The following is a 103,987-nucleotide window of genomic DNA, read 5'->3' as shown; positions in this document are numbered from 1 at the left end:
TTTGATCTGTCAACAATGTCAGCTGGAAAAAAAATTGCACTGCTTCAGCTTTCTCCCCCCTAAACCAGGAATGACTCTTTTCCAGCACTGTGCAGGGATGGTGTTGGGGAGCTCCCTGAACTTATAAAAATGCTTTGAACTGCCTGCATCAAAAGGGCTTTGTATGGCTTGTCTCTGGGAAAATGCTACCACTGAGATTTCTGCATTAGTGTCTTTGGGTTAAAGCAATTGGGAAGTTTGCCTCTCTTCTGTGCCGTAAAGGAATTCCTGTAAAAGACCCTGGTTTGGAGCTGAAATGGCAACGTTGCTTTAGCCATGCAGGTGTTACTGAAATGGATTTCCTTGTGTTTTAGTTTTTTCTACTTTGTGGGAGGGTACTGTGAAAAACAGGCAGCAGAAGTCCTCTCTTTGTTCCAGCAATAAGTTGCATCTGGGCTGGGAGCACAAGAATGACCCTGTACTACCACTCTGGATTCCTTAAACACAATTTTAACACTATTTGCATATTTGGTTTTGCAATTTACATAACCTGTTTACACAACAGTTTGCATTACAACCCTATTTACATTACCTCTTCAGCGACTTATCAGTACCTGGTGGGCAGGGATGCCAGTGGAGCAGGGCAGGTGAAAAGCAGCATCCTCCAGTGTCCTGGGGGAATTACGTGGAGGAGGGTTGGAGGCTGGGGGAGGCTGCTGCAGGTGGCTCTTGGGGTTGCTTCTGTCCTTTAGCACTGAGCACAGCCCTGTCAGGGCTCCTCTGGGTCCTTGCAGCTCAGTTCTTGCTACTGCCCTTGCACCACTCATGCCCTGGCTCAGTCTCTCCTGTCTCTGGCCAAGAAACCCAGCTCAGCAATTTTTGGCAGGCAAAAAAGATTGGCATCAGGAAGTGTAATCATTTGGAAAATGCCATGAACCTCCTTTTCCTCCTCCTTTTCATCTTCATTTGTTTGCTCCAGATCCTCATTCTTAAAATTCTTGCTCTTAAGGAAAGAGGAACTGCTTGGGCTGTGTTCTTATGCCATACCCTGAGTGTATCATGTGTAGTGATACATTACTGATAATCCTTTCTTCTCAAAGGGTGAGACAGAAGAAGAATTTAGAAAAAAAGAAGAGAAAAAGTAATTATAAACTAAGTGTGGGGATATTTTTGTTTTGGTTGGGGATTATCTGCTTGTTTGTTTTCTGCTGTTTCAGCTTCCTTTTGTGACTCTTGTCAAGTGTCTTTCCATACTCAAAAGTATGGAAACACCTTTTTAGTTCCATGTAAAAGTGGAGAAAAATGCTGTTCTTAGTACGTAATTAGTATAGGCCAAATCATTTACACAGTGCCTGTTGATCTAAGGGATGAAAGGCAGAGCTGTGTGAGTGGTGTGGGGAGGGGAAATGGAGGAACTGGGGGAGAAGGAGAGGTTTTAGATGTCTTATGTACATTGTAACTGGAAGGCACTTAGGATGAGATATAAACCCAAAATCTGGTCATAGTTTAGAAAAGAAAGGCTAAGAGAAAATCTTTAAGGAAAAGGAAAAGTCTGAAGGGAAAGGAGAAGAGAAGGGAAAGGGAAAGGAAGAAGACAGCCAAGTTGCACCTGCACGTCCAAAGCAAAATCCATCTGCACTGGCTAAAAGGTGTGACCTTGTCTTTTTTGATGTTGCCATCAGTGCTATGATTAAGAAATTTTATAATTCCAGTCTGGAGTGTTGCTACATACAGCACTATGTGGGAAGGCAATTAGCACAGCTAGAGCAAATTAGTTCAGGATGTGCTGTTTCGACATCCCTTTGCCTTGTGGCACCCTTTGCAAAGAGGAAAGTTTGATCCTAAGATGCACTGGCTCCTGGTTTGTTTTCAAGTGTGATGCAAAACATGGACTTTAGCTTATAAATTAGATATGGTTTGAAGTCCTTGCTCCTGACAGACTGGTTTTTTTCTTTCCTGGAAGCCCTCTGGACAGGGGCGCTGCTGGCAAGGGAATTTATCTCTTGTCTCTGTCTCCCTGCTGATCCATCAGAGCCATGTCTGGACACATGCAAGGGGCCGTGTCCTCACCAAAATGCTGAGATTCTTTAACTGAACTGCAACCCCTGGGGGGATTTAAAGATGTGTGGATCTGGCTCTGAGGGACGTGGTTTAATGGTAGACTTGGCAGTGCTAAGTGTTGGACTCAATGATCTTTTCCAGCCTCAACTATTCTGGGATTCTACACTTCCTGAGAAATGATGGGCCGCTTACGTGGCTATCAGATTTTTAGAAGTCATAGAGTTCTTGAGATGAGGGCAGGCAGTCCAGACTTTTAGGGCCAACAAAACTACACAGATGTTACCTTTTAAGCCTTCAGATTGCAGAGGAGCCTCTCTAACTGTAGGAACGACCAGAATACAAGCAGAGAACTCTCAGAGACCAAGAGATTGCTCTCATCAGGGTTGTTGGTTTTATTTCAGGTTTTTATTTGTACCCAAATTGTGTCTTGAAAAATACACAAAACCTGAGACAAACATCTGGAGGGTGGGGCACAAAAAGACAGCCACAGTATGTACAATTCTTATAGTCAAATCTCTCTGTGCAGTTGGACCCCAGCTGTTCCACTGAGCTGCTCTGTACGCAGGGTAGCCAAATATCAGCTGAGCTTCACTGCAGCACCAGCACAGGCATTGTGTGTGTGGGATTTTGTTTCTCTTCCCCACCATGGGGAAAGGGCCTTTAGTTAAGAAATTCAAAGGCGATTGTCTTCTTTAAGTCCATTTTAAGCTCTGATTTATTCTGTCCCTTCATTGCAAAAACAATCTTGTCTCTCCATTGGGAAAAAAAAAAAGACGCAACTGTTCCAACTCAAAGTGACTTTGTGTGCATCCTCCTCCTCCTGAGTCATTCCCTGTGCCCGAGGGCTCAGGAGGGGTGTGTTCAATCACTGCTGATCGCCAGTTCTGTTCTCTGGATGCTTTTTGGTTGCGAAACAGGGTAGTTGCAGTTTTGGCCTGAAAAAAACTTCTGCACTTCCTTGGCATTGTTTGTGTACAGGATCCTTTTGACTCAAGTTTTGCACGGGATATCTCTGCTACCTGAACTGAACATTTCTAGAAATAAACCCATTTTACCTTGCATAAGTATCAGTTACAGTGATTCTGATGAGGTTTTAAAATTTTTTTTGCCATCCGAAGGTATGTTTTTAAAGAAGTAACATTGTCACAGTAACGATTTCTCATTGCACAGTTCCGGCTTAAGAATCCAGCTTTGCCATATTTCATGACAAAAAAAGATAATACTGAATTCAGCCTTCTGATTTTTTTTCTGCTTATTTAGCAGTGGATTTTGTAGTAGTACATCACTTCCTTCCTCTACGTGAATACTTTATGAACTTCTACCTTCTTTCTCGGTCAATTTCACCCTTCTGCTGAAGAAATACTACATGTCTTATGGAAAAAAAAGGCTTCTTACTCATAGCCCATGACACTTAGGAGTGAAAACAGAAGCTGAAGTTCCACAGAATCAAGTTTCACATGGTTTCCATCCTTACATTTCACAAAATAGGAGTGTCTTCCTACTTCCACATTTTGTCTGACACAGAGGGTAGTTAACCCCCACTCGTCCTTTCAGTTGTCTTGAAGGACAGCAGATGAGAGGCAAAAGATCTCACCGGGATCAACCATAATCTGATCCTGGAGGTTTTGTGAGCCTTTTATCCTGTCATTAAAGCAAACCCACACAACCCAAATTAAAATGTATATCCTGGCAGCACCAAAACTGGACTCCAAGAAACAAATGCAAAAGAAGACTTGCCACCTCAGAGTTTTGCTGCCCTTGGTTTTGTGGAACACCAGGATGTGGGACGTAAACAACTAATGCTTGGTCTGTCCTCACCTCTTGGTGCTTCTTTCCCCACGGGAAAGCAGGTGTCACACTGACCCCACAGACCTGTCCTGCCCAGAAAGGTCCTCTGGTGAGGAGAACATCCCAAAGACAAGGTTGGCTTCCCCTGTTACAAGTGCCAAAGCCCCAGGGGGACCAGGAGGAGGAAGGAGAGGGGAAGCAAAGGCAGACATAACACATCCATGGGGCTTCCGGAGGGAATCTGATTCTGCTCTGAAAAATTAAAAAAAAAAAAGAGAAAGTCAGGATGTAAGTGATGGCTTGACAAAAAAAGGTGTATTAGAAGTTTGCATGACACATTTTACATGAATGCATCGATGGAGGATTGTTTTTAAAACAATGGATTTGGGCTCATTTTCAAAATTCTCCTTTTGCGAGTCTGTACGGAGTCCAGACAAAACAGTCTCAAGGTAATGGGACAAATAATTTTTTCTTTTTCACAGAAAAGGTGCAGAAACTCAGCAACAATGAAAGCAACTTTTCTGGATGGCTGAGAATCCTTGTTTAAAATCCTGACAGAAAAGCACCAGCCAGCTGAATAGTGGGAGCTGTCCCTGTCCTTGGCAGGGGGGTGGGAACTGGGTGATCTTTGAGATGCCTTCCAACCCAAGCCATTCTATGATTTTAGGATGAAAATACATTTTCATTCTTCCTACTCGAGGCCCAAGGTAGATGTTTTGATTAAGAGTCCATAAATAATGGTAATAAATATTTAAAAAAATCTAGGTCACACACACTTTAGGTGTAGCAGCACTATGTGCCACTCTTGGTACAAAACCCACAACAGGTCACAGTTCACAAATTACCCTTGGCACAGGTGGTACCTTCAACCTGTGCTGGATGTAGTACACAAGTAAGATTTTTAACTTAAAAAAAACCCGGTAATTTTTCCCTGTAAGTGTTCCAAGTCCTTCTCTGTGAAGAACAGGCTATATATTGGTTTTTATAAACCTGAGAGCTATTCCTACTGCTGTGGTATCAGCTGTCACTATCTCACTGTAGTTAATTTGTCTCTATCCAGGGTTCTTCCCCCATGTTTCTGGAAGGAGTTTGTGATATTAATGTGTAGAGAGCAAGTAAACATCAGGTAGTCCTTAGTAATGCTTTGAAATAAATGTAGGGTTATAACAACAAGCCTCCTGGCCTTTTGTGTCTTCTTCCAGGCCCAGGCCCTTTCATTTTTCATTCAGAAAAAGTGTTAAACTAGTTTTCTTGACCTAGAAGGAGTCTTGCAAGACACTCAGAGCAAAAGTAAAATTTGACTCTTTAACGTTGCTGGGAAAAAAACATCCATGCAGCAAACAAACAAATACGTAGCCATAGTGAAACAGATGAAAATTGTTACTGCTTTATGTAAAAGTAGTATTTGTTGATCTGGTTGGCTGAAATGTGAGAACTGTTCCTGTATATAATGCCTTAGTTCCCAGCAGGTCGTTTTTTAATTTTCCCAAGTCCCGTCTGAAATAACAGCTAATATAAAACAGATTCCCTTTCTCTCTTTCTTAAGAAATTCCTGCAAATAAAAAAAAAAGGGGGGGAGCTGTGGGTGATTAAGTTTTCTTTAAAAGAAGTTGACAACAGGAAATATATTTTTCCTTTTTGCAAATGATTACACGTAGAAAGTTAGGCTTTTGTTCTTTCCTCATCCCCAAATCCCTCAAAGTCCTGCAGTACAAGAACCATCAGGTGTCAAAGGTGTGTGATTCAGTTTGTACTCCTATAGAAAAGTGAAACACTCCCCTTTGTCCCAATAACTTATTTATTTTTGTTCCTCAATGAAAATGTCTTTTCATTTTAAGAAATAGTTCATATTCAGGGGTAGTTGTCAGGAAGGTTGTGGCTGAGTCAAACATATATACAACTATCTCATTTTAATACAACCCACTTACATTTTGTTTTGAGAACCTTCTGCTGCTTCTGCATTAAGAAGTTTGACCCTCAATAATTTCTGAATTCTTGTGGAAGGTAACAGCTGGAGATATTCTAATTACTGTTCTATTTGCTTTTATAAAGTAATGTGAAAGCACATAATACCATCTTGAATTTAACTTCATGTTTTTTAAAGACCTTTAGGCCAGCTAGACTACCTACCTTAGGTCTAAAAATGAATATTTCCTGTACTTTTTCAAGTTGTTTTTTGCTCAGGAGGCAAAAGAACTGCTGTTTGTCTTTTTTTTTTCTTCTGTGTGATCATAAGATAAAGCACTGGAACATTTCTCTTTCTTAGTTTCTATTTGAGTTTATTGCAGCCTAATCTGTCTGTAACGTCATAGTGTTATCTTGTTGTATGTAATATAGTAATTGCTATGTAAAGGATCATATCTTCCAGCCCCATTGAGTAAAATAAAAATCGCAGCTGTTGATTTTATATGACAAAGTGTTATAGCTTTAATGCCAGTTTAAGATTTTGTAGCACTAATACGAATCATTTTGCTTGCAAGGAGGATTTTTAGGGAAGAACTTACTGACAATGGTATCTAGAAGCTGGACACTCCAGAAGTGTTTACAAATGACCTTAGTGTAGTTACTTCTCTGTAATTAATAAACCTAGATAATAGCATCTGCACCATGTTGCAATATTACCTTTGGATGAAATCTACCTTAATTTCCCAGAAGAGCTTATGTGGAGACTTTTTTTTTTTTTTAAATATTTATTAGAAAAAGACGCCCCCTCCCCACCCCCCCATCTCTTGATCTGGTGGTTTAGCTTTAGAACTACCTGAGAGGAAATTGTCGTTAGGTTGGGGTTGGTCTCTTCTGCCATATCTCAAATGAAAGGATGAGAGGAATCACTGAAAGAGTGGTTATAGGTATTGGAATAAGTTTCCCAGCCGGGTGGTGGAATCACTGTCTCTGGAGGGGCTCAGAAGGCACCTGGATGAGGCACCTGGGGACATGCTTTAGGCTTGATGATGGTGGTGCTGTGCTGATGGTGGGGCTGGACGACCTTGCAGGTGTCTCGCAGCCTGATGACCCTGTGATTTATTAATTCCAAGGAAATTTACAAAGGCCTTAACTCCTGGAATCGAGTGGCTTCTGTGTTACTTGTTTTTTAGTGACTTTTATGATGCCCACACTGGTGAGTGTCTTTATGGGCTGGAGGCTCCTGAAACTTCAGCATTCTTCTCTCTGCAGTAGGTCTGTCTCACGGGTGGAGATATTTTTCCCTCTCTGGGAGAGCTGTATTTTGCCAGGCTTAGTGAGAGAGAACAAGTACCCCAAGTTTACTGGACTTTCTCTATTCAGCACATTTTGCCAGTCTTACAAGTACAAAATAAAGCACAGGATAATCACTCAGACACTTAGCAAGTTAAGGAGTGTTGCCTTACCAGAAGGGGAAGGTGGCTCCTCAATCCTAGGTGGAACTGGGAAAAAACCCCACAATAATCAAAGTTAATTGTTTGAGCCTAGAACTTTTTCTGTTTTTCTGATAATTGATCTAAGGGTTAATGTTATTTTTTTTCTACATTTGTCAAACAAACTGAAAGTTTAAGTATGATCACAGAATTATATCAAAGACACCTTACTGTTCCCAAAATTTAGATGATGGAAACATTTCGATTCTGCATTTTTAAAATATCTTTTTTTTTCATTTTGAAAACAGCAAAACATTTCTCTTTGAAACTTTTTGAACAAACGTTATTTCACTTCACATTTTGAAAGCATTTTTCTATTGAGAACTATATGCATTAAGAGAAAGATAATAAAATGTTTATGTTATTTGCAAACAATTTTTTCTATATTAAGCAGAAGTAAATCTATGTGGTTGAGCATTATGAAAATTTCCAGCTGATTTATTCAAAAAAGACACCTTAGAAATGTATGATTTGTTTTGATGTGTATCGCTTATTTTTTTGATTTTCTTTTTCAGTTGGTCACCTGGTCAAATTCAATGCCTCATCCTTCTGGTGGCTATGCTTGTAGGTAGTTCAAACATGTTATCTCAGATATTGGGCATTATTCAAAGATGTATTTTGGTCTCACTCATTTTCCTAAGGAGGAAAAATAATAATAATTCTTGTTGCAGCTGTCTAGCCATGCCAGCAGATCCACATCTTCCAGCTGCAAGGGAAAAGGAGAGTAGCAACTGGCTGTCATTCCACTGGAAGGTCTGTGAACTGGACTTTGGATCCAATTGCCAGAGATTAAACTTCTTCACAGACCTACATACAAACATGTGAAATTAGCTCTCCAGTTCCTCTGGGGCAAAGTGGATCAAGGACAGTACAAATCCATAAAAAACCAAATGCTTCAATTTGGGGATATTATTCCTTAATGTTTCCTCAAAGAGAGAGGACAAAGAGGCAAGTGCCTTGCCTTTAGGAGTCCTGAAGTGCTGAAGCTTAACAAAGAGAATTTATCTTTTCTCTCTGACATATTCTTCCAACTAAACCAAGGAACAGAATGAAAGTGAGTGAAAAATTGCTTTAAAAATTGGAGAAATCCCTCTCAATGGCTGCCTATGGCTTATCAACAAGAAATGATGCCCTTGACTCGCTCCTCTGTAGTAAAAAAATCTTACCTGATACATTGAGTTTAATTGTAGATTTCTTTGTTTGATGGTTCTCAGTCTGTCTGTAGATGCAGGAATATTCAGCATCATCCTGTAACTGGACATTGGAGATCTTTAAGGAAAGGTTGCCATACTTCATCTGGTCTGGAAAAAGACTGGTTCTGCCGTGGAATTTTTTGTCTTGGCCCTCCAGTGAATCCTGCCCATTCTGAAAGAAGTGCACCAGCTTCTTGGTGCCAATCTGCCAGTAGAGCATTGACTTGGAAAGCTCTCCAAGGTGGGTGGTGTTGCAAGGCAAAACCACAGTTTCTCCAACAAATGCATGGCACGTGGTGCCCAGCTGACCTGGAATAAAACCCAGACAGTTCCATCAGTGTGCAGCAGAGATAGGGGCACCAGGTTTCCTGTAATTTGGCTTCACCACACCATCACTGCCACTCTCCCTCCCAAGCCCTCATGTTTCTAGCCAGGAGGGCCATGTGTGCTCAGAGCCCAGCCAGCTGTGCAGCAGGACAGATGTTGATATGTGCAAGTTGTCTCTAATTTGTAAGTGTGGGTTTTGCTTGTTTCCACGTGTCCCCTTAGCTGGTGATTTTTCTTCCAGCTTTTGGGGATCTCAGTCTTTGGAATTAGGTGTCTGATTTGACTTTAATTAATAGGTGAGTTCACAAGAGGAAAAGGGGATGCAGGGAAGTGGGGGTGGGCAGACATGGTTAAACAAGTTCTGGTTTTGTAGGAAGTCTGGCTGAAAAAAAAGGAGAAGTGTGAAAACAGTGCTAGACCAAGAGAAAAACCCTGGATGAGTTTGGTCTCCCACAACTCCCCTTATTTGGCTAGCAGATCATGATTCTCAACTTGTAAATAATGTGCTGCAGGCTCCCCTCCCCCTTCAACTCCAAAATCTTGCAGAGGGTCTGACAGAAAAGGGGGTTTTTTCTGCAGGTCTGACTTGGTGCACTCTTGCTGATCCCTGTCTGGAGGTCTCTCAGACTCTTCGGTGTTAATCTCCAGCAGCCAGAAAGAAGATTCTAAAGTGTCATTCCCACTTCAGAGAAATGGTTTCTCCAAGACCTTGGGGAGACTTGGTGGGTGTCTCTGACATTGTTCCCAATCTTCCCAACATTCCCAACCAATTGTAGCACATGCAAGAGCCAGGATGAAGGTATCCTGCAGGTGAGGAAACAGGGGCACAGGCAGGGTGGGCAGCCAGCTGCACCCCACTTACACACTCTGTTCATTTAATAACTCTGATGCCAATTATTTCTATACATCCTTCCAAGTTGTCTGGAAGCACATTAAAACGTGCAAAAATGGGTGAGTTGGTCACTATCATGTAGGACAATTCCTATCAGATTGTAGTACTACATTTTCTAGGGGAAAATTGGGTTATGGAAGAAGGTTTTTATGTATTTATAAAGCACGAACAACTAGGTATTTCCAGCACAGAATGTGGGCTTAAATTAGCACTCTGACCAAACCTGTTGCATAAAATAATATTATAAATTAAAATGCAGATTAATTCATTTGGAAGAAAAAGTTATTCCCAGCATGGAGCAGAACAAAAGCAGGGTGAGTCTATGATTGCACCAAAAAGAAAAGTTAAAATTCATTGTGAACCAACTCAATCTGCTTCCATGGTCAAAGTTCTGTGAAGCATAAGGAGCAAGTAATCAGACTCAATATTGAAAAAAATATTCTTGGTTGCAGTGGGGTCATTTCTGTGTTCCTGGCTTGCATCAGCTCTCCACATATGTCAGGCTAAAGACCAAAGAGAGTCCCAGTTTCCCCTCTAAGTCAGGGACATCAGCCATGGCTCAGCTTGTCACATGCTCAGGCCTGTTTCCATATCAATCAGCCTTCTTTGATGTCACACTGTGTTTATCCAGACGTGAAAGCAGAAGGAAATGCATGATCCAGACAGCTGAATCTCAGAGCCAAGTAAATGTCTTCGGTTGTAACTCTTACCACCACACATCTGCTTTTCTTTGGTTTTCAGCTGTAAATCCCAGTCCAATTTGCCCAGCAATGTCAACTTGTCGCTGAAAAAACCACATATCTCAAGAGTTTTTTCTGGTTAGTGGTGAAATGAGAATCCCCTTGCCGTGTGGAGACCTGAGCCATTTGGTCATTATGCTTTGGCCATGATAAAAAATTCTTCACAGGGTGATTTGACTTGGCAACAGGCTGCCCAGGGAGGTGGAATCACCACCCCTGGAGGTGTTTAAGGGAAGTCTGGATGTGGCACTCAGTGCCATGATCTGGTCGACGAGGTGGTGTTTGGTCATGGGTTGGACTTCATGACCTCAGATGTCTTTTCCAACCTAATTGATTCCGTGGTTCTGTAATTTTCAGAATGTATCAGTTGCTGACCAGTTTTTGCTTCTCAAAGGGCTCTTGAATTATAAGAGAGCTCAGCCTCCACTGTACTGTGCCCTCACTGCCCCAGCCTGTCTCACCCTGCAACCTTCAGGCGCTGCAATTAGTGACATGCCCAGGCAGGGCCATCAGCTGTCCCCAGCACACCTCAAGGGGGATGAAGGAGGATGAAGGAGGGGAGGGAGCAGCCTGAGCCCCTTCCCTGAGCTGTTTGGGCCTGGAGAAAAGCTGTGCTCAGCAGTGTCCCTGAGGCAAGGCCATGTGTGGAAGTAGATTGTGGTTCCGGCTGACCGTGGTCAGGAAACCACAGAGGGAGATGAGTGTGCCTGAGGCTGCTGCAGGGGGGGTGGAAGGCAGGGGAAGAAAGGAGCCTCCAGAAGATGAGGGAGAGAGACTTTTCTGGTGGGAAAAGCCCTGTCTGCAGGGTGCTATTAGGAGAGAGAGTGCTTGCAATGCATGGTGTTGCACTTGGATGAAGAACAGGCCATAAGCAGAACGTGTAGCTCTATTCAGAAAAATGGACAAGGATCTTCTTAATGAGCAAATGAGGGAGAAAGGGTGTGGGTCCTGTCTCCTGACTGTGCACACCTGTACATTTGATACTGGTTTTGGAAGGTGTTTGCTCTTGATTCTTTTTCTGAAGGCGGAGGACACCAGTATTTACCATATCTGAGGTGAGCCATACCCATTCCCTCTCCTCCATGAGGATGTACAAGCCTTGTAACACTTGTGAGGACTAAAAACACCCGCAAGGTTCAACCCACCCTGCCCTTTTCGCTTCCAGCTGGCAAAACCAGAGCAGGAGGAGGCAAAAAAGGAGGCACTGCTGAAGCTGGCTGGGATAAGAGCAGGCAGCTGAAATCTGCTTTAATGAGTTCTTTAATCAGCCCACAGCTGCAGGAGGGCTTTTGTAGATGGGGAGAACAGGCTTCTGGGGGTAAGTCAAGTATGTGTCCTTACAGAAGCCAGTCTTGAGAAGAAGAGTAAAGTCATGGTGAAGGTTGGTGATGCTGGTAAGCTTCTCACTGAGGCTGCTGCTGCAGGAGATGTGGAAGCAGGAAGCTCCCTGCCCAGAAGACTGAAGCAGCTTTGTGGTGGCAGCTGCTACTAAGGTATATAAATCAGGATTAATAGTGCTCATCTTACCTACCAAGTGAGCTTTGCACATGGAAGGGGCAGTTCTCCATCTTGGAGATGCCACACAGCTTTCACTTGCAGTTGTGAGGCTTGAATGGAAAGTAGGATTAGTTTATTTTGTAGATTTTTTTTTTTTAAAAAATGTGTTTTAAATATTGCTGAAATGTTTAAGCCTGTTAAGATGAAGTCGAATATGACAATTTAACCAATCTGTAAGATTCCTATGAGAAAACACTCCTGCTTCAGCAATCAGAGTGTGGTGCAGGGAAGCTCATGAAGATTGGGCTTTTTTGTTCCCCCTTGTTTTCTAGGTGAAGTGTAGCATCCTTAACCACCGGAGTGTCTGGCAAATATGATGCACTTGTGGGCAAACAGAGGAGTCCTGACCACACACAGGCCTTACTTCTGCTGAGTTTAAACATCAGTAAGGGAACTGCACCTTGTATAAAGTTCTCTCAGCAACATGTACTAGTTTGTCCTTTTTATGGGGAAGATGGTATCTAATTCATGTAATGCCATTAAGTCAACTCTGCTAGAACTAAGCAGATTAGTCGGCTGGGGGTTGTGAAGGATGAGATTCCAAGTCATCTTTAATATTATGAAAATGGTGGGGTACTTTTAAGGATGTGTCAGGACATACCTTATCGGGAAGTGTTTATGGGTCTGAAACACCTAAATTTGAAAACCACTTCCTTTGGATACAGAGGTTTATCTGAGGGTTACAACCTGTATTTGCAAACCTTGGACCGTGATGAAATATATGCAAAGCAATGCATTCATTTGTTCAGTTTTGCTCCAAGATTCTTTTTGCAGCTTGTGTGTTCGCATGTAAATGCCTCTGCAAATTCCTAGGTGTGCACTGTGGTATATTTACCTCTGGGCAGAAAGGCAAGCAGTAAGCAGGCAACCATCCCGAGAGCAGTCTCCCTAATGAGAAGGAGAGAGAGGAGAGAAAGGTCAAATGCTTTGTTAGAATGCTAGAGCAGAGATCAAAGACCTTTTCTCTGGTGTGATTTATGCCATTTCCCCCAGCTCCCTCATCTGTGAAGGTAATTTGGATATGAAGCTGGATGGGTTAGAAACCCTGGCTTGTTTTGCCATCTGGTCTTGGTTTGGGTTTTATCTCCTGCCTGTAGAACTGAGGTTTCTCAGTGTTCATGACGGGACAAGGCTTCATTTGCCAACATCAGACCTGTACTTCCCTCTTGCCTTCTCATATGGACAATGTTAATTGCATCTATGTAGTCATAGTTTGATCTTGAGATTATTTTCTGTTGGTAACTAAATGAAATTCCTTCTGCTCCCAAACTTCAGCTCCTTCACAGCCCAAGGAAAGGCATAGCTTACCATTTCATTTTTGTGCCTCCCAGGCCTTGGGAATTCTGTCCCTGTCAGGAGCTTCACTTCAGCTGCTACTTGTGTCTCTGCAAAAGAGTGAAAGGCTCTTAATTTTTGTTGTTAGACGTGTTCCTTATAAGAGAGAATAGGTTATTTACTGGTGCTTCAATTGCTGTTTTCTTTCAATTTGTGTATGTAAAACATGGTGTGTTATTATATAATTTACACTCTGTGCATGTAGATTCACTGGGTGATTGCATTCTGCATACACTCTTGCAATACAAAGAATGTATTTTTGTGTGCAGGACGGATGTGAGTCACAAGCCCTGCACTGACTAGCCTTCAGCTCTCAGTCCAGTGGAGGGATTCTTGTTCTGCAGCCAGCTGAGAGCAAAGAAACTGGAGAAACCTGATGGGTGTTGTATTTATCAGGAGGTGTAGGCACCATCCTGCAAACTGCCAAATACCACCAAAGCTGCACATGGATCAACAAAATAATAAGCCTGTAAGGAAAAAGAAAAGAGTTTCTTTGAGGAGGCTTTTAAATCAGGTACTTTCCCAGGGAAAAAAATCCAAAATGGAGCAGGAGAGGAGATGGGAACGAATGTGAAGTTTGGGCTTCCTTTTTTGATCCTCATGGGATCTCACAGATTAGGGAGTACAAATATCTGAGTGATTGTTCCTCTCTGTGTGCTCCAGAGATAATGCTGATGGTGGAAGCAGTGGTTCAGCCAAGGTTCTCTTCCCACTGAGGACGCTCTGTGGGGGAAGTTGCTGGTGCTGTTCTCCTGCCAGTTGCTCCTGGCACAGTGTGGCTTCCTGGGGTGAGCAAGACCTGCATTTCTGTGTTCTTCCCTCTCGCCTCATGGCCAAGCCCTGGTTATGAATTGTTCAGCAGCCCCTCCCTGATGCTCAGTGCAAACCATCCTTGGCTTCTTTGACATTAACAGTGTGTCCTGCCTGTCTCTGCTGGATTCCTGTGGTTACCTCCCTCCCCACTGGAGGAGGTTAATATTCCAGGCAATGGTGTATATTTAAGGAAGCTTATTCCATATTTGTTTCCTTCCTGCCTATCTGTTGTCAATGAAACTGAAGCACTGATGGTCACTCCTATCACAGAATCATTTAGGTTGGAAAATACCTCTGAGACAGTCTAAGCTTTGTCTGATCACCACTTTGTCAGCCAGACCAGAGTGCCACATCCAGTTGTTTCTTGAACACCTCAGGGGTGCTGACTCTGCCACCTCCCTGTGCAGCCCACTCTAATACTTAACAACCCTTTCTGTGAAGAAATTCTCCCAGATGTCCAGCCTGAACCTTCCCAGATGTAGTTTGAGGCTGTGTCCTCTCATTGGTGGTTGCCTGTGACAGAAGAGTTTATCTGCCCTCTCAGCCTTGTGCAGAGGTTCCAGTCCACAGAAGGCTGCAAAAATACCTGGACCAAACCTGTTCTGCTGGGCCAGAGCTCCACACCAGCCTCTCCTGTCAGGCAGCAGCAAGGTCTGTGCCCATGCTGAAGGTGTCTGGCCTGGCACCTGCTGCTCTGTTGTACTGTGGCTGTGTCCACTCTCTCTGTACATTCAGGTGGTCCTTATGATAATCTCCTTATTCAGAAACAGCTAAAGATTTTGGCTCGTGTTGCCAGCCTACAGGCCTTTCTAAAGGTGCTGTGGCAGCAGACAGAGGTGACCCACAAGTCAGAGCTCCTGAAAGTTGTATCATTCAACTGGAGGGTCAGTCATTTTCTGACAGTTTTGATTCTGGCTCCAGGAAAACATGAGGGTGGTGGTTGTTCCAGCAGAGCTGGTTTGTTTGTGTCCCTGCCTTTGGCTGGCTTGCTCCCACAGAGTCCCTGTGGAGTTTCTGGTTCTCACAAATGCCTCTTCGGGAGTTTTGGACTGGAGAGTGTTTGAGATCAGAGATGAAATACCAAACTGCGCCTGAATTGCATGAGAATGTTGAGCTCTCGCCATCCACATGCTGATGCTACTTCCCTTCGGAAGTTAAGCTTGTGCTTAAATAATAAAAAGAGAGCAATGCAGGTCTTTTTTTAAGGAAGTAGACTTGAACCACAGGAATGGTTTCAGATGGGTCTAGCAGGAGCACCTGACCCTTAATTTTGCTTAATTCAGTGCTGTTTAGTTGAAATAACATTTCTTTCTGGTTTGAGCTGACTTAAGTTGACACTCCTACTACCCTAAGGAGAGATCTCTTCCTGTCTGTTCAGTTGAGCTGCTTTAAAATATTTCATGCACCATGTGGATAAGCACTTAAAACAGTTTCTATTTGATGTTTCATTTTTCTTATTTTCCATTTCTGGATTAAATGAAGTGGAAGTCTGGAAACTAACAGCTTTTTCTTTGTCATTTTTTTTTTTCAAATTTAAAATTTGACCCATTTATTGTTCATTTAAATCAGCTGGAGGAATTATTTAGGACTTTTTTTTTTTCCCCAGAGGTTAAAATAATTAACTGAGTAAGGCTTTGCAATGAATAATCACTTCCTGAAGAATTCAAATGCTAATTAATAACTCTTTAACATGCTAACCCACCTGAAATAACTAATGCATTGGGTGCAATAAAAATATATTATTAAAATGTAAAATGTATGATTAAATAGTAAAGCATATGATTAAATTGTAAAATTGTGATCTCCTTGACAGTCTTTGTCATCCAACTTTTGCATCATATGTGTAAGACCATTTATTGAGCACGATAGCTTAGCCTGCAATAAAATTAAATTAATCAAGCAGTGAAGTGACCACATGTTCCAAGCAGAGTAGCAGGGCCTTGTGTCCCAAAGCAAATGGATTCCAATCGTCCCTTTCCAATGCAGGAGGGTTGGGATAAGAAAGGGTCTAAATGCTGCTGTCCAAGGCTTAATGCTCTTAAAATTCTCTCTGTGTGGTGACCATGGAATGTGACACTGATATCAAAGTTGCTGTGAACCAAGCAGGCAAGACAGACTGAGGGAATTGATTTGTTTCTTCAGCTCTTCCACTTCTTCTGGCATCATCCAGCACAGGGCACTGAATGAATGGTCATACAAGGTGGAGCAGGCACCAGCTGGAGAAGGCAGTAGTAATTGTGAAGGGATTAGCCAAAATCACCTAGCAGATGAATGAAGGCTGCTGCCAAGGTGGAAACTTCTCATTGTGCACCTGGCAAAGCTTGGTAGCTTAGTCATTGGTAATATTTTCAAGTACGTATTTTATTCCCGTCCCTACCTTGCATGCCTTTGGCTTTTGAAAACAGATGTATGCGAAGTGACTGTTACTGGTGTTTGTAGGAGGGTGGGGGAGATGCCTTTCTCCACGGCTCTGTGAAATCCTGAGTGTACCCTGAGCTGAAAAATGCCACCTTGCTATTCCTTACCCACATCAAGGCAATTTTCTGTCATTTCTTCAAATGCTCTCCTCTCATGTAACCACAGTAACAGTCCTTTTACCTTTGGGTAAAAGCCATTAGTTAATAGAAAGCTAATGAGTGAGTCTGCAAGTGGAAATTACAGTCTGGTTTCTTAGAGAAAGTTTTATGATGTAACAGCCTGTACCGAAACCGGGCAATTACTTCTGGTCTTATCTGAAAGCAACCTATAAACAACATGAAGCGTCATGTACAAGCCTGCCCTGTAATTAGTTCAAGGAGAGAGATTTAAGACACCTTGGAGAAGAATACATGCTGACACTTAATAAAAAACAATAGTGGCTTCCTCTTCAAGAGTTCTAGGTTTTGAAATTACCCTAATTTGAAAGCAGTCTTCTGGAAGTTTGTGAGTGGTGGCAGTGAGTGTTTCTGTAGCCACCCCTGTGGCTCAAGGCAGTAGGAAAGAGTGTCCTCTGCTTCCCTGGGGCACTGCCTGGGGCTTAAGGCTGCAAAGTATGCCCTAGTGACAGCTGAGTCTGGGATTGGGATCCTTCAGCCCTGCTGTTGGTGGCTGGCTTGGTTTTCACAATTGTTTGTTTTAGCAAACTTTATAGGGTTGTAATTCTCTGAATTTGCCCTTATCTACTGTGTGCACTGGGGTTCTGTGTACTCTGTCCAGGCTCCCTCCCTGTGCTCCAGACACACCAGCCCAGCTGTGGAGGTGGTGGGTGGGGTGCGGCCTTTGGGCTTCCCGGTGTTTTCCCATACTGCTGGAATTTCCCATTGCCTGTCTAAGGCTTGTTTTGGGCCACAGACAGGCTCTGGGGACTGAAAGATTATCGAAGGCATCTCTGATCTGAAAAGATTTTCCTGACTGGGGATAAGGAATGAATGAGTGATAGTGCATGGTTTGCTCCTGGTAGAAAGCTGTAGAATCAAAGAACCATTGAAACTGGGAAAGACGTTTAAGATTAAGTCCAGCTGTCAACCCAGCACCACCACGGTGTTCACCACTAAACCATGTCCTCAAGTGCCACCTCTCCGCGTTTCCTGAACACTCCCACAGATTGCAACTCCATCATTTCCCTGGGTTTACAACCAGTGCTTTACAACCCGAATTTTTTCCTGATATCAAATCTAAACCTCCCCTGGTGCAACTTGAGGCCACTTCTGGTCCTGTCACTTGTTGTCTGGGAGAGGAGGCTGGCCCCCACCTGGCTACAGCCTCCTTCAAATAATTGTAGAGAGTAATAAGATTTTCCCTGAGCCTTCTTTTCTTCAGGCTGAACATCCTCAGCTCCCACAGCTACTCCTCACCAGACTTGTGGTCCAGAACTTTTCCTACCCCTGTTGATCCTTGTTTGCTCCACAGTACCACATACAGGTATTGCAGCAGGGACTTAGAGCCTCTCTGGCTTTTAAACAAATCGCTTTGGTAAGGAGAAATTTATCTCTGTGTATGAAATAAAATGCGTAGGGAAAGCAGGAGTTTCAGTTTATAATGGATCAGTTTCCAGAATCCAAACATAAACATCTTCCCAAGGGTTAGAAGGAAAATAGCAAAAACTCCAGTGGTGTCTGGCCAAAAATGGACTGTGTATGACCTCGCACACTTAGCAGACTGGAAGCCTCAGGAAACTAGACAGTGTTTTTGATTTCAGAACAGTTGTTCTAAATAGCTGTCAGACTAAACTGAAGTAGTCTGTGGCTTTGTGAAATGGGAAGGGTTTGGTGGCTCAGGGGACTGATGCTAAAAGTGACACGTTTCGTTTCAAGTTTCAGGGGGAAGGAAGCACGCTCTTGGTATGCAAGTGAACAGAATTCAACCCTGAGCAAATGATGCTTCAGTCTTGTGGGTATTTGGTGGTTTTGTGTTAAGTCTGGTCTGACTGAATTCTCAGATGGTCAAGATCCATGGCATCTGTAATTCCAGCTGTTATTTCTGAAAGATTTTGTGTCTGCCATGTGCTCGTTTCCCTTGTGTGAAGGCAAATCCAAGAAGGAGAAGGATTTTTTGTACTCAGATCCCAGATGGATGTTGTGTCACTGCTGCTTGTGGGGTCATAGTTTGGCAGTTTGGCATGACATCCGTCTGTAATTTTCAGTAGTGGGCCCTCACCCCATTCTCTTAAAACCTGCTTTATTCTCTGTGTGAGATAAGTGCCACATTGAGCATTTAGCTTTTCAAGAGAACGCTGGTGCTGTATGGCAGGGCAGTGCCCTTCAGTTGCTTTCTTCGTGTTGGAAAGACTCTTGGCATAGGGAGGAAATCCTTCGCTCTAAATCCCTCGCAAGTGTTCCCAGCCCCACCTATCCCTGTCTTGCCTGTCCTAAGCCCTCCTGGGATTGAGTTCTGCAGATCTCACATCTCAGGAGGCACAGCCTAAGCAGCAGGAGATGTATCCCCTCCTTTGCCTGACCTCGTGCTCATGGCTGAGACTTAGTCCTTGTAACTAGTGCTCTGTGGTAGTCTCATGCCCTTTGATGAAGCTTCTGGAATAAGACCAAAAAAGCCATTGTTCCTTTTTGTAAAGTCCTCCTGACAGCTCCCACAAAAGTTCTTCTTTTTCTCAATTCCTTTTTGCTTTTCTGAGAGTTTCCACTGCTCTTTATCTTCCAGTTCCAACAAAATATTTTTTTTTTCCTCTTTTGGTGAATAAATTATTCTTCTCAAAAATAAAGATCTCTTCTTTCAAGAGATTAGTTATGGGAAAAAGGCATAGGTGTGTGAGGCTTTGCCTTTTAGGAAACTGTAGCCTAAAAAATGTAGCTCCCAAGTGACAATGTAGAAAGAGACAAGGATTCATTCAGCTGAATCTGTGTTATATATTTTTTTTCTTATTTTGGAGGCAGTTCCTGCCTGGACATCTGCTTCTATTTATCTCTGTATAATGGTTTATTTTACTGTTGTTTAGCCAACAGTGGTATTGTAGGCTACAATCTTAACATGGAAATAAGGATTTAATTATTTTTTCTTCACTGGGGGCTTTTTTTCCACTGATATCTGCTCAAACTAACCCTTAAATCAGTGGTATTGCCTGACTCTGGCGTACTCAACAACGAAGCAGCTACGATGATCCTTAGATTAAATTATGTCAAGAGTCCTGGAGGATTATTAATTTAACTGATATGAGCGAAAATGTTTGGATTAATACATCACTGACCAATACTAATACTTCTAAAGGAGATGATCTGGAGAAAAAACCTTATGAGACAAGAGAAGTGTTTTAAAGGTTTTATTGTAATTCTTATTTATTTTTTTTTCCTCTCTTGTAGTTTTGTTAATAGACCTGTCTTTATATCCTTTTATATTTTAAACCTGCTTTACTTTTCCCCTAATCCTATCTCAGAGAAAAAAAAAAAGGTAAATAATTCTAGTAAACACTCAAACCACTACACATAATTCAAGGAACAAAAATAAACAAATATAAAACCACTACACAAATTAGTGTTTCCACCGGGTTTCAACCTGAAACCATCACAAGATGTAAAAATGAGAGCTAGTTTTGAGGAGTGATGATCCAGTTTGGGTTGCTGGCAGCACTTTGGAGCAGAGAACTCAACTTCTTTGCAAGTGTGCCATAGTCTCTGAAATGATTACTTAGGCTTCTTACTGACTGGGATGTGTGTGAGGTTCTTGCATGAAACAAACGGAGGAGAAACTTACTGGAGTAGGAGAGAAGATGGGTGAAATAAAAATACCTCACTACCCTTCTTCTGGTCCTCTGTACGTGAATTATGTATTAATTTTATCAAGTGGTAGAAATTCCTGAATACAGCTCCTTGCAAGACAGATACAGGCAAGAAGGAACAAAATGGATTGAATTATGTGGGAAGTTCTTGCATGGTATGGGTGTGGTTGGCAGGTATTCCTCCTTGCTCTTTGTCTCATGCCTTTCCCTCCCATTGTAGTTATTACTTGCCTTAAAGGGCTGCGTGCCACGTGGATTAGAGATTCCCTGTGTGAAATAATTCTGTCTTGTCAATGATGAGGATGGAAGCCTAATTCTGTTGGTAGTCTGTTACTTGCAGAAACCTCCCTACACCAAAATGTCTCCACCTAATTTAAATTTCTGCAAATAGTTTGCAGCTCCATCATTCAATGGGCTGAGCTCCTCTGCTTGCATTGGAAACATCATGATTATTAGAGCTCTTCCTCAAGGAAAGTCAAGGTAAAGGAGTTCCTGGCATATGCAAGCTACACACGCACAAGGATGGTTCAGGCTTCTTGGAAAAGCAGGGTAGAGAGGGTATTGCTGCCTGAAATGATGGAAAGGGAGAGCAGAGCTTGTGGCTGCCAGAGAGATGTGACACAGGATGCTCCCTCTTGCTAAAGAGGGGTGAGCATCGCAGCAGCAGCTGCTTCTTGCTTCCCAAGTCCAGGCAGGCTCCAGCCCTCTGGTTCAGCCAGGCTCTGTGATTTAAGTGGGAGTACGTTTTGGCTGCATTGCCAGCTGGAGCCTGGAAATGCTGAAAGAAGGCATGTTGTCTGGCCTCAGCTCTCTGCCTGACATCTGGGATGTCTGAACAGCTTCAGTTTCTTCCACTGTTTACAGCTGCTAAGTGTCTAAAAGCTCATAAAAGTGATTCCTTTTACCTTGCTCTTCATCCTGGCTGTCCAGTGTCTTGACAGAGTGCAGCTGAAGCACCATAAAACTTAGAGAGGATGTAACTTGACAATAATTGAGTTACTGAACACTAAGAACCCAAGGCCAGGATGGATGGAGCTCTGAGCAACCCAGTCTAGTGGAAGAGGTTCCTGCCCCTGGAGAGGGATTGGAATGAGAAGATCTTTAAGATAAAAACCCAGACTATCCTGAGAACAGTATCGAGCTGTTAAGATTGTAAAACTCCAAAACAATCCATTTTGAAGGTGTGGGTTTTTCCTGTCCAGTCTGCAGTTACCTTTCACACTGAGCCAGGATTATAAAAGCCCCTTGGTAAATGTTATCTGCCCAGGGAAGGAAAGAGGAAAACTCCCTCCTCTGGAAGTTTTGAATTCAGGTAGCAGATATAGCCTAATCACAAGGGAGAGGGAGAAGGGGACATTCTGGGGGAATTTCTTAGGGAGCAGAAGGGAAACTATTTCAGGCTCAAGAAACTGCTTTGGGCTGACAGAATAGTCAATAAAATGCCTTTATTTACTTTTGTTTGGTGCTTGTCTAGGAGGAAGTGTAACACACTAATGCCAGAGAGTTTCTAATCTCCAAAATTACTTTCCAGCCCACTGCTGTGCGAACAGGGAAAATCCTGACTTGCAGATGTTTTTTTCTGCTAGCAACAAGCTCCAGGATTACCAGTTTCTTTTCCTTACTGTGATTCCTCTCTTCCCTTAGCTATTTTTAGTTGCATAATGTCTCAAAAAGAGCTTCTTTTTACAAGATGTGGTTGTTAGTGATACATATAACAATACCAAGGCTCAACAGTCTGATTATTATTTCCTCTATCAGACCTCTTAGGACAGTATATCTCATCACTTAATTGTAATGCCAGTATCAGTAGGATTTATATTTCCTACCGGGCGAGAAGAGGAAGAAAGTTGGAACAAGTTCAGAAAATGTATTTGTTCTATTGGACGGAGTTAAGTATTCATTACCAAATTGATGAGCCTGACAGGTAAATGAGGCTAATTAGCAGCTTATGCTGTTGAAACTGTTGCATTGGATGTGGAAATGCTGTGAATGGTGGGTCTGAAAATGGAAGTTCAGGGTGCCAGGGTGAGAGGAGAGAAAGAAACTGAGAAACTTAATCACGGTTGGTGTAACTTTGCTTGGCTCTTCCCTGGAAGAATAGTGTTCACTTGGGACTGAACTGACAGAATCACTTGCTGAAGGTTTGTACACCTGGAAGATAAACCCTGGCATCAGCTCCTCTGAGCAAGAGAAACCACCTGAGTCACATCTAGTGTTCTACTCAGACACAAAATGCAGTTGTTTGAACACGTTTATAAGCAACTGTTCATCATAAAGTTTTTATAGACCTGGAACGAATCCTGGGGCCAATCAATGATAATAATGAGTTCACTGATTCAGCTCAGTCAGAGCCACTGAACCAAAACCAGCTGGTCTCTGCCTGAACTGGTCTCTTGAGGAGCATTGCTCACTTAAAGCAAAAGTGAAGGTGTCTGGGTTTTATTTGAGGTTTGTTTTCTCACAGTTCTTGTAAACAGACCTGCAACTGCAGTTTGTGAGAACTTTTTGAGGAGGGAGGAGCTGTTTATAGAATGACTTTGCCCAAGTAATTCATAGCATGTACCCAGTACCACTGGTGTGCTGATGAATTATCTCTGATATTTCTGCAGGTTCTGGTGGCACCTTTTTTTATGCAAGGAAAAAACCAGATGAGTAAATAATTAAGAAATGGAAAAGCCGGTCCCTTCTTCAGGAGCCCAACTTGTCTTTTTCCATGGATGCCCACTGTAAAGCACAAAGTACTCATAGAATACTTTGTACTAGTAAAAAGAAGGAGTCCTAGTGGTTCAAGGACTATTGAACCAGTGACAAAAATAAGACTGAGAGTTGCCAAATATTGCAGGCTTAAACCTGACCCCCTCCTCCGCATGGAACTGCTTCCCCAACCCCTGCTTTTTGAAAAGATTTATGAATGGCCATATTATCCATGGCTTCTTCCTATGTTCTATGCCCTAGAGTTCCTCCTATGGCTATGAGCATATAAATGAATTTTCATCTTGCCTGCTCTCTCCTTTAGGTAAATGTGGGACCTACTGCAAGTTGTTTCATTTTTATCTCTGTTTGTGTCTTGGTGGGGAAGGGCTGTGTGTTACTTTTCCTTTTTCTGTGGTGGTTCAGTGCCTCACCTTTCCTGTTGGAGACTGTAGGACTTCAGAGGATATTTTTTGTGAATGATCTTTTAAATGAAAGCTGTGCTGAGTTGAAGTGTTGCCCTTCTAGAATTGGAAGGTGACCAACAGTTCTGGTTTCAAAGAGTCCAAACCCATTTCCACCCATTCCTGCTCTCCCCTTTCCCCCAGTGGACAGTAAAAGGTCTCTTCTCCCAGGAGAAAGCAAAGGAATGGTGTAAGATGGAAGCCACAATTTCTTATGCTGTTGTTGCATTTCTCATAGCAATCTCTTTCTGTGACTTCCCCTTCCTATTGAAAATCAGCTCTGCATCCTTGCAAGCCCTGGGATAACTAGGACAGAGAATAGGAAATCCAGATACAGCAGCATTACAGACAGTTTTACAAAGGATGAATTTAGCACTGAGGGAAGATAGCAGCAGTTGACATGGAAATGTTTTGCATTGGATATTGCATTCCCTGATAGACTGCCTCTGTCAAGGGAAGATGAACTGTTGTTCCATAACTGCTGAGAGAAAAGTGCAAGAGAGGCAAATGAATTCTGGCATGGGTTCTCTGATGTCTCCTGACTTTAATGCTTTTACCCTCTAACACAAATTCCCTGGATTCAAAAGCTAACTTTACAGGACTTTCTCAGTTTAGTCTTTTCTCTTGCCTTGAGAAGAGAATCTCTGGAGATTTTTTTTATTTTCCTATTTTTGGAAGATTTGTCAAAGGGCTATAAGGTATGCTGGGGCGAAGAGGGAGGAATTAAGCAGGTGTTTTGCTTGACCCCACAAACCTTGCTTTTCTTAAGAAACCAGGTTGTGAACTGATAATTGCATCTTTGTGCAATTAGCTGGTGCTGCTGTTTGAATTTTGACAGAAGAGGAAAAGTTAAACTAGTCCTTGAACTTAATAACTAAAGATGACAACCCAGTATGTAAATTTATTGTAGCTTCCAAGAACTTGTGTGTGTGGGGGGGCTGTTATTGACTTTTTAAATAGTCTTTCATTTGCTCTTCTATGGTGAAATGGTTCAGTGAGACAGGAGCTCTGGTAATGAACTCTCTCATTATTTCAGAGGATGCTTATTTTGGTGGTGGCCACATAACCCTTTCACCAGTGAGTATATTTAATACCAGAGAGCACAGTACTTGTCATCTGAAAGTAGGACACAGCTGGAAGTAGGCTGGAGAATGAATATCTGGAAGCAGCCAGATGGCATCAGGCTAATAAATTCTGCCCAGATGTCTCGTGTTGCAATAGCATCCGGCGGTCACTTGGTAGTGGATAGTAGGGTCATCCTGAGGGACCATGGGGTCATCCTGTGGGCTGTGGTGGAGGTCCCTTTACATATGGCCCTGGGCCCAAACAAAGTACCTAAGCAATGAGTCACTGGATCAACTGTGTGAGATTCTTTTATGAAGGAACTTGCTGGCTGTGCGGACAGCTGCATCTACAGCAGGGGAGCAGCACATGGGTTGCTGCTGTCTTGTCTTTTGTGTAGTCTAGAGTGCACCAAACTAGATCTTACTCAGTGTCAGAGATCCCAAACAGCATTTCATTTAGATGCTTGTGCTGTTTGGAGCATGCTGGCAAGCAATTATTTGAAAAGAAAGAGCACCAGTTTGTGCAGAACCACAAGGTTTCATGCTGTGAAAGATCAGCCCGACCTCTTTGTGGTTCTACACTTTCAGTGTAGGAAATCCCCCTGTGAAAGTTTTAGGTGAACTTAGCTTTGCAGCCTATCTTCTTTAAAGTGGAAGTTGAAGGTGTGAAATGCACAGACCAGATAAGGCTTGAAAACTCAGCAGAGCGTTGCACTGACCCAGAGTTGGGTCTTTAGAACTTGCCTTCCCCCAAATGACTGAACCCTTTCCTTTCCAAACCAGCAACATTTACCTTCACCAGTGTTCTTGAGAAGTCTTAAGAGTGCTCTGGCTGAAGTTCTACTTGTGTGACATCTCCCTGCTCCCAACACTCTTCCTTACTTCCCTTGAACTCATGCTCTTTCCTTTCCATTGATTAACACCATGTGAAATATCTTCTGATGCCAACTCACACTAGATTTTTTACCCTAGGACCTGCTTCTGCAAGAGCAGGAACAGGTTGCAGCTCCACTGTTGTGATCTGACATCTCTGGGTAGCTGCAGGGGCTGTTTCAGTCTCTGCAGTGCCACAGACACAAAGCTCCTCTGCACAGTAGCAAGTGGCTGTGGCACATCTGCTTTGGCACCCTCTGAGCTGGAGCTGTGCACAAGAGATGAGGTTTTGCACCACCTAGATAACACCTGTTCTTTGGAAATCCAGGGAAATGGGTTGGAGCACTACAGAGATTGTCTGTGCCAGTGATTTTGGAAACACTGTTAAATATGTGTATTGTACGGCAGCTAATTGCTGGTTGGGTGTATGATGTGCCTTGGAGTATAAAGGGCAGAAAGATGCACTGGTTGTTCCAGCCATGTCAAAAATCAAGGGGGTGTGTGAGTGGAAATCTCGCATATCACCTAAGAACTCTGAATCCTTGGATATCTTCTCCTGGGCTATCAGAGAACCTGTGTCCTTTATGAGGCCATCCATAACTGAGCAGATGGTTATGGCTATGAGGTGTAAGGTCCAGCCTTCTCAAGTGTTTCTCTGTTCACATTTCCTGGAGTCATGACATAAATGTTGACCATCCAAGCTGTGGTAACTTTTAACCTGGTTACTCTCAAGCTCTGATAGTCTCTGCTTTAGTGATCTCTCAAGGTACAAACAGACCTAAATCAGAGACAGGATCTGAGCTTTCTCTCATATCATACACACTGAGAACTGTGAACACTAGTGAATAGCCCTGTCTTCTGTGAGAGCAAGACATATAAACTATCAGCTGAAGGAACTGTGTTTCTATATATGTGACAGATTATTGTTTATCTCTGTGTTTCTATAGTTAAGAATGCTTACTGCACTTTTCTTAGAAAAGACTACCTTCCTCTATTTTGTTCTTGCACAAAATGTTTAAAATCATAGGCCAAATACTTTATTATTTATCCATGTGCAGGGTAGAGGCAGGACCATATCTGGCTGGGCACTTTTGGCATCTTGTAGTATGCTGTGGTGTTTGGATGGAAGGGATGTCCTTATGTGTATGCCTCAAAGTACTTATCACTGTGTTTCCACTGCAGTCAAACTCTCCTAAAACACAATGTTATTCAATGCACAGCTGCTGCTGCTAAAGTAAACAATTGATTTTTCTGCTATGCCCTCAGATTCCAGGGAAGTAGACACTTCCAGGGAGACGTCTAACAAAGCTGTATCCCGGAGGATTTTTGTCATTGCAATGTACTTTTACTCTAGACAGATGTAGCGACTGAGTGGGTCTTCAAAACATCTGGGAAGGGACATTTTCCCTGAGCCAGTCCTGTTCCCACAGCTGGAATGTCTGAGTTCACAGCCTCTCTTGCCACCAGCTCTTCATGAAAACCCATCTTTTCGATGTGCCCGAAGCTCGAGTTCTGAGTATTTGTGGTAAGAGATGGCCAGACTTGGGCCTTTGGAAATGACTAAACTTGGAGTGAAAACTGCACAGAAACTTTGATTTGGCAAGGCAGGTTTCCTTCTCCAGATTGTCTTTGCTTATTGGTAAAAAGAGCTGATGCCTTCAACGGGAACTCGAGTTGATTGATCCTTGATGGGAATGTGACAATCACCTGATTCTTACCCAAACTGCATCTCGTAACTTCAGCTGGGGCAGTGGGGAGGAGTGTTAGGTGGGACTTCTGTGCAGCCTACTGCATCCCAAACTCTCAAAGGAAAAGGGATGTGATGTCCTCAGATGGGAAAGTACCAAGTGCTAATTGATTAGGTATGGCATTGTGCATAGTTTACAGGTGGCTGCCAAACATCTTGAGGCCTCATTGTAATGCAGGCAAACAAAGTATTGTATTTGGATCTTTAGAGCACTGTGGAATGGCATTAAACATTACAGCTGCCCTTTCTGCAGACACAAATGTCCATTTGTGAGAATATGTCATGGAACAAGTTTGGGTTTTTTCCCCTCCCCTTGCTGACACATTTGTGGAAAGTCAGCTAGTAGTTATGTGGTGTGATTTGTCCCGTGCTTTAACTGACTGCTGTTAAACAAAGCAGTAGCTTCTGGGGTCAACCCAAGGGAGGAATTATTTGTCGGAAGCACTCAAAGTATGTGAAGTTTACATGACTTAGTTTTGAAGCACTTCCTCAGAGCACTCACGGAAAACTTCTCTAGATGTTAACATGCTGATCTCATGTTCAAATATGTAGTAGTTCAAAGCCCTTACATTCCTGTCCTGCCACCAGATGGGATTTGAAGAGTCTTGTTAAGTTTTTGTCTTTCAGTGACCCAGACTGTGAGGAACTCAAAGCTGATCTTAGCGCTTCTAGGACTGTTTATTTAGAGGACTGAACTAAGTGTGTTGCATGTTGGCTTTTCTATAATCACTCGAGCTGTAAACCATCATTTGAGAGATTGAATTGGCAGCTGAAGGACACTGAACACCTGAGAGCAGCTCTGAAACAGAACACAGGTTTCAGAAATGGAAACAATCCTATTTCTATGCAGTTGTTCAGGGATGGTAAGATGTCTAGGCCTTTCAGCCCCCATTCTGGAGCCGCTTAAGATGAAATACCAGCCCTGGCCTAACCAGAGCAAGACATGGGGTGTCTCTGATCCACACCTTGCTGGTAGGAAGTCAGTGGTGGCCTTGCCATGATTTGTGTTACCTCCCTGAGCTCTGCTTCATCCCCAGATCCCTGCATTACAGCCTGCAAATGCAAGGTACATTGGAGCTGAAGTTTCCATTTACACCCCCTGGAGATAACCCTTGACATGAGGACTATTTCTGAGTGGGAACTTGTTCATGCATCTCTCAACACATAAGAGTAAGAGAAAATAGGAACCAAGCTATATAAAGGTGGATTTTAACCAAGATCCTTCTCTCCCTCCTGAGGCGTGGGACACATCTGCAGCTGGGCTGAGCAGGGACATGCTGCCAACCACACCAATCCAGCAAAGCTGCACTGGCTCAGATCAGCTTGTGCTGGTCACTCTCCATCTGAATTGAGTTGTTCAGCTTCAGTGAAAGCACTACTTGGAAAACACCTCTAATAAAATGGCTTTGTTCCATGACCACCATGAAAATTGTAGCCACAGTGAGGTTCTCAAAAGGTGAAATTAAGTGTGTGGAGGGTAATCTTTGAGGACAGAAGTTTCCCATGAAGAAATTCAAAGATCCCCTAGACAGACCTACCATGGAGCTCTGCTGGATCTTAATTGGGTGTTTTGCTTTTTGGTTTGAGACTCTGAAGGTTTCATCCAGGCACTTGTTGCAGCTCTATCCTGGTATCATAACAGGAGTTTGTGCTCAGCAATGCTCTGCTGCTTTCCTTGGCATTAATAGATCCCAAGTGTAGGCCCAAGAAATGTTTATGGGATTAGGCTTTCCCAGAGTACACTTATTGGATGGATGACAACGCTCTAGTACAAATCAACACACTCTTTTCTGCTTCATTCCTCTGTGGTGAGTGAAGAAATGGGGGAGGATGTAGTAAAATGTGTTACAGCACAGGGACTTACCATGAGTCTTATTTAGGGATGAAATGAAACAAAATTCTGACCCCTGACTCTCTAGCTATCTTGTAGAGTGGACCTTTCCAGCTAAACCATTTAGCCCTAAAGCTTTTGATATCATGCCCGTGCTCCCTTTCCCAGCAGAGGATTTAAAAAGTAGAAATGCAACACAACATGGGGACCCTAGGGAGTCCCATCCTCACGTGTTGTTGCAGACTTTCTTGTCAAGAAAAAATCCTTCCTCATCTTAGATTATTCTGTAAAAGAATATTGATTTTGTTATAGGAGACAGTAGAAGCTCTGATAGATTCTACTCTATAGATCCTATCACTATGGGCCTTTAGATTCATACAGGATCATGCTGCCATGATTTAGTTGAGGCGTTAGGGCTGGGTTGGACTCAATGATCTTGAAGGTCTCTTCCAACCTAGTCATTCCGTGATTCTATGCTTTGCTTTCAAAGATCTCTGAGAAGTATAAGTACAATGCTACCTCTAGTCCTGCCAACTGCCAGGAGAACTTGGCTTGCAGCCTGAGTCTTCAGAAGCGTTTCTATGGGTGACTGAGTGAGGAGTGTCTGGGAGTGAATTAACCATGGCATGGCCCTTGCTGGATCTGTGGTAGAGCTGGAAAAGTGGTGACACTCCTGTCTCCATTTCTTCTCACCTTGTGGGTTTCTCAAATGCTTGTGGGCATCTCCATTTTTCCCTTCGTCAATGCTATTGCTATTTAAAGAAAATCTCACCCTCTGGATAGTAAATTGCATTTGGGTAAGAAGAACAAGCAAGTTTAAGCTGGTCTACCTCAAGGAGGTAGTATATGGAGTTCTGTATGCTCTTCCCTTTCCTGATGTCAAAATAAATCAGTCCTCTTTGGATATACAGTGGGAAGGATCTGCTTGGCTCTAGATCTGACCTCTGCGGTGATAGCAATCATTGTCCTGGCAAGACTCTTGATAAAGGAGTTGAAAGCATTTTTGCTTTTACAAAAAACTTCTGGTTCAGAACTTAAGCACATGCCAATGTAGAACATGGGGTTCTCAGATGTTAGAAGCAAAGACAGCGTTGGAGATTACACTTAAATGTACTTAGTTGAAAAATGTGTTTGGACTATGCAACTAATTATATTCATAAACTGATGGAAGGCAAAAAAATATCAAGCAAACAGCAGTCTCCTTCATCTCATTTAGCCTGCTCTTTTCAGCAGCCTTGCAAGGAGATTGTAAGTGGAATAAAATAATATGGAAAATGGCATGGTAACATATGCTCGAGGTGGTGTGAGAGGAAAATACATGCAAAACTAAGTTGTAGAAATAATTTAAAAAATTAGAACCCTACAGATTATAACCCATCATAGTTATCTAGATGAATAATTTGCCTGTTTTCTCCATCCTTCCCACTCTGTAATAATGTTACATTCTTCAACTACCCCGAGCAAAAGCTGGATTACACCACTCACCAGTGTTCTCTTTTTATAGAACAGAAGCGAATTCGGAGTGAAACTTTGGGTATTGGAGTGGTGCAACTAATAACTCCCCTTTCAGCACATGGAATTCATGCCCATGCAGTGCTACAGTAAGACAGTAGCACTTCTCCAGCTCCTTTTAGCACAGGCACCCCTGCACCACACCTTCCTCTGGGGCTAGGATTTGCCTCAAGGTGTTGAGGTGCTGTTTTAAAAACATATGAGCAGATGCCAAATGAAATCAATGAATGGGAGTCTCTGAGGCTCAGGCTGCTTTGAAACATATGACTGCAGGTACATTCACAATGTATATACACCCTCAAATGCCCCTGAAAATTGTCAGTGTTCAATGAGCTACGCTCAGTGAAGTATGTTCACGTTCAGTGTTTGTGTGTGTATATTTAATGGACTGTGGCAGAAAAGTACCTCATTGCTCAAAGAAGAGTTTATATGCACTTTCCTCTCCTCCCCTTATTCCTCTCACCTGTTGAACCAAAGCTCAGTCATGGGCATGTCCTGGCACCTTTGGTGGCTGTTTAGGGATGCTCAGTTTCCATAGGAGGCTGTTGCTCTATAGGCTCCTTGTCCTGAGAGGGAGGGAAGGCTGTAGCACAGTGCAGAGGAGGAAGGTGAGAGGGGTGTGAAAGACAAACCAGATAAACTCTTTCAAAGGATTCTTAAGTACTCATCATAGAAGCATCAAATGAGTTGGATTTGACCCTGAAAGATCATCTTGTTCCAACCCCCCTGCCTGGGGCAAGGACATCTTCTACTAGGCCAGCTTGCTCAGAGGCACATCCAACCTGGCCTGGATGCTTCCAAGGATGGGACATCAACAACTTCTCTGGGCAACTCATTTTGGTGCCCCACCACTCTCACAGTAAAGGATTTTTTCCTGATGTCCAACCGGCATCTACCCTTTTTCAGTTAAAAATTTTTGTCCTTTGTCCTGTCACTACAGGCTCTGGTAAAAAGTCTCTTTCTTACCACCCCTGAAATCCCCTCTGAGATCTCCAAGGAGCTTTCTCCAGGCTGAACAACCTCCACTCTCTCAGCCTGTGTTCAGAGGAGTGGTGCTCCAGCACTGACCCTTTTTGTGGACTTCTGGATCTCCTCCAACAGGTCTCTGTTTTATGTTAGCAGAAAACTGTAGGTGCCATTTACCATGAGAGGGTGGGAAAATCCAAGAAGCCCCTTAAAGAGTTGACTGCACCTGTAGGTGTGATGGTGGTGTTGATGGGGCTTTTTTTTTCTGGTGGTTTGTTTTGTTTTCAAGAATATGTATATTTTTTTCTTTTGTAGAGTGAAATGTTCTTCTCCCACCCATCCCCTCATACACCCCCAACCACTGAGTGGCTTTTCTGGAGAAAAAATATCCAGAACTGGTGACTGTTCTACCAAAAGATCAATCTCCTGAATGTAGTATACACCCATGCAATCTTTTTTTAGGACTTTCCCAACTGGGGAAAGTGTGTCAGAGACTTTTTTGTAATGCTTACCTTGGTAAATATTCCAATAATCTGGTCTGTATTACAAGAAGAGCCCTTGGAGCTGAAAATTTCTTATCACCCCTTCTCCCTTTCCAGAAAGAGATAAAAAATTTCTCTAGAATGAAAAATCTGTGCTGATTTCCATCTTTGCACTACTCACACTTGTGTTAGCAAGATTAAGCTCCAAGTAATGGCAAGCTTTTTGATTTAATGAGAACTGAAATCTATAGCTGTGTCATTTCACTTCTTTTTTAGGATTCACTTTTAGTCAAATGGTGAAACACTTCTATTTAGCTTTCAAAAAAGCAAAACTATCTGGCTTGAGCAGGCTTTTGAGGGGTCTGAGCCAGGTTCACAGGGAGGAGGTGTGAGAAATTGGATTCTGTGGTATCTGTTACTCTGTACTTTCCCCAGGTGTTTCTCTCCTTCCTTCCTCTGTCCCTGCATTAATTTGGTGGGTACAGTCCCCTCTCAAGGAGGAGACAAACGATCAAGAAGAAAATTAGGTTTTAAGATAAGAAAGTTGTTTTAAACACCCTGTTATAGGGACTGGCACGTACATCTATTGCTGTGTAGTATTTGTGGTTTGTTTTCTAATTAATCTAATATAAATTTGTCAAAACCAAGGCACCAAGTTTGCCTGAAGCCTGCTTGTGCAACAGAAGTTGGTTCTCTCTTTTTTTTTTTTTAAATCCAAAGTCCTCCACCACTTGTAACAGAAACCACAGTGACTCAGATTGGGAAACCCCTCCTGTGCAGTTGTTTGCCCTCTTTCTTGTCTTGTCAATCTCACACTTCTTCACTACTTGCAGCCTGGATTTTGGGTTCTGTGGCTCTGTGTGTGCTGCTCAGTACCCTGGGACCTCTTGCCTTCCTTTCCAGCTGCAGTTACTCTCTGCCAGTTTGTGAACAGAAACCATTCAGAACCTGAAAAGTTACCTAGAGCTCCCTTTCTGGTGTGGCTAGGATGCTGAATGTCCTGAGCCTTTGCTCTTGCTCTGGTGACATTTTGAGGCAGTAAGTGGGATTTGATTGTTTTCAATCAAATGTTTGATTGAAAGCCTAGTGTTTGTCCTCTGAATTTCACTAAACTGAGGCTCCCTGTTCAGTCCCTTCTGTCAGTGTGTCAATTTAGTGACTAAGCAAAAGCAAAACTATAACAGCAGAAACAAAGGCACAGCGGTACTCAGTGAGAAAATTGGTTGGAAATGCCTTTTGTTTTAGTGGTGGTGTCACTTTCCATTTTGCAGTCTAAGCACACCCCAGCTGGGAGCCAGCACAGGGGAGATCAGTTACACAACTGGGAACCCCCTCAATCTGCAGTTTTTCCTCTCAAATTGTTACCTCTTCCTGGCAAACTGTCACTTATAACAAAGGAAAAATAAAACAAACCCTAAGGCAAATCCACATTGTTTCTTTTTAAATTTTTCCCCTGGCTACATCACCTGAAGCAAGTGTAAAAGACCTCAGCCAAAACCCATCCGCCAAATACTGCAATTTTAGCACTTTCCCGTTCAAGACAGAAAACTTGATCTCGCTTACCTTTCTGGAATCTCCCTGTGTTCTCTGTGCACGTGCTGAAATCCAAATGTGCTGCTGCACGGAGCTTCTCCTGAGAATAAGGAAGTGCTGGAGCGGGGCAGGACGTGAGCAGTGACTCAGGGGCTGTTTCTGCAGCTAAGCTGAGGAATAAATGGAATTGTTGTTGGCTCTCAACTGCAGCACGTTCAGCTGACGTAAGGGCTTGCAAGCTACCATTTTACCAATAGAAAAAGCTCAAGAACATCCACCTTTGATCTCTTCCCAGAATTTAGCTATTTATGATAATCCAGCCTTCGGGTATTGCAGTTTTTTCTAGGAGGGCTTCCCTACCTTTGGTCCTACAGTTAAACATTTCTTTGCATGAATGTGCTGTTTGGGAATGTTCAGAGCAAGGATTTTGCAAGTGTTTCTGAGACAACCCTTGTCTCTCAGCTTAAGCAGGCACTGAAGACTTTGCTTAGTTCTTTCTATTGAGAAAAGAAAATCATTAAAAACCTCTTCTCTTACAATTAGTTTTGACTGAAGTTCAGGTATTTGGTTTCCTGTACAGCTGAACACAGAGGTTACCCCTTGCAGTTTCTAAGCATGTCTTTCCAAACTTTACAGTGCCAAAAAAAAAGCTGTTTATTTAATTTGCTCTGCAATCAAGCATTGCATTTCCCCTGGCTCTCTGCTTTTGATGTGCAGGTACTGAGCAATATTTACCCCTTTTGTTTTCAGCCAGCCATGGCAGAAGCCTTTCTTTTTCTCCTTGAGAGCTCTTGCATCTCACTGAGCTGTGGGCTCAGCTGTGGGTCTGGCATAGTTTGCTCTCACACTTCATAAAGAAATTTATGTTTTTCTTTCAATGGGCATTTGCTGCCAAGGGAATTTCTTCACTAGGGTGAGGGGTTTTTTGCACATAGTTGCATAATTGCACAATTCAGCAATTGTGGAAAAATATATTTGGTGGATTCTGTTCAACACTTATTCAAACTGCCAGTTTCTGGGTAGTCTCTCTTGCATTGAACTGAATCCTTCTGACATCTCCCTTTATTTACTTTACAGATGTACACACACACTTCTGAGTGCACTGTTAGTGTTGAACTTTACATTATATAAACATGCTATAAAGGCATACCCATTGATTGGAATTATTATTAAAAAGTATTAAATGATAATTACTCTTAAAATAAATAACAGTAATGTAACCACTGTTCTCATTCATCTCAGCTCCTACTCTCCTTGGATTAAGTAGAGAGCTTGCTATTTAATCATGCTGGATAAATTTAAATATTAATATGTAACTCTCATGCCAAAAAAAAATTACTTAAACTTTAGAATAAGCCTGATTAGTTTTTGTTGGATTTTTTTTTTATATTTAGCTAGAAGTTAAATAATTGAAAAAAGTCTAGAAATCATCTTTCATTGCACTAGAATACAAACAAAGCCACCCACACCCTACTTAATTGTTTCAAAAGACTTGATAAATCAGTCAGCTTCATGGTAGTATTTCAGCAGTATTTCCCGCTCAAATAGGGCTGTAATGGAGCTGCTTGTTCTCTCCTGTGGCAGTGATAATCCAGAGTATTTCCTGAGGCACTTCACTTTTGGAAAGCTTTGAATGCTTGATGCAACTCATATTTAGATGGGTGTAAGACAGACCAGAGGAAAAAAACTTGAGTTTGCAGAAATTATTTACTCTCTAGCACTGAAGCACTAAAGTGGAAGGCTTCCAAGGCTAGAATTCCTGATGAAGTACCAAAACCATCTGTGGCTGCACGAATGTCCAGAGAAAGTCATATTACTGGGTTTTTTTTCCCTGACGCTCTTCTGAGAGCTACTCTTCTGGATGATCCTAATCCTGCTCTGAGAGCTCCTCTCACAACAACAGAAGTATTGTCCAAGTTAACTCAGTTGCTGGAATCTGACTCAGAGGTGCCACGTCCTGCTCCGGATAAAAGAAAATCACTCCCTAACAAAGTTTAAGGATGTGACAGTGTTTCCCTAACGCTTCACAGGCTAATTCCTTCTCTACGTGCATTGAGCAAACTGAAATTTAAACCATCAGCTGAAGTAATTCCCCTGTGTGTCCAGTGATTTCAATAGTCTTTTCCGCTACATCCTTTTATGTCTTTAAATACAAGTTTTTCTTGTGTTTTGTCCTCCAAGTGCTCTGTTTAGTGATTAAGTACCACCTAGCAAAAAAAAAAAAAAAAAAAAAAAAAAAAAAAAAATCTTGAGGATGGAAAGGCTACTGTGTTCCAACTCTATGTCTTCTGTTCTTTTCTCACACTATTTTGTCCTCTCATCTTGCAGGAGGAGGTAGCAGTTATGGATCACTGATGCATTCTTTCAAAACCTCTCAGCACACAAAAATACAGGAGCCTCAGACACCTGTGGTCATTTGATGGTCTGGAGTGAAGGCTGTGGGTCTGGCAGGCATGGCCATACAGTTTTTACTCAATTTGATTTTCAGTGATAAATACAAAAGGAGTCATACTGATCTGTGGTGACTGCTCACCAGGATAAACCTTTCCAGTGTGTGGTTGAGCTTTGGCTTGGAATTGGTTTTTGTTTGGGGTGATTTTTTTTCCAGGCTCAGCAATGACTTCTGTAACAGAAGTGAGGTGCTGTGATTGCTCAGTGTTCCACTGTGCTACACTGAATGCAGTCAAACTTGAAAGAAAATTGACACCTGGCAGCAGTGCGATACTAACTTATAATTGTTTATCTTGACAGAAAGAAAAGACTGAAAGAAATAATTTTTTTCTTCCTACTCTTCCTGTTCTTTCAACATCATCCTGCTAAATTTAGCATGGGTTGAGTGACCTGAAAGAGAATAGTCCCAGAATGGTTGGTCTTGGAAGGGACCCCTGGAAGTGATCTAGTTCTGCTCCCCTGCTCAAGCCAGGCCACCTACTTGATCTTCAGACAGAGCCTCCTGTGTGTTCCCATTTCTTCTGGACTTGCCACTGGGCACTACTGAAGAGAGCCTGGCTCTGTGCTCTTTGCACCTTCCCTGGAGGTATTTCCATACACTGATAAAATCCCACCTGAGCCTTCTCTGCCCCAGGCAGGACAGCCCTAGCTCTTTCAGCCTTTCCTCACAGAAGACATACTCCAGCCTCTTCACCATCCTTGCGGCCCTTCACTCTCTCTCCTTTAGATTAATATATTTATTGTATGGGAGAGCCCAGAACTCCAGAATTGGCCTCATTAGTGCTGAGGAGAGGGAAGGGATCACCTCCCTCAACCTGCAGGCAGTATTTTGCCTATTGCAGCTCAGGACACCTTTAACCTTCTTTATTACAAGAACGCAGTGATGACTTGTGTTCAACATGGATCATTTTTCTTCTTGAAGACGGGGGTGGTGTTTGCTCTCTACTTCTCTGGAACTGCTCACAGTTGCCATCATCCAGCAAGGATTATCAAAGAGTGACCTTGCAAAGATATCTGCCAGCTCCCTCAGCACTCATTGGTGCATCCCATCAGAACCTTGAATGGATCAAATTCCAGTGGATTTTGGCTTTCTTACCCATGTTTCTGCATGCCCAGACAGTGTCTGTGTTCCTCCCATGTTACCCATCCCTGCTCCACCCTCTGCATGCTTTCTTTTGTGCCTAAGTTTTGCCAGTATCTCCTTGTTCATCCCTCCAGGCCTCTTGGTATGTTTTGATTTTTTTTTTCCTTCCTACACATTGCAATGATGCAAGCACAGAACAAAACTTTGTTGAGACAAGCTACCAAGCCAACACAAATCCTTAAGCTGACTCATGTACTACAGGCCACGGCCTAATGTCTTGTTGGTTTTCAGTCCCTGGGGCTCCTCACTTCGGTGTTTGGAGATGTTCACATGAACAGTACTTTTGTCATGCTGCTTTTAGGCTGAATAAATGTGCTTTCTCCCTTCTGTTTGCTGTATCTTTCATATTTGCCAAAAGGTTTCCAACTGAAGCAAAATACAGCCCGCTTTTCCACAGAACTTGACTCCCTTGCTTTGTTATCAAACACAGTTGCCCACACATCTGCTAATTCAAACACTGTGAATCCAAAGCTTTCCAAAGTCAGAGCCAGACTGTTTTCATCACCTATAAGTGAATTGGTGGAAGGATGAATGGTTTATAATTTTAATTTCCTGTATCTGGAACACAAACTTGTATTTAGCTAAGTACTGGCGCAGACTGGTCAAGGGACCAGTATTTTCATTTGGTGAAAACACTTGCTCAATGATAAAACTATGAAGACTTTGATAACATGTTGTAACCTTACAATATTCCTTTTTGTGGTTGTGTATTTCCACTCTGCTTGTGTTTGTTATCCAGCTGGCTTCTAAGCCTGCTGACAGAGTACTCCAAAAAACTGAGTCTTTTTTTTGGCTGTTATTCATCACATGTTGGTGATCATAATTGGTATTGCTAATAAATGTGAGTTTTTCTCTTTGCCCTGCCCCAATTTTTTTATCAGATGAAACAAATAATACAGACAGTCTAAACCAAGCTCTCCTCAGAAGGAAAATGCAAACTCCATTTGTCATTCTGAGCACAAGACAGCAAGGTTTTTCGGGTAAGGCAGTGCCGACCAGCAGTAGCTGTATCTTGTCATGCTCATCTTCTCTACTTCCTGTTGCTAAACCTTAATCCTTCTCCAGTTCAGGTGGAAACAAAAAGGCTGTTTATATGAGGCTGGTGAGCACTTGAAGCTGTGTACTTTATTTGTCATTTTGGATTTGGCTGCAGTGAGGCTTTCTAGGCTGTGGGAAGCTATCCTGGTTGTGGCTGGTTTCCCTTATTTCCATGTATTTAGCTAACACCTCATGTGGTTAGAACCCTTATCCCAGCATGCAGAGGCAGAGATATGAAGAAATAATGGGTTTTCATGCTGGCTCTTGAACCACTTGAGCAACAGTGGAAGACCTTTCATGGTGCAGCTATAGTAGCAAAAATTGAAGCAGTATGTTCAATAGCAAAAGGAAGAGGTGACAGCCAGCAGCATTGCTGTCCAACAGATGTCCTAAGCCCTGGCAATAGGAGATGCTTGGCAAGAAATACGTATTTAGTTCTGAGGCCTAATGGCCTGAACATGTTAGTGGGAATGGGAACAAATATTCAGCTTGACTGTGAGAAAGGAACGAACGAATGTGAAGCTGATTTTTGCTGCTACTTTTGTCAGTCTGATCCCTTAAATGATAAAGCTTTTGGGCCAATCAATTAGCTGTTTGTTTCTCTCTGAAGTCAATTCCCCCTGCACTGGGTGGCTGCCCCAGGGCTCAAGATCTCAGACACTCAAGGGGGAGGATTTGTACCTTTTCTGTCAAGGTGTTGATGGTTGTATTTGCCACAAGGCTTCTGGATTTTCCTGGGGAATAGTAGTAAACACAGGGAGGTGTTGGAAGTGTAATTTGCTCCATGTGTGGTTGCTTTCCTCCCAGCATAAGCAAGACATAAAATAGACTCTCTCAGATTGGAGGGACCTGCTTTGCCTAGAAACGCGTGGGGAGCACACCCACCTTTTGAAAGGTGTTTAACATTCCAACCAGCTTATTTCAACTATAATAGTATTTGAGGGTGTAACTGGGCTCCTCTCTGGGCCTCTGAATTGTGTAAGCCAGGCACTGAGCAGAGGTACCTGGAGGAGGTTCAGCACACTCCCAGCAATGCCATCTGCAATCCTGCAGTGATGCAACTGCTAAGGCTAAATATAGGAGAGGTTTTTCCATTTAGGCATGGCAGGAATACCCTGAAATCCAAGAGCAAAAACACCCTACAACTTGGTTTATGCATCACCAAGTGTGCTCTGTGCTGTCCTGCGTGTTTTGTCAAGCCTAATGCATTCATTTCTGAACATGAACATTTTCTGAACATTTATTTCTGAACATGACTGCAGATCCAGCCACTGTTGCTATATTTTGTTGAGGGTTTTTTGTCTCTGAAGGGTTATGTGTTAACGTAAATGTCATCAGCAATTAAACTGCCCATTTTGCAGTTGTTATCTGCAGTCCTTTACCCCTGGCCTATCAGAATTTAGTCTAATCGTGGGGGAATTGTTTAGTTCAGCAACACCTGCTGTGCTGTGAGTGTCCAAAGGCCCTTAAGGTAACACCTTCCCTGTGGCTGTGACCCACAGAAGAAACAGCAAGGTGAGAAGGACTTTGTGATGGGCTAAGTATATAGCAGCAACTCTTCAGACCTCCCCTTAGCAAAAAATCAAGATTTATTTCTAAATTTCGTGAGAGAAAGCACAATTTTTTCCTAGTGTGAAAGTTCAGGCAGGCTATAACTATCTGTGTCATTAAGCGCTGGTATTCTGCCAGCCCGTGGGGAGCAGCACCTCAAGAGGGCAAAAAATAATCTGAGCTGTCTTGGCAGTGAACAGGGACAAGAGCTGAATGAAAGCAGTGATGTTCCAGTTGTGTTTGCAGTCTGTGACAGTCCTGCCACTCAGACGAGGACCTCGTGGAAGCCATGTGCTTTCTTGCACACCTCCTTGCAAAATGTGACCAGCATTTGGCATGATGATGAATTGCACCTTATCTCTGTTCAAACACACTTCTGCTTGCTGCTGCTTTGTGCTCACCTCTGCAACTGTGCTGACTGCCTGCATGGAGCTTCCAGCTGAGATAGGTTACAGAGATACTTTATACAAATATTTATTGCCAGGCTGAGTGCTCCATCCCATCACCTGGGAGAGCAGAGATTAAGATTATAGTTTGCTTTGTAAAACGTGTAGTGAGAGATTAGTACAATTGCCAGGTGTGTGTAGGAGGGGGTTAGGATCCACTGGCAGCTTCACAGCCAGTTTCTTACCTTGCTTCTGCCTGGGGGCAGCAGTTCAGTGGTTCCCTCCTTGCTGTTTGCAGCAGCATTGCCTGGAGACTAAACCAGACAATTCCTTTCCTTTCCTGCTCTTCAACCACACCCCAAAACTGCTGAAAAATATGCAGGCAGGGACACACCTCTTGTGCCTGGGATCCCTTGTGGCCGTGGGGTGCTCAAGTCTGAGCACCTGTCACCCGGGAACACTAAATTTTAATTGCAGTTTTAGTGCAAAAAACGGTGTAGTATAAAATACTAGTGGAGGTATTTGACACATGGATTATCTCCTACTGTTTCCCAAGACTTGAAGGTCTATTGATGCAATAAATGCAGCCACAGGATCTGGTGGATTCCTTTGGCCAAGTTTTCTGGTTTTGAGCAACCATTGCTTGACTTTGTTTAGAAATAATTTTCTACTCAGATTATGTTGTGGTGCAGTAGGAATTGCTCAAAAATGAAGCTAAGACACGTTACATGAAGCTGGTCAGCAGTTGCCACATTGCCAAAAATGCTGATGAAAGGCACTGGCTCACTCTGTGCATGCCTGATGGTTTTGTGGTTAATCATTCCAGCTGGCCAGAGTATATGTTTGTTAATGGAATCTCTTCTTTAAGGGCCACTTCAAATAAAAGTAAATTTAAAACCAATTTCCCCCACAAACCTTTATATCCTGAGGACTAGCAAATTGTCACTGGGCTGGACCAGATTTAAAGATTTTGTTTTTTTCCCCTTCCTTCTTTCTTGTTCCTCCTCTAGGCTGGATCAAACTGTCCCATACAAAGCAGCGTGGGAAGGCAGCTCTCTGCCTCATGGTAGTCATGAAAAACACAACTGCAAATAATAAACAGATAATCTGAATTTAAACAGAACAGTTGCGCAAAGTTTGGGGGTTATTTATTTATGTGTTTAATTATGTATTCCTTCAATTTTTTCCTGCTCAAAGGCACCTACCCCTCAGCACTGGGGTGTGCCCAGGACTCCTAAATGGGATCCCCACCCGCTGAGAAGAACCTGGCACCAAGGCTCACCCTGACAGGGATCCCTAGAGACATCCCTGTCTCCAAAGCCACTTGCTCAGCTTCTCCAGTCCTTCAGTTTCTGGGCATGCTTTTGATGCCTTGGGAAGGCTGACCTGAAACAGAGACTGGACAGAGCTAGAGAATAAAGTCTTAATTGAAAGGCTTCCAGGATCTACCTTGGGCAGGACAGGAGCCTGACCAGGGCTACACCCAGGATGGACTTAGAATGGTCACAAGATGCTTGACTGGTCATGAGATTTTACATTTTTGTAAGTTTTGGTCCATTTGCATACTGGGGTTTAATTGTCCAATTACAGCTTTGGGCTGTGAGGTCTCATCCTTCTTGTTTTGTCCCTTCAGCCCACTGTTGTTTGTGCTGTTGGGCTGAAAGTTGTCCTTGGTCCTCAGCAGGAAAAGGATTTGTTTTGTCTCCCTACTCTGTGAAGAGAGCTCACTAACACTCAATAGAAGGCTCAGAACTACATCCCTAGGCAGCACAGAATCTGCACATATGAAAGCTAAAGGTTAAGGCATCATTTTCTGAGTCAGCTGGTGCCTGGAGTGCAGGAGACCTTCCTGGGGTGGTGTCCTCACCTCCCTGCCTCACCCTGTGTGGAATCAGTCAATGAATTCTTCTGGAATGTGTGGTCATTATCTGGCCAGCCCTCCTGCCTTGTTCAGTAGGTCAGGAACTAACACAGTGCTGGGTTTTTCTCATGGTTTTGATAAGAGAATTCAATAATGTATCTTGAATAAGATAGCAGCCCTCTGTGCTGGAGACACAGCCAGATGGAAATATGAGCATACCCAGACTTAGGTCATGAGAGCAGGGCAAACCAAACTAAAGGCTTTGAAAGACCAGGTTTATGATGGGACTTGTAGTACTTTGCTGGTGCACAGTTTAATCACACTGAACTGAGCTGGTTAATAAGATTTCCAATGAGGTGATAAAGACATTTCATGTTTGCCTGCTGTTATAAAATTAGCTACAGTTCAGGCATTTTGCAGCTTTATTCCTTGACCTATTTTTAGTTACAGTAACTGCGATAACTGCAGCGGTGATGCATTTTACAAGCTAGGTAACACAATAATGGTAAGTCTGACTGATAGAGAGGTGAACTGAGAGGTGTAGAGTTGCTTCTAGTCCAGCATAATGCTGTGGAAAAGTAGTTTTTGCAAGCAAATCTGATCTTGTTTCAAAACTGCAGTCTCGGCCCTGTAAGAAGCTTGACATGTAACAGCACAGATCTAGCAGAAGAAATGAAGAAGAAAACATTTGCAGTCACTCCCTGGCCACATTATGGCTGCGTTACTGTTGCTTCTAACTGACAGATTGTTAAAAGATTTCCAGTTTGAATGAGAGATATCTTATCTTTTTCCTCCTTCAAAAATTTTTTTAAAGGTGATCTTTTTTTTGTGCAGTGCAATCCCATTAAAAATCAGCAAAGAGCTTCTGTTGATTTATGACGTCTGCTGGAGTGAATGCTGCAGAAGAGTGGACTTTCCAGTCCAGCAGGTGGAAAAAGGTCTCTGCAAGCTGGATATATGAGTGTAAGTACCAAGTCAGCTACAGGCAGCCTTGTGTGACTCTGAGCATGACTCTTGTGTTCAAGTTTGTTCATTATACAATTGTCCTAAGCAGCACTTCTTGGAATTACTGAAAAACAAATAAGTAATTTATTAGTAAATTGTTGGGACCTATTTGGGGCAAGTTCAAAGGTCAGCCTAAGCATCTTTAATTTATGAGAATCTATCTCTACACAGCAGTTTTCTGTGCCAGACTGAAATGAGAGACAGACTCTTTCCTAACACAATGCAAAAAAAGTGTTTGTGATTAATAGTAACATCACGTGTAACTGCCAAGGACTTGCATTTGACAGCAGGGAGCATGGTTCAGGTGCAGTAATTGTGCTAAGTGGTGCTGATAACACAGGAAATGTTGGAAGCATTTTTCCTGTGTTGGAAGGTAATTGTACAAACCGACCTGTTGTCAGAGAACTGTATCCTGAAAAATGAATGACATAGAAGTTACTGCTCTGCAATTCCCTGATCAGATTCTCCAGATCAGAGATCACCTCAAAGAACATGTGGGCTGCCTTCTATAAACACAGAATGGGTAAGTTGGGAAGGGATCACAGTTGGTCATCCAGTCCAACCTCCCTGCTCACACAGAGTCCCCTGGAATGTGTTACCCAGGATTGTATCCAGACAGCTTTTGAGCATCTCCAGGGAAGACCTCCACAGTCTCTCTGGACCTCCTCTTCCAGTGCTCAGCCACCCTCAACAAAAAATTCTTCCTCATTTTCAGGTGGAACTTTGTGTCCACCAGTTTCTGCCCATTCCTCTTGTCCCATTTCTCAGCACCAGGGAGCAGAGCCTGCTCCATGCTCTGACCCCTCCCTGCAGACAGAGACAGACATGGTGTCATTGCCCCTCTCAGTTGTATCTTCTTGAGGCTGAACAGGCCCACCTCCCTCAGCATTTCCTCGTCCCTGAGCTGCTCCAGTCCCCCAGTCACCCTGGTACCCTTGTTCCAGACTTCCAGACTTTCAGGAGCTCCACAATAACCCTCAAGTGGGGATTACATCAGAAGGCAATGATTCCATCCCATGTCATATCATGAAGGTGGTGAAGGCCCTAATGCTCACCACATATTGAGACGAAAAGTCCCAAAAGTTTAACAGCTATGGGAGTGGGGGTGTTTTCTCCCTGTGGAGTTAGGCTGTACTCAATTGTTCTTCAGAGCAGTTTCTCTTCCTCTGGAAAAGAGAGATGTTAGAGAAATTACACTTGGGGGTAACATGACCTTTTGTGCATGTTTGCTGTGAATATGAGAAAGATTCACTTTGTAAGTTGGGAAAGCCAAATAAATTTTCTTTAACATAGCACAACAGCTACTGAGAACAGACTTTGGAGCCAGGGTAGCTGGAAAAAGGGAATACTTTTTTGAACAAAAGAGTTATTTCAGCTCTCACAGGTAAAAAGATTGAAATAGTGAATTTGACAACAGGACAGATGGATTCAGATCACTAAGTAGCAACACATGTTTTCTCTTGGGGCTTTCCATTTGTGGTTTACCAGCCATGCCACAACAAAAGTCTCTCGTTATTCTGTGAAAGTGAGTCCATTTATTAGTCTTCCTCCAAAGCTGCATCAACCGTTGCTTTCCTGTGCATGTGTTTAAGTGAGCTGCTGTCTTCAATGAGGGCAAACAGAGGGATACAAGACTGGTCTGGGGGAGAGCAACGAGCTGGTTTCAGTTCTGGAAGCAGGAGTTTGTGCTGTACCCTTGCTCTTCTAGAGCAAAGTTTTCTTCTAAAGTTGGGTGAGAAATGGATGAATCAGCCCAGGCTTTGTGCTGCTTTCAGGCTACTGCCTGGCTCTTGAGGAGTTTGTTGTGTTATTCGAGGGATTTTGTTATGTAAGCCAAAATAAAGCAAAGGTGGTCAGCTCTGTGCTGTGTTTGTCTCCCTGTATCTGAGGGCTTTGAAAAGGAGCACTGAGGGATGTGGTTAAAAGTAAAACTGCCACTTTGGGTGGGGGTAATGGCTTGGATTGTTTTGTCTCTGTGTGTTAGATTTAGTCAAACATCCAGAAGAATGAATAGATTTTATTTACAATATAAACATGGCATGTGGAGATAAAAACTGTTATTACAAAATTCCCAAGGCCTTTGAATGGTAACAACTGTCATCTAGGATTTACTGACCTCTAAGAATAGCTGGAACCCTAAGCTAAATGAAAGCACAGATTTTGAAAGAAAAGGGTTTTGTATTTAGGTGTATCCATGAAGTAGCTCAGAAGTAAGAAAATGTAACCAGTGTAAATTTGTTTTAATACCATATTGCAGAGTGACTGCTAGGTCACTTCCATCTCTGAGCCGTTACAGTTGCAGAATATAAAAGTGGAAAACTACTTGTAGGAAAGGCTTCTGTCAGGTACAGCAGCACCAGAGGCTGCACAAAACTTCATGTGACAGATAAAGAAGAAATGTCTGCAGGACTTTTTACTGAACAACTAGGAAATGGTTACCCTGCACATCTGCACAGATGTTCATATTTTTGAGGCATCTCCAAGATTTTCTCAAGCAAGTTCCCTTTAGGGTACATTGAAGACTAGATTTGGACTCAGAATTTGAGTCTAGATTTGGATTCATGGACATGAGAGAAGCACAGCTACTCAGCTGGGAGCCTCCCTGAGGGCACTGCTTGGACAAAGGATAACTGCTTCACTACTGCCAAACGGTCCTGGTTCCATGTGATGTGAGTACAACAGAATTTCCACTTAGCTGGGAATTGAAAGCTGACCTTGATGTGAAAAATCAGTGTCTGAGCTCCGAGTTGACACTGGAGTGCCTCTCACACACGCAGCAACAATAAACAAGGCTATGACTTATTCACAAAAATGATGCAATTTTAGTTTAGCAACTGGTGCAGGAGAGGTCAAGTGTTTCCAGAGCTCAGTTTAAAACAATCTCCACCCCCCCCGTGACAAGATGGGGAAACTGTCCCATCTGGGCAAGAGACCTAGTAAAAATTCCTCCTCCTTCAAAATTTCAGATCATCAGCAAAGTTTACTGTTTTGCTACTTTCAGCCAGTCAGTTTGACTGACCTGGGGCTGAAACAGCAAAGGCACATACACTGGCACAAGGAAAATACAGTTCTTGGCTTTCTGGACATTCATGCACAACACACTAATAGAATTTGTTCTTTTTTGTTTTGTTGGGTGCACGTAAGGATGAGACACAAGCAGAAGTTCAGTTTAAAACCTTCAGATTAAAATCCTCCCTGGAAGCCATAGAAAAGTGCTTAAGTAAAGATTCAGCTGAATCAAGCAGAGCTCAACCACAGTTTTTGTTCCATCCTGAGAAGGGTAAGTCCAGGTAACATGACATTAACATAGCAGAGAGCACTATTTTTAATTGGTCAAATTTCCACAGCTTGTTTTTTCTCACAGCTGGCTCCTGATGAAAGTGGAAGTCCCCTTTTTGGTGGAATATTTGGTAAAGACCAAAATGTTGCTATCAAAGCTTAAAGAAGGCACCTTCCCTTATCATAACACATTCAGTGTTTGACTCCACTAAAGCAACTCCCTTTTTTGGAGGACTGGGTCAAATTCTGCCTGGTTCTGTACACAGTAGCAGCTGGTGAAAACAGACGGTGAAAGGATTGTACTCAAGAGAGAGAAACATGGAAGAGGTCACAAATCACATTCTTCAGAGTCCTTCAGTTTTCTTTCTTTGTTTTAGCTGCCTTTCTTCACATGCAGTAGTCATCCTCAGGGTAAGGTGACAGCAAGAACATCCCATGCTCCTGAAACGTGGCTGCTTCTGCTCCTGACAGTCCTCAAGGACTGTGATGAGAGACTGGGCAGTCACCAGCTTTCAGTGGTCTGGCACAGAGCAGCTGAGTCCCAGGCTTTCTGCTTTCCCCAGTGCCCAAATCACTGACAGTCACAGTGATTTTTTTTTTTTTTTGTCTTTTTTGCCATCTCTCTTGGCAGAAATCTGTCACTTGTGTTACAAACAATGCTGCCACTGAGGGAGTGATGCTTCTCTTGACACGTCTCCAGCTGCCCAGATTGTTGGCAGACCTTCCATTTAGGCAGGTGCTGTAAAAACAAAATAACTTCTTCTTATAAAAACTAGACAAAAAAACTTCCCCAGAAATAATCATTCCTAGCATGGCTTTTTCTACGTAACCAGTGGAACGAGCTCCACAGATATGGAAAAGAGATACTCATGCTGCTGAGAGAGAACTGACTGGGGAGAAGTCCTGCCTGGATACCCAAGACACTGGGGTCCTTCTATCCTCATGCCACAGTCTGGAAGTTCCTCTCTGTGCAAATGGAAAAAGTGCCCTTCCTTGTGAAGGGATATCAGTGTCACCTTGGGTTCGTTTAAAACTATTTCAGAGAATGGGGTGCATAAAACCTCTCTGCGGCCAAGAGAAAACAGCTTCCCCAGGCTCCTCTCAGGAAATGAAGTGATTCGTTCAGATAATAGTTCAGAATTACTCCAGCTCTGAATTTCTCCTCACCAGAGCATCCTGCCCCACTGACTGTAATGAGTGACTGGAAAGACTTTTCTTTACAATCTGCCTTCCTCCCAGTTTCGCAACTCTTTTTTGCCTTTGTAACAGCAAAGCTAGTTTCAGTGATCTCATTTTGGTTTGCAGTATTCGGGATTCTCACTGCCACGATACAACCTGACCTTCTTCATAAGGTGCCAGAAGCAGAAATGCATTTACAGCAGTATTGAAAAGCAAAATGCTGTGGCAGATCCCTGGATGCACCTCCCCAGGGCCTTACCCCCCATCCACCACACACAACAGGATTGGAAATACCAAATAAGGATTGAATTAGGCTAGACTTTCTCCTAGAGCCCATCTTTTGTACTAAGGTAGTACCAGCTTTATTTCTAAATAATGTCTGACAAATAATGGTTTTCCCTTTTGTTCAGAAAACACAAAACAACAAACCTGGACTGATGGAGACTTGATAGTCTGGACAAACTCTGCCTCAGTGCTCAACTACCATCACCCTTAGACAATTTTTTCTAACATCTGGCTTAAATTTCCTTTGTTTAAGTTTGTTGTGCCTGAAGTGCAGTGTCAGCTGGGTTAGCCCAATAAATAACTTGTCCCATCCTCTCAAAAGACACTCTGAAGAGGGTTGTTATTGTGTCCTTAATCAGCCTGGCCTTCTCCAGCCTAAACAGACACAACCAGTCTCTCACCAGAGATCACATTCCCTGGGCCATTTCCATTCCTCTGGTATTGATCCAAGTTGCCCTTAAATTGGAATGCCCAAAACATGCCCCTCAGAGGGGGGACAGCTTCTGTCATCAGAGAGCCACCAAAGCTGCTGTCCCACCTCCTCTTCCACAAGTGGAGTGGAGAAATGACAAGGAAAAGACAGCATCTGGAAGGTGCCTTTGCTTTGTTCCTAATGAACAAATCATGCTACAGCAGTCTTCAATACAAGATAAATATTTACTCTCATTTATGTCACAGAGGTTGTTTTTTTTTTACTAATGGGCTAAGTCCAGGAATCTAACCAAGAAGGGCCTCGTATAAGTAAGTCTGGAGAAGAAAATGCTGACCTCGAATGAGCTGTTTGTTTTACGATAATGCAGTTCTCAGGAACAAAAGGAGAAAATGTGTCTCTCTATTTTAAGGAGAAAACCCATCCTCCTCCACAGATTATGCTCTGCAGGAGGGAGTACAATGCCTGTTGATGTTTGGCAAACACAAATGTTGGGGATCAGGCTGCAGTCTGGAAAGTAACTGACCATTAACCCAGTTTCCATGACTGCCAAAGGAGTTCCACATAAAGTTTTTTAATCTAAGGGTTATTTTGCTTCTGCTTGTTACTATGAATTGGGTCCATTCACATCATCTGCTACAGGAAACTATGCTTTAATTATTACAGTTTTAGTGAAACCACAATATTTTCTGCCTATTCTGCAGAGACACACAGGCAACAGTCATTTGCTTCAGCAGAAACTACCAAATGAGATATCAAACAGGCAGATATTTCACCCTGTACACTTGCAAGTCCTCTGTCCAATTTTTTTTTTCCAAATCTGCCTTCATTTTTTTCACTAAATTTTCATTCTCCCCCTACTGTAAATAACAAATGAATTTGTAAACCAGCTGGCTGGCGATATTGCATTCTTGCTAATAAAAATATGAACATGGTGAAAGTCTGAAGAGCGTGTTTTTTCTAGGAAAGGAGAAGTTTTTTAAAATTGGGTGTATATAGCTCAGGTTCACAGACATGATGCAGATGATGTCCCTGTATCCCAGTTAAAGACCAGCTAGGATGTAGTGCCTAAAAAAATTATTCAGTTTTATCATCCAGCAAGTCTAATCTAAAGGCTTGTGCTGAACTTGAATACTGAAACAATGAAGTTAAGCCACTCAAGACACACAAAATAATACATTTTTATTACTTACAGTTGAGTCCTCCTTGGTCTTCTCTTGGTTGGACATCTGTTGAAACAAATGCATGGGTTTCAGCATGTAGGATAGATAAATACAGTCTTCAGAAAAATGAGATTAATATTGAGCAACATCCACCAAAGCTGAGGGTTCAATGTGGTAAAGGTTCTGTAAAATGCAGTCCAATATTGTATTTGCTTACAATCCAGGCTACCATTTCAGAAATTTTGGGATTGAAGTGATAGCCCTGCTCCTCATTTTGGGACGGAGTCCTGCCTCACTCTTGGGTTGTTTCTGAAGGAAAGACGGGACTTCTACAAGAGCTGCTGCAGATTCTGGACAAGATCACTACTCTGCTTTCCCCATATCTTTTCTGAGGCACCCAGGCTTGCTAATATTGAGGAAGAGGCCACGGACTGAAAACATGGATTGTCCTTGTCCATGAGAAGTGTGGTTGTCCCTGCTCTGTCCCTTAGATGTTTGCTCCTGGACAGCTGCAAAGGGGCTTAGAGCAAGTGCTCAGCTACATTGGCAGACTCAGTCTGGTCCACAAGAGGTCTTTTAGAGCTTTTTTGGAGTCACATACGTGGGCAAATCCAGCTACACAAGGGTACACATGTGACAGTGAGACCAGCTACATTTTTGCTTGATCCCAGCAGGACGACCCTGATCCTTAATCATCCAGCCAGTGACTAAATCTCTCAGGATTGAATTATGCTCTGATTTCTGCTTCAGACTGTGCTAAGCTGAGTGAGCTACTGACCCCAGTCCTGTTTCATGCCATCTGTCCAGAAAGAGCCTGCAGGGATTGCAGCTGACAAACCACGGCCTGAACTGACACAAATCTGAAATTAATTCCTGTGAGGCTCAGACACAGGAAGAGAAAACCATGAAGAATAACATATCCTGGGGCACTAAATTTCCTCCCCAGGACACCCCAAGTTTTTGATCATGGCATGATTTCCTGCTGCCACATGCAGGTAGCTTAGTCATACTTTCTCTCTTCCTGTTGGATAACATTAAGTATTTTGGCAAGTGAAAAAGATTCCTCATAATCTGGTCATGCAAATGAAGTGTCTCATTACCTCTATAGGACGCAAGCTTAGAGGATCTCCTTCTCCACAGCCAGCAGATTAAAACAGTTAGAAGACCTATCACAAAGACAATGCCAATGATGCCAGCTGCTTGAGCACCTCGTCCTTTTTTTCCTAGGTTTTCCTCACTTTCTGTCCCAGGACCACTGGTTTTCTTCTGCTGTGTGTCTGGAATAAAATAGAAAAGGATAGATAAGGTGTAAATTCTCATACTGCATACCAGACAAATATTTCACCATGTTTTACAGGCATAAAAAAATTCTGAAGGACTAAAGATTTGTGCCATTCATATCACTGTGATTTTGGTGATTCCTTCTGAGCGAGACACATCTCTAACTAATTGTGTCTAAATAACCAGTTTACTCTTCCCTGTCATCATTGTGCATCCATCTTTTTTTCTTCCTTTTTCTTCTTTCCCTCCAACTTTGAGGGAACGTACGTTTGGGCTTGTATCTAGACTCAGTTGAAAATAAATCTATACAGAATCTATAATGTAAATTTGATGGTATTCAGAAAAAGGGGTGAAAACCTGTTTCCCTGAAGTTAGTGAAGATCTTCGCTCATTGTTGCAAACTGAAGGTTCCAAATCACATCTCTTACTGTTTCAAGTGCAATTGTGAGACTTAAAAAAAAAAACACCAAAAAACCAAAAACCCAAAAATAGTAATATGAAGGTCTTTTCCCTCAGAAGACAACACGACAATGCCATTAGGAAACTAATGATGAGGTTACTTAGTTTTCACTTAATTTGGCATGACAGCAAGGTGTATTATCACATAAACACTCTACTGTGCAACTTCTGCTCATGTGTTCAATATTTGTTCCTAGAAATATTTTATATCCTTTGCCTGCATTCATGGGATCAGTGCTTGGGGTGTTCAGGTAAATTAGCAGTGAGCACCCGAGCTACAGTTATGGAAATATCGCAACCTCCTTGCACCAGGGTGCAGAGACCTGTGAGAGAAAAGTATGGCTGGAGACAGGACGAGGAACAGCAATGAGATCAAACAGCCACCTCCAGATCAGCCTTCCCACTCCAGACAGATTGTCTACACAGCTTTTTGGCAATAATGAACTGCAGCAGTGGTACTGTAACTATAACTTGTTAATACCTTTTTTTAAAAGAACTTTCTGTTTTTGTGAAGAGTTGAGTGACTAAATACTTGCTTTTACTATCAATCATCACATCAGCAATAAAGAGCACATTATACTTGTGCTGCTAGGTACATTGTTCTGTTGAGCTTATATTGCCCATTTGCTGCAGACCTAGTTTAAGTCATGCAGTGTATTAAATTGAGTTTTGGAGACTGAAAACTGAACTTTGGAACTAGGCACAGTAAAAAGCAAAGTTGAGTGTTGCAAGGCCATTGGTTAAGGGGTCAGAAATCATGGATCTGCTGTATGGTGGCCCCTAAAACACAACCTGACTCCCCAAACCATCATGTTCCCGAGGAACTAAAAAGTTAAGCTCAGCAACTGCCTCAGATGCAAGAGCTTCTCAGTGCTGTTGTCATACAACCCTTGCTGGGTTATTCACTTCAGTGTGGAAGAATTAAACATCAAGTATAACTGGAAATAAACTTGAAACAAAGCCTGGGATCTTCTCAGAACATTTTGGAACTACTGAATTAAAGCACAGGCTTTGTTAGAGCACAGACAGAGACATGCTGGCTGATATTCCTGCTACCTAGAAAACGTGAGGCAGAATGAAGGAACTTACAGTTGGCTGACAGATTTTCCTGCAGCATCTCATTTTCTATGGAGCACTCTATTTGCATGTTAGAAGTGGCTTTCACCTTCAGTGTGCTGAAAACACTGAAAGTGCCATCGTCGTGGGGTATGATCTCTGTTTTTGATGAAGACAGGCGACTGTTGTTCACTTTATTGATCCAGTAGACGTTGGGCTTTGGGTACCCATTGCCAGACCTGCAGTTGAAGGTCACCTCCTCTCCAGTGCTGTCACTGTTTCTTATTGGTCCACTGAGTATTGGCTGGCTGTAACTTGCTGGGGAGCAAGAAGAAAAATAAATAGTGGTTGACATTTTGAAACATACTGGAAAGGCAAAATTTTGAGATGGATTCTGAAGCCAAACTGGTGGATTTCACACTGCCTTCATGACTTGAAAGAGAAATGCCTGCAGGTTTGGTCTGTAAGCCAGAGAGCTGAGAGAATCACTGGGAGGGCAGAAAGCTAAAGCCAAACCCAAAGGAAGAAAGGATCAACTTAAGCTGCTGTCACCCAGTCACATGCAAGAGCCCTGATATCCATGAAAAACAAGAAGAAAAGAAACACACACTGGGAAAATAGTTTTTACATGCATTCTCCCAGGTTTACATTCCCTGTCTGTAACATTTAAATTAAGCAGAGTTCATTTCAACAAAGGGCAGAAGTCTGTTACAAAAACTAAAGATGTGCTTAAATATAATATTGAAATAGCACAGATTTGAAAAGCAGAAATGAGAATCTGGGGAAAGTGACATAAGTTCTTACCTGCTAAACTGAGAACCACTTCTGCCTGGTGAATCATTATGGGAATTTCAGTTTTCTCCAGCACTATACATTTGTATGTATGTCCATCACTCTGGCTGACATTTAGCAATAGCAGAGAAAAATCACCATCTTCCAACCTATCCCAGAATAGCTGAGTCCTGTTTTTAAAGCGAATACACTGACTTCTGTTATCATCTTGGCCAGAGATCAGTGCATGTACAACTGAACACTTTTCTTGATAGGAATCATCAGCTATTTGCCAATACACCCGTAGATTTTTTAATTGCAAGTTTTTTTTGTTATAAATGCAACTTAGTGTGGCGTTGTCTCCAAGTTTACTGATGATGTTCTTCTTCTCTAGTGCAATAACTATAGGATTAAAAGAGAAAAAAAAAAAAAAGAAGGTTATGTGGGGAAAAAAGGTATTTATTTTCAAGTACATTCTACCACATATAGACTCCAATATTAGTTTCATAGCAGATGAGTGAATGTGCTCACTTCATAGTCATTCCCAACCCCCAAATTTCCAGTGGCTAGTTCCCTCCATGTTCATCTGTCTGTGCATTGTCCAAAGGGACCTTTTCTCTCTGAGCCAACCAGTCTTAGTCATTCCTAGCCCCATGGATACCCACATTTCACTTTGTGCGCTGACTGCAGACACATATTCAAGTCCTCATGCTTTAAGAATCACTTCTTTCTATATTTTGTAATTAAGAAAAATGCCAAACAACTCCACTTAAAACACAAGAAGTGGAAACATTGATAAGAAAGAGTGCTGCCATTATTTTGGGACCCAAAAAATTAAGAAGGGGAATAAAAGCAGTGCTTCTCAAAGCCAGCATGACAAAGCAACCACATTTTACTGCTACTATCAGTGACACCCTCTCAACAAATACACTCAGCTGGCAAACCAGCAAACCCAGATACCTCCATTCATTAAACATTTACATCTTGAAGGTCACTTGAAGTAAAGTCAGGACCGTATCTGGCTTCCAGATCAATTTTCCTGCCTTCCAGACATGGGAAAAGGTGGCCTTAGCTTCATGTGAGCAAAGCAATGGTACAAGGGGGCTGACAGCTGATGCAGAAAGCACAGCTCAGTGACTCCCACAGGGCTGGGCAGCTCTGCCCACAGCCTCCCTGCTGGATCCATCACATCCATCACAGCAGCCTGTGCAACTGGTTGGTGACACCAAAGCAATGTTTGTGTTGTGTCAGGCAAGAGGGGGTCAGGCATGGGGCTGGATGGGAGAGGTTACAGCTGGGGGAAGGGATTACGTGGGTGGATGATTGAGGGGAAGGAAGATGACAGGAGTGGAGGTTTGGAAATGCAGAAACACCACGTGGTGAGGTAGGAGGGAGGTGGCAACGGAGGGGGATCTGTCTTTGTGAAGGTGGACTGGACTCAGAAGCAGCTCATCTACACACCTGAGTTGGGCACCCTGGTCTAAAAATACCACTGAGACAGTCACAGTGCTTGCAGGGAGAAAGGCAGGATGTTTACCAGGCACTTCCGCGGGGACTGGAAGTAACAGGCTTGAACTGCAACACAATTCCCCGGCTCAGATTTTGGGAAACCCGTTGGAACAGTAGGAAAAGTAATGCCCTGGCAAGATGGGTGCAACTCCAGCACTGGCCAGAAACAGGCCAGCCAGCTGAATTGAGACTGAAGCTGGTACAGTTTGTCCTGATATTGGGGCCAGGGAATTTCCTTGGTGCCTTTGTTGAGGTCCTTCTCAGTGATTAAACAAGAACAAAAAAGAGTACTCTAAAAACATCTAAATATCACCAGGTGGTGTGTTTTAATTCTACCTTTGTTTTGCAAGGGATATTTTAGAACCACAATAAAAGTAAAATTACTAATAGTAGGAGTAAATTTACTACTAATAAGTAGTAGTAAAATTACTAATATTGGCTACTTGACACAGTGATGTATAATTCTACTCTGGAGTATACAGGCATGTTAGATGAGCTTATCAGCAGCTCTTATTACTCCACTTCTAAGGCCTTTGTTGACAGAGATAAGTACACAGGGAGGTCTCTGAAGCAAGCAAAGCAATCTGAGCAAGAGCATCCATAAGGTCCCTTGCTGTTCTCTGCAATGAAACTGATTGAAATTGATTGTGTCTTCTTTCCCTGATGCATGTCAGGGAAACCTTTCACACTGAGGAATTCTTCAGTATCTTGTAGAAAACACAGAGACGTTCATATTGTGCATTTTACAACCACTTTGTGCATTTGGCCAAACATATTAAAGGGAGGGCAGTTAATTATTTACTGAGTTTTTCTGAACTTACCAGCTTTCAGGATATGAAGGAGCAGTAACAGAAATCCGTATCTAAAACGAAAAGCAAACGAGTGTTACAGCTGACTTTGCATCTCTGTTGTTTAAATAAGCAACAAAACAGATTTTGATTGTTTTAATATAGTGGCAGAAGTAGGTAAATTAGGTACAGCTCCCATGTAATGCCCCATTAAGTATTTGCATTTTTGACAGCTGCAAAACTTCTGTTTATACGACTCAGCAGTGGTTTGGTGGCCAAGGCCACAAATAGCAGCAAAAGGCACTAATATTGGAATCAGGGCAGAGGCCATGAAGCTGGTGTGGGGCCTGTCTTCTCTTCTGAAAAAATCAATTGGCTTGCTGGACAAACAGGCTCTGGAGCCTATGTGGGTCACTGGGAAGGACAGTGGCTGCACAGGTAAAAACCCAGGTTTTCCAGTCTTTTGCTGAAACTCAAGGAGTTGTGGTTTTGTCTGGTTAAAGGACGAATGGCAGCTGACCACGCTGCCCATCCGGTTGTGCACTCAGTAAAAACGTGGAAACAGGAAAACCTGCTGATAGTGGAGAGCTGTGCAAAGGTTTTTCTGGGAGGAATTTGGTGTGTTTGATTACTCAGGAGGGGCAAATCTGTGCAGGAGTTTCCCCAAAGGAAAGGATACCATAGGGAACCCAATTTAACCCATTTATGAAGTCCAAGCGATTTAACTCTCATCCCACAGAAAGGAGGAAGTTTAAGGAAGGTAAATGGACAGCACTGCCCTTTGAGTTACTTTAAAATAGCCTTTCACCACTGCACCTCATTACACATTGCGCTCTCCTTCCTCCAGACTGCTGCAGGGAGGGAAAGAAAGATGATGGAAAGGTTTTGGAATGAGAACTGTGTGGCTGCAGTTGCCCACCTTGATGCTGCCCCAGGTGCAATAAGGCTGCAAAGCTGAGCTGACAGGCAGAGTGACAGGAACACTGGGCTGTCACCAGCGTACCCAGCTCACCTTTGCAAGCAGGACTGAGGGGCCACACTACAGCTACAGCTGGCTCCCTTCCCCTGGTGTTCTCAGCCCTCAGGCACTGAGCCCTGGGCTGGGGCAAAGGGACAGCAGCTCTCAGCAGGCCAATTCTATCCAGGATTGAGCTCCTGAGTCTCTCAACCAGACCTGTCACTGCTTTCCCTCCAAACCAACCCTGCCCTGCCTGGCCCTCCTCCCTCCAAGCCCAAACCTGAGAACACTCCCCAGTAGCCATTTCTCACTTTGCTGTGCTTTACAAAATCCCCTCTCTTCCAGGCTTCCTGCCCTTTCCTCACAGCTTCTGCTCCATTGTCCAGCCAAGCACAGGAATTCACACATCACTTCCCAGGCACAGCTTCGATTCTGCCCAGCTTTATTCCCACCACCTGCCAGAGCACAGCTTGGGGCTCCTCTGCTGCAGAGGAGTGTCTCTAATTCCCACCTGCCCCCCAAGAAAATTACCATCTTCCCAAACATATTCAGCATCCCATGCGGAAAGCAGAGGACGTACCTGACACAAAATCCACCTCCACTTGAAGCCCCATTTCCAGAGACCGAGGTGGAGAAACTTTAGGGGAGAACCAGCCTGAACTGTATTATTTTTTTTGTATAAAGAAAACACTTTATTTTCTTTTCCTGTGTCCTTTGAAATTATTTGAAAGATGAGGCTTGAAAAGTTTAAGTGGATGCCCAGTGTGGAAAATTTCTGCTCTATTACTTCAGTAAATCTGCAATCAGTCTCAAAGGAAGTCTCCCAATGAAGCACAGCTAAACATTCTGTTCTGTCTCTGACACTGGCTTTTACACGTGGATTTGTATTTTATTCCTGTTGTATTTTATTCCTGTTGTATTTAATTCCTGTTGTATTTCTTACACTGTGCAGGAGTCATCACTTTTTTGCCAGGCTTGTAGAGGTTTGTCTTGGCAAGCTCAGCTCATGTAGTCCTCAATCTTTCTTAATCCCATGCCTGTGTTTGTTTTATTGCTCCCCACCCAAGTCAGAAGCTATGGATATAGCAACTCATTTGAAAACAATGATAACAATAACTGACTGATCTTTTTGGGACTCTCTAGGGAATTTCCCATGGTAGGCATTTGCTAGTGCCAACAGACATTTAGATATTCAGCCAGAACTGATTCTCATATGTATGTATACAAAGGGGATCTTGATTTCTTAGTTTAATATAAGTCAAGGTTGGACAGATGCAGAGATGCCCTATCCTCCTGCTTGGAGGAAGTTGCTGCTGTGGTTTGTGGGGGCAGTGTCAACCCACGATGTTCCCGTGGAATAGCTTTAATTCCAAGCTTCAACTGGAAAAAGGGAGAAATGCTCTGCCTGCAGAGAAACCTCCCTTTTGCCCTCTACCTTCATTCAGCTCCTGTGTCCATCACATTAGCAGTGAGCTTAATTAATTGCTGGCATAGGTGCACTACTTTCTTTGTGTATTGCTCGCCTAATTAAAAAAAATTAATTTTTTTTTTTACTGTTTCAATTCTTTCCCACACCTTCCTCTTCTGCAAGTTTTTAAAAATGCCATGTGAAACAGGAGAAAGTTGCATTTCCTCTTTCACACATTCTTGCTTGGCGGGATGATTCTTCCTACCAGCACCTCAACTTTTTCATCACCACCCATCCTAAAACCACGGGATGTTGCTGCTGTGGCACACTCTAGCCAGGCAAGAGATATCCTGATGCTTGCAATAACAACTCTGGGGGCTTTGCTCCACTGCTGAGACCCATTTTGTCCCTTAACCTTGCGGCGACACGGCTCTTCTCGATCAGCAGGTGCCCTAAGGCGGTCACCTGCGGCGCTTTTCTAACACCTGCTGTAAAGCAGCGCTACCCTGGGCAATAAAACCCAACAGAGTCATGTCCCATCGCAACCCTGCAACTGAAAATATCCATAAAAGGCCGGTTAATTGCCTGGAGCCCTCGAAGGCCGCCTAAGGACCGGGACCCCTGCCAGGGCTGACGGGGAGCTCTGACAACACGCGGCTCCGCTCCCGGGGCTCCGGCAGGGCTGCCGGCCGGCGGGACCAGCTCTGCAGCCTGTCCCGGCTCCGGGGGTCGTCCCTGACTCCAGCTAAGCAGCCCAACCCCCGCCAGCCCTTTCCCTGCCCGCTGCAGCAGCAAAACTCTCGTTTCCCCAAGGGAGATGCTCATCCCTCCCCGGGAGCCGCCGCCGCGTCCCCCCAGCGCGCACGGAGCGGCGGCAGCGACCCTTCCCCCGCGGCCACCACTCACCGTCGCGGCTCCATCGTGCCCGAGCCGTGCCGAAGCAGCCGTGCTGAGCCGAGGCGAACAGCAGCTGGCCGCTTTGGGCCGTTCCCTTTTCCCTCCCACGCCTCCCCCGGCGGGGATTTCCGCCTTGCGAGCGCCCGGTGAGCGGCCGGCGCGGTGCGCGCTGCGCGCTGCGGAGCGGGGACCCGGCACGGCACGGCACGGCACGGCACGGCACGGCCCGGAGGTGTGGCGGCCCCAACACCCGCCCAACCCCGCTGATCCAATTCCAGAGCCCTGTCGGTGCCGCGGGATGGGGGTTCCCGGCTCCCGCGAATCCTTCTCCGCTAATCCATGTGCCCTGCAGGGAGGATGGTCGCCGCTAGGCGGGACACCCCTCAACGCTGCTGGGGAGCACTGGGGAGCCGGGGCTGGGCAGCTTTTGTCACTGCACGGGGACAGCGGAGTCCTCTGGGCTCTGCGAGGGGCTGGAGGTCGGTCCCCAAGCCCCGGGGGGGGGGCAGGGACTGCGCCCGGTGCGCTCCGGGATCTCCAAGAATCCTGCGTAGGAACCGGGAAAGTTGTGTTTCAATTAGGTGTATGTTTGCATAAATAGCATATTTATTCTATATTTATATTTTTTAAATAGCTGAATGGGGTTTGATAGAGAGCAGAACCGCACCTGGAGCTGTCGTAGGTGTGTTGGTGAGGGGGTTTTAGCACCACCCGGGTGTTTGCAAGCTGCGGTTCTCAGCGTCGGCAGTTTCTTTTGGCTCCACATTCGTTTTTGGCTGTGTTTGCCTTGTTTGTTGTCGGGAGCTTCAGCCCAGCTGGGACCTCTTTGCCAACGTGAGCGTTTGTGACGTGCAGCACAAAGCTGTCAAAGCAGCAATGGTTAACTTCTGCCATCCTCATGTTTTATTTTTTTCTTGGTTTTAGTCACCCTGGGACTGTGATTACGTTGTGCACAATTTAATGAAACTCTGAGGTTGTGCAAGACCCGCAGATCTCAACGCCATTTCCGCTGCCAGCCAGCAGCAAGAAGGGGGATTTCAGTTTTGCTCTTAAAGCTGACACTACTTCAGCCTCTCTGCAAATCAGTTTGGGATGGCTGGCTTAAATTTGTGTTAAATTTAAAGGAAAGGAAACATTCCTGTGGAATGATGCCTGAATCAGAACATATTTTCATCAGCCAGTTCGTGTCTTTCACTGAAATATTTCCTGACGGGATTATGTTCATTTGGGAACTATTGTGCTATTTTAGGTGCTGTTTTTAATAACAGGCATTTGGTGAATGGGGATGCACATGGAATCAGTTCTTTGTGGCTAAAAACTTCCTAACTTTAAAAGTTATATGTGACTTTCTACAGTTCTGGATATGATTTTTTTTTTCTTTGTAAGATGCAAAATTTGAAAGAACTCTTCTGCTGTTCTTTGCAATGGTTTCTATCTGGCTTTTTTTCATACATATGGACCAGTTTTGGTGGAAAGAAATTTCCCAATAAGCAAGGAAGGCAAATATGTCTCCATAGCTAGGAATCTCTGTAGAATTTGGAAAGGTCAGGTTGCAAACCTCTTTGCTGCCTGTGTCAGAATATGGAATATGGATTCCCTGATGAATTGTTAATCTATAAGGCAACCTTGTCTTCTCTTTCCCTTCTAAATGGTGTTTGTGAAGGATCAGCCTTAGGTAGGTCCTAACTTGCCTCTACCTGTAGAATTCCTCAGGGGACATGAAATATAAAGATGTTCTTCTGACAGTGACTCCATTCCTATGGCACACTCTGAACAACCCTGTGGTTAGTAAAAGCAGATTTTCACTGCCAAATCATTGCTATTACGTATAAGATGTTTCTTACCACACAAGCAAAAAAAAAAAGAGAAGCAGCTGCAGCTGATATGGTTCCTTGTATTTACACTGAATAGCGTACTATAAAAAATGTATTTTCATTCTTTTGAACACAAATTTGTTAATATGGCATTTGATAGCAATAGGTCAGGGTATTTGACTCAAAGTCAAAAGAGAGAGCTCAGTGACATGGTCTTTGCCCTACAAGTATCCCATCAAAAATAAGATTAGCAGTAACAGACCGAGGTGTTTGAAAAGCCTCTGTGAAGTTTTCATCAAAGATGTGGCTCCTCATTCCTATTACCATACATTTATAGAAAAATTCAGACAGAGACAGTGATTCTCTACAGTGTTTTAAAAAAACCGCCCTAATTGCTGACAGCTAATTCATCCTCGCTTTAGTGTGGACACAAGACTTGACCCAAAGTTATCTAAGACTGTCAGAAGAAGAAAGTAACTCCTACAGCTTTTGTGTGGCAAGTACGTTGCCTGTGGACTTTGAAACTAGAAACACTGGGAAGATTGGGGGGGGGGGGGGGGGCGGGGAAGAGAGAGAGAGAAAAACAATGTCCCAGTTTTTCGGGGCTCTTAGATAGAGAAGTGAGAGAGCTGTTTGCTTTCCAATGTGTGTCATGCAAAGAGAACTGGTGGATCTGCAAAACACCCATCTCATTAATACAGTTATTGAGAATCCAGAGTGGCTTGGTTTTGTGAAACAGAGACATACTTCTCTCTACATACGAAGAAGAAAAGAAGATCTCAGACAGATTGAATACCTCTGGGGACAGGAAAAAGGGGTGACATGGCTGCGTGTGGTGTGGAGAACTTCAACTGTATTTGGAGTCAGGCAGCCATGAAAGAAATGCTGTGACACCTGAGATACATCACATCCTTCTGGAATGGTGTCCACAAATCCCTGGTTTTTGCACTGTGGAGGTTTTCAGTGCATGTCACTGAAGCTTTACTAAAATAAAATATGACGTGTAACTGAGGAAAAAGTCAAGTGAGAAATCACAGCAGCTTTGGCCACTTGTGCAATTTTATGTAGGAGTTAAAAACACAAGAAGGTACAAGGCGGAATGATTTTGCAACATTTTCCAGCACTTTTTCTCTGCCTACAGAGAAGCTGATAGAATTAGCAAATGGAAGAGGGACACTTAATAGAGGATGAGGGGAGGACAGTGCACAAACACAATTTTTTTCCTTAACTAGTGGAGACAGTGGAGTAAGACAGCAATGATGACTGCTAAGAACAGTCTGGTGACGAGAGAAAAGATGCAATTCCAATTAAAGTATCTTGTGATTCTGAGAAAATCATTTGTGAGAAGTGAATGAACAAAGAGGAAACAACAGTCTGTTTGGTCTCTAGCTTACATTTTGTTGTCACACCAGGAACTCAGGAAATTGGCCAAAAATCTCGCTTTTAACACCCCAATTCCAAGGTTGTTCCATGCAAAAGAGGAAACCTGTAGCCTTGTAAAACGCATGTTTTGGGCAAAATGTGCTCTGTGTGTGTGGCAGCGATAGCAATCCATTTATTTGTACCCGGAGAAGGAAAGCGCTGTGTTATATTTAGTTATGTTGTTAGAAAGGAGCAGTGGTATTCACAGTTCTTTATTAGTTGTGCACGCTGAGATAGTTGATTTCCTCTTATTTTAGGAATAGCAAGGGAATAACTCCCTTGGCAATACTTTTCCCACATCACTGTGTGTGAGCATGTTAAAAAAGTGACACATGATGTCATGGCTGAAAATGTCTCCTGAGCCTGTTGTATTCAGGCCATGTTATCCTTTGTGGAATGATTCCAAAGGGAGGAGTGCTCTTGCTGTCTGAATTGCCCTCTACTCCTTTGCTCAGTTTCATTTCTACCAGATATCCTTTGCTCTGATCATGTGCTCAGGACACTAAGGTGATGCATCAACGAATCTGTTTGGGAATACAGTTCACAGGTTTTTGAGTGTGAAATGCCTTCTGGAGAAGGGTTACTTTCTTTTGCCTGGGTTCACTACATTGACTTTAAGAATGACAAGAGAGGGAGCACAGCTGAATAAACTCAGTCTCAAGCCAGATGCAGATGCCTTCAGCTGAGGAAGAGAAGGACCAGATTGTCTGAAACCATCCAGAAGTTTTCCCTCTCCAATTGGAAGTTAGTAGTTTTTAGGACAACTTCTTCAGCATGGCATTTCTGATCCCACATAACACACAGAACACTGGAAATCCTCTGAGCAATTAAAAAAACCCCATCACAGCTAAGCCTGGCAAACTCTCTACAGAGAGCATGAAGGGGGAGCCCATGGTGCATACTTTGGCTGCTGTCTGGTTAAAACTAAAATATAAAGGTGTTTAGAACCTACCAAAACTAATTTCAAACCTCAGCCTTCCCAAACTGTGGTAAGAAGTCCATAAAATTCCCTACAGTTAAGATCTCTTTTTGTTTGTGGTCATGGTGATCTTCTGTGAGGAGAGTTAATGAAATGTTCAGAGAAAATGCTTAAGAGCCATTGTGGCAATATCAGAGGAGTGAAACATTTTTCAAGTGCAAACAAAATTATCTAAAGTCTCAAGACTAATACTTACTTTAAGGAGATAAAATGCAGCACAGGTATTTGCTGTACAAATGAAAGATTTTGGTTTCATATCTCACTGAACCTCAAGAATTTTTAAGAAACAGATTTTTAAAAAAATTATTAATAATTTTATAGATATAATTGTGACTTGCTTATGATTATCATTATGTCAACATAATTGTTAAAATAAATGAGCTCTGATTTGAAATTATAAAACATGTTAAGCACGGGTTTGAAAACTGATATTGTGTTCCAAATCTAAATGGAACTTCTAGAAAGCTATTTTAAGAACATGTATAGTAAAAACAGATCTTAACACTACGTTAGAAAGCAAATATGTATCTGTCCTGCTCTAAGCTATTGCCATGAAGTAAAGAATCTAGCAAATTTTGGGACTCAATCTCTGATATGAAAATATTCCCTCTTAAAGAAAAACAGCTGTATTCCTGGACAAATTAGTGTCAGAGCAAAACAGTGCCTATTACATACCAAAAATAATGTTTTAATATTGTCTTTAGAAATAAAAAGAAAAATAGAAAAGTGTTTTTTTATCCTCATAGCACAGTCAAGTAGGAAACCATGTAATGCAACAGGATGTGATACGGGTGACAATTAGTGAGAAACGGGAACTGAAATCTGGATGACTTAATGTTGTTTATTGAATTATTTGATAAAATATGGTACTACTACTAGGATTTGATGAGAACTGTAGTTTCATTTTATTCCAAAAAGCTGGTTTGGCCCTTAAATAACTCGAAAAATCCCCTCTGATGCCACTTGCAATACAAAGTGTAGATACAGTGCGGTGTGGCATTTGGGTTTTTGAAAATGTGCTTGCAGGACAGATGAGGGGTTGGGCTGAATTCCCCTAAAAGCCCTGTCTTTCAGGGGGTGTAGTGGTCAGGACATTAAGCCTGATTCCATAATGGGTTAGAGGCAGGTCAGTAGCTGTCAGTACAATGAGTACAGGTGGGGATCTACCTGTGGATGCTGCCTGGTTTTCTCGTGTGTCCTGCCATACCATGAAATGCAGCCATGGATGTGCTGCCTCTTTCTTCTGTTCACAGCAGGACAGGGCTCACCCCAGAAAGTAAAAAAAGGAGCAATATTGCATGGCTCATCAGCTGGTGATCAGCTGTCCAACATCTTCCTCCAGCCCCTGGTGCTCAACTTCTTGCATCATTGATTGCATAAATGTAATATTTTGTAATGGTTTAATTCTGACTTTCCCGACCTCTTTACTTCTTTTTTTTTTTGGGCATTTGTCTCCAGCTAATATTGCAATATGGCCTCTTTGTCCTTTTCATATCACTGGTGTTGGTGTGATGTAATGCAGGCAAGATTTGGTGGAGCAGCATTCACTGCTGTACCAATTACAAATCAGAGAGGGAGAAGTGGGTTTTATTTTTCAGTTTTGTTTGTCAAATCATTGATTACCACTTCATTTTGCAGAAGGGGAGAAAGGGAGAGAAGGAAGGAAGGAAGGAAGGAAGGAAGGAAGGAAGGAAGGAAGGAAGGAAGGAAGGAAGGAAGGAAGGAAGGAAGGAAGGAAGGAAGGAAGGAAGGAAGGAAGGAAGGAAGGAAGGAAGGAAGGAAGGAAGGAAGGAAGGAAGGAAGGAAGGAAGGAAGGAAGGAAGGAAGGAAAGAAAGAAAGAAAATCTCTGTCACAGAGCTATAGGTGCTCTTGTGACAGGTGAAGGCAATAATGTGATCTTTGTCTAGATGCATTCCAGAGATAATACACTCTGATTTTAATTTCTGAAGGGGAAATTTTGAAGACTCTGCTCTTTTGTATGAAAAGAAGTAATGTCTGTCGTAACTTGATGGTATTTGAGTTTTTGCCTTTAATGACGCAGAAATAATTTTTTCCCGGGTTAGGAAGGATGTGATCTGGCAGGGTGTCAGCTGCTTGGTGAACATTGCCCATTCTGATGTTACTTCCCTGAAATACTCCAGAAAGCAGTGAAAAGGAGGTGAGCGTTGCCATTCATTCATTCTACACACATTTGGGTGATCGTGCTGCACAGCCAGCACTTTGAAGCAAACATTAACCCCTCACTTGGTGACAGCTGAGGGGACCTTGCCCCAGAGTATGCTGGACACTCCTGCTCTGCCATCTGGCTCCAGCCTTACAGCTTCCCCAGGCATCAGCACTTCTGGGACCTGCTCCTGGGTTGGTTTCAGCCACAGCACTCCCTTTGCTGCAAAGAAAAAAACAACCCAGTTTGCTTTCTGAACATGCTGCACCAGAATGATAAGAAAGCTGGCTGGCCCCCAAGGCTGGCAGACATCCCTGCCACCTCCACCCAGGCTCCCTTCAGACTTCACCCTTCTCATCCCAAAGGCAGTAACAGAGGAAAGAGCAGCTGGAGACTCCAGTATATTTGCTCCTGCAGGCATCTCACTCACCTCCTGTCTTGTTTAGGATCTGTGTTTGTTCTGGTCACTTGACAGAGACTGAAGGACCATTAAACCTTCTATTTTGACTCCTCTAAGCCACCAGTCAAAGGGCCCTGAGCTCTTCAGTAAATGCTTGGCCAGAGCATCACCTCCTGAAAGATCTCCAGGTTTAACCTACCACCCCAAGATAACATCCACATGGATCTGTTATGTCAGTCAGTGGCTCATTTCCAGAGCTCATTGTTCTTGCTCTTAACAACTCATTCTTCACTCTCCCATGGCAGTGGCCTGGATTTGCTTCCAGTCTTTGGTTTCCCTTCTCATTTCTGTGCTGGAGTGAAGAGCCTTGCTGGAGTGACTAGCTCTTCTCTCCTCTCCCTCAGGCAGCCCTTTCATGGGCTTCATGCCACAGCATTGCACTGAAATACATTTCTGTTTTTTGTGAACATTGGCCTTTCATTGCATTTCTTGCTTTTCTGCAGCTTGAGGAATTATTGACAAGCCCTGCTGTTCTTCACCTGCACAGCAGTGCAGCTAAGGGTGGAATAGAACCCAAATTCAAAGGAAGTTCAACGAATGAGTCAGTACAACAGGAGTCATATGCTTTAAACATGCAGAATCAGGTCCTTTTCCTCTGCTCCATCAGAGGAGCAACATATCAGACAAATTTAAAGTCTATAAGCACTTGTGTCTATTCTTAGCAGGGCATTGAAAGTGCTGTCTTTACTGCACTGTTAACAGACTGGCTCTTCCCAAAATGCTAAGTGGAAAATGGAAAAAGAAGAACGGAAAGGCAGGCAGACATACAAAATCTTGGTAACCCCACTTTTAAGAGCAGATGACTTGCATAAATAAGCCCAAATTAAGCGCTGAGTTAAATGTTGTAGGAACTGATTTTGTGAGGACAGGCTAGAGTTCAGCTTTTCCTCCATCATCTTTATAGTTTTGCTGTGCCTGAGGAAAAACAGGTCCCCAGTTTTGTTACTTTAAAAATGCAAATAATTTGCTCTTGTGATGAGTAGACAATTCTTTTAAAAGAGTCTTAAGCACATACATTCAAAATGTTCTTGGTTATACAGGAAGGCTTGTTTGTTTGTTTGGTTGGTTGGTTTTCTTTAAGTGCGCTAAGTCATGCTCCAAGCGGAAAAAAGGAAATGTTGCCCTTGTAAAGACAAATTTTTTTTCATCATTGAAAGCACAGGGCAGTCGTTCAGCCTTGAGGTCTGAGATTGCTGAGAGATGTTTTAAAGTCGTATTCTGAATGTTTAAGAGATTACAGGCTTAGTTTTCTAGAGCATGTATTAAGGTTTCTCTGTAGTGTGAACGAGCTGTAATCTCTTTCATTCTCTTCTTTGAGTGTGTTTATATTAGCATGGTCTGTCTAATCTGCTATTCTGCAATAAATGGGATTAAAAGGCTGTCTGCTCCTGCTGTACCTCAGCTGGGGTCCAGAAATATGCATTTCTCTTCCCCTCATGAGCATGTTTGTATGCATTTGGCACACAAGTGAAGGACTGCTGATGGATGTGCAGCTGTGTCCCTCCTCCATCCTCCCTCTCAAATCCTCAGGAGATTTTTTAGGGGCAAAAAAGCTGCTGAGCAATGTTTAGACCTTCTCTGAGTGACTGTTTTGGGGACTGACTCATCTCAGCAGTGGTTGTTTCCCTAATTCCAATCAGTTTTATTTTATGTCCCAAAGAAGGTCAACTCAGAGTTTGTGCTGTTGCACATCTCCCTCAAAAGTTGTTTGTTTGATGTCTGTTGTCAAGATTTATTGTGTTTTGGCTGTGGGAGAAGAAACAACAGATGATTATGGACTTTCAGGGAGGATTTTGCAAGGCAACTTGTCTATGAACTAAAGAAAATTTGCGATTATTTTTCTTGCCCTAATGGTTTTCACTCCCACTCAGGGTATAATACATCAACCTTGATAGTAAGGAGCATTGCCCTTACAGCTCATAAGATTGCTCCAGAGAAAGTATTGGGGTTTTAAAGTTTTGTGGGTGTTTGTTTTTTGGTTTCTGTTTGTTTGTGTTTTGGTGTGTGTGGTGGGGTTTTTTGTGGGTTGGGGTTTTTTTAAATTTTCTTCTTTTTTCCTTTTCAAATGGCCCACATTGGGCATTCACTTAATTTTAGGGGAGGGAAGGAATCCCAGCTCTCTTGCATGCTACTCACATATCTACACAGCAGATGCAATCCATACTATGCTCTGCTTTCAGAATATCAGGACCATGGCAAGGGAGATGCATGTAAGTATTCACATGTGCATGGATCCACAAGAAATATAAGATGACATTGTTAAAAAGCTGTATCTTTGCCTTGACCATTTCATTTTTGAGAACTTCCTCCCATGAGCACAGGAGGTTAGAGAAGAAAGCCGTGGGAATGAAAATGAATACAATGGCGACACAACACCATTCACTGAGGCGACTCAAAATTCAGCAGACATTTATCTTTTACTTTGTTCTCTGCATTCCATACCGAGATTTTCACCTAGATTCCAATCTGCTGGAATAAAAAATTAAAGCATATGTGAGGTAAGAGTGCCCAGTTTCCCTCTTTGTGCTGATTTCCCCACCCAAACACCTGTTTTTCCTTGCGGGGCCATGCAGGGCTTTTTTCCTGGAATCACAGCTGGAAGGGTCTCAGTGGAGCATGCACGCAGAGCCTCTTCCTGTGCCTGCACAAGCCCGCCCACCCACACAGCCACAAAAGCAGAACAAGTGTGAAAACAGAGAAATGGTGAAGCAGCTACTCAGTGACACAATGGAAAATGTTGCACGGTTTATGGTGCACTTCTAAATAAGCACAGCCAGGAGTTGCAGGAATGTGTGAAAGTGTGTGAGTGCTTAAATCATCCATGGGGAGACTGAGGGCATCCTTTCCTCATGGGAATGTTGCTAGCAGTGGAAAACATTTAAGAACATTTGGGATAATTCTGTCCCTGAAATTTGGGGGGGGATTTAATTTAAATTTGCTATTTGGACCCACAATAACAGATATACCTCTGATATATGTTACAAATGTTTCTAACTTTACTACCTCTTTGGGATTAATCAAGCCTATTCATTTCTAAATAAGATTCCTTTCCAGTAACTTTTTTTTTGTCCCAGCCTACATCAGATTCCAGTAAATTATTTGGACTGTTAATGTCCTCATGGCTCCTAGATGTATTTGCTCCTGTATTACCCCCGAACAGTGTGTTTTGATTGTTTCTGAGAATCTTATCTTTTGGTTCATGCCTATGGCTTTGTGTGGAGCCAGTCCAGTATGGTCTTGCCCAACCAGAAGGCATCCATTTGGCATTCTTCTAATTCCCATAAGGAATGGATCCATGGAAGGATCAAAATATTTGGAAAGCCATTTAAAGGAAAGCAAGCCCTGCAGGGGAGAACATCCCCTGCTCTAGTACCACAGCCCTGACCAGCTTCTGAGTCATAGTTTGTAGAAAATATTAACTTTCTGCTGTCCACTGAGAAAACGTCTGAAGAACGTGTCCTAATGTTGCTGTAGTGACTGGTGGTGTTTCACTGGGGCTGTGCTGAGGTCCAGCTGTTGTACACAGGGTTGTCTGCATGGCCGGGCTGCCTTTGGTGCTGTGTTCAGAGACAGGCAGGGTTTTTACTCTGCTGAGGGGGAGAGAGGTCCACGATGCTGGTCACCCTCACACTTCAGTGACAGGCTTTGCCAAAAGGTGATGGACTTTGAGCCAGGGACAAAGCCATGAGGTGAATTATTCTGGGGCCAACATCAAGAAGCAGCGGCAGAGCTCGGTCTCCTCTCAGCTGGCAGTGGTGCTTGCTTTGAGAGTATTTTGTATGGCCTTTCCTCAAGTGCTGAAAGCAATTATCTCTAATAATTACCCAGTAAAATAATAGTGTAGCTGTAATTTGATGTGATTGCTTTGGTACTGTGTCTGTTTCTCATCTGTTGCCAGACTGGATGTGAATTGAGGTTGCCCAGAACAAAACAGTAACATACAGATGGAATTGTACCAGTTACCTTGACTTTATTTTCTGTTTTCCTGTCAGCTCTCAGGAGATTATATTTTCTGATTATTATCCTGTTTCTATTCAGATGTGAAAAACCTTGCAATTACACCACTAGAAGCAAGATAAAGCACTTCCAAGTATGTTTACAGGATGATTTTTAAACTTGTGGACTAAGAAAACCTGCTCTTTTCTCAGATGCACAATCAGGTACAGTTTTCTCAAAATGAGACACATTTTGCTATTCTAACCTATAAATAGTCATTGTTTTGGTAAGCTTTAGAAAAGATTAAAGAGAAATAATATTTTTTTATATGTTAGTGTTCATGTAAAAGACCTGATGGATACTGATGGAGGTTTCCATCCTCCAGGCAGGTAGGCTCAACAAGGGATTTACAGAATCAAGACCTCAGTGTTTTACAAAGTCACCACGAAGGTCAGCACAGACAGTCTCTGAGTAGCTAATCAAATAACATAAAACCAAGCTCATCCTCAGGTCAAATAAAGACAATAATGTGGTTGTGGAAGGAAAAAAAAGTGTGGTTTTTTTACTCACCATAGAAGAAATACGAATAGGGAAAGCTGCAGTCTGGATCTGAATCAAGATCATGAAGAGTCAACAAGATCTTATTTGCATAAGTGAAATCTAAACCAGGACTTAATAGGCAAATGATACAGAACTCTCCTAAATTTTGGGCAGTCCTTGACTTGAGAGACAGCCTATTTTAGTCAGTTTACATATCTACTATATATTTGCAAATGTTAATTGAGCAGTTCTTGTAGCACCAGAGGCATTATTAGTCCAAACCAGGAAGGAATTTGTTAGGTCCATATTTTAAGCCTGCCAGCACACAGTGTTATCAAAACTCTATTGTATTAAGAATGTTTACTATCATTTTAAAAGGATTTTAAAAGAATGTTTTCATAGTGACTGTGGTAGAAGTAGACACTGAAACTTAGTCATAGTTGTGCCCAAACAAACACTATCTGCTTACGATTTAGCTAAATAAAAATGTGACCTTATTGTCCTAGGTCAGCTTTGAAGAATTAACATAAACGTATTTTATTTATCAAGGGAAGAGTTCAAAATTATTTATTAGGATTTTCATTGCATACCAAGTTTCAGGCAGTGTTGATGTGATAATTTCATTCATTATGAGATGTAGTTAGGGGAAGAGACTTGCTTTCAAAAAACCCCCATAAATTCTGGGAATCCAGGAAATGTAAGGCAGTCTTGTCTAGAATATAATTAACATCTCTGCCAGCTCAAGAATCATCTTTGGTTCTTTCAGCCTGAGGACAATACTATGAAGTTGCAGACAAGGTGAGGAAAATTTTAAAAGTTCCAAGTCAAGATCACTGGTCAACCAGAGGTTCAGATCCTAATATGGTGCTAAAGTACCTGCAGATAACAGGGTAGGCTTTATTCTTCAATAGTAACCTAAGAGGATGTTGGGAATAGCTGGCTGTTTCACCAGAAAAAGTAGGACCAGAAATGAGAACTCTTGAACCTACATAAACTCCCTGGCTGGTCACCTTTGAGCAGACGACGTGCTGTTTCCTGTGATTATCCAGTTCTGGATGTTCTCTGTGTGATAACTCTGTATGGTCAAGGCTTTTATCTTTTAATAGAGAAAAATACACAGTTGTGTGCAGCTCTTAGGCCACAGTGTCAGCCAGGTTTTCATATCGTGAAGGGCATTAGGCATGATCTTAGTGTGGGCTGGATAGAGCAGTTCCATTCTCTGGTGAAGAGATTTCTGCTGAGGCCAACACGAGCACATGGCTCTCATGCTTTCTAAGAATCAGTATCCCAGCTCTGTGGGCATGGGCTTCTCCAACAAATAATAACATAATACCACTGATAAATCTGTAGTGCTTTCAATTGTGTGGATGGTTTACAGTTCTTTTAGTATCAGATACAGAGCTGTTTCTGGTATTGAAGAACTATCATTGAGAATATCTATTTCTCATAAAAGCAATGAAATTCTTGAAGAAACAGGTGCTGGAAAGTGATAAACACACATCCTACTAAAATCAGAGTGTATTCACTTTATTAGTTCATATTAGTGCACCAAAACTATAAACAGAGTCAGATGCCTGTGGCATGCACAGACTCTGTGGTTGCTTACGTGCTATTCTAAAGTCACTTAGCATTAATCCATAACAGATTTAGGCCAAGAACTTTGTCTAAGACTCCCCACAGCCAAAGATATTCAGATATGAATCACAGTGTAATATGAGATCAATTGGTGTGAGATGGATTCCAGGCTTCCAACATCAACCATTTATTTTCTCTCTAATCCTTGTAGGTCCTTTGCTTCAAACTCTGAGACCCTCCCTTCATTTTTAATCTGTTCAGTGGTTGGTATTTTGACTGAAGAGACACCACAGAGGCTGCTGCCCCCACCTAGCCCAGGAGCTGAGAGGCTTAAAGAGCAGGAAAATAAACTGGGGTAGCCTTTAAGGAAAAGAAAGCATTGTCAATCTGAAGGACAAAATGTTCTTCAGTCGGGAAGGATTTAGACTCCGAAGTATGAGCGTGAGTAATAAGGGAAGGCAGTGGCTTTTCTTAGAACATTCAAGGACTTTAAAGAGGCAAGAAACTGCTTGGTTTTGCTCATTAAATCAAGATTATCCACATAGAACCACAGGATTGACCTCCCCAACACTGCCAGGAGCTGGTGGACACTCCAGGCCACGGGGGGGAGGAGGGAGAAGTGGGACTGGCAATGGGTGTACAAGGCCTCACCAGCCCAAGCTCATGAAAAGAGGCTCCCAAATTCTCTCCTTTAAGTAAGAAAGACGTGGCAGTAGAAGTTGTTTGAGAGGGACTATGCTGCTTCTCACATGTGTAAAGATTTCTGTATGTTCAGCTTGATGTGTATTGGAGAGAGGATGCTGGGGGATGCTCAGGGTCAGCACAAGGCCACAGACCACATGGAGCAGCCACTTCCACCAGGTTTATTTCAGACCCTGGGTTGGATGAGATCCAGGAGCAGGCTGAGAGGAATTTTGGGATGTGCTTCATACCTGTAAGTGACTGTAAGTGACACAGGGTCCTTAGGTGTGGCACTGTGGCAGAGAGCACACCCTCTCTTGAATTCTGGTGGTGTCTACAGGCACACACACACACAAAAAGAGGAATAATAGAAATCCAAATACAAAAATAATACACCAGCTAAAATCTGTGTGGGGCTAATCGAATCTGTACAGAAGTCACTCAAGAGTCACACTGAAAATAAAGTAAGGGAGGGAGGACACTGTGAGCTGTGGCTTTGGAGTTGTTCCCACAGCTGCCAACCCCAAACCAAGTTGTCTGTGGCCGACCACCACATTCAGTCATTTCTTGAACGCAAAACCACTTGTAGAACACTTGTAAAGCACTTATTCCTTGTATCTCAATCTAAATTTACCCTCTTGTAATTACAACAACAACAACAACAACAACAAAGAGGATGGGGAGCAGGACGGTCAGAAAACAATAATTCCATTACCTAAAGCCCCAGATTTTGAATTGCTGTGCCACAGAAATGCACAGGCTTTATATCACAGAGCTTTTATTGGCACTGGCAGGGAATTGAGCATGGATACAGTCAGACACTGAATTGCACAATGTTAACACAGCTTTCTTATAGATAAGGCAGGCATAATTAAAAAATAGTCCAACAGCATAATTTATGTTGTATTGATTTGCATTAATGTGAGAGAAAATACTGAGCAGTTCCTGATGGGAAATGTAAGTTCCTGGAATGGAGAAAGTGGCAGTGAGTCTTGTATATCATTAAATCATGAATACTCTTAGAAACTCTTTTATTCAAGCATTCAAACTCTTTTATTCTTCTGTACTGGAGATATAAATCACAGTCCCAAATTTTATTTATTTCTATACAAAAATTGGCATGCACAGAATCAGTTTTCTGCTCCCTGAGGATGCATACTCAATAAAGAAGCTTTTTTTTTCTAGGAGTAAACTCCAAAAATCCTGGGCCAACAATGCTATGTATTGCTTGTGTACTTGTTTTTCCCATAAGAATCAAAAGTCTGTGCATCATACAAAGGCACAGAAAGGCACAGCAGAGAACTAGGATGAAAAAAATATTTTCCATGTTTCTCAATATAAAAAAAACCAAAAACCATTTCCTTGGTTTTGGTCATTTCAAGTAAGCTGGAAAGTAAGATGATTTAAAAGTTCAGGGCTAACAAACCCTATTAGAAATACTGTACTGCAGGAGAACCTGAATATCTTTTGCTAAATAGTTCTGTAATTAAAAAAAAAATCTTTTTGATTTCTTGTCAAGTTTTTTAGACTAACTCTAAGGCAACAGAAGGGGGACAGCTCTGTGTGCTTACCACAGGGTAGCAGGAGCAAGATCTACTTCCAATGCTTGTGCTGTTTCCTCATTAAAGGCAGTGGGGCAGGATTTACTTGGTTAATTCTTGATTTCATAGCGTGTTTATTTGCTGACTCTAAGGCTTGTCAGGTGTGCTCACCTTTCAAAAGGGAAAGGACAGTGCTTTGGGCCCTCAGGCAGACACATATTTGCAGGATGATTCTGCTCTGAAATAAAAGATTGCTTCGCCTAATTGCCCAAGTCCTTGAAGTTATCCACTGAGGGAAATAAAATGTACTTATTTGTCGTGAGCTTTTGGTTTTGATTTCCCGGGAGGACAGGTCTGGAGTGGTGCTTGCCGTGGATGTTGCATCACTGCTTGGCAGCGGGGCTGAAATCTCTCCCTGCCTGCAGGCAGCCTCGCTCTCCTTCCCTTAAAGAAATGATCCACCCAACACGCGTGTTCGTTTGTCACCCCAGCTCCTCACAGCCTGGGAAGCTCATGAAACAGTTCCCTGGACTCTGTATCCTTGGAGCAGCCAAAACTATAGGTAATGACTGCAGAATTAATGCTTTTATGTGCTGCAGACACACACTCAGCCACCACTTTACGGGAAGGTTTAGTTTTGAGTCCCACGCTTTCTCCTGCAGTGTGCTGCTCACGCCTCACACCTGCCCACAGACCAAACCCTGCCCTGCAGGGTGGGCTTCCTCCGTCCAAGGGGAGGATTTGGTGCCCAGAGGTGGGCAGTGGTGCCGGGACAGATGACCCTGGGCATCTAAAGGGTGCAGTGTGGAGCTACAGGAAGCTTGGAACCACCTGGGGATCAAGGTGTCTCCAATGGCACGAAAGTGTTCTGGCAATTGACTCACCCTCCTCATCTCCAGCAGTGAAAATGGCCTTCTGTGAAAGTAGCACGATCCTCCTCATTATGGAGAGGAACCCTCCAGACAGGCTGCCTGGCCCTGGAAAACAGAAAACTTGCATTTTGTGTTGATTGAAACTGATGCTTGGGCTCGGGTCTTCGTGTTAAAGCTCTGAGGAGCATATTTGTGTGGGTGAGAGAAGAACCAGGAAGGCTGTGTGGTTCCTGTCTGCTTCATCTTCCTATTGCTCTAGAGCAAAATTGTCTAGGAAAAAAAAAAAAAAAAAGAAAAAAACCCCCCGCTTTGACCCAAAACCTAGAGCATTCTCAGTGAGGATGGAAAGATTCTTGTCCACAGTGGGGGGCCGTGGGAGGAGACATTTGGAGACTATTAACTTCTTTCCTGGGAACAAGCATAAGAAGAGCTGGTGTTCAGGAAAAAAAAAGATCCTTCCCACACTTCTCTTTAATCCGCTGAAACTTTATTCTGCAACTTGTGGAACTCGGCTTCCCCCTCCTGGGGACGGGATGGATGGGCAGGAGCAGCCAGAGGATTTTCCTTTTCTCGGTTCTCCAGTGTGGAACTGTTTTTAAATTGCTGACTCTGGATACCTCTGGTTTTGTATTCTTAAGGAGCTTGTGAAGGGCAAGGTGATTTGGAAATCAAGCCTGTTGAAGTAGGATGAAATCTTCTACGGCAATGTTTTTGTCTCTGCTAGAAAAATACATGGCGTCTAGTCATCAAAGCCCACAGTTGCTGTTTTGAAATGTTCAGTGATGATAATCAGCATTGTTTTGGTGCTGTAATTAGAAATCCTGCGTGCACCTAACACAGAAGTTAGACTCTGAGTCACAAGAAAATACCTTTGCCTTCATTAACTTGAAAAACCCATTTAAAGTTTGCAAAACAGTGATTTAAAAGTTCTAGGGTAATTGGTGATGGTTCCCTTTTAAAGTGAAAGAGCTCAGTATCTGTTTTGTAAACAGAGGCATGCATTTTTATGACAATATGGACAAAGGAAAACAGTGTAGGATTGATCAGGTTCAATAATGTAAGTAATAATGTCACCCTTTTCAGTTAATCAATCAAAAGACAATGAAGATTTATACCTAAGCATAACATCCCATCAACTGTGCAGGTTATTTCTGTGGGTGCTCAAGCACAGATACATAAAACATAGCTGGTCACTCGTGGCTTTAACACTCATAGAAGTGTCAAGGGCATCCAATCACTTGAAGCATCTGTTCATATGAAACAGTAAAGTTTCAGGTTTTGAAGATGTACAGGTTCATTTTCATGAAGGATCAACTTAATTTTTACTCCTTCTCTTTTTAAAATCAAACCAAAAGATATGAACTTTTTATCTCGGTTTTTCATTTTTTCAAAAGAAGCTGGCAGATATCCCACCTTTGATAAAGTAGATACATTTCAATGGACACAAGTCTGGGAAGACTAAAAAAGAAAGGACAATTTGTTTATGCAAAACTTGGTGTATGATGGTCCTGGAGGCACATGGAAGCTTGAATTACGTTAGTGGCAGCAACTCTACAAATATCCATAAATCTTCTTATATTTTTTAGTTTATTTTCTAAGACAACTTCTAGAAAAGCAAAATTATCACTTATTTGTGTAATTTGTGACGCTTATTTGGGGAATTCCATTTTTTACTGAGAAAGGGAATTGGGGTTTTAAAGTCACAAATTCTTCCCTATTTCTTACATAATTGCTGTCCCACAGGTAATTAGTCTGAATATATTTGGTGAATAACAAGTACTTAAAAATCTATATTTGTACAAACCTGAATTAAAGGCCTAATTAAAAAAACAAATCAGAAAATTGACCACGTATTAAGTAGGTCATTGCTGCGTGTTTCTACATAAAAGATTTGTCTCTCATCTGGTTTTGTGTGGCTTTCTCATTCTGAGCTCTACATTTTGTTGTGCTCTTGTGCCAAGAGATATGAAGAGTTGCAAATATCTCAATTGTATTCTCTAGTGGAATTACCTCATAATTATTTTCTCAGACTTTTGAAATGTAAAGTGCTTGGCATTTTACAATTTTCTCTGTAGACTCCTGAGTACCAGCAGAAAGTCTGGTTGCTCCCCTGAGTCATCATGCCAGCCAAATCATGATCCCCAGAAAACAAGTATAAAGTATGTATTTGATAACGAATGCAGGGTATGAGCCTGGAAATTGCCAGACTAGATACAAATTTCAATGAAAATACAAAGCTATTGTTTGTGTCCTATTTGTTTTTTATCTAATCCAAAAGTAAAAATTTCTTCCTGTGGCCCCTTCCTATTTAGATATCCTATTCTTTTACACATAGACACAAAAGGATCATAGGTCCCCAATAAATAGCTCTCATTAATGCATATTCATCAGTTTTTCTAGAAAAGAAAATCCAAGTCAGGGATGTACTTCAGTGTGTTAGAAGATATATTTCAAAAGATGTGAACTTGACTAGAATATTACAAAGGTTCTAACATTAGAAATTCTCAGTTCTATACAAAGATAATCTGGTGAAAAGCACTTTTCATTATTAAGCTGTGCAAATTCCTATCTCATCCAAACCAGCTTAAGTTGTCAGTTACATTTGCTTCCAGATGTGACAGCTTTAACTCTGTTCTCAAGACTTTCATTTTCCAGTGTTACCTGCTATTGTCCAATCCAACAGCTAGTACTCTGTGATTTATTTTTAAGAGCAGGATCTTCAGCTTGCAGCTCTGATTTAAAGTAAAAAACAAACAAACAAACAAAGCAAACCCTCCCCCTCAAAATATTTTAACCAGATTGATTTCCCTTTGGCCTTAGATAGCTTCTGTGTCCCAACACCATGAATTTGGAGGCCCGTGTGTAAAATGCCCATGGGTGCCCCTAAAAGGAGCCACAGGCAGCAATGACAGACCACCCCGATCTCAATCCTTCTCCAGAGCTCCAGCTAAAACTTAGTTTTCCACAAAGTGTTGCAATTCTTCATTCGGTGCTGACAATGGCATCTGAATATTTTCAACAAGATTTCCAGACGATATAATTTCCAGATTTTGTAAGCTTTGAGGAATTGACAGCATGGATCAGGTTTACAGCTGATGAATTGAGTGTGAAAGTATCTGTAAGCCTAACCCTTATGACAGCTTCTTTCTCTTACTGTACTTTTTCCTCCCTTTAATAATCCCCTATTTTTAGTTCCTTATTCAAGCCATGGAACTGAAATAAAGAGCAACACTAGTGGGAGCCCTTGACTGTCTGGCCAGCACTGACACAGCCCAGTGACAGGACAAGGGGGAATGGCCTCACACTGAAAGAGAGTAGGTTTAAATTAGATATTTGGAAGAAATTTTTTACTGTGAGGGTGGTGACGTCCTGGCACAGGTTGCCCAGAGTAGCTGTGGCTGCCCCATCCCTGGAAGTGTCCAAGGCCAGGCTGGATGGAGCTCTGAGCAACCTGGGATAGTGGAAGGTGATCCTTCCCATGGCAGGGGGTTGGAGCTGGCAGATCTTTAGTTTCCCTTCCAAAGCCCCAGGGCATTCTGTGATTCTATGATTTAACCTTCCCTACTTTCACTACTCCACTTTCAACCCCTGCTGCAGTCTGCTGAGATTCATGGGTGTTTTTCTCTGCAGCAAACAGGAAACTCTGTATTTCCACCACCTGAGTCCAACAGTTTTGATCCATTTGCAGGACATCCCACTCGACCTGTGCTTCCGTTTAAAGAGGTGGTGACATGAATCTCCCAGGACTATTCAGGCCACCAAGACAGACCCAAGGCAGACTGGCTCTGCCTACACCATGCATCCCTCCATTTTCACTCTCCCAAGGGCTCTCCTCCTTCAACTCCCCCAAAAGATTTGAAATTATTATTTCGTAAGCTAATACAACCATAAGAATGTGGCTAATGTTCTTGAAATATCTGTATTTCCTGAGGTATATAGTATTTGATTTTTTAGTGGTAAATGAAAAAGGATTTTTAGCTCCTGAAAGCGATAGATTTTTGGTGGTCTGTGTAAAACCATACACTTCTTTAAGCTAATTGAATTGTCAAGAAATGCCTGTGCTAATTTTATTGTAAATTTTTGCCTTATTAGTATGTCCATATTCATGTCAGGATTTAATGCTGAAGATTTATTTTGATGTTTTTTACTCAGGATAGCAAACAGTTACAGTTTCAATCATCTAGACTGCGCTTGATTAAAACATCTGTGAACCTGAATGTATTAATTAACTGTTTTCCTAGTTTAAGGATTTTTTTCTGCGTATAATTTCTGCCTGAATGGCAAGTCATCTTCGCATGCAATATCAGATAAATTTGGTTCAGTAATCCTGTCACTTATTTTCCACACAATTGTTCTCTTCTTCTTTTGTGATGTGTGTTTGCTCCTCAGTGCCTTGATAAAAATTTGTGACACTGCTAGTCGATATGAAATCAATTATGGTTTGACATAGTAGAGTTGCAGGGTTTTTTTACATTTTCTGGTGTGAAAAAGATTATCCAGGACTGTCTTCACAGCTTATTATAAAATTCTCCAGAAATACCACAAATTTCATGTAATAAACGAGAAATATAGTTGTTTGTCACTGTCGTGATTTCCTCTGCAAAAACCCAAACATTACCCTCATTCATCAACTAAACCTTAATTAAATGAACTTCACAAAACCCTATCTCAGCAAGGCTCTTGTGAAATTTATTTTACATTTTGAGGCCCTTAGCTGAAATGTGCTCTGCAGCTGCAAAATTCTCCTCTTGTCTATTGAACAAACTCTATATCCCCTGCCTGCTTCTCACACTTCTGGGTTTTTTTTCCTGATGTGGTATATAGTGAAATTAAACCCATCATATTCTGTATTATGTCCTGGGGAAAGTGCTGGGTTTTGTGCTGGAGGCATCTGTTTTACCAGTAGAAATTGATAGCAATGATATCAGGAAGGACTGAAAATAAAATAAGGCTAAAGGTGGAATGTTCCAGTGGAATGAAGGAATACTTTTCTGCTGTAGATGAAGAGCTGAAAGATTATTCATGAGGAGAAAAGGTACATATTGGGACCCTAAGGCTGATCTGTGGTCCAAGCGTATGCCCTTGTCCAAGAAACGGAGACAAACAGCAAATGTGAATTCCTTGCATCAGTTAAAACTGAGATAAAATCTAATATATGCAACATTACCACATGACCTGTTGTCTCTACCACTACTCCAAGAGAAAAAAATGTAGACAATTAACTCTAGTGGAGATGATGGAAATATTAATCCAGGAACAGTGTCAAATGATGGATCATCTGTTTTCCTCATCAAGGTAATGAAAGATTTAGGATTGACAAAGATATTTAGCAAGGGGAACTTTCCAATTGCATGCAAATCAATGACTCGGTGGGAAAACAGTGCTTCAGTAGGAGGAAACAACTTCCTGATAATTTTTGACCTTTCACTTTGAAACATATAGAAACATTTTACAGGCAATAGCATAAAAAAATCTTAGGGGAAACAGATGTGGCTCAGTGCACAGGTCCTTCACTAATTTAAGGTCCTATTAAAATCAGGCAGGGCATCAGAGAGAAGTTTAATGATAAGGGAGAGATCATAGGGACTAATGAGTACTAAATCAACACGTGAATTGTCCTGCTGGTACAGCAAATTAACGTATGTTCTGGTGCAGTGAGTGAGCTGTGTTCTCTACTTCTCTTGTATTGATCACAAGTAAATAAAAAGAGAACTTACAAGTCTGTATTGTGACCCAGTGTGGGAGGCAAGTGGTGCATCCCTAGTGAGCAGTTCCCACTTTGCCACTGCTGCCACTGCAGCTCTTTCTCTGCCTGGAGCTAAATGCTGTGGTGAGAGAAGTTAGGTGGGAATATTCTCATTGTGAAACTGGTTGCCAAAGACATACCTTGATGTAAAATAACTGCCTAGCAACTAATATGGAAATGTCCAAGGGGAAATCTGTCCTTGCAGGTGTACAGCTTTGTAAGGCATGTCCTCAAAGCTGGTCTAACCTGTGTTTCAAAATGGACAGGAAAAGGATGGACTCTTCAATTAGAGTGGAAAAATATTGCCCACTCCCTCTATACGTACACAGACCGGCTTAAGCAGACCTCAAAGATGAACTCTATGGGTTGGCAGTCCTTGAGGCTGAAATACCACTCCTGTTTGCAGGAAATGGTGACCTGAGCTTATCCAAACCAGCCAGAAGCTCAGACTCTACACAAATTAAGTCTTTGATATCCAAGGTTGTTAATTAGGATTAGTGGTGTGGTGTAACAAGTTACCTGTTTCCAGTTGTTCCCAGGTTGCATCCATCGAGGATAACTGCATTCCCCTCCTCTTTCCCACCCTTCTCCCCTTCCTCCACACCTCTTCCCAGCAGCTCTGCCTTGGGTGTCAGCACCTCAGACCTGCCCCACTCCTCTTCCACCTCACTCCTGTTTTTGTCCCTGCTGCTCCAGCCCAGCAAAGCTGCCTCTGCTCCTTCCAGGACTTGGTGCAACCCTTCCTTCCCCTCTGCTGCTGATTTATCTCCCTGCTGGCAGCTGGGGTGTCTGATCATGGACCAAAAACCTGAGTTGGGCCAGGCAATTCAGGTCTTCTGAATCCCCAGAGAGGCACCTAATGATTTAATATTTAATTAAAGATTACATGATTCCTAAGCCAAAGAGAGAACCACATACCTCATACCTTATTTGATGTCATTAGAAAGATTTGGCTCCTGGTTTAGTGAACATAAAATAAACTTCTGCAAAACAAAGAAATGTAGAGACGTATATCAGATATCTACATTTTAACTATACAGGGGGGTATTTTTGTTTGTTTTGGTTTTTTGTTTTGGTTTGGTTTTGTTTTGTTTGTTGTTTTTGTTTTGGTTTTTTTTTGGGGGGGGGGGGGAGGTTGGGGTTTTTTTGTTTGTTTTTTTCCTGCATTGGATCAGTAAGTCTTGCCCAGGCTGACTGGAGCACATTGGTTGGCCGTGGCACATTCCTGTTGTTCTGCAAGGTACAGATCATGCAGTGGGGATCCCTTCCCTGCTCCCCCTGAGGAGATTTGCCTGTCTGGGGACTTCAGGTCACATATTTCGTGGTTATTTTTCATAGAATCACAGAACATGCTGAGTTGGGAGGGACCCATCAAGATTGTCGAGGACACCCCAAGAAACTCACCAAGTGCCTGAGAGTGTTGTCCAAACACCACTTGAGCTCTGTCAGGCTTGAGTCCATGATCACTTTCTATAAGTGAAATTAATTATCTTGATTTGGTTGTCACCAGTTTGTTCCTCTAGTGATCCCACTCTGGCTTTCCAATATTGAAGTCTGTTTTAGGTGGCGCTCCATCCTTCTGCAGCTGTGTGACTGCACGTGAATATGCTGAAAGCCAGTCCTACTCTGGAATCTGTTAAATAAAGAATATATGAAAAAAAGATAATCAACCGTGAGATCCATTCAATCAGTGCTATTTTATGCTGCCAAGCAAAAGGAAAAAAGAAAGCACTGGAATCATGTACCCAAATTTTTCACAATTTCTGACAACACTGAGAATGCCTTTGGTTTCATAAATGAGTGACTTGAACTGTTCTTGCCTCCAAGGCAGATCTGTGAACTATCAAGAAGGAATGATGCCTTGAAGATACTCTGATGGGTAAGGAGGAGATTGCTGCATGAGGACTGGCACTTGTGCTCTGGAAACAAAGCAGTGCTATTATAATTAAAGCAACATCACTTGAAAGCAGATGAGTTTGGGGGGAAATTGCCATTTTACAGTGCTGTATTTTTTTCTCTGAAGGAAGGAATAATTTATTATATTACTGTAATATCTTTACTGAAGATATTTTCTCGTTGGTGCTTGTCAAATTTCAATTCATAAAAGCTGATTTTTCTTAGAAACCTGCCTGCTTTCAGAGCACCATCTGCTGGTGCTTCCTGGGCTGCTGCTGGAGAGCTGTTCCCCTGCATTCCCCAGAGGAGGGGAAGTGTCTGCTGGTGGTCACTGCAGCTTGGTTGTGTTGTGAACCACAACAGCGTTTCTTTAGTTAAAGTTCAGTTCCGTAACCATTCATGCTGCCAGAGCCTGTTTTCTGAAGGTAACTCTTGTCCACATTGCAAAAGCCTTTAAAAGGAACAGGAATATTTGCATTATGGGGATAATGCTTGAGTGGTGGTTTGTGGGCTTGGCTCCTTCAGTTTTGTTTAAGCTCGTCCACAGTTCTGTGGCTCTGCAGTGTAAGAGGCTGTGCTTTACCAAATGTGAGTAAATGTGTTTGACAGATTTTGTGTTGAACTTGTCAGATTTTCAATTATGCCTTTTGTTCAATGCTTTATTGCCTCTCATCCCTGCTCAAATACAATTTATTTCTTTCATAAACATGAATGAATTTTCACATTAGAGGGAAATCAGAGATGACTGATCAAATTTTAAGAATTTATATGTATGAGATAGTTTTAGGTCTGAATTGTGTTGAGGTTGTCAAAGAATATTTATGTCGGTTCTAGCCTTGGACCTGTAGATGGGTTATGAAGGTCCAGTGATCTTTTCTCAGTCAAAGTTATCTTTTAAACCACACCACAGTTTTGGATGTCCTGTGTCTCCAAAAAACTGAAGAACTCTTCTATTTCTAGCCACAAACTTATCTAAATGCTTTAAAGGATTTAATACTCGTATTTTAATCATGTTGATGACTTAGTTGTTTTTAGAAAGAAAACTCTAGCTGAACTCTATGGTACAAAGTCATCAAAATGTCTCCTAAAAATACCTACAGAGCAGTTAATGTTCCTTCTAGCCCTTAAATGTGCCTGAAGACTTAACACTGCATTAAAGAAATGAAGTCCAATTAGTGTGTAGGATTATGTGGAGATATGAAGTAAAAGAGGCTTCTGAAATAACCATTTTGCAAGCAAAATGTGAGTTTTTTTCTGGAAGAAAATGGTGTAAATGGTGCCTGAACCAGCAGAGTCTCTAAGCCAGTGGGGCGTTGGAGCCCCGTGCCCTGATTCACTTTGTCCTTTGACTCCCTGCCCCAAGAGCCCCAAAATGGACTGGTAAATTCTAAAGGTCCCATTTCCCATGGCACTCCTTCCCTTATTCAGCCTTGCAGCTGTTCCTGCATTGAGCTGCAAGAATGGACTTAAACTCATTGTCTTTGCTCTGGGGTTTGGGCCTGGTTGGTCTGGACTTCCAGGGGTATCCTGTGAGACTGGATGGTTCTCACACTCCAGGAATCCTAAGAGAATTAAACCTGAACAGCAAGATGTGGGGTCTTGCATCTCCAGGAAACTTTACCAACTGCAGACATCCAAAGCCAGAAAGAAGAAGAAATTTGAAGGCTGTAACAGAGAATCTGTTGAGAGGCTGACCATGGAAAGTCAGCTTGTGAATCCAAATAAAGAACTGCTATCGACTCAGGTGCCACAGTTTTGGCAGCTGCATGTTAAATTGTACACATTTATTTTACAACACTGCTGTGAGGTGGTGTTATCATTTTAAGAATGGGATCTCTCTGTTTCAAGGCTAGAGGTGCTTGTGCAATCAGGTAGGATATCTAAAATGCAGAAGAGAATGGAATTGCTATCATCTACCTCCCAGCTGCACAATAAATCCTTTGCTACAACCTCCTTGTCTCAGTACAGCGAGTTTTGTGTGCCTGTTCAGCTGAGTGAAGTACAGCTGAGCTTCTCAAATACTTCACTGCACTGTGTTTTTGCAGAAATCTGTTCCCAAATGTCAGTCCCAACAGTGAATTCAGAGGGCTTGAGGTGGAACACAAGTGCAGTACTTGTCTTTCATCCTCTGTCAAATTTTATGTGTGTAGGTGGCAAGCTCAAGCAGCACCTGTCAACTACTTATTGGTTATTGGCTTGGGACAGAGATGCTTACATTTAGTTCTGAGGCATCCATTTGTGTACTACTATGTATCTGCTTTCAGAATTGTAATAAAATTCATGAAATTTTAGGTTCAACAAAGTACGCAGTCTGAAAGCAGGAGCTCTAATTGCAGAACACTTTGTAATCAACAAAGAAAAATTGGTCTGAAATCAGTTACCAATGCACACCTTGGTGGCAGGACTATATTTAAGATATGCAGTGTATCAGCATTGAGTGTACAGGAGATACTAAAGAATTATATTACATTTTTCAGACTGACTTTTAGAACAAGGGTTTAACAACTTGGGTTGTACCCCCAAGGTAATTGATGAGACATGAACTCTCATCAGAGTGTACAGTTCATTATGCTTCAAGGGGGAATGAGCACACAAGTGTACAGTAATAGTAATAATAATCATCATCATCATCATCATCATCATCATCTGTTTTCTGTGACATTTTTAGAGGGTGTGTCTTAGCTGATAGGTGCAAAAATGAACCTGTTAGCTGGTAACACTTTCCTCATTCCTGCCACTTTTGGTATCACATGTGAAATTAGCTTATGATTCCTTTATAGTTTTATTTATGTGCCTTCTGACCAGTGGGTCCCTCTCCTCAGACTCTGGTGCTGCTGTGCAATTTGCAGTCGCCTTCTGCACAGTCACTGTTGTCCCCAGCTTTGTTCTGAACATTGTGTTCATCCCTATCAAGATCCATCTTCCCTCTTCTTGTTGATATATCTGTCTAAAGGATATTTGGTATGCCTCGGGTGGTTGGTGTTAATGTACACTCCACAAATAATGCAACGTCTCCTTACCTACCTTCCCTGTTGGAAAAGAAGTTTGCTTTGTTTGCTTGCAGTCAAGGTGGTGCCAGATTTGCTGAATCTTCCATTTGTGAATTTGCATGTTGAAAATATCTTTACTCAACAACGATCAAAACTGTCACAGAGTTTTTACATGGGGAAGATTTAAAGGTGTTTTCTTCTCTAAATCAAGTGGTATCAGATTTGACAGTTATTGGAAAGGCCTTATACCACATTAAAGAGCCTTTTTTTGGAAAGCTTCTTCCAAAAAAAAAAAAAAATAGTGGCTTGCCACACAATTTGATTACCATTAATTTTTCTGAGGCTTAGGTTGATTTGAACCAGCTGAGTGGAAAACAGAAATCACCATGGAGCCAAACCAGGTAGGTGTGCACAAGAAGTTAATTTCTCTGTACTCATCTCCAAGTGTAATTCATTTCTAATACTTTGCATATTGATGTATGACAGAAAACACAAAGTTTTGTCTCCTAATTGAGACAAAAGGTGATTTTTCAACTGCCCCCTTCATAAGGGATTGCTGAAATCACAATGGAGATGTGTAGGATCCCTTGGTGCCAAGTAGAGAAGGATTTGAGAGGGAGAGGCTGCAGGACCCTGCAGCCCCCCTGCCCTGAGCTGCCGGCTGGCAGCAATGAAGAGTCTCCCCATCCTTGTTCCCAGGATCTTTTGGCACAGGGGAATGCAGACAGGAAGAGATTGGAGACAAAAAAAAGTTCTGCTTGGAGCCAGGCAGATGCCATATGCCTGCCTTCCTTCCTTCCTTCCTTCCTGTGCTTCCATAAACTGTGCCCAAGGAGTTGATTTGCCACAGGGAAAGGCTCAGGTTCTGCCAGAGCAGCTCTGGATCAGGCAGGGAAGGTTGATGGCTGTATCTCCTCGCTGATGCTCTCTTGCTGCCTGATAACCTGTCTGCTCACTTCTGCACTGCCAGATACCTTCCTATGGGATAAGTCTTCTCATTTTTAAATCTGTGTGGGAAACAGCCCCGTCTGTGGCAGTTTTGAGGGAACGTTGTCACATCATAAGGTGCAGTTCTGGCTTTTGAACCAAAGCCTAATGCTCCAAGCACATACACACCATTTTACATGTCTGAACAGCATTGTGCTTGTTAAATATGAATGTTTCCAGGCCTGTTGCCCAGTTCTGCAGATACAGCATTCTAAGATTATCCATTTGCTGTCTTTCCATCAGCTGTGTTCGTTTCAGGAATAGAGATTATCTATCTGCCAACCATGGGAACTCTGAAAGTCAAGCTGTGTTCTTCCTGGCTTGTGAATCATCACCTGTAACCTTGACTCAGCTATCACAGGGGAACACTTAGGCCATGAGTAACATATATGCTTCTGATCGACAAGATTCTCTATGGTGCTGTGTTATTTATTATTTCTTTAATAATGCCGATGTAGAATCCTACACATATTCTCTCAGCTATGTTAGTTCCATGGAGTTAAGGGAATAAAATGGTGAGAAATTTTTTTTAGTCTGTTCAGAGAGGCAGATCTGACATTAAATATGTTTTGAATGCAAAAATATATATATATATGTATGTATGTATATATGTTTTGAGGAAATATAACTTTTCTGGCTATGGTTAACTGAAAATCAAAATGATATATTGCTTCAAGGTGTCAGCTTTTAGTACCTGTGAGATATGATGTTCTGGCTAGAGGAGGAAACATATATGAGTGTTAGCTGAGTGTGAGAAGAATACTCCAAGAGATGGTTTTCTTCATTATTAATATAGCTTTTGGATATTCTGTGATTATTTGTAACTATAAAAAGTGTGCTTTGCATCAAAGGCAATTATGCCAGTTAACAGCATGTTCAGGCTATGATAATTGACTGAACAATCTTTTAATACTTTGCCCCTTTCAAACCTGTTGCTTGGATACCACTTTCTTTGAACTATTATGTACCTTGCTGAAAATTAAATAGTAAAGAAAAGGTTTTAGCAGCTCCTTCCTTTGTCTTTTCCATAAACTCTATATTATAAAATACTTTCAGAAGTGGAGACAAAAGGTTGGGGCTTTCTGGCAGCAAAGAACTGACAGAAACGTCTGGAAAATGCAACTCACGTACAATCTGAATTCAAACCTTTGTTTTCTAGATATGAGGTTTTTTTCTTCCATGCAAACTTTTCCTTCCTTTTCCAAGGGAATTTGAACTTGAGATGCAATGAAGCAATTCTCAAATTGCAGTCATCCAGAAGTAACTGGATAATGCATCCAGGTAAGTGTCTCACTAATGAGAAGAGTTTATTCCCTGTTCAGTTTTACTTACTCACTAAAATATGTAATCTAAAATTGTGTGGTAGCATTTGTGATTTTGAGTTTCTATATAATAAAAGGTATTCTTGGTCTCCATCTAAATGCCAGGTATTCTATTATATCCTGCCATGAACTGCTGTGATTTCTTTAAGCTGTGAGCTTCTGCTTTATCTATATGCAAAATCCTCTCAGAAATAACAGAGGTGTCCTGTTGGCAGGGCTTAGATTTGCCTACAGGACTCATTTCCTGAAAACCTCCATGTCTATCTACCTATTTTCACTTTACTCTGATGGACATGAGAAGAAGGGCTAGGGGGTGAATGATCTGGTTGGTTCAGTAGGCAATATCTTTAGAATCACTTTTTTCTGGGATCATTTTTCCGTCTGAGTTGACCTGAAGCTGAACACTTTAGTTATGTGACATTGCTAGGAGAAAACATGGAGGCTTTCCAGGGAAGGTCCAACTTCTTTTCAGGGAAGTCACTTGTTTACAGGGAAGATGTTGACTCCAACCCAGGCACAATGTTTGGACCTAGATTAGGAGAAGAAATATTTATTAGAGATTTGTCCCAATGAGGATGACTTTTTCTACCCACTGGAAGGAAAGAAAAATCTCCTGCCTGTCCCCTGTGACCCTGTGCCTGGGGAGAGTTGTCCTGCCCCAGGCCACAGGCACCGTGGACACCTACCACAAGCAGCACCTACCACAGCAAGTGAAAAGTCAGGACTTTGATGCAGCTCATTGCTCCAGTGGGTGATGGAGCAGAGTTGCAAACCCAGCTACAGTCCAGCTGTCTCGTGTTTCAGCTCCTCTCTGCTTCCTGTCATCACAAAAATGAGCAGAAGCAGAGGGGAAGTTCTTATCTGGATAAGGATTGGATCACAGACATCTCCCAGTCTGGATTTGGGGGTTTGCCTGTGATCTCTAATGGAAAGGGAATGTTTTGTCGCTTTATGTTCATAGCTGAGCCATTCAGCAGCACTGTTGGAGTGACTCACAGCAGTGCTGAGATGGTGACTCACTGCTGCATCCTTTCTGGAAAGACACTAATCTTCCTTTCCTGCTGCTTGGGCTGGTTTGGGAACCACAACATTAAGGAGTGAAAGGCACATTTATTAAATGACACATGCCAGGACTGGGGTTTGTTTGTAGCAGTGAGGAAGTACTTTGTGGCCTCTCTGCTGTTGACTAGACGCTGACACATCTGTCTCCCAGAGGATGGAGGGATTTGGGCATTTGTTTCTCTGGTTAGATCTGGGTGTCAAGCCTATTTCAGTCAGTGAGTCTTTGGGCTGAATTCCAGAGTTTTTCTTAACTACCAACATCTGTCAGATGTCAACTCCCTGAGTCCACCCTTCCTGGTCATGCTATTTTAAGGCACTTGTATTTTAAATACTACTACTAATACTACTACCACTAATAATGAGACCCGTATAGATTTTTCTCTGAGTAATTTGTCCTCAAGGGGCTTGGAAGTCCTCAGGTTTCTTCCTGACCATTGACAGGATGTGGTTAATCCACTAGGAGCCATCCAACCTTTTGCCACACAGGCAGTCTGGCCAAAAGCCTTTGGGTTTGCTTGTGGAGCAGCAGGAGCTGGGCCCTAACAATGTAGTCAGTGGTAACTCTGCTTCAGTTGATTATTGGTGCAGCTCTTGCCCTAATGTGGGAGATTTCTGTTCCAAACCAACATTTGTTGTTGCTTGTGGTCTCTTGGAACCCTAGCTAGAGCAGGAGTAATCCTTCCTGCTCTTCATGGCTACGGATATTTGAAGGTGTCTTTATCAGAGCCGATCTCCCTGGGCTGCAGTTGCAGTCAGTGGAGAGAACAGGCATTGCTGGGTGTGATTTACCTGACATGCTTTATCTTCCCTCCTTAGGGTGAAGCAGTTGTGTCCTGGAGGTACCTGTTTATCTCAGTAATTTGTAAAATAGCTCTTGGAAGAATCTGTACTGAGTCAGGTGACCAACACCCACATTTACTTAATAAACATGTTCTCAAATGAAGTTTATCCATGGAAACGCCAGTTAGCTCTGTTAGCACAACTCTCTCCCAGGGCTAGACCTTTGCATATTTTTTGTAACTAATTAGGGGTATGGTAATTTTGGGGTGTTTTTTTAACCAGCAGAGTTATGTATGTGTGGTTTCTTCTTCCTTGAGGGAGGGAGGCACATTTGTACCACTGTCCACACTGGTGTGGCTGCACCGATCCACTCAACTGTGCCAGTGTTTCTAATTATAGCTGTTAAAAAGTCAGAGAAGGTTTTCAAGAAACTCATCTGTGCAAGTACCCACACACCTTAATCAATTCAGTCGCCTTAGCTGGAGGAATGACCTCTGCCTTAAGACTCATTAGGGCACAAGAACGTGCAATTTTCAACAATTTCTATTCTTAAAATATGAAGGGATGTAAGACGGGGTCCTTTCTAATGAGGAGAACGTGTTTGCAGTGTTTGCTTTGTATATTAAAAAGTTTAGCAGTCCTGAAAGAAAAAATACTACAAATCAGATACAATCTTTTCAGGGTGAGAGGGTTCTTCTTTTTCTGCTTATTACTGAAGTTTTTGAGTATTGTTTTCAGGGTGAGCACTGATAAAATTAAAAACAGCCTATTTTTTTCTTAACAGATACCTTTTATTAAACAGAATGGTAGTAAATAAAGTGGTGGTAAGGCAAACTCGGTCTCAGCAACAGTCTCATTTTTGAAGCTTTCTGCTGTTACAGGAAGAAGCGTGAAATAGAAATCAATATTAATTAAAAATATTACCCCCCTAAAATATTAAACAGTGATATAGTTTAAAAGCAGGAGAAGTATAAGGTTGGTATTTTACTGAAGTGCTGTGCAGCCTTGCTTCATGTGACAGGTGAAACTGGAGGCTGGGCATGTGCCAGGCAGGGACGGTCAGGGCATCCTGTGAGCCTGAAGAGGGCTCACGAGGTCCTGCTTCCTACCAGGGATTCATATGGATTTTGTTTTCACATGAAACCCTGTGAAGGTAATGTAGCAGATGTTGGACTTCGAGCCATTAACAATTTTCACCTTTGATGGCACAAGGCTGTTCCATCCCACAGAAACACGAGTTCACTTGAATTCCCACGCTGCCCATATGCCTAAATTTCAAAGTTTGCTACCTTATTAACTGGTGAAATATGCTCATTATAAAAGCAGCAATGAGAAGTATTTAAGTGCACCTCAAGCAGTCAAACCCCAAAGATTTAAATCTGCAAAACCCATCTGCTCTTAACTCAGGAACTCACATAAAATATGAAGGTGCAAAGGATTCCAATATTAAGTTTTGCAAGCACTCACTTTCAGCCTTGGGGACACTGGAATTTCACTTGGAAGTGTAAAACATGCCAACTTTTTGGTTTTTTGGTCTTCAGTTTGACTGGGCATTATGAGTTCATGGGTACTGGCTGGTTTTGCTCAAGCTGATCATTGAATTCTCAAAGCTCTGTAAGTTCTAGAAATTTTAGGTTCAGTTCCTTTCTCTTCCTTTCTCAGAATTATTGGTGGTGCCTATCTAATCTGCAAGTTCATTTTGTGACAAAGGTGGCTTTATCAAGTATTAGCTTTAAAAAGAAGGATTTGGGTCTGTGACTCCCAAAGTTTGGAGATGTTTCCTTGCAGAGGAAAATAATACGTCATTCAAAACGCAAGTCTTAATGACTGAGCGTATTTGCTCTGCCTCAAATATATGTAGGACTATCAATTTAAAAAGTAAGACTTTTTTTAGGACTGTGGGGAAACTCCTCCTCTCCTTCAAGAAGCAACGTGTCCTCTACTGGAAGACATTTTCTTTTAAACAGCAGATAATACTTATAATAAATGGCTAGGTTTGGAGAATGCCTTGGTTGCTGCCACTTTTCTGAGCAGTGTGAATTTTGAGCTTTTAAGTAAACTGAGAATTATTTTTTAAAAAAGGATGTTTCCATTGTAATCAGCTGAGTTTTCCTCCCTTCAAAAATCTATCAGTTATCAACAAATTAACAAAAAATCCTGTCAAAAAAGTCATAAATATTAAGTTTCTTCTCTGATTTGTTTTTCATATGGGATATTTTTCTTGTGCCTGTAATTGCCTTTTCTGTGCAGAAAGATGCCATGTTCTGCTGACTCAGGTGTTGTCTTGTTGTCAAAAAACCCGGGTACTCTTCCCACAGGTTTCCCAGCTATTGCATCAAAGAAACGGCAGCAACAAAACCAAAAAGGGATGACTCTCACTGGTGAAAAAAAATCAGTATAGAAATTAATTTGCTCATCTTTGATACCAAGCTTCTCTTCCCTAAAAGCCTTTGCTGCAAGGAGGGGCGGATGTGTCATGCTTGCTGCAAGGCTATGACAAGGCAGAGTTTGTGGAGTTTTTTTTAAAGAGCTGTTTTAATCTGTTCTGGAAGTCTGTTTCTTGCCACAGAAAATCTAATCACACTCTTCTCTGCATGAGTGGTTTAGAGAACCCCTCTGTATCTTTCTAGATGGAAATGCTGCTTGCACTTACACTGCCTAGCAGTGGTGTAGTGCATGGTGGAAAACTCAGCAGGAGGAGCAGCCTGCTCATACCTGCCATCCTGGCCTGCTGAAATGTGACTTTTTTTTTTCCCCTCTTCTATGTTTAAATCTTGTTTTTTGGTGGTTTTCAGATACTTCTCTTGCTTCCCACATAAATTCCAACAGTATGGCCAGATGTCTACCTCATTTCTCTCAACACCCTTTACAGCCCTCACCCGAAATGTCAACACCAGCCACAAAAGGATCATGCAAATTACCTCAAGCAGATAGCCAAAACATTATCTCATGCTGGCCTAGATGTTACAGTGCTTGCAGCTAAAATGCTCCCTCAGGATCCTGGGCAGATGTCTCCGGGTTTTTTGGCTGTTCTCTGGGATGGGCAAAGTCAAGGCTCAGCCATTTCCCCATGTAGGAAATGTGCTGTTGGAACAGAGGGTTCTGTAAGACCAAAAATCTATTTCTTGGTTGCACCTTCACCCAGAGGGATGCAGATACCAGCCACAAAAGATGGTCCTAAAGAGAAAGACCTGATGTAAGTGGCTTATAGGTGGGAGAAGGTGACCATCTTGGTATCAGTCCAGCTGGCAAACTTACTTTTTGGAAATCCTGTGACCTTCAGGGGCTGTTCTGCCTGTTGGCAGTGGGAGCAGAACAGTCCAGGGCTCACAGGCAACAACTGAAGAACATAAGAGTTTTGCCCTAAGAACCTAAGTCTTTCACTCACCTTGATAAATTCTTGAAGGTTGGACTGTGAAACATGCTCTGCTCACCTATCACTGGCATGCTCATCTTCCTTATTTTTTAAATTTTTATGTGTGTTTTGTAAAACACTTAATTTAATTAAATTTTCTGAGATTCACAGTCAGTAAGTGCTGCTTAAAAATTGTGCTGCTCTTTCTGCTACTTGATTTTTTTTTTCCCCCAAGGCCTGGGTGAGATTAGAAGTTTGAGTTTGCGTGCTGAAGTTGTATTATTGTTTTGTTTTGTTTTCCGAAGCACTTCCTCATGCAATCAGGTTTTATTGTCAGCTGCTCTCTATGGTTGGTCTCTGGGCAATGTAGTTTGTTGTTAAACTCATAACAGTTGGTTAGTTTAATTTTTTTCAAATGTTAATTTGTCAGGTTTGGATTTCCACCAGTTGTCTTTACCCAGCCAGAGGTGGGCAGTGGAATAAGCAATGATGTGGAAGAAGGGCTCATCAGAACCTCAAATTCCTGCAGAGGAAGAAGTGGGCAAGTTTATCACCTCCCTCACATCCTTTCTGCATTAAAATTAAGTATCTTGGAATTTTTCACTTCCCACAGAGCAGGAACAAGAAATTCCATTTAATTAATAATAGAAAGATTTTTCTTGCACAGTTTTCAACAGAAAAGGACAGAGCTCCCTGTGATGATTGCAGCAGGGAGCCTGTGAGCCCAGACATGCTGCTCACCAGGGAGGCTCCCAGGGAGGCCAGGAGCTAGCAGGAAACCAGCCAGGTTTCCCTAGGAAGTGTGTTTGCTTGCTGTTAGAAGATTTGATTCAATCAATCTGTTCCTGCAGAATATATGTGCATATTTTTCAGGAACTGCCATTTTCCTATGGAAAAAAATGCAAAGGTTTTGCTGAGTTAAAACTGGAGATTAGTGAGCATGCTTTCCTAGCTGCATTGGTGAGAAAGTCACATGTGCTTTGTAAATGTATGTAAATATATGACAATTTAACATACAGTTAAGGCAGCTGTACCAGACCTCCAAAATGCAGCCTATGGGTGACCTGAAATTATCCTTAAGGAATTTTGTACTGTTATCGGTCCACCTAAAGCCAGCACTGGAATGAGCAGACTCTTGGGATATTTTTCTGCCTTGCAGGGAAAGGCTGAGATGCCAGAGAAAGCAAAAGAAGAAGCCAAAAGCAGTTAGGGTGAGAATATGTGTACCCTCTGCAGCCTGGCATATTCAGTGTGATAGCTGTGAGTCCTGTGCATTTCCCTGTGGAATTTATTCTTTTAAACCAACCCTCTGCTTGTGGGCTTGATCCCATGGTGCCAACAGCTGGAAGACTTGAGGAGCTGGGTGTCTGCTCTGGATTTACATATCAATTATTGGCACCAGCTGACAGAGCCCTGAGCACTGGCTGCTTTTTCAGCAGCCCGAGGGCTCTGCTTTCCCCTGAGAGATGACAATGTTTTGGAGGCCAGTGGCCAAGCTGCTGTGGTGCCAGCATGGGCACCGCAGGAGGGTCAGAGTGGTGGTGAAAGGAAGGAGGGTTTGGGGCTGAGTGGGGCAGCGTGGCCCGTGTTCAGCCCATCAGGAATTCCCACTGGGTATTCCAGAGGATGGCATATGGAAGTGAAATCATGACAGAAACAGAGTGTCTGGCCCCAGGCACCAGACAAGAGCTGAAGCAATTTGTCCTGGCAGGTATAATGAACAAACGCCTGTGAGTCCCATCTACTATTCAGTGTCTAGGAATTGAAACACCAACCAACAAACAAACAAACCAACTAAAATACTTTTTTTTCACACAGACTGCTAAACAGAGATGAATTCTTGCAAGGGTTTTCATATTGACACCCTTTTGCCCTGTGCTTGCTCAGAAGACTCTCTGTAGAAACAAAAACCTGTGGTAAGGAAGGAAAGGGTTTAAGTCCTGAGTGAGCTCTGGAGCATTTCCTACCCTTACCTTCATAATCTTGCCCTGTCACGGTGGCTGTAGGCTTTTCTAGAGGAAAACTGGATTTAAATGGGACCACACATCCAGTGCTTCCAGCTCTATTTCCCATGGGAGAGAAGAGAAGCTGTGGTGGTGGAGTATAAACCTGTATGTGGCTCTGTTTGTTCAGGCAAATGTGGGTGGGAGGAGTAAGACTAGAGCTCTAATTCTCTATGTGTGGAAGTGATGAGGAGACTGATCCCCTGGCAAGACAGAGCAGTGTCACTGCCTGATGTGAAGGTTTCACTATTTAATGATCAGATGAAATCATCTGGTTTCTAGACGCAGGAAATAAAAGACTCTTTGACTTTCTGAATTTTCACCCGTGTAAAGCTGTTGCACTCATTGTCCTGGCTGAAGAGAGCTGTGTTTAGTCCTCAGCTGGAACTTGGTTTGTATTTTAGTGGAAACACTTTGGAAATACCTTGTCCCATAGCACTGAGCCCCACCAGTGACTCAGTGCTGACTCAGAAGAGAAGGCTCCACTGACTGAATCAGCCACAGAGCTGTGGGACAAGGCGAGGTTTTCCTTGGCTCTGTCCATCCAAACAGGGATCAGACCTGTAGATCTACTCAGCTGGCTAGGTGGGATGAGGTCACAGCTCAAGAGGCTGAAGTCACATCAGAACATATTTGTAATGAGAGAAAAAAAGAGACATTTTCACAGACTTGGTTGTTTGTCCAGGATGTAGAAGGAGGTGTGATGCAGGGCACTCGGATTTGGAGCTCTCCGGATGCTTCTTTTAGAGTTTTCTAAAGGAAAATCATCATTCACACTTCAGAAATGAGAAGACACAAGTACTCTTTGGGGTATTTTTACTGAAATATTATGGTAATATTCTGTCTGGTTCAAATTTTGTTTTCCCTGCATGTGTCTCTTTCACAATGATGGGGTTTGAGTTTTGTGGACTTGTTTGGTTTTTTAACTCACCATTATATCAGCTGCAATGCTTCTCATAGGGAGTAGTGGAAGAAGGTAAAAGTTATTTTATGACTATGTAAGAGCTGGTATATTACTCACCTTTCTAAAGTAAAAGCTGCATAATGAATTAAGTGGAATGATACTGAAAAAGGGAATTTTAAGTTGAAACTTCACAAAGAAATTTTGTCAGATTTGTTATTCTGCAAAATATTTCCCCGCAAAGGTGACTGAGAGAAGATCCTTAACACAGTATTTGACTACACCTGCATGGAGTGAGCTCCTTCAGCAACAGAGCAAGTAAATCCTGTCCCTCTCACTCCTGCCATCTGTGACCACAGCAAAAAGAGTTGAATATTTGCTCCCTACGTATTTATTGCCATGATGAATTTTCACTGGGACACTGCTGACCCTGTCAGCCCTCTGTTTTTGGTACTGGGCTGCCACACAGTGGCCTCCTTCAGAAACCTGGAGAATGGGAGGAGGAAGGGGGAATATCAAGTTGGTAAGGAGAATGAGCAAATGTGAACATCATGATTCAGTTTACAGCCTCTGTTAATTCCTTACTGGGTGGGGAAGCAGTTTTATTTTGTACAGTCAAAGCAAAAAGAAGAAACAAACATGAGAACACAGAAAAGAAGAGGTAGGAAACTCCTCAGTTAACTAACAAAAAGTTCCTTCAAGAAATAGATAAAAGAGTTTGTATGAAAGTAGAAGAGTTTTCTATGATTAACTAATACCTGCTTTCTTTTCTTTCCTACTTCCTCTTTTCTCCCTAGATACCGACAACTAAAATGTGAAGCGTTTTCCTTTTAGATGAGCTCATGTTGGGAGGATGTTCAGGGTGGAGGTTTGGTTTTGTACTCCTGGTAGATTGAAGCACAGCCCCTCCTCAGGCAGTGGAGAAATCCTGTTTTGATCCAGACCCTGGACCTGTGTGATTTTAAATTTCAGCTGAAGTGTTTCTTCAGGCAGGTTCTGCCTTTGTAAAATGTCATAGAATGGTTTGGGGGTGGAAGGGACATTAAAAACCATCTTGTTTCAAACTGCCTGTCATCAGCAGCGGTGCCACCCACTAGACCAGGTTGCTCAGAGCCCCATCCAGCCTGGCCTTGGACACTTCCACGGATGGGGCATCCACAGCTTCTCTGGGCAACCTGTTCCACCGGGGAGGTGGGAATGAGGTCTACTTCCAAATCCTTCCTGGATTATTACTTTGTAACTGTGATAAAATGCATGGGGTTTTGCTGCCCGGTAGGTTGAGATTTTGACACCCTTCACTCCCCTGTGTCTTCCTCATTCCTGTAGGAAGGTAATCCATGGCAGGTGGTCAGTCCTGGAGACTTCTAATGCACCTGACCCTGACAGCCTTCTGTGACAAATAGTCTGAGACAACAGAAAATCTGACAGTGTGAGACACTCTGATTTTCTGACATTGCAAATACACACTTCAGACTATCAGGAACCCTTAAATGAAAGACAGGATTTGGGAAGTTTGGATTTCCATGATGTTGTGTGCCTGCAGTCAGACAAGGTGGGTTGGTTCATTAATATGAATTAACGCCGAGTAAGGAAGCAGAAAGGTAGGAAAATGAACTCCGTCTGTAAGAAAAGACTGTTTAAATGTTAAAAATAGTTTCATGTGATTATATGTCAGGTTTGGATCTATTATTTTATGTAATCATCTGTGATAGGAATGTTCTGTACCTGCTTGTTCTGAGAAGAAGCATCCTGTGCCCTTTGATTTGTCATAGTGCGGAGAGTCTGATGTTGTTTACAGTAGGTGGATGTGAAATATATTTCTGTTAAAGCTCTGGGATCTTCATTTTAACACCTGCACATTAGTGCTATTAGAGTGGTGAGTGTTTCCTTGGTGAAATTATTGCTTGCTTTGTCATTGTGCTTATCAGGCTGGTTTTATTTTGTCATAATTTCAGTGCAGGCAGAGAAGCACAAGTGACTGAGGCAGTTGTTGTAGGCAAAGCTGTCCCTACTTGAGGAATTTTAATTTAATCAAATTTACTGCCAATTAACACAAACTTCTGGTCTTCATGTTGAAAAAAGGAGGGATAAAACAAATCAAATAAACACTTTGGTAGAAAACCTTCCTGCCCCTTCCCCAGGCTCAGCAGAAGTTTGATCAGCATTCACGGGAGCAAAAGCCTGGATGTAACAAATGAGAGCTGGAATTGAAACTGTTGTAAAGGGACCTGGTAGGGCACCAACTTTCCTGGATGTATATTTTGAATAAAAGCAACCACTTTCTGCAATCTAATAGATGTCTCTTAATGGTCTGTTTTTTTCTGGGAAATGGAGAACAGGTTTATTTTGAAAGGAGAAGTCCATACTGGGAAAGTATGTGCACTCAAGATCCCAAAAGGAAGTATACAGAGGAAACAAAATTCTGTATTCGACTGAGTGAGGTTTTTAGGGGCCCTCCTCATGAAAATCCCAGTGCAATTAGTCAGAAAAGAGTTTGTCAGAAAAATCAGATGAATTTTTTGATGTGGAAATATGCCCATGTGGTATCTCTTTCAAGCAATTTCACAAAGAATTTTTAAAATATTTGTATATATTTCCATTTTGGAAGTTGTTTCAAAAGAATAAGATGGTGCAAAAAGAAACTGCACATTTTGCTTGAAATTTGATTTAATCTTTTATCTATGTTCTGTTAGTAAAAATGTGATGAAACTTTCAGCACAGAGAAAGAAGTTTTAAGAAGAAAGAAGAGCAAAGCCTTCAGTGTGAATTGAATTGCTACTGTCATTAATGGTTCTCAAAACTGAATAAAAAATTAATGTTTTATGAGTTAATGGGAATAGTTATATTTAATTCCTGAATAACCAATTTCCTATATTTCAATTTGTTAAATAATATATTAACAGTATATATAAATGAAGCAGTAAAACATTTCTTTGAAATAGTTGAATATTCCTAGTTATTCTTTTTTAAAGAGACAAATTTCAGAGTTTTTATTCCATGGGAAGTTTTGGAAATCATCCTTTCCTTTGAGAGTGAAACTTCATTGAAAAAGCTGGAATTTCTTGCAAAATAAATGCTGGATTATGAGAAACTTTAGCTCAGAGGTTGAAGGACAGTCACAAAAAAGTTTAGTTTCCTGCTGGAGAATGGGGGTTGAATCCTGAAATATCTGAGCACTAATAAGAGAATTCTTGTCTGGCTGAGAAAGAGAAGAGATATCTCATCACTGGGAACTGGAACATCCTTGGAGGTATCACTCAGTGTGCCCTCTGAAATGTTCATCTCACTGGCCATGTTTGGAGCCCAGAATTTTTGGTGGGGTGTGTTTGGGGCAGATGGAGGTTATGACACCAACATCAAAATCCTACTGGCATGAGGGAGAGGGTGTTTGTCTGGGAATCCTGCTTTCCCAGCTGATTTAGGGCCCTTCCATGGCATCTCCTTTGTGGGAGTCTTAAAAGGTTTGGAAAACATCTGCCAGATGTGCTCTGAATGTGGGGGTCCCTCCTCGGTGGAGGGAGAGGAAACTAAACGAATTGTGGATATTCTGCTTTCATTTCCCATCCCAGGTGTCACAGCAAGAGGGGGATCTGAGGCCTCTCACTGGTGTGTTGTTCTGTGGTGCCTGCAGCTGAGTTTGACTGCATGTGGGCTCTTTCCGGCACTCTGTTGCCAGGGTTTTTTTTGGAAACATGTTCTTTCAAACCATACCTTCATCAGTATTCTGGGGCACTGCTCCAGTCCTGGTCCTGCCCTCTCCCCCAGGAGTTTTCCCCTGGAATGCAGAGGTTTCTCCTGGATACCTGGTCTCTGGCAGCATCTGATGTCAGTGGTTTCTGTTCCTCAGCAAACTGCCTCCTGGAGCTGGGGTATGAGGCTGACTAGAGCACAAACCACAGAAAAGTAATCTGTGGGTTAATCCAAGCGGAGCTGAAGTGGTGGTGGCTGTAAGTGGGCTGTAAAATCCATAGGGCAGGTTAGAAAAACAGGGAGAGAGCAAAGCCATTTAAAACAGTGTCAGGGTGTCTGGGGTGGTGGAAGGAAGGCTGCCACTTACAGGCTCCTGGAGAGAGAATAGAGTTACACAGGAGCTTGGATGGTTTTCCCTGTATCTCCTGCAATTTAGGTAAATGCTAGCTGAAACTGTGAGATGGTTTTGGCTTCTTTTTCCATGCTAGGATTGGGATTAATACACTGGAGTTGAAATTCATGTTCGGACTTGGATGTTTATTATTTCTTATCTATTTACAGACTCACGAGCTGTGAGCTCTATCTAGCAGGTTAGAGAACAGAGGTAAAAATGGAGAGCTTCTCTATCTCTACCAGGTCTTTTCAAGGACAATCCATCTAACCATGAAATGCCACCTGAATTATTTTTACCTTAAACCCAATAACTAACTACTTGAAGTCTGCAATGCCGACTCCATCAACAAATCACAGAAAACCGCCCAAACCCATGAAGAAGAAGGAAAAGTGAACAAGAACTCAGACAACACCCAAAGTCATCCATCTTAACTCACATGGCGCTTGCTTGAGGGTCAGCACCTTTTAGCACAGAAAGCCTGAAATTTTCAGCCTCCAGGGTTCCAACAAAACTGTTTTGCAATTGGGTGAACATTTGTATTCTGGCTGAAAAGACTGGGAAGCAGAGGCTCCCAGCTCCCCTGGGATGTGCTGGCTGGAGCATGGCTATGTCCTGATCTTCAGTAGATCTTCAGAGTGGGGTCCTGATCTTCAGTAGATTCAGAAAACCCATATTTGCAGCATAGCAAAGCAGGGAGTGTCATGAAATTAAAGGAATACAACAAATTGTAGTAAAGGAATACTACAAGTTCTGGCCCTGCAGTGCTGTACTTCCTCCCAAAATGCTCTTCCAGTGCTTCTATTAAGTTCATATCTAAGGAGGCTCCTTGCTTTTCCTAAGTAATGTATTTTTCTTGCACTTCTTATCATTCCTAGAATGAATTTTTATAACACCCAGCTTCTTTCTTCAACTGGAAATGGGGCTGTTCTAAATGTAATTCTGAGAACTACAACTTAAGAAGTTTTAACTGACACCACAACACAGTGTGCATTCAGTGTCAGCAGTATTTGGTGTGTCACAAAATACTCCTTTGGTGAATTTTACTCTGTCTAACTAATGTCTGTGTTGCTGTCCCAACCCGTTTGTCCTCAGTCAGGCTGATTTAATCAATTTAGAAAGCAGGGGAGCACTGGAGGAGTAGTGTGTCAAACCAGACTAAACAGAAGTGGAGCTCCAAACCAAATACAGCATTATAAAGATCTCCTACATCACAGATAGGGGCTCTTCATGATTCTTGTGAATTCAGAGGTGTTGGCAGGTGAGTTTTAGCTTCTCCAAACTTAAGAAATGATGTCACACAATATATACAGCTTGAGAAATTTCTGAAAGAAGGAATGTAAGTGTTAGTAATGATCTTGGGTTATTTCATTTATATGAGGAGCATCCTGCTGCGAAGGTGCTACCCTTTGTAATATTAGTTTTTATAATTATACCAGTATTTTTTACAGTGTGTTACTCCCATGTTCTTTTTCATTAAGAAGCCTGTGCTTGATGTAATGTAGAGGATGGCTCAGAGAAATGCAGTTCAGGGTTTCTTAGCAGTGGCCTTTATGCAGTGGTACAAAATGGACTTAAATGACATTTTATCTACAGGTAAGTGTAAGAGACCCATTTTAATTGGCTGAATGTCATTATGGGTACAAAAATTCAAAGAGTCACTACTGAGTTAAGTAAATCATCTCACCATGTCTTTTAAATTGAAGCCTTCATACTTATAGTTTTTCTCCATCCACCACCTCCTTTAAAGACTGCAGAAGAAAGGTGACTCAGCCAGCAGTGATGGCAATCCATGGCTTTTCCTTGGGCAGGTCTTCCAACCCTAGGGAATTACAGGCAATTGGGAAAATGCGTAATGAAGAAGAAAGTTGTCCGGTTTCTATTTTGCTGCCAATTATTATTGCCACATGTCTGAGTAGGAAATAGAAAGATGATTTAAATACCATAATGAAAACAAACCTCTTTTTAACTCTTTTTAAATATAGGGAATCTTCCAGTGGAACTTCTGCTGGACTCCCTGCAAAGATGGTCCAGCTCCAGGGAGAAAATGCTGCTGAATATGATTATGCAAAAGAGTAGGTGATTTCCACCTTTGATCACTGGCTGATCATAAGATACTGAAAAAAATATCAAAAAGAGTGGTAGCAGTGGTTTTAGGAGTGCAGTGAGGAGCACACTGCTTTACCATCCTGGCCAAACACAATGCATCCTTATTTTTCCTTCCTTAACCAAGGAATGCAGTGTGTTTGACAGCTCACAGCCTGAATGGGTTTGCTTTACATGAGGAAAAAATAAAAATATGTGGGATGTGGGGGTGGTGTTGTTTCCGTTTAATTTATGGTGGGGTGGCGTTGTTTTTACTAAATTTGTGTAAGGTTAAAAGCAGGTATTTGGAAACTTATTTGCTGTCACTTAAAAGGTGTTACAGGGAGGACTTGAACAGGAAATTGTGAAAAAGAAGTTGTATGCCTTTGAACCAATTCTTTATAAATAGGTGCAACCAGAGGGGTTGAATAAAGGCTAGGATTTATTTGCATAGGAAAGTAAATTATGCATGTTATATGCATAAAAGAAAAGGAGAAGAGCTGTGTGGCAGTGAAAATGTGAGCTGTTTCTGTAAAAGGCTATTTTTTACTTTATAAATATGGCACAGTGTTGACAGCATCCATGACATCATGTGACGTACATGATGTCAGCAACTTGGTGCCACGCAATTGTGTATTTTAACTTGCATTTCAACAAGAAAGAGACAAACACTTGGGTTTTCTTTAAAATGTGAAATATAAGGACTCCAAATTAAAAGCTCCAAATGAAAATACTCCACTCTCCCCACCAAAATGTCTTGCTCCAGTTTAGGGGAAGCAAACTGGTCTCCATCACGCAGCACAGGGAGGCAGATGTAGGTGCCAAGGTAGGGATGCTCTTCTCTCAGCTTTGCTGAGACACTTTCTCTGGTTTTAATGACATTTCTCCTTCTCCTGACCGGTGAGATCAGAACCAGAATCCAGCTGTAAAATGGCAGCATGCTGAGGAAGTTGCAGCCTGATTGCTTGTAGTTAATCCATAAAGTAATTCTGTTTCTTAGACATTTATCTCTTCTGCAGTACTGACTTGGATGATAATGTGAGAGGGAAAAAAGCACCCCTCGGGTAAGAGAGTGAATTTTTGCATTTCACACTGCTTCTGAAGAGCTTCCTGGTGCTCTGCTGGCAACAGAATGATAATTTTCCACTCTGCTACTTCTCAATGCAAGACAAAAAATTCTGTTAATGGTGAGCTGCTATGTTAATTAGTTAATCATTTAATTGTTTCTAAGAGCTGTTTCTACTAGGGCAAGGCAAAGAGATATAAATCTAGCTATGCATATTTATTTATAAATCTGGAAGAGAAGAGGGTTTATACCTGGATGTATATTTCTGATTGGATGGATTTTCCAAGAGCCTCATTTACAGAGAAAAGATATTGACAACAGACTTTAAGGTTTTTCCTTTTGGGAACTCAAAATCATTAATTACTCTTCAATCCTACCTCTTGATTTCTTTATTTTTATTGGCCTTCTTTGGGAAGAGAACATAAAATAACTCAAGTATGCTGTGCTTTAGTGGTTCTAACTGATTATAGTTCTGCGCTTAATTAATAAGAAATTATGGCAAATAACTCTTACTGTTCAGCATTCATTGAAAAAAAAAATCCTGGAAATAATGGAGGCCAGATGAGAGAGAGAGAGAGAGAGAGAGGTGAAACTCTGAAAAGTGAGCTGGTGGGGCTGCTGCTTTCCCAGAATCATGTTCTATAACCCCATATATGCTCCTTACAGGTTATTTATCGGGGAAGTAGAAAATTTTGAAAGGAAAAGTCTGTACTGAAGAGGTTAAAGCCTGATCCTACACCCCTGTTGTGTGTGACAGCCCACCTTTTATTCTCCGAAGTCTGGCTGATCTTTTGAGGTGTTTTGCAAATGGGCAGCATTAATTGGTGGTGGCAGGGGAATTCCCGTGGAGTCCAGGTATTCCCCACGGGTTGTGTGATTCCTGATGAGGGGAAACAGGGTAGCTGCACCCTAAAAATGTAGGTATGTAGCTAAGAATTTTTATAGATTGTAGGCAGAGGAGTAATGCCAGGCTTTTAAAAATCCTGAGTGTATCCCAAGTACCTCAGTTGTAACCTGGTGTTGAACAGTTCTATCATCACAACACACGATGCTCTTCAGGTGATACAAGAAAAAATATCACCAAAGCACACTTCACCTTCCTTTAGTGTTTTAAATTTCACCACTGGGTTTTTTTCATTTGGTTCTATTGAATTGTGCTGTGTCTGGGAACAGCACAGGTAATTAAGCCATCCCTGAAGTGTATTCTGGCTCCAGAGGTACGCTACATTCATACAGTAAGTTCACAGTGCATTCTTGAAGTAAATGAAGCAATTTTCTGGAGTTTACCTGCTGAAAAAGATGCATTATGCACTGCCAGCCAGATTTAAGCTGTTCATGTACTGCTTTGCTTGTCTTACTTGTGACTTTATCACTTTGC

General features: G+C 42.3%; 2 protein-coding genes across 4 annotated transcripts; both read right to left on the bottom strand.

The window, feature by feature from the left end:
- Positions 1-2,417: 2,417 nt before the first annotated feature.
- LOC136285640 (V-set domain-containing T-cell activation inhibitor 1-like) lies at positions 2,418-33,574 on the bottom strand. Of its 3 annotated transcripts, none has more exons than XM_066177068.1 (7): positions 33,482-33,574; positions 30,934-31,053; positions 13,241-13,317; positions 12,768-12,820; positions 8,390-8,725; positions 7,197-7,232; positions 2,418-4,080 (listed from the first exon to the last, which is right to left on the bottom strand). In XM_066177068.1, exons 3-7 carry the CDS (start codon positions 13,246-13,248, stop codon positions 3,977-3,979), a joined length of 537 nt encoding a protein of 178 aa, XP_066033165.1. In that variant the 5' UTR covers positions 13,249-13,317; positions 30,934-31,053; positions 33,482-33,574; the 3' UTR covers positions 2,418-3,976. The 3 variants fall into 3 exon arrangements, with proteins under 3 accessions (XP_066033165.1, XP_066033167.1, XP_066033168.1); XM_066177071.1 differs by lacking the exon at positions 2,418-4,080 and adding an exon at positions 6,570-7,062; XM_066177070.1 differs by lacking the exon at positions 7,197-7,232.
- An 11,310-nt stretch (positions 33,575-44,884) lies between these two features.
- Positions 44,885-58,425, bottom strand: ICOSLG (inducible T cell costimulator ligand). Its single transcript, XM_066177067.1, has 7 exons — positions 58,360-58,425; positions 55,121-55,161; positions 52,824-53,192; positions 52,053-52,337; positions 50,324-50,500; positions 49,254-49,289; positions 44,885-46,905 (listed from the first exon to the last, which is right to left on the bottom strand). The coding sequence occupies exons 1-7, from the start codon at positions 58,371-58,373 to the stop codon at positions 46,895-46,897; spliced, it is 933 nt and encodes a 310-aa protein (XP_066033164.1). The 5' UTR covers positions 58,374-58,425; the 3' UTR covers positions 44,885-46,894.
- Between the last annotated feature and the right edge of the window lie 45,562 nt (positions 58,426-103,987).

The sequence above is a fragment of the Chamaea fasciata genome, unplaced genomic scaffold (assembly GCF_029207755.1).
Source record: "Chamaea fasciata isolate MVZ Bird 193981 ecotype frontalis unplaced genomic scaffold, bChaFas1.0.hap1 SCAF_2, whole genome shotgun sequence".
NCBI lineage: Eukaryota > Metazoa > Chordata > Aves > Passeriformes > Sylviidae > Chamaea > Chamaea fasciata.
The sequence above is the reverse complement of the archived record's forward strand: the minus strand, read 5'-3'. Positions and strand labels throughout refer to the sequence as shown.

Excerpts from the sequence above, each read along its gene's own strand:
- LOC136285640 (XM_066177068.1), bottom strand. Across the intron at positions 8,726-12,767 it reads GCTTGCCTTTCTGCCCAGAG|GTCAGCTGGGCACCACGTGC; the intron begins GTAAATATACCA and ends GTTTTATTCCAG. Across the intron at positions 7,233-8,389 it reads AATTAAACTCAATGTATCAG|TTCCACCTAGGATTGAGGAG; the intron begins GTAAGATTTTTT and ends GTTTTTTCCCAG.
- ICOSLG (XM_066177067.1), bottom strand. Across the intron at positions 50,501-52,052 it reads GGAAAATCTGTCAGCCAACT|ACACACAGCAGAAGAAAACC; the intron begins GTAAGTTCCTTC and ends ATTTTATTCCAG. Across the intron at positions 49,290-50,323 it reads TAAGCTTGCGTCCTATAGAG|ATGTCCAACCAAGAGAAGAC; the intron begins GTAATGAGACAC and ends TTGTTTCAACAG.